This window comes from Azolla caroliniana, unplaced genomic scaffold (assembly GCF_043228905.1).
Source record: "Azolla caroliniana isolate FFs.n. ecotype wild unplaced genomic scaffold, voAzoCaro1.0.p SCAF_1, whole genome shotgun sequence".
Lineage (NCBI taxonomy): Eukaryota > Viridiplantae > Streptophyta > Polypodiopsida > Salviniales > Salviniaceae > Azolla > Azolla caroliniana.
Window position 1 is genome coordinate 2,375,095 of NW_028230436.1, and position 139,931 is coordinate 2,515,025.

Sequence of the window (139,931 nt, forward strand, 5' to 3'; positions counted from 1 at the left end):
TCACGTGAAATGTAATATTTTTGGTCTCATAGGTCATATTTGACCTTCGAAGGCGATAATATAATCTCTCTCTCTCTCTCTCTCTTATATTGCTAAATGTGTGTGAAAACACTACTTACAATATGGTTAACCACTAACTACATGGGCAGTGGAACATGTTGAATTGTCAATAGGGAAGACGAACCTATCAAAGCAAGGTCTAGTAAAGCAACTTACACCCTTCATTTAAAGGAAATGCTAACATGTTCCACAAACTATTATGTTAAAAGGCAATGCTAATAAATTCCCAAAAGAGTTGCTCTTCCTTAGGCAATGTTAATAATAGTAATCTCCAAAGGGAACCCGTCGAAGGAATGCGTGGCATGGTTGACTAGGTTTTTAAACTTGATTAATAATTTTGCAAATTTTTAAACATGATTAATATAAGTGATATTTGATTAGGCAGAAAAATTGAACGAAAAAGTATGAACAATAAATCTATTGTTTGAAAAGAGTATTGGAGTTTCAACATTCCCAAACAAACATAAAAATGGTCCAATCGTTATGTTTTTCTACCTAAACTAGTCTTTGAATTCCTCCAACAATGGGGTGGAAAATGAGAAATCAAAGAATACATTATAGTATTATTGCGTGTTATTAGACTTTCAAGTTTCTACCAATCATATATAATTCCATATTTGGGATAGTAATAATTGATTAGCATCAACAAATTGGAGTCAGTAGGTAGCATTTGAATTGAAGGAATAAACTCACATATGTGGTCCAATGTTATGTGAGAATAAGTGTGAGAGAGACTTGGGTGGCATCAACATATTTACCAATTTGAATTATAATCTATTGTAAGAAAAATATCAAAGAGATATGTTAGTCTATAACAATAATGACTACTGTACCACATGATGAAATTTTACATACAAGTGAAACACTAGCCAGTTAGATATTAGTCCCTTTCCAAGTAAACAAAAGCATACAATATAGATAAGTCCCTTGAACTTTCAGCGAAAGCCAAAATTCACCCAAGCATTAGGTTAATGTACTATAATTATTAAATGGTATTAAGTTGTCAAAGAGAACTAGATTACATCCCATTGGAACTTGATCAATGGAAATCTAAATGGATCATAATGGACATCTCATCATTTAGTAATGGTTTACGGAAATGGAATGTGATATCAAACAATGAAACCAACAAACTTGTTGATCATCAAGTTCTTCAACTGAATTTCTCAAAGTAATTATGCATTAAAACTATGTAAACAAATTACTAAAGCTAAGAAGATTAGGATTCAAAAAATCGTCATCATATATTCATATAACTTGGCATAGCCAATTATGATGGAAATGTTGAAATTGTTAAGTAGGATACAAAATGAACATACATCAATGGCAATAAAATTATTTCTAGGTATGCACATATGTCTAAACTACAACATAGGTTCTTGATGTGGGACACATTGAAATATTATAGATGTTTGAAAGGTCCTAGAAAATCACACTTACACTTTCAAATACACCGAGTACTAAAAGGCAAGTCCTCAAAGAGAGAGTTTGATTCTTACTTTTGATTTGTTTTGGGTATTTAAGCAAAGGCACAAACACTTATGGTGGATCCTTTTCGAAAGATAGTATAGATTCTTTGCAATATCTTTGAAAGGTCCTCCTTACTTTAGGCTAGTTTTAGGCATGTCAAAAGAAGACGAATAACTAGATGTATGCATTGAAAGGTGGGAATACTTATAACGATGTCATCAAAAGTCCGACTATTACTCATGTCAATTCTTATGTGTGTACTAGGGCAAAGTACCAAAAGTATATATATAAAAACGTATAAATATATTATCATTAAGAACGAATGATAATAAGGTTTATTGAAGTGGGCTTATAAGTTGAAATGGTGGAGATCAAGGTGGAGGTAGTGAGATGGAGTGAGGACCCTAAGACAAGGGGAAAGTAGTGATCATAAGGGAGAGGGATAATATGTCAACATCTTGAAGTCTAAAAATAATAGGAAAAGGATCCTAGTATAGTCATGTAGGTATGCTAAAGGTTTTCGGATTAAAAACAAGATACACGATGTCGAAGGTTCCGATAATGTGGTGGAATGTGAGATGTGGCGATGGAAAACGGTGGAGGAGGATATTTGGGATTGGGATGGTGATGATGGATGAAGTGTATGTGCAACGATGATACCAGAGCAAAGCAAAGCAAAGCAAAGCAAAAATGTGTAAAAAACAAGATGGAGGGGTACCACGAACAAGCATACAAAGATTATAGAGAAACTTTTGAAAAGTGGGAGAAAAGTTAGGTGAAGTGTGAGTCCTGTTTAATGAAAGTAAAGTAAAAACAAAATTACGCGATCGTGGCGCCACACCTCTGACTAAACCAATATGACCACTGCTTTAAAAAATTCATAATTTAATATTGATTTGATGAGGAGAATAATATTGAAAAAAAGGTGAATAAAGATAGTATTGTATTCGTAGGAGTGCGTATGCATATACGTATTCACGATTTGTGTATATTTATATGGTCCCAGATTTATCCATCTATTCTAAACTGTGGAAGAAATTAAAATATCGTCATCATCTTCACACGTGTTCACACATTGGTTCATCCCCCTCCCGTAAATCATATTTTTGGTTTCCTATGGACATTAAAAAGTCTAAGTTCTACATATGAATGGTTATATTGTGTTTTGGTTGCATACCCTAATATGCATTTCTATGATGTTACAACTTACAATAATGTCATGTGTCACAGTCACTTTGTTTGTGTGTATGTCTCCATATATTTAGTGCATCAGCTATCACATAGTCACTTTGTAATTATGCATATGCATTTGTTACATTTTTTAAATGTATGTGCATACATGTTGAAATGTACGTGCATACATGAATGCATTTGCATACATAAATTTTGGTCACATTAGCACCAATAACATGCATATCTATGCTAGGACATCAAGTACTGTTGGTTATTTTTAACAAACATTAGGGCACACACATACCATTAGATCAATATAAGTAAAAGCCACTACAAGCATTTGGTCATTATTAATCTGTACTTGTACAACAAGGAGTTTTCATTGCCATGGCATAATTATTATTATTCGGCCAATCTTACTCAAGATCCGTAAGGCTTAGGATAATGACAATTGTGTTGTATTAAGGATTGTAAGAATATATGGTGGATGATTGCACTCAAGCATCTTGCACTTAGTATGGTGGCTTCACATAGCATGGATGTGGCCATCCTTTTTCTTAATATTATAATATACCATTATCAAACAAGACCTAAAACTTTGTTATAAATATACTTGTAATAAATTTGATTGATGTGACTATGCCTAAATGTGACACTTGTTAAAAGATAATGTATAGGAGGCATACATTCCATAGTCTTTCATTTTCTAAGTTAAGTAAAGATTCTAAGTTGAAGGTTGAAAAACCAAGTCTTTAACATGTAAAGTGATGCTTAGAACATCATGAAAGGGTGTATTGTTTGGGAGAATCAACAAAGAGCTTATCTTGGTGTATGCCTAAAGTTGTGTGGATTGCCATAAATCTTGGGTTAGACAAAAGTGACAGTAACCTTTAAATGCCTAATGTAGGTCATTGTATATTTAGATACTTTACACAAGTTTATATCTCAAATGTTATTTGAGGACAATATATTTGCCATAGCGAAAACTCAACATAGGGTTTTGACATGTTCTATAGTGTAGGTTTCAATGCCTGAAATGATTAGTATTGCCTATAGTCACTAGTGTAAAGGTGTTTGCATCGTTTAGTTAACCATACATTGTTTTTCGAATGTAGATGTTGATTAGGGATTCTTGGAAACATTGAAGTGCACCATGTTTTCCTAAGCGATATTCAATCATGAAATAACTCATGTGGTGTTCAAAACACATGGTACATCTAAATCATACAAAGCATAACAAGTTGAATGGACAAATGAAGTTCTAGTGCATGGAGGATAAAGAGATTACAAAGCGCAAAGCTACCTTTGAAATAGGATCAAATTGCTAAATAAAATAAAATGTGATGTACGATGTTGGCAAGATAATCAATAAAAGAACATGAGACAAATCCTTTGGTAAGCAGTGTGCCAAATGAAGGGTTTAAAATCAAATATGTTTTTTGTATTTTATTTTTCAATGTGAGAAATCTACGAAATGTATTATATATTGGATATATATTTAGTATTTACGTTCAAGTCATCTTAAATGATGTACATATGTGAGTGTGATACATGGTATGAACTAAGCGACATAAAATTGGGAATAACAAGACATTGAATGCTAAAACACGATATGTAAGCATTTTGATTCTACGTTATATTAGACATTTAGTCATCCCCACCAATCTACATTTACAAAGTATTTCTTATGATAATTTAAAGAGCATACCTTATTAAAATTATGTAAGCGTTAATTTGGTTAACTTTGAAGTGAATGAAAGTCAAAGACTTTGTTTGCAATTGATAAGGTTGTGAGTTTGTCCGAAGGGAATGGGTTCGATGTTGGTTGCATTATATAAATTGTTTACATTTTGAGTTTGTCATCATGCTGATGGAGAATTGACTTATAATTGCTTTCCACAACCCAAGAGTTCAAAACAATTTTTTTATCCCCAACATAAGTTACTATAATCTGAGCTAGTTCCCAACATAAGTTTCCACGAAAGTGCATGTACTATGCTATATTTCACCAATTGAGATTGATGTACACATACAATAAGAATTAACCTAATTTACCAACCGAATCTATGATTGCTAAACATATTGATTTGGGATAATTAAGGAAAGCGAAAAGTTTGCGAGGCTTGCATTTTTCCATTAATTACTGACGAAGGATTGCTAGGAGCAATATTATATTGCTTTGACTGACAGGAAACTAGAGAGAGGTAGAGGGGAGAAATGAATGAACTCATTAAATAGAAGAGGAGAATAAACATAAAATTTTGAAATTAGCTTGAAGCTTTTATACCTTGTGACAATTAAGGTTTCGAAATGTTATTGAGTCTTCGGGATTCACGAAAGAACCAAAATGCTTTAGATCGAACAATTTTTCTTTTCACTCATTCTACAGAACTATTTCGTAACATTTTCAAGCCACAAGATAGAAGAATATTTTGGGTTTGCTACATGAACAAGATGTAAAGGAGTATTGAAGTTTCTATTTTCCCTATAAAACAAACTAACAAGAATACCTAATGATATTGTTATTTGGGAATGCCAAAACATTTCATAACAACTAGCTTGACTAGCCACGTTGAAATAAGGTTATGGTTTATTTTTCATCCAAATCTAACGTGACTAACTTAATACACAATTGATTAGAAAGGAATATCTAAATAACAGGAACAACTCAAGATATCATGCACAATTAAGCATTTCTAGCAATGGATTCACGTGTTTGTGAACAATCTAACCCCCTTGCCCCCAAGGTGTGTGCATGTTACTATTTGCAACTGGCTTAAAGTTACATAAAAAGCTACACAACTTTAATATGAACCAACCCTTTTAAAGTTGGAATATGTATGACTAGAAATGATCCCAACTTAAGAACAATGAGAGCATACATACAAGTATACACACCAAAATGTAACATGTAGATATTTATACGTGGTGCTATGACCACTATATATTTATCAACATGTATATGTCATCCATAGTGTCCATTGTGACAATAGTCATTGGCCACTACCTTGAGGACATCTCAACATTCTCTTCTTTAATATTCGGCTCTTGTAGCACCACTTTTGTGTGTACAATGAGTCTTTGGATGAAATACCTTGAGATATAATAATAAGGGCTATCTTTTATTTTGATTCTGTGGTTTTATGTAGATTTGAGGGTGAGAAATTTTATATCATCTCATACTTGCAGAGAAGAAATGCAACAATGACGATGACGAAGTACGGGACCTCTGCTTGAAACACAATACTTTTTGATTGCTAGTCTAGACTCTAAACTTATTTTTGTTTACATTGGGAGAAGCTTGGCATGTTGGTCATAGGCTTTATTGTGAAAAAGTGAGTCCAATTTGGCGTATATCTTATTAATGACACCACTGATAATTGTGCACCATACACTTGAAAGCAAGTAAGACTATGTACATAAACATATGTACACATATATGTTCCGTATTACTTCACTAACTGGGCTAATTCTTGAGTGTGTGTCAATATCCTCCTCTTTCCACATATGGTTCTCCTTTTTTTGAGGTTCTTGCCATGTGATGCTAATTATCCTAAGCTTGATGCTTACATTTTATTCCATATGATGATAGAGATATTAAGTCATTCATTAATATTCCCTCTTCATCTTTAGAGATAAGGCTAGATTCCTCTAGAGAAGAAAATGATATAAAGAAAAGATCTGTGCACAAAACCCATTTGTTTTTTCTCTTGAAGGATGAAAAACTATGACTCCTTTCGATTGCATTTGTCACGTCTAGATGTCTTGCAATATGTTTTGAGACAACCCTCAATCAATGTTTGGCTTTTAATGTCTTTCTATATAGTAAGATAACACACATCCACACACATTTCTTTGACAATACTAAATAGGCTACATATATTAGAACAATCTATTAATGTGCACATTAATGTGTGCGAGCGCGCACACACACAATCATTCAGTCCAATTAAATTCCCATAAGAATGATTGTGATGAAAAAAAGAACAACAGTATGAAGTATATCATCTTGTGCTCTTCCAAGCAATAAAGCTTGTGCGATGTCCAAACTCAAACATAAGTCATGCTATAATGTGTTGAATTATTTAGTCTTATGCTCTCGTCCAAGGAGCTAAATTTATTGTGAGCGTCCAAGAAAAACATAGATAATGCAACAATCATTTAGGATAATCGAATAGTGAACCTTTTAAGGAAGAACAAATTCACTTCATCGTCGAAATTCATGTACTCTAAAGTCGGTAAAACGTTCCTTCTACACAATCCGGATGTTTTTTTGTTTTTGGGGAGGAGGTCTACAACAAAGAGTTTATAGTATATATGTGGCTCTACCAATTTTCGTCTTCACTACCATGACCCCATTACACCTAGCTAGGCCTAGCCTTTTGATCCACCTTTAATAGACTCTTTTGTTTCTTTTTGTTCTTCACACATACATGGATAGGGACACACACACACACACACAATCAGCTTGAGTCCAATCTCCTATTAAAACCATCTGTTTACCTCCCACTTCATCCTCTCTTCTAGCTTTGATAAATATCCTCCTTACTAGTATAATATATACTTTAATAAGGTAATTTATCATCTAAATTATGATTAATGCATACTTAAGAGCGACATACTCAATCGAGACAAGTGCTAAAGGACAATGTTTAGGGATTTTTAGTATATATGTCATAGTTAATCTCACACTAAGTATATGCTGATAGACTGATAGTGAAGAAGGGGTCACAAGTTTAGTTCAAAGTTTCCAAAATATAAGTTAGTCATTAATATTGTTAAGAAATCTCATCATTAGCTATATATATATATATATATATATAATAAAATCCTCAATTCACATTGATTTGAGTTAAATTTTATTTGGAAGACTATATAATGAGCTGCAATGGATGTAGAGTTCTAAGGAAAGGGTGTGGTGATGGGTGTGTATTGAGGCCGTGTTTGCAGTGGATCGAATCCGGCGAATCGCAAGGCTTTGCCACACTCTTCGTCGCCAAATTCTTCGGTCGATCTGGCCTCATGGACTTCCTCACCTCTGTCCCTCATACTGAAAGAACATGTATAATTCATTACACTCACACATACAACTCCTTTTGTTCTCTTTCATGTTTAGCATTTTTTATATTTGATGAATAAATCTTGGGGCATCCTTATGTTTGTTTTGGGTTTGTTGTACAATTAAGGAGTTATACGATGTATATATATATTTGTTTTGGTTTTTACAGGGACACATTGAGACCTTAATTACACTTGCACTTCTTCTTCTTCTCATAACTAAGTTATCTAATACTGATATCATTTTATTACAAAGAAAATTTCACATTGATAATTAAGACTAAGAATTATTGCAATTCTATATTTCACATTGGTGAATTATTACTGTGTACTATTTAATAACATTCCTAATTAATGATAATTTGATTCATTGCTAGCACATTCAAATTCATTCCAATTTGTTTAGGGATACAATGCCATTGGGTAGGTTTTTTAAACCATAGTTCCCCCATTGTATGCATCTTGAGATTCAAACCTCATGCCTTCGGGGTTCCTATTGATTAACCCTAACCAATCTAGCTATACTGGTTACATGCACATTCTGAGCTCATGTCATATCTCAAATTTCCATTATGTTGCAGCATTTCCATGGTGTGACCATGTATGTAGTTCATTGAATCTGTGTATCAATAGTTTGAACATTTGAGGTAAGTGGTTGTCATGCATGTTTAATGTTTTGAATGTCCAACTGTAAAAATTTTCAGTTCTATTCCAATCACTTCTATACGAAGCTTGCGGGAGGACGGTGAATCCGGTGCACGGGGCAGTAGGTCTACTTTGGTCAGGCAAATGGCATGTGTGCCAAGAGGCCGTGCAGACTGTCCTTAGCGGAGGGACACTTCATAATCGCTATACCAACATTGGTGATGATGAGATTGATAATAATCGTAATAACAAGGTATCAAAGAGGAGCCGGAGCAGCACCAACAATTCTTGTAGTAGTAACCTTAGATCAAGTATGCAACACTACCATTCACTTACTCGGGAGCACATGCCATCTTCTAATGGGTGCTTAGAAAGTGACCAAGCAGTGCAACCTATAACAACTCAATCACATGTTCGTCATTGTGGTTATAATTTGGACACCCTATACAAACCTCAGCGTTTTACATCAGGTGGAGTTAATTTAATCCAAACCTTTGATTCTCATGATTATGGCGAGGTCAATTTTGACTTACATCACACCCCCTTGAGCAAGAGTAAGTTATACCCACATAAAAGGCCAAAGCTCAATATCGTTCATGAACATATGACCAACAAAAGGAGTGATATTGATTATAGTGTCAAGGCCAATTATAATGTTCATTGTATACCAAATGAATGCAAGGACATCTATTTATATAATGAAGGTGATGAGAAAATCAAGCTTGATTTGGGATTGAAGTCAGTCGATCATATATTTCATGAAGGAGCATCTTATGGTAACAATATTAATAATGACAATTGTAGTGTTTCTAGCCCCTCTAGTGGAAGCATGGTCACCACATTGGAAAGTTTACAACAATCTTCAATAGCAAGCCATCAGAAGCTCTTTTTATACGATGATATCTCAAATATGCCCCATGATAGGGAATCACCCCGAACCAATTTTAAGCTCCTCAACCTTTTGGTATAATTATTAATCTAGTGAGCATGTGTGACTTTAGATATTGGTTAGAAACATCCCCATTATATAGTAGATATATAAAAACGACAAATACTTTTCCATGGCCATTTTGTTGAGAGTTTAGCCATGCCTTTATTTTCCTGAAATATTTAATAATAGACATAGTTCAACCAACATTCATTGGTGTTGGTGCTAATGTACTTGAGAAGAGAATTAATACCCTCGAGAATATAAACATATATGTATTATTGTGATCAAATTCATACAACATGTATTCCTGAGTCCCACAATTACTTATACTTTGACAATAAGATAGTTCTCTCTATAAAGAAAATAAGTTAGGTTTTTGAAACATTTGAAAGGTTAGCCCAATGTTATATAGTTTTGGGGTTGCATAACCTATGACGGATGCCCACCCATGTATGAGCACAAAAGCTTTCTATTTATGAGGTTAACTCTTGGAGTTTTGGGTTTTCAAAGTAATAAATAGTGTGCTATAAGTCTACTAGCACCAAGGTTGACCCAAAAATCTTCGACTCAGGCATAGACTCAATATTTATTTTACAAAAAGTTCTTACATTCAATTAGACTGGTAGCCTGGTAGGTAAGTAAGAGAGGAAGATGTTAATTTGGTCAATAATCAAAACCCATCTAATTTATGATATTTTTTGTTGTCATTTGAACAATCTCAATAGAAGTAGAGAAGAACGTAAGGATAGCTTTTAATTTGCTTCTCCATTGATACATGTGATCAATCTTCTTCTAGTGGTATGCGCTTATATTAGTATTTGGGTAATAGATTTTGGACTTCTATTTGAATTGAAGAGCTCTCTAAAGTTTATGTTTTGTGTGTGTTTTATTGCATGTGCAATCTCACGTTTAGCAATTGATACACTCAATGAATCAACGTTACATTCTATTGCGATTGATGATTGATTTTAACAAACATTGAGTTGATGCTGAACTAAAAACCCATCATATGAACCACTATCATCTAAGCTATGAGAAATGCATTGCAGATTATATTATCATTTTTAGAAATCAAATTGAAAATAAGGTTAGTGAGCCGACTAGAACATTCGATTGATGGATTTTGTTCCAGTGGGATAATGTGTCTGGACAAGGTGGGTAAAGGTGGGTACATCAAATCAAATGCATGTGTTAATCTTGGCTCGAGTTATGCCTCCTCACCAAGGTCATGAACAAAGCTAGACCAATCGCTACCCTAATGTTAGTGACACGGGAGGTAGGAATGAGCCACCAATTGTTTTCAAGCCACCTAATTATCATAGTAGTCTCCAAGAAAAAATAAATGAGGATCATTTAATTAAGAACAATGTCACTTACATTTGTAATCTAGACCCTGAAAAACACTTAAATAGAAAGAAAGACCACAAAAAGAAGATTACTAATAGCATTACAATCAATAAAAACACTAGTTTTCCTAATGGAGAGAGGACAGGACAAAACAATGAGAATCTCAACCAACAAGCATGAATGATATGTCAACAGAAATTAGTAAATTGGTCTTTACTTCTACAATCACGTATTTGATTTGTGTGGTCTTGTAGCTCAATTGGTTAGAGCATTAGTCTTATGAGCCAAAGGCCATGGGTTCAAGCCCCATCTTCACCAAACTTCTTATGAGCCAAAGGTCATGGTTCAAGTCCCATCTTCACCAAACTAACTTGGACGAGAAATTCATATCATAGTTATTCTAATGGTCTTGTAGCTTTAGTTGGTTAGAGCATTGGTCTTGTTGTGGGTTCAATACCAACCTTCACCAAATTGAGAGGGGGATCTTTGGTCTTGTTGTGGGTTTAATACCAACCTTCACCAAATTGAGAGGGGGATCTTGCTTGGCGTTGATCATCAAAAAATAAAGCAACTCATCCTCATGTCACTTAACTTTTGGTCGTAACTAGCAAGAGGGGGGTCTCGCTTGGTGTTAACCATCAAGAAATAAAGCAAAGTTCACATATTGTAGAAATTCATCCTCGTGGCACTTAACATTTTGCGGTGTAGCTTAGTTGGTTAAAGTGTATCTTATGGGTGGCAAATTTCAATACCCAGATTATTATCATCTTATGAAACTTGATTTGGTTATGTAGCTCAGTTAATTATAAACCATTGGCCTTATTAGTGGAAGGTCGTAGGCTTGACTATTTTTACCAAATTGGCAATGAAGAAACATAGGAGGCACTCATTACAAAACTTGGGACCAATAGCAAATTGAGCTCATAGTTGAATTCTTGACACTTATTATAAATGTTTCTCTGCTGCTTACTATAGAAATTCATCGCCGTTGGCCTTGAATGTGTGACCAATAGCAAATTGAGGTAATGGTTGAGTGCTTAACACCATAGAAATTTGTCCTCCTTTCATGATGCATGTTACGGGCATAACCATAATTTATCCTGTGGAAGTTTGTACCATAGAATTATACACACGAGAGGTTAATTGAGAGTGTAAAGGAGGGTAGGGTGGTTTACTTTTAATCCTAGAGATTGAGACAACCCTTAAGGACCAAGTGTGAACTTTCCTAGGGGCCTTAGGTCTGGATATAAATATGAAGCCTAGCTATCCTCATTCGACACATTGGTCGACTATGTTGGACAACAGAATCTTGTGGCGAATGATTATGCCAAAATAGTTTCACTAGTTGTGCCTCGCTTCTCCGGATTAAGTATTTTGATTTGATACATGTTGTAGAGGAGATCAAAATATCACTCTAGGAGTTTCATGGGGAGAGGATTCGAGCTCAGAACCAATTACTAAAGAAGATTGGTGGAGATAGTGCTAAGACCTTGCGTTCTTTTGTTGTGTGAGGATATTTCCATGGCCGCAATTCACTAACATTCTAACTTAAAATCCATTATTGTAAGAGCTTCGATCGATTGATTCACAAAACAAGATTGTTTTCCCTCTTGTCTGTGTGTCTGTAGTTATGGCATCGCTGTCCTTCGCGGGTTGCCTCGTCCCTAGCAACAAATTCCCCACCATCGTCACACCTTCAATACAGCAGCAGCAGAATAAGAAGACTCATCGTCTGAGTCTTCCAATCTCTGCTAGGCAGAGGCCATCGGTGGAGGACCTGTACAGGATCTACGTGGAGAAGAATGTTACGAAGGAGAGGCTATCAGAGCTAGGGGTGGAGAGGTGGAGGAGATGGGAGAGTGGTAATAAGAGCATACATGACTGGCATTGGAAAGTGGATGAACAAGTCTATATCACGAAAGGGTGTCTACGAGTCACTCCTCATGGTTCCCCTGATTCTGCCCATTTCTATGCTGGAGATGTTGTTCGCTTCCCAAAGTGGTTCTCAGCAACACTTGCAATCGACGGAGAGTACGAGCAACGCTATCGGTTCTTGGCTTATGGCGAGGGCGAGGGTTGAGGTTTGGAGTTCAGCTTCTCTCTTTCAGGATGATAAAAATTCTAAGTCTAAGTCTCTCTCTCTCCATAGGTCACATTCAAGATGATATGTGGATATGGTCCCATTCCCTAATGGGAATAGGATTACTCTATCCTATTCCCTCATTCTTATGTTTTCTCATGGTATGTTGATTATGTTGTATGCTTTCAAAATGCATTCAGTATGTGCACATATTGTTTGGAAAACAAAGAAAATGTTAATGCTAAATGCTGTCGAAGATGGTGTCTTAGAAGTTAGAATGCGTAGGAGTAATTAAATGAGAACTATGGTGGGTTTAGAGGATCATGAGGTGAGATACTTGGGGTCTACAAGATGCTTGTGGAAATGCATGTTTGTTATATTAAACATCCCTTTATCTTCATTTTTAGCTATGATTTTTTCTTTCATTAGGTACACCTTTTTTTAGATTTCTTATGACCTCTTATCTTCACAGGTGCGTTCAACTCTTTCTGTCTCAGAATTCGACCTTAGAAGTACAAGTTGATCAAACTGAGCTGAATACTGATGGCTGATTTTGGATTTCAATGTTCTGAAGTGATGTTTGCTCTCATATATCATTTGGAAGCTTATCTACTTTCAAAGATAGATGTGAGAAATTTTGCTTGATAATCTGGACTTAACTTGAATCCAAACCTTATCATTAGACATTAATATTGTTTTCTATATTCTGAATGAAAGAGTATGACGAGTGGTTTGCCCAACTATTATTCAAAATACCGAGATACTTCATCCATAGCCATAGCTTTTAGAAAAAGTTTTTGTTATTGATGAGAAATATTGCAATTTTCTGTACTTTTCTGAGTGCCTAAATGGTTTTATCATTTATAAGTCACCTGTCTAATTGTTTTTTCCCTTTTTTCATTCTCATGAGGATTATTTGATTGATATCTTCGTTACATACGATTTTTATTTTAATACTGTTCCTTTTATATTTGAGGGACCTGTGTCATTATCATCACACCAAACAGAAGCTAACCTTTCCTTTCAATGGTTCTCTTGATGCTCTCTACATGACCATTTGGGCCAGTCGTCTCTCTCTAAATGTTTCGATTGTGTTTTGCAGAGTTAATATTATAAATTGAAGGTATCATGATGTATGCTTGTCACATTTTCTCGCTAATAAAGTATTATATTGTGAGAACAGCTTATCTATTATCCGACTTTAAATTCAGATGCCACAAATGATGAGCAGCATTGAACTTGACAACTAAATCTCATTTACATCATTTGAGAAATTAAAAGTGTAAGGCCTTTTAAATTTGTCTACAAAAAAAACATATACCATGATACAGCATTAGATAGTGATAATGTAGAACATGTTTGCATTTGAAGTGATACGAACAACAAATAACAAACATAAAGCATTTTTGGAGGGAGCAACTATACATTGAGACATCCCACAAAGAGCCCGAAAATATTTCCTTCACAAATTCTCCAAAATCCACTTAGAAAAAAAGAGAATTAAAATACATCAGAGTTTCGAGATAGCTGTCCTAAATAGTTCTCTCAGGAACCCATAATGCTTAGTATCTCCATATCTCCATAATATGCTTAAGCATTTTCCTCTTCATTCATTTCATGTGCAACTAAACTGCCTTAATACAGGACTAAACTAATTCAGACCTCAATTCTTTTGATTTCTTTTATTTATACACTATGTGAAACCCAAAATATTATGATGAATCTTCATGTCCAAAACTTCTCTAAACCCACCACAACCAAAATGCAGAGAACCTTGAAGAACTGCTAGGTATCTATTGGTAGGTCTTAAGGGAAAAAAATGTGTTGAGCAAAATATTCTTCTTACATATAATACTTCATTTTCGTTTTATGTGCCCTCTTCTTGAGTGTACAAGTAGTAACACAGACTACACATTCCACATCCTTTTGGGGAAATGTTGTGAACTCCTCTTGATGAGTACTCTTCTTCAGGAAAGATCAAGTGCGAATGTATGCAAAGACAAGAATAGCATTCTTGAAATATTTTTGGTTTTTCACGTGATGCCTGCTGATGAACCTGCATCTCGCTTTTGATCGTCGATATTGAAGTACCGATCTAGTATTGATAAATGCTCAAGAGCATCAAAATTAGCTTTAAGACCCATAAATGCACTTCCAACACGCGCACAACCATTTGTTGGCCATTTGCACCCTTCTTCATTTTCCAAATCACACTCATCCCCGCATGTTCTTCTCAAGAGATCAGCTGGTAGATGTTCTTCAGACATAACAGAAACAGACACGGCGAGGTCTTCTAGAGCACTCTTACCATTAGATTTATTCGGATTTTCAACCTTTTTCTTAGGGATCATCATGCTTGATACAGAATCCTCACCTTCATCAGAGGAGCTTAAAGCAAGAACAGTGTCGGAATCAGAAAAGCGTACCCTGCAACCCATGGCTCTAAGAGCTCTTTTAATTGCAATGTTTTCCTTCTCGATGCGCAATGATGATGAAATGGATGATAACGAAGTTTGCTTTTCAGCACGCAACTCGTCACTCATAATTTTCATCCTGGATGTCAGCTCACGTACTTTGATATCAGCTCTCTCCTTGGCCTATGATGAAACAAAAAATGTGAAGCTTTTTAATCACACCTCTACATTTGGAAATATTTCAGGATATTTCACCAAAATACCCCTAATGTTTCACACAGTGACATAGTTCAGATATAATACGTTTTTGCGTTCACATGAATGTAACTACTAATCCTTTTAGGTCACTTTGGTCTTTCTTATAGGCCAACTTTTAGTCCTTTTTAGTCACTTTGATTTTTCTTATAGGCCAGTTTGGCCACTTCATATGGAGGTTTCCCTCTCTCTCTCACACACACACACAAGCTCATCAACAGGAGGAGGATGATCACAGCTTTCCTTTGCCCCATCACTCCTCACGCTACAAATCAATCAAGAGCTACACAAATGGGCTCCCAACTAGGACATTGCAGAGGAAGTAAAGCCATTCATTCGATATGTACAAGTGATGGTCATTTGAAATATTTGAATAATTATGATCAAGAAATCTCACCTTTTTCAAACTATAGTAGGATTGTGCCAAAATACGACACTCATTCTCGAGCTCATCACCTTGCACCCAACTGCTAGAGCTACTTGAGAAACTCTCTTTTGTATTAGTCTCAGAAGGACGACCCCATCGCAAGAAAAAGTTGGGCCAAAGCACCGGAGCAAGGGCAGCTGCAGGAGGAAGCAACGCTCCATCTTGACGTTTCCGATCATAGAAAATATTGACGTGTTCATGATCCCCACCCTTCGATGCACGCAATTCCTCTAGATATAGCCACATGCAGCTGCAGGAATCTGCAATCCCAGCTTGAAATCTTTCCTTCTCACTGAAACAAGACAGAGATTATGCAATATAATCAATACAGGTACTTCATAATTTTATTTGGGCTTTGACAGAAGGTAAGATCTGATATACAACGGCATGAAACCTATCTCACTAAAGCTGGCATACAGCACCAAGAGAAATTACTTTCCATGAAAATGGCCACTACTTTCCCTCACAGGAAACCTGAATCGTGTTTTAACCTCTCAGCCTATGTCCTGACTAGTAACAATCGGCAACGGTTCGGTTCGGTTCGGTTTGAGAGTGACAAAACCGAACCGTTTTTAAAAAAATAACCTGAACCAAACCATTAAAAAATTTCAAACCGTTAAAGCTGCGGTTTCGTGGTTTAGTTTCGGTTTTCAACTTAGGTCAAAATTCAAATTTTAAAATTATAAATTATAAATATTTCATTATTTTAAATTTTCAAAATTTTAAAGATTTTCCTAAAATGTGAGAATAAGGCCTGAAAATGAAAAGTTTTTTTAAAAACAAATTTTTAAAATTTAAATTTTTGTTTAAAAAAGTTTAAAAATTAAAAAAATTAAAAACCGTTTAAACCACTGTTTCTAACTGTTTAAACCGTTAAACCGTTAAGCCGCGGTTTCGCGGTTCGGTTCATTGGCAACTGTTACTGACTAGTGTAACGCATATCACCCAATGCACAACAGAAACTCCAGATTAGCATTTTCATCCGTAGAATCGAAGTCATAAAGTAAAAGGAAACCAAGTTCAATCGGCCCATGGGCCTGGGTCCATTCCGTAGTTCTCAATCGGTTCAGTAGACTTCAAAAAGATATCAATCTATCCTAACTTATATAACAGATCTAGGTTCGGGCTTTTTAATCTTTTAGGCATGCACAATGACCTTGAATTGTGTCAAGGCAGTAGGTAAGTTTTAACAATTATGTTGCATATTCTGAACAGGTCTCACATGGATTTGATCTGATAGGTCATTTTGACCTTTTGAAGACATAAATATAGTCTATTCCCCATATGCATCATCAATGGAATGCTAGTATCACATGCTCTTTCTGTTAGGAACTGGACTATTGTACTGTAGCATAAGTTATGACTTGCAGTCGGGATAGTGGCCAGGAAGTTTGAAATTCGGTATTTTTCTTGCCAGTGAGAAAGTTATACCAACTGAAAAAGGAAGAAAGTTGGGTAGGCAATAAGTTCATTGAGTGACATTGGTTTGCCGTTTCTTGGAGGAATTTAAGTTGTGCTGGAGACCACCACTCAAGGTTCATTTAAGCCTAATGTCTAGCAGCAAGCATGTGTGTCTATCAGTAATTTAATTATTATGCACGGCTCTGGTAGCATGTAGAAAATATTTGATATACTGGCATTGAGCTGAAAAGGATAAAATTTGATTCAAACATCTGATGCATCCAATACATAGAAGCCCATTACAAATGTAAGACTACCATATGCTATACTCAGGCTAACGTATCGAATTTCCAAATTATGAAATTGAGCCCCCAGTAGTAGTGAACCTATCATGATATAATAAAAGCCCATTACAAATGCAAGACTACCATATGCTATACTCAAGCTAACGTATCGAATTTCCAAATTATGAAATTGAGCCCCCAGTAGTAGTGAACCTATCATGATATAATAAAAATATAAATCGCACATAGGACCTTCTCACAAATTCGAGGCAGCAGACATGTAGAGAAGAATTCCAGTAGATACAAATACTCTGCAGAAATAGACAGGCAACTTACTTGTTGCAAAGAAAATTACCAAAGCGGCATGATAATACACAATCCAACATTTCCACTAGAAATGCCTGAAAAATAACCCATCAGGTATATATTCGATAAGATGATAATTCTGTGAATGACAACAAATGCACATACCGAAGAGAACTCAAATGCTCGTGGATACAACCGCAGTAATTGTGATACACAATCTACCCACTATAGCATAACAACCAGCAATAATCACAACCAAATATGCCCACCTCAAAGAAAAAGAGGAAGGGAGAATAACTGCAAACTAGAACATAAAATCACCTGCAAAAATATGGGAGAATAATTATTAGTAGCCCCACTTGTGTTTGCAGCCATGGTGGAGTTGAATGCAGACCCCTGAGTCGTCCGCATGGGTGAACCTGAACCCATGCTCCCTGAACTTTGTCGTACACTGTCCAATGCAAATAGACTATTACTGCTATTGTATGTTGGTACACACAACCGATCTGCAAATGGATGACCGAAAGCAAGCCAATCTTTCTCGATTAATGCCTGCAAAATAACATAAGCACTTCACTCAAGCAAGAACTTTAAAATATCAATGTGGCTTTGAGCAGAAAATCTGATCTATTTGCTGGTTCTCAATTTTAATATATTTAAGCCAATCTTTCAACACACGTGTTGCCGGTTGAGCTGTCAAACTAGCTGAACAGGACAGTCTAATAGGTACACCTAAATACACTATATAGAATTATCAACATATTCTATTATCATGAACAGAACAGAATAAATTAGACAGGCCATCAACATATGGTAAAGGAACATGTGTGCATGTGATTTTGGAACCATCAGATGAGAAGATCTCTCTCTTATATACAATGATTCATTAGAGGTATAAAGATAGGTAGATAAAAGGAAACCCAGCGACAGAAAGGGTCTGCTTGAGCTGTTTCCACGATGAGGCAAAAAAAGTCTTGTGAAGCAGGCCTCTGCATACCTTTTGGGTGACAGACATAGGATGTCATCCCATCCAGAGCAATTCTTCCTAGGCAACGAAAACCGTCTCAGGACTGAAACAGATAAGAAATCTGACTGTTTACTTAAAACATTGTATCAAAATCTCACAGATGTGAATATATTTATAGCTGTCCAAATTCATCCAAATTTGGTGTTTCCATTTTGGCGGAACTATTTCAAACATTATTTGAAGACCAGGAAGCGTTTGATGTGGCTTAGGACTAAAATATAGTATGGATGCCCATGCATTAAAATTGAGAATAAGACAGCAAACCTGGAAGCCGTGAAATGTTCGATAATATGGATCAAGCATAAGCTCTGCCAAAGCAACAATTTGTGTTGTTCTATCCCAGCCATCACTGAAAACAAATATAAGCAAACTTGTACTGTTACTCAAGAGATCTAGCACTTCTTTTTGTAAACCATTTGAGAAGATTAGCTAGTGTAACATAAACATATGGTCAGAAAAATAGTTAGAAATTCATCACTTTTCCAGAGTGGGGAAAAATAATATGAGCATTTTGCCCAAACATTTACCTGTTTTGATCACATTGAAAATAAATGCACCAAAAGGTGAAGTGAACTGAGAAACTGTTACAATCAATCAAAAACACTTTAGAGAAACACAAACCTGCAGTGAACAAGCACAGAAGCTCTTTCAAGGTCTACACGAGCAGCAACCCAAGCTGCCGCAGCAAGTACATTGTGTACATGCACCAACCAGCCACTATCCCCAAGAGCCGAAACGGCAGCAGACATGTTGCTTAGATTTCCACCTCCCCAGGCTAATCCACCACTTCTCTGGAAGTAGCACAGGATGTTATCATTAGAAAATGAGAATAATCTTTCAGGGGGAATTCATACCAAGAAATACAACTGAATTTTTCTTTTATTTCCTCAAATGCCACTGAGATTTTATTACTTCTCCAAATTCCTTTGGTCAGCCCCTCCGAGAGAGAGAAAAATGGAATGAAATGACTAGAATTTCTCAAAATATATACATAATTGAGAAAAACGGGATGAATTAACCATGCATAAGCTTAAACAGCAAATTTAATTGTTTTTTATGAATTGAAAAAGATGTTTGGGAAAATAATAAAAACTCAGGAGCACTTGAATAATTATTAATGAATTCTCATTATGTCTCCCAATACCTGGGAGAATTCGGGGAAAAATAATGAAGAATTTGGGGGCATTACGTTTCTATTATTTTTTATTTTGTAAATTATAAAATCAGTCAAACTAGTACCAATAAGGATGAGGAACCGTCAGAAGGAGCAGCACCATGCGTATCAAGATAATCTCTCAAACGTGAAAGACTCTCACGCATTGCATGAATATTCTCAATCCCCAAAAATACGACCTGTAAAATATTCTGATTTCAGTATCATCAATACAGTTCCCTGACATAAGTCAGATCCTACTAAAGGGGGGATGTCCACCTCACACTGGAAGTAATTGGTTGAAGACTCTGATCCACCACCCATCGCTCCATTAGCTAAGGCATTCCTTCTTGGTCTTGCATCAGCTATGTATAGCTTTCTACACAGAGGACATAAACCAGGTTATTCATGCTTTTGTTACCCATTATACAGAAAGTAACGAATGGACAGACAGTTCCTCAACACAGACAATGAACAAATTGTATTATAAGGTGAGTGCCACGCACAATTGCAGCAGGAAAAGTGTAAAACAGGATCTCAAGCTCATGTGCACCTAAGAGAACATGGAGGGATGCAACTCAGTACCTTGTATCAATGGCTCGTACTGAAGAACTAATTAAAACAAGTTCTAAGGTTTCTATAAACCATCACTCGTAGTGAAGAACTAATTAAAGCACGTTTTGAGGTTTCTATTAAACATCACTCTCCATTAGCACCACGATGGTAAAGTAGGTGTCCATCCAAATCACCAGTATCAATTGTTTTTATTAAAAGGCAGCATTGCGCTGACTACATCACTTCACGTAGGTATGTAAACGTAGAGCATGAACCTCAGCAACCCATATGATCTATGATAAAAAATTGCATGGCCGAAAACCTAGAACCAGAATCATATGCATGCATACTAACTAAACAAGCCCAATATAAATATATTGATCTTTCCACAGAGAATTTCCAAAGGGAATGACTGCAAACCCCTATTGCTAAGTGAGATAGTTGCATATAACCTTTGCTAAACACATTCAGCAGCAAATTTTCATTTACAGGCCTTTAGAAAAATTACAAGATATTGCATGACCAACGAAGAAATAAAACAAGGAAAAACATAGATTTATTATCGTATACCTCCGCTCGACAGAATTCTGTGATGGAACACAGAGAGCCTCCACAAGTCTTTCATCTGCATTGCTACAAACCAGAAGAAAATTACCTTCACAAAACAGATAAAAGAACCATGTCCATATATAAAAACAGAATGTGTACACACAAACAGAATGCCCAATTCCTGGCAGGGTCTAGTAATACAGGTAGTATTTATTCTTCAGAGTGTAATAATAGGTTGGCATACTAACTATGATTTATAAAATAGAAAAACTATTCTATCATAATTCTACAATAGTGGAAACCTGAACATACTTCCTTTTAAATAAACAATTAGGTTTGTATAGAGTAGAGGAGGGTAAGAACAAGGAGATTTAAGATTTCATCAGGGTAGAATAGGAATAGCTCTGTAAGAGCATAGCCATACAAAGAAGAGAGCATGCAAACTGAAAATATTTGGGTTTGTTTCGAATTTTGAATTAGCCTTTCCATTTGAGGTTGCTTTTCATGTTTACACTTGCTCTTTGCGTAAATAAACAGAATTTGCTACTCCTTTGCTTTTTATGGCTATAAAAGAGAGCTTGGCACAGAGCAAGAGACAGATCTTTGACATCTTCAGTTTCTAATTTATCGGTGAGTTTAGTATTTCTATATCTTAGTCAAGTTAAAAACGCAACTACTTTCTAGTTTATCTTAGTAAAATTAAACACGCAACTACTTTCTAGTTTATCTTAGTCAAGTTAAAAACGCAACTACTTTCTAGTGTTGTCCTACACAATTTAGCTTAACTTCATCTCAACAAAGACTTGGCCTCCCTTGCCATCAGGAAAACCATGTCGGATCCTCATGGTGGATAAAGTCCATCCCGATTCCAGTCTTTGACATTTATTCAGTAATCAGTTCCCAAACTGCAGGATATTATAATCCTAAACACTTTACATATCTAGCACAGGCACCTCAAAACTTATGTCCCTCCTCCCTCCCTACAGAGAGCTTCCTATGCCATCTATCACCCACAGCCCTCCCTTATTTTCTTTCACTTCTAGACTAGACAAATAAGTTCTCTTTTCACATACTTTATGTCCTTTTCTCCAGTAAACATTAATCTCATATCAATATTAGTAACCATATACATTCACCTTCTATTAATTGGCTTGAATCCAATGGTTGAGAGGATCTCTCACATAAAAATGCATACATATAAATACTAGTAACCGGATCCAATGCACCTTCTATTATTTAACATAAGTCCAACCAATGGTTGAGAGGATCTCGCAAGGACTGCTCCATTTTCTGTACACAGAAAATGAAGATGTCACATCACTCATATCATAATTTTTACATTTATCAAGAAAATTAGTTGCCTACCAGGATGTCTCCAGGTCATGACAGGGAGCCTTCCCCGTGCTCGAAATGCTGCAGCTTGTTGCACCTCTTCATCACTAAAAACAAATCAATGAACTGTTAGGTTGGATGCCAATAAAATATCAAAGGTATATTACAAATCTAGTAATAAATATCATATCACACTTTCAACACAAGAATATTGTGTCTTACAAATTGGAGGAAAGAGAGCGTAAATATAAGAATATCATGAGACTATGGATCCATTGAATTTAAAATCATAATTAAATAGAAGAAAACCATGATAACCACCTTTCAATTAAAAGAAAGTGACATCTAGCAATTCACCAGGAGTTTGTGTCAAGAAGAATGCACAAAGGTATGTACTTACATATATCAAATATATACAATGTATGCTGCTAATAGATTACCATAAGTTACATGAGGGCACTTCTGATTTACCTGATACATGAGGGTACTATGAATAAAGAGGGATATGTTGGAGACAAGGTAAAGCTTGAATTAGCTTCAGAAATTCGCCAATATTCACGTGATTCTGCTTCTCGAACCTTATTAGAGCTTCTATGGTTTTTAATGATTGGGGGACAAAGTATACGTAAATATTCGGCATGTAATCGTACTTTGGGATCGGTGTTTCTATATTTAGGGGAGTTACTTGCGAAAGCATATAGATCCCATAATGATGCTGGCTTCATTGCTCTCATCAGACCATCACAAATTGCTCTTCTCTGGCATACAGAAAGGAGCAAGTAAAGAGTTAAACAGCTAATATAGAGATTGTATCAGTTAAGATACGAACATTTATTATATAATTTTATGCTTGACGAGATACTAGAATACTGCACATAGGACTTTTTTCAATGTTATTAGAAACTATTAGTGAAAACATACTTTGATTATACCAAACAGAATTCAGCTGGTAATCAAAGCTAAATAAACTAAATCAAGAATCTATGACACTCTTAAGAGAAATATGTCTAAGCAAGTAGAGAATGCCAAAGTAGATTCAGTGCAACTACTTGGACTTCAGACTATTAGCTTTGTCTCACAAAAGAACTTAGATTTAACTTTGTCTCAGACTATTAACCTTGTCTCATAAAAGAACATGCAAAAGTACTGCAGAACATTCAATTCACTGCATATGTTGAAGAAAAGAATACCTGTTTTATTCTAGGACGAAACCCAAATAAGATGATCCGCATGTCTTTCCCTACAATTAAATCCAATCATATTATATAATGAACAAAAAATGCTAAAACAGGTGCCTTTACCTACATAGTCATACCTACAATTTGCAGTAACCGCTGTGAAACTGTCTTATCACTTGAACGTGGGACAGGCTGCTGCTTTTGTGCAAACATCAAGATTATAAATAGCGCAACTAAATGGTTTACCAACATTTGAGCATAGAAGCAAGCCATGAATATGCAAACATCACTATGTGCATATGTACCTGCTTACTGAACTTCTCAATTGTAGCCAAAGGAATTGTACCAAGAGCAACCACTTTTCTCTGTCCTTCACTCTGCCATTGGTTCATAAATATTTTGGTCAGCATAATCAAGAACATATGTGAGAAAATTGAAATAAGTGAAAAGCTTTTACATTTCAGCAGGACTAACCACAAATATAAGTCGATAATTTGTCACTAGCAAAGTGCCAGCTATATCCATGTTCACAAGAAGAACTCCTCTCCCCTAAAAATATACAAAATCAGTAATGAAACTCAACAACATATTAAAATTGAAAATAGTGTCTCTTTTATGAGAACAATGAAAGAAAGTTTATGAGAATAACCAATTATACTCCCTAAGATTATCCTCGAATGTCTACGAGAGTTAACCAAAAAGAAAGTATCTGCTCAATGAAACTGAAAATGATATTTTCAGAAGACATCCATCATAAGACAATCCAAGACACCGTAATCTCAAGCAACAGGACTGATTGCTCTGTTGGCAATCAAATCTTTTATATTTCAGTTGGACTTCATTCAAGTTCTTTGATTCTTATCCATCATAAACTTCACCTACTTTGTAGTCATTCAGTAGGACATGCAATTGAATCATTTCACTTTATCGAGATTATATCTGGTTTTCAGGTAGTTAATTTGTTAATTGAGGAATGAGATTTCCCTTCAACTTTTCTCCTTCCTCAACATACTCCAATTATGACTCGTCCCACGGTCTTAAGGTTTAAGTTCACAAACCACTACATGTAGAGTAAAACTCTTCCCATTCCTCTTTTAATCCCAGTGATAACTGAGATTCATCAGAAAAATCAAACATAGATTTAAGATGTTGGCGAAGATACCTCTGTGATGATGGATTCATATTTTAAAAGATGATCTTCCATGCCATAAGAGAAAGAACCAGATATTGGCTGTATTCCAAACCATCAAAAAATAAACGATTATAATAATCAGAATAATATATTTCAAGTCGTTGCACATATCTACAGAAAAAAAAAAAAGATTGAAGTAAGAAGAAAAGAAATCAGAAATGTAACTGTACAATTTTAAGCACATACCTCCATGGAAACAAAAGGAAAGAAATACTTAGACCACAATGCCAAAATTTTCCAGAAACAAAAACAATGAGAAACAATTATGTCCAAAATTCTACAGATTTAATAACATGTAGACATCAAAAAGAAAAAAATATTGACAAATATTAAGGGCAGATACCTTCACATAATAAAAAAGACAGCCATAATTCTACAGATTTTAATCATATTCCTCAACCAAAAGAAAGAGACGAACGGAAAACCACAACTGTAAAAATTTCTATCACATATGTCTACAGAAGCAAAAAGAAGGAGAAAGGTAAAAGGGGAGATGCAAACGTGAAGCCATTATACTATAGATTTCAATACATAATTCTCAAAAACGAGAATAAAGAAAGATTGATAAAAATATTGGAATGTTAAGTCATAATTATACACATTCCAACCACATGCCTGCTGCCTCTACAGAAACAAGAATATATATATATATATATATATATATATATATATATATATATATATATATATATATATATATATATATATATATATATATATATATATATATATATATATATATATATATATATATATATATATATATATATATATATATATATATATATATATATATATATATAAACAAAAAAATAGAATTGAACAAGGAGGAAAAAACAAACGATCAATAAGTCGATACAACTAAAGAAACAAGAAGTAATGAGAAAAATAGATTGAATGTGACATTTGTACAGATTTGAGGCAAATCCACAGCTATACAGACGTAAGTATCCAAAAGTTCAAGCTATAATTCTAGGGATTTCAAGTACTGATTCAAATGGTATGGCACTACAGAAAAAAGAAGAAAAGAAGAAAAAAAAAACTAAATTTGAAGAAAAGTCTATGGAGATTTTCGAGCACGTACATTCACCAGAATTTGACAAAGAAATATTAAAATGCGAAACCATAATTCTACAGAAACAAGAAGATAGACCACAGAAAAAACAAATGGATCGTGAGGGAAGTAGTTTTTATACAGATTTGAAGCAGGTTTCAATCATATATTACTGCAAGGAACACCTGTAACAGAAAGAAGTGACGACATAGATCGAAATTTGAAATAGAATATTCCGATGATTTAAATCGACATGAATACCTCGACAGAAGTCCAATCTAATCCACCAAGCCAATTCTCCGATGAATCCATGCCTCAGAGATCAGAAAGCTGAAAAAAATTCGCAACCACGATTTTCCACCTTCTCGCACAGAGAGACGATCAAAGAATCAAGAATATGAAGACGAAGGCAGAGGCAAAAAATATGAGATGAAAACGTGGATCAAGAATCAAGAATCAAAGAGAGCAAGAGGAGACGATGAAGATGAACACGGGAACGTGAAAGTCTGAAAGAAATGCGAATGCGAAGAAGAATGAGAGATAACAATCTCCATAGCCGGAGCTCTCGATCGATCGATCGAGCTTTTCTGCTGATGCCATTTTACGCATAATTTTGTTTTCGTTTCTGTTTTGTTTTTTCCTTTTGTCTTGTTTTCTTTTAGGAGGAGAGGGGGGTGGGGGGGGCTTGGCAATTGTGGTAAAATTTTCTCGACTTTATTTATTTTATTTTTTTAGCAGCAAAATGAATGAATGAGAAAGAGGGGGAAGACCTTTACACTACAAATACCCCCATCCTTATCCCCCGCCCACCCAAGCTTTCTATACATACATAATATATATGTACTTTTTTCTTTGAGGAAAACCATGTCCATATCTCTCCTCTCGTGGGGTTCGAGATATGTACGAATTGTTTGCTTGTATGCAAAAACGCCCACCCGCTCTTCGCCTTGGACAACAAATCAACAGAGTCACAAAACTTGCTAGAGCAAAGAAATTCAACCCCTAACTTGATGAGCAATCGGACAGACAAAACTTACTGGATCAGAGAAATGCAACCCCTATGAAACAGTGTGTGTACGATCTTTCGTTTAAACATTGCAAAAGAAGTGATCGTATGTTGCTAGTACACATCTCCTCATAGCTGCAACCAAATGTAAACTCTCAATCAATACTCTCCTAATGATGAACTTTTGCTATAAGTGGCAATGATGTATGTCACTATGTTTTCAAGATTTTCCATCACCCACAATTAGAGCTACATACCTTCCATTCTTGTTCAACCTTAGATGATAGCCATCGAAGACATTCAATGGCACAATGGTAGGAGAAATTAGTAGTCTCTTATAAAATTGAGTTTGAAGAAGTCTATATTAACTTATTAGTTCATGCAGGCGTTTTTATCTTTATAATTAGCTTACCCTAATGGTAACTAGTTAGCCTACCAAGTCAAGACCTTGAGTTCAATGCTCAACTATCATGTCTCTCTATTACAATTTTTTCCCTTAATTTACTTGATGCCACTATGGAATGTAACATATGTCTCTTTGTCACAAATTTCCCCTTAATTACTAATGCCAGTGTGGAATGTAGAGGATATCGTTTATTTTTCTTAATTTACTAAATGTCAAGGTGGAATGCACGATCTTATAGTCTTCACACTCTGTATCCATTCAGGCTCCCCCCTCTCTCCCTATCTCAATTATGTACATTTCTCTCTATTAACCAGTGATTACTGCATAAATAAAGAGAGGGACTTCTTGCCATCATACAATCCATTGTTGAGCACATGAAGAGCTTTGGAATTTGAAGTCGAATGCTTCCATTGAGTTGGTGATATCCCAATGTCTTTAATCATAGTCCTCCATCTGTTGAAGTATTATTGTATATATTGATATGCATTTTTGTGATCATATGGGCTCTCTCTCTCTTGGTGAAAACACACAATTATATTAATAAATGTGTGTAAAAAATACTATTTACAATGGGTATGACAATGGAGTATGGTCACCCACTAACTACACTACATGAGTAGTGGAACATGTTGAACTGCCAATTGGCAATATGAACACTCCATTGAGGAAAGAATTTCCACTTGCTCCAATAAAGAAAATTGCCACATTAGTACTCCCTTCAACTTTCGTAGATATGCTTTCACTCCATGTCTACCATCGAATACAAAAGACTTGTGCATGTTCCAATTATGATGCAATCCCTAATATCTCAAAAATAGAAAAACAATCTTCATCTCTGATTTTGGGTCAACATGTGTAAATTGTGCAAACACCCACTGTTTAGGTGTCAAATAACACTGTGATAAAACTTGCCAAATTTGAGAAATGTAATTCCAAATCTAACAAGCAATCAGACATTGTATAAATCGATAAGACTATTTTCCATTTGAACAGTGCAAAAAAAGCAATTACTCATTGCTAGTCCATGACGCTTTAGAGCTAATCCCAAAGGCAATCCTCCAATCAAAACTCTCCAAATAAAGACCTTTGCTACAAGTGGCAATTTAGAATGCCAACTACGTTGTAAGATCTGCCACCACCCATTATTATATTTGGGTATTTTCCATTCTTCTTCAACCTTGGATGATAGCCATACAAGAGACTCAAGAGAGAAATGATACAAAAGATTAGTAGTCAGTTAGGAAAAAATGGTTTGATAAAGAATGTCGTGAAGCTCAAAAGTGCCTTATGGTTTTGGACGTAGTTAAGGATAAAGAGAATTACCAAAAGCATTTGCATGAGTATAAAAGGCTTATTCAAAGAAAGAGAAGAATATGGGAAGTTACTCAACAATTTATCCAAACGCAAGAGAAAGCACATGCATGTGCTAAATTTTGGGGAAATCTAAAGGGGAAACATATTGAGAGTTATGGTGACTTAACTCTTCACAACTTGTCTATGCATTGTAAGAGTTTATATGAGTTATCTCTTTCCGGAAAGATGATGTATTATGGTTCTCTTTCACATATGTCTCCCTTCTTTACAATTGAAGATATATGCATAGGACTTAAGAAATTGGCCTCTCGAAAGGCAAGCGATCTTCAATGTATAAAGGTTGAAATGCTCAAATGGACAGGAAAGGAAGCACATATATGGATAAGTGATATGTTTAATGATGCATTGCAACATGGTATGTTGTACGATTGGACTACAAATTGGATCAAACCTTTACATAAAGGTGGAGATATAAATAATGTAAACAACTATTGAACCATCATGGTTGGCTCATTAATGGCAAAACTATTTGGATGTATAATGGAATCAAAGATAAGTGTATGGGCTAAAAAAAATGGTAAGAGAGCTTATGGACAAGCTGGCTTTCGGAAACACCATAGCACCATTGATCACCTTATCACCCTTCGAGTATTAATGGAGGAAAGTCGCCTTAGAGTTAAAGGTTTATATTGTTGCTTTGTAGACTTCAAGAAAGCTTTTGATATGGTACCTCGTGAGCATCTTTGGAGGCGAATGGAAGAACTTGAGATGCCAAGTGAATATAAGCTTGCAATTTCCTAAATTTATGAGAAGGCTATATGTTGTGTGCGCATGAGAGATAAACTTTTAGATTTTTTTCAAAAGCACTATTGGTGTTAAGCAAGGATGCCCACTCTCACCAACTCTATTTGGTCTATGCATTGATGAATTGGAAGAAATGGTTACCAAGTTTGCAAAGGAAGAATGTGTTGAAGAAGTTGTCATTGGGAATGTTATGATTATGCTTTTGCTATATGCAGATGATGTAGTGCTTTTTGCAAATACTTTAGGAGATGCACAAAAGCTTATGAAGGCATTGGAAAAAAATTGCATACATACTAAATTAAGTGTCAATAGCTCTAAAACAAAGATTATGCTTGTGAAGAGCCAAAAAAGAGATAAACCATGCATTATGTACAACAATGAGCCACTTGAATGTATGGAAAGCTTCAAATATCTTGGCCTTGAAGTTCCTTCAAATCATAGATGGAATGAATGTGCTACACGCCGCTTAGAGGCGAGTAAGCGAGCATACTGTGCATTTGAGAACACATGCAATCTTGGAGATATTAAGTGTTGGGTCCTCAAGAAATATCTTTTCGACACTTTGGTAACACCGCTTCTTCTCTATGGGGTGGAAGTATGGGGCGGTAGCATCCCTAAATCTATGTGGAAAGAGTTTGAAAATGTCCAAAAACATTTTCTTACAAAGTTTCTACAAGTTAAGAAACAAACGCCCTACACCCTCCTCCTCCTTGAGACGGGATCGCTTCCCATTGAGATCATGGCCATGGAAAGGGTTGTTGAATACATGCTTAAGGTTCAAAAAAGTCCCTCACATCGACTTCCTAGAATTGCGTGGGAAGCAAGCAAAAAGATCCAAAAGATGCATAAAAACAAAATGTTGTGTTCCGGTTGGATGCAAGATATAGAAAAATGGTTTGGTAGATGGGATGCGAGACACTTGCTTCATGATGTATCATTAGATTCCTCTGTAAATGAGGCATTTTTGCAACATCAATGTATCATGACATGGGACAAATTTGGAGGCTCACGCTTCACACATTATACTACACATGTTGCACCTAACTACAAAACCATATTCTTTGCGAAACGGGGAAATTGTACACATCGATACATGTTAGAGCCCATACCATTATCTGCCATTCGAACCATTGCTTCCATGCGACTTAGCTCACATGCATTGCGATGTGAAACAAGGTGTTGGGGCATAAGTGATGAGAGTGGTCGGTTATGCACACTTTGCCCTAAACAAGTTTGTGAGTCTGAGTATCACACTTTGATACAATGCTCTGCCTTTGATCATATTCGAACATGCTTTCCACATCTCTTCAACTGAGCCCAATCCTTGCATGAATTCGTCTCACAACCACAATGTGCACTCTTTGATACAATGCTCTGCCTTTGATCATATTCAAACATGCTTTCCACATCTCTTCGACCGAGCCCAATCCTTGCATGAATTCGTCTCACAACCACAATGTGCACTCTCGATTGCAACATTCATTGGTAAAGTTCTTGAACATCGAGAGTCACCACTCACTTTCACACGTATCACGTGAAACGTAATATTTTTGGTCTCATAGGTCATATTTGACCTCCAAAGACGATAATATAATCTCTCTCTCTCTCTCTCTCTCTCTCTCTCTCTCTCTCTCTCTCTCTCTCTCTCTCTCTCTCTCTCTCTCTCTCTCACACACACACACACACACACACACACACACACACATGTGTGTGTGTGTGTGCGCGCGCATGCATGCACGCACATTGAATGTCACACATTGTTTTAATTACATCACTATACATATGGGGGTTCCAAAGAATGTAACTTGCACGAGAAACCCATTATACAAGTTGCAAACATATAACAAAGTTTTGTGCAAATAGTAGGTGGCGCAATGCTTGCATGATTCACTCCCCACTCTGAGGATAGAATAGGTGGTGATATATATATGATGTGGTACAACATGTCTTTAATTGTAAGGAGCATACCAATATTTGTACACGGTTTCAGAAATAAAGTGGTTCATTGATCAATTTTGAATGGCTAAGAAGCATGTCAAGGAACTTCAGTAAAGGGAATGGAAAATTGGATGCATAGAAGAAGTAACATGAAATCATTAAATGTCAAAGGTCATAATATGTGGTTCCAAAGAAGGAACATGACATAACCATGGTCCATGCTTAAAAGAGATCGCAAACAAGAATGCCATGACATTAAAGGAGGCACATTATACAGAGGGGGTTGAGGATATTCTAGCAATATGTGCACTTTGTTTAAACACATGGAGTTGAAGACATGGAAGAGGGAAAACTAAGGAATTTGTATGAATTATTTGCTCACAATGTGTCATTAATGGACTACTAAAGATGGCCGACAAAAATACATCATTGAAATTTGTAAGAGGCAATTGCATGTATTAGAAATGCATTTAATGATGTTTATAAACAATGTTATATTATGGTTGGCAAGAAATTGGATTAGTGCAATTTATAAAGGTCGTGATTGCAACTAATTATCGCATGATCGCGATTATTTCTACTATGAAAATACCAATAGAACACATGAGGATGATACTATCATGTGGTGTATGTGTGTATGACAAATGTGACAAAATTGTTATCACATTGTCCACCCGTGTGCTTGTGGAACTCTATAGTAGCAAACTATGAAAAGTAAAATTCTCTCATTGGGCTTGTGGAATCTAGAAATATTCAAGAAGTGGCACATGAATGATTGTATATAACTACCTATGCCATCAAGAAGTGGGTATGGTATCATGAAGCTTCATCAAGAATCTTAAAGTCCACATTAGGAAGTAGAAAATAATGCAATTGACCTGTAACATTACCAAATCCCCACATTCTACGCGGAATTTAAACGCAGCCAGCCCCATCTTGTCATCCACACATTTTCCCATGTGAAATCACTCTCTTTAAGAAAACATAGTTATGATGTAGCCAAGATTTCTCTATCTTTCTCTATTTCAAGATGTTAATGTCTTTCTTCCTTTGAAGATTTCCAAAATAAGGTATGCAACTTTTGTTTGAAATATAAATCATGACTCAACAAGTAGGGGGGAACCAATAGAATACCCCACATTCACAATATTATATGGTGAACCATTGGTACACAATTTACTTAAGTATTGAAATAATCATTTAGCTATAGTTTTTAATGGGACATATTAAACCCCGCTTTTAAAGCCAAGCACTACTAAATAATTAAATGGGTAATCAATTAAATTAATAAATAAATAACTTTAAATTTTAGCCATATGAAATATGTATGTGCATAAGTTTGGGTGATTTGCAAAATTTGTTTTGTACAACCCATTGATTGGATGAAAATTTGATATTAAACTATGATATGATATCAGGGTGGTCTAATAGCACTAAGGAATTTCGACAATATAGCTGAAGGAGTAATATAACTGAATGAGTCCACATTGAAATCATAGTTTGAGAAATCACAAGCAATGGTACAAATAGGAAATACAAGGATGTTTACATTGACTACTGCAATGTTTTCGACTAATTAAGGGGTGCTAACATTGTACAAGAGAATTGTGAAATAGGGAAAATAGCAAAAAGTTCAAGGGAGAATTATTTCTTGATAAATGTCAAGTTTTCATGTCTTTATAATGCTCAGGAATCATCTTTTTTGGTTTGCGAAATTTTCTTTGTTGATTCTTTTAGCTCGCTTGATGTATCTTTGATGTCTTTTGCAGCTTCAGCAAGCTCTTCCTTTATGGACGCCCTTGTATCCTCAAGCTATAACATGAGAATTATTTCAATGAGCCCATATAATTGTAACACACAACTTTAAACTTGGCTTTGAACATAATAAAAGAAAGTGAAACTCTTATTTCCTGCTATTAGCTCCTTCGTAAAACTCACACACTTGTTGCATAAGAGGGAGAACTTCATGCTCATAGCATGAATGATTAAAAAAATAAAGAAAATGTGTGCAATAGCTTGTCTATCCTATCAAAACCAAATAATCCTAGGTTTCTAGGGTCCTAACAACCACATGTTCTACATATAAAATCAGCACATATAAGAATGTTGCTTTGAAGCAAGAAGAACAACTCCAATGGAAACAAATAAAAACTATATTGAATGGACTAACCCACAACTTTATGCAAATGTTCCCAATTCTGATTCTGAGGAATTTGCATAAATGGAATTCTCCTGAATTCTTGGAATATGGCACATTTGATCGAAGGTGCATACAAATAAGAGTCTCTAAGAAACTTGAAAATAATCTGGAAAATAAATAAATGAGCGCTAAATGCAGGGTGGAGTTGTATGCATGTGGGCAGGGGAGTGAGAGAAAAAATACTCATTCCTAGAAATAAATATGGCATTGTTTTTGGTATATATATTTCTAGGGTTAGCGCTTACTTCATCCACTGATTCGTACTCATATTACTCCCTTAGGAACACAAGATCTAAAGCTTTGGTTGATACCTTTACCATAATTGTGCTTGGACAATCTTTGTTAATGATAATTTAAATTTATGTTTCCTCCATTGTGTGTTCTATGTCATATAACGTGGAGTAAGAGAGGAAGGGCAGATTGGATAATTTATCACATCCATCTGTACGTCAAGCTATTGAATCGAAATGTCAGAGGGACCTCAATGGTGCACAAAGAGAACCCAGGGAAAGGCTGTAACAACAATGATGGTAGAAATCAAAGAAAACCAGAGTATATGATAGGGGTTTTCATGGTTACAGAGTGGGAAAGGCTGTAACAACAATGATGGTAGAAATCAAAGAAAACCAGAGTATATGATAGGGGTTTTCATGGTTACAGAGTGGAAGTAGGGTTTGCTGAATTCATAGACGTGATGCCAAATGATACAAAGGAACGTGAAGACAAGAAAGATGAGAGGAAATTTGAAGAGAAGAGGGAAGAAGCCAAGAGAAAGGCCAAGAAAGGAGTGGATCAAAAACTGGAATTGGAACTTGAATGAGATGGAAATAGGATCGGGATTGAATTAAATGTGAATGAGGAAACAGATCACACGGGTTGGATTGGATGGAAAATATTTCAAAATTCGTGGATACGTACGTGTTGATATGATCATATCATTGTCTCTCCTACAAATTGGCCTGCGGTAGACACACAAAAACAGAGGCAAACGGAACAACCGAAAGAAGGCTCGCAAAAGTGGATGCAGGTGGAACATTGGCACTTCACTATTATGATTGAATGATAAGCAATTACTTGAAAATTAAACCAAGAGAAATGGATTAAGAAAAATTGTTGGGGGCATTTAAGAAAGAAAAATATTAGGAGGGGTATTTTGGGAGTTTTTCTTCCCTAAGATTTATACTTAAATTTGTTGCTTTTATGTCTATCTAGAGGTTTGCCTAATTCAAAATGATCAGACCATAAATGTTCTACTATATTGAAAGTTTTTCCTTTTACCTTGTCAATAAGAGCTTCTACTTTGTTTGCATCATCCTCAACAATGCGGGCAACGTCATCTATCTTATCTGTCAGATCATCAATCTTTTGTGCAGTTGCCTTGATGAATTTCACCTTTTTTCCTACATCATCTGCACAACCACAAACCCCAACACAATAAAAGCATGATGTTTAAGATACAATTTGACACCGAGCCTTATCCCTACCTATCTCACTACAACCAATAGTAACTACTTATGAATTGTTATAAAAGTCATGATGTGCATCGTTATTGAGAAAAGAGATACATACAGCGTTATTGATTATAAATTTAAAAAAAGTGAGAAATGCTGTCGTTGCCTATAAACTCCAAACATAAATGTGAAGAACATTGAAAATTTGAAGGTAAAACATGTCATGCAGCATGCCTTTCCTTGGTAAAATTAAAACTTTTAGGTATAATACATTGATGACAAACAGTAAAATATTCTTTTTGATTAGAGAAACTCTCACCTTCAAGCAATTTTAGTACCCCTTTACTTTCACTCTTCTGCAAGAAATACAAGGAGAATGAGATTCAAATATTGGCATTTGTGCTTTAACTAGTGAATAAGTTACTGGGAAATTTTGGAGGCACATAGTTTCCCATGTGACCAGTCCTCTTAGAATTTATCAAGACAAAAATATTCCTTTCATATATCACATTCTTTACCTTCAACCATTACAATTATGCATGTGTGGATCGTACACTTATCATGGTAAATATCACTTTTATGTTTAAGGCTATTCCCTAACTTGTTATTGACCAATGGTTATGAATACAAAATGTTCGATATTCAATGTTTGATGGATGCCTATTATAAGGATTGATTATTTGGATATAGAGCCTTTCTAAATCTAGTGATAACAAATAAGCCACTATACAATGAAATATGAAAGTAATTAGGATCCTTTTAGTTAACTGTTTTAAGTTCAATTAATATATATATTAATAAGATTGTACCAGTAAAAATGTTCATATTTTTCTTACGTTTTCAAGATATTCTTCTATCTTCTCAGCTCCATCTTCCACGAGCTCAACTACTCGGTCTATTTCATCAGTCATTTTATCAACTGTAACTGCAACTTTCTTGGCAACCTCCGCGGCTTTCTCTATATCATCTGCAAACCATTCCAATGAGATAAACAAGATGATATTTTGGAGATAGATCATAACTATAATAATATTATGAAAATATTCAATATGCATGAGAGAGAGCCTGCATGTGTGTAATCCACTTCGTTATGAGTGATGCATATGAACCCGGTAAAATGTGTGAATCCTATAATGGCTACAATGGAAGGGTCCCATCCAGGAAGGGGTTAAAAGACTTGTTTAATATATTGGTTTGGCAAATGCATGGAATCGCATTCGGCACCTCTACCATGTTGAGCAAGTGAAATGGCATCCATTTTGTTTCTTCCTCTATAATGATCTTGTTACACAAACTGTTCACAGACGGAGGTTCCCTACTCTTCAGTAGAGAAGTTATATATTGATCCCTAAGCTCCCATCCTTGCACCACATTAGGAATATAATCCTTAATGAAACTTCGTAATCTTAGATTCCATTAAAAATTTAATCAACTGTAAAAATGACTTCACGTCCACGCTGCTTTATGGAATGATTTCAGTTGACTGTGGTGTGCCATATTTCTTAGACCCAAAAGATAAGAATGTAGCAGCTCCATATGACTAAATAAATCTTAGTGGACTTCAAAAGCTCCAAACATCTATTATATTTCATACAAATCTAAATGTGGAGAGAATGACAAAGAAAAAAGTTAACAATGTGCAAACGAGATGATCGCCCTTAACTCAGGAAAAATCTAGAGGCAAGATTTTGATTTTTAAATCTCATTTATAATCTAGCCTCAATGCATAAAGTTTTGTCTGAAGAGCATCAAAGTAGCTATATTCCTTTAACCATGTGTAGAGCTAGCTTTTATACTTCAATCTCTGTTTGCGGGTAACACTGTCTGTATGTTCTTGATATATATTAAAGATGTGCATGCATTATAGGGTTCCGTATACACTTCTCAGATTGAGCCTCTTCATGACACCACACTTAATTTTCCAAGCAAAGTATGTTAGAAATATGTAAATCTGAATATTTAAACGAGAAAGTTATAAAAGGTTAAGGTGCTAACTCCCACCTTCAACCTCTTTAATTGTGTTCTCGTTGCCTGTGATTAAACCCCATAAGGTCCCAGGGATCTTAGCTAAGAAACCTCCAAAATTGAACCATCTGCAATATCCATTATTTGTTGTAATTATTGCAAAAAGGACATTATGATATTGCGACATTATTTGATGCAGTAATATGATAACAAAAAACTTCAATTTGTTGCAACATGTCACTAAAAATAAGCTTCCTTGGTGCGACATTATCACAAAAAAATCCTTATTGGCGTCAACAGTATCACGAAATTAGTATATGTTGCGCAACCATCCATAAAAATATATAGAATTAATGCAGTATCCATAGGTGGGAAATATGATTAAAGGAAAAAAAAACTCCAAATACCCCTGAGATTCTCTTTCTCCCCAATTGCCCCTGAATTTTTCTTTCTTATTTCCGAAATGGCCCAAGGTAGAAGTGCAAAATAGAGAAGAAGATGATGATGAACCAAGGTTCAGAAAGTTTTACTCACGTGGGAGCGAAAGCAACAGTGAAGTGTGCATCGATGTCCACCTCCTCTTCAAGGCTCCAGCTGAATCCATCAGAAGAAGGTTAAATCTCTCGTGTGAATTAAGCAAAGCATAGTCTAGCTCATTTTGTGAAGGAATGACTTAAGGACATGTATTTAGGTGCTTCGGATTCCACATGGATGAATTATTGATAGATCTGGATGTGGACTTCCATTTAATCAGGCTGAAGTTAAGGATAAGCTAGAAAAGTAAAACACGCGGAGGAAAGGAAAGATCGGAGGGGGTTTTTTCTTGACGATTATGGGATAATGATGCATACAAACATGATAAATTTACCAGAAATCAGTGGTTACAGTGGGGTGGAGTTCGGATGATTTGTTGTGGAGGGCGTGAGGGATTGAAGCCTGGCGGATGCCAATGTTAGCGGAGGTGAATAATGAAGGAGGATGAGGATGAGGAGATTTGGATTGAATCGACTGAAGCTGAGACACTCCTCCTCCTACATTGCTGGTGGAACAAGACAGGGGGGAGAAATGTAGTGGAGCGGCCATCCTCTGCTCTTTCTCTCTCTCTCTCTCTCTCTCTCTCTCTGTTTGTCTGTCTTTCTCTCTCCCTCTCTCTTGTGTGCGATATTTTGTGAAGTAAGAGACCTTACTAACCACGAAATGTCTATTCAATAGTGAGGAAGCAAGATCTATCTATCATATACATACATACATATATCCATCTCTCTCTCTCTCTCTCTCTCTCAATCGTCGATTGCACGAATCGTCGCTGTGCAGAGAGAGACAGAGAGCCCCAATTTCATCACATTTTGATATTCCCCAATGGGGGGCTCTCTGTCTCTCTCACGTACACACGCCTTTCTCGTGTCTGAGTACATAATTAATTAATATGGAGGTCACGGAGTCACTTAATCAGTCACTCAGTCAAGCTTTTTAACTTTCTCTCCCCCACCCCCTTCATTTTCTTCATCTAAATTGGGCTCTCTCCTCTCTCTCTGTCTCTTTCTCTCTCTCTCTCTCTCTCTCTCTCTCCGTAAAGGGGATGTAGCTCAGATGGTAGAGCGCTCGCTTAGCATGCGAGAGGTACGGGGATCGATACCCCGCATCTCCATATTTTGTGCTTCAATGTATGAATACCCCTCTTAGGAACGAGACACGTGTCAAGAACATATGTGTACTCTGGTCCCATAGGTCAAAATTGGCCTCTTTTATGGACGATAAAAATTCTAATTCTACATACATATATATCGGAAATCGACACCATTCTTCTCTGTTTACTTCTTCTTTGATCTCTCTCTCTCTCCTTGTCTCTTGTGGGTATCTCCTTGTCTCTTGTGGGGTCTCCGATGAGATACATATTGTTGTTTGTGTGGGGTCCTTTCTCTTGTCATGATCCCACATGACATTACATTGTATTTTTAGAAATGGCTTTGCCTTATCTTAGAACTAAAATATATACATCTATGCTTTTCCCCTTGTTGGATGCATATTGTAGATCATGTGATGGAGGAGCCCCTTCTTCCTCTTCGTCTCAATAAAATCTGTCGATACTGTTGACCTTATCCGGATATTGCATGGTTTGTGTTTCACATTCCTCGATACTTGTTATTGACTTTGTAAATAAATTCTACAATAAGTTGAAGGAGTTAAAAATGATTTCAATGCGGAAGGATCTTCGAACACGGTGGAAGCTGTGAGACTTTCCTTTCAAAAATCATGGTCATATTCACCCTTGGTGGATTATGTAGATGGCATGCCAGTGTGGTGTTACACCATGCCAAAGTGGTTATTTACACCTTGGCAACCCAACCAAGAATGTACATGGCATTTTTCTGAAAATTTACATATTGCAGGATGATAAACGCATACTAGGGTAATGTGGTTGATTGTCTATGATTATATTTCTATTGTACATATTGGAGAGTAAAGACACTCTACCTAACTAATGGGAAGTATCTTTTTATAATAATAATAAAATGCTTTCAACGCAATCTACAAACTCGCAACCTCAAATCTTGGCTCTATGCGGAATAGGACACCACAAATTCTAGAGAGATAACACACATGATCATTCTACTTACCAACGGATTAGGCTAGACTATATGACCTATATTTATGGTGTTTAGCCCACTCCTATTTGACTCAAGTGTGTTGAGATCAATAAACGAGGATGATTGTGAGTCATACAATCCTTCATATGACCAATTTGGTTTTCTTGCATTTCCCATCAAGCTCAATGAACCAAGTTGATGTAGAAGAAATGTCATCGAAATGTGTCATTGCTTATCTGCATCACGTGCCTTCGTAAAGTTTTTCACCATCGAATTATCAATTAAAATATATTGGAACCATGTCACATACTACAATCAACTTCTAAAATCTACTAACAATGCACCTAGATGTGCTTTGTGCGAACATAGAACACCAATGAGATTGTTGTAGAGAATCCACGTTGGCTTATTGATGTGGACATTGAATTGAATCCCTTTATGATGGTATTTCTTCTCAAGGGAAATGGAAAGCTCAATGTAGATTGTCCATATGTTGAACCACCTATCTAATCAACATTGGTATGACCATGAAGGCCAATCAACATTCCCACTTCATGGAAGATACTACGATCCACAAATCCTTTGACATGCCATGATGCTCCCTTAGTGCAATTTAGGTGCACACCATACAATGTCTACATGAATTGGATTAGGAAATGAAACGTGTAACCAATGTTCAGATGGGTTATGGTAAAATAGATCAAGATGCTAATGATCTGCCTACATTATGTGGGGTTGTAGCTAGATGGTCCAAATTCCACGTGCAACTTCAGTTTTGATGTAGGAGGACTGCAAACACCCGAACTCTTTGACTGGCCGTAATACCATAGAATGAACCAAAAATTTAACTACTTTTGCAATTAGTAACCTAATATAGTTTAGTGTTACATGAATTGCTTGAGAGGCAGTCGGCCAAGGGCATCTGGGGAATTAACGACAAACCCAAGGTTATTTCGGAGATTTTCCTTCACACACATATTCAATAAACTAAATGCATATAGATATGGAAAATAAATAGATTTGGTGATGAAACAGAGGAACTCATCCCTTAGGGTGTGGCCCATGAGTTAAAATCATTTATTGTATAAGTATTTGTTTGTGATATGGAATGGCTTTTGGTTCCCCAAATTTGATGAGAGAAGATCGACATGACCTGGAAGAGAAGATGAGATTGAAACGCAGAAAGTGTGAATACAGCTCAACATTTCTCATCAAAATATCTCTGCCCATCTGCACCTTTTTACTCATTTGTTCTGCGTTCATCATCCCATGGCCAATCCATAAAATGGGTTAGTATATATATAATCATTTCTATTCTCACTTCCTTTAATAAAGTGAAAGTGGGCTAAAAAATTCGATCCTCATATGACAAAACGCATGCAGAAGGTAATCACATGAAAAAAATCCTTGCGAGGAGCACATACATTGATAACTATTAAACTGAACAAGGAATGCATATGATTTTCAGAATGATTATGTGCCTTCTCAAGAAATGAAATACAGTTGTGTATATGTCTCAAGAAATGAATTTGATTTTCTATATTTTATTTTCGGATATGGATGTACATTTTCTAAGAATTGAGGTGGATGCATCTGTTCAAGAAATTGAATGTGATTTTCGACATAATGTTTATGAGATCAATGGACGTGGTTTTTAAGCCTTGTCATCCTTATTTATAATACAGTTCTTTGTTACATTCATTATTTGTATAATGCATACAACTTTGTTTCTAGTTTGGATCAGCAATGGATTATTATAAACGCAATCTTTGTTTCATATGAAAAAAAATCTTTGTTAGGTTATCTTTGTACACTATCTTTCATTTCTCACTTTACCTATTTCCTACCTTATACTTTGGTTTTACCACTTTCCATTTTTATGACATCAAAGTAATTTGTAGCTCTAGTAACAATCAGCTGATGGATTGTGGATTTTGGATATTGTTTTTGTTTGTCTCAAACCAATAATGTGGAGTGTACGATGTATATGTATAAGCTGCAAATTCCATTCAGTGGTATGCATAAATTTTATTCCGGAAAGACACTACAATCATTTCCTCTTGAAGATACAAAGTGAAATATCTATTTCTCCTGTTTGAAAAGAGAAAGACATTACAGTTCGAACTCAATGCCATGTAGGACCATTAGGATTGTCTTTTCTGGGAAAAGTGGATGACACACAATCGGCATTACACATGGGTGTTGTAATAGTGCAATGGTAGGGCAATTGCATAATGCCTTTGCCCTGAATTGAAAGGCCTGGATATAATTGATATGCTTGGAAAAGGATTGGAATTAATTGTTACATCTAGGTTGAATACAAAATGTGGGCTGACAGGGTTCCAACCTGCACGCAAGTCCACCACACGATTTCTACTCATGCCTGATAACAACCCTGATGATAGGAATAATCTCTCATTTGCATGCCATGTTATCATCAGTACCATCCATTTATGGATCTAGTAGGTAGTAGAATACGAGGGATCTAGCGAGTGCTTCTGATATAGGTAGGTTTTCTAAGAACATTTTATCACTTTTCATAGATGCTAGACTTTGAGGTACATGCCACATATACATATGTGTTTCCAAACAATTTACATAACACATGACACAACAAATGCAGTTCTATGAGATGTCAACACTTTCTTTGTGCAGAGGTTATATCCTATGCCAGGAGGAGAACTGCTCTTTATGAAATCATGGGAGCAGATCTGGAGAAGAATGGATTAAAGTTTTTAAAAGGAGGGCCGACTTCACAATCGTTATCTGTATGTTCTTTCATTACAATGCATTGATAGAGCTGTGTGGAGGGAGAATGTAAAACCTGCCACCATTTCTTACACTTTGTCGTTTTTATTTAAAGATGGAAATATCTGTTTTTTCAGGTCTCAGATATTTTTCTGATCAAGGATGGAAAATTGCAGCCAATTTTGAAGGTATACAAATTTTAGGACTTTGTCAATTTAGTTTTTATACTGCATTTGTAAAAGAGATTTTGAAGGCAACTCTGTAGCATAAGTCTCTATATGTATCAACAGCTTGTGTTTACTCTACATTTTGTAAAGGAAAATTTTGAATGTGAATTGTAGATTTACCAACTGTGTTTTTCCACTCCTCTAACCGAAGTGTGGAAAAACACACTTGAGGAATGGAAAAAGGAAACAAGAAGAGACCTTTTGCAAACCATCGATACTTTCAAGTTGACCAACTTTCTTAATAGCAAGATAAAACAACAAGCTTTTTCCGCATGAAACGAAAAACGTGATCAAGCTATAGAAGATGTCAAGCATTTGCCCCCAAATCAATCAATCGCCAAATTGATACAAAAGGAGGTAAAAAAATTCTTAGGCAACCAGGCCAACACAAAAAAGCACAATGGCCACAGTGTCCCAAAAGACCAAACCCAAAAACCAACGAACGGGCCAAAAACGGGTGTGGCAACGAGGGCAAGAAAGCAAAACCGAAATTCACCCCCTCAAATGCACAACCTTCCTCTTTAGAAGGAAACTCGAGTGTCCTGAATCTGGTTCAGGAAAAGCTACGAAACCGCAAAACACTTGTAGATGGTTCCGTCCACCAAAACGTTGCGGCGAAACGAACCGATAAGACACCGCGTTTGGCTTCCCCTTTTAAATCCCTTTTAAAAGAACGCGACCAGTTTCAAATGTTGAGGGGGATTTGAAACTGGTCGAGTTCTTTTATGAGGGATAACGAATCCATGAGATGTTGCTTTTGCTGGAGAAGAATTAGAAAGAGTTTGTGGCGCAACCAGATAGACACATGATCAAAGACGAACCCGTTGTAGGAGCAAATAAACCTACCTACTAACACTAGTTTGTGGAGTTTAGGTAGGAAGTAGAGTGTACATACTCTATATCTACTACTAGGTTTATCTGTTAGAAATTTGGTCTTCTCATTCCATGTCAAAATGTTCCCAAAGTTCTTCAAATGTCTTTAAATCGACATTGTAGCTCTTCTAGCAGAACCATATCTATTGGTTGGTAAACATTTGGATTAGATAGTTGTTCGGCCCCATCTTGGAGGTACCACACTTTGTTGAGTATACATAGGCCTAGATTTTTGTCGGCAAGCATGATGACTACATCTAGGTTCTTCCTCAACTTATTGAGGGCTCGACGTAGGTGAAGGGGTAATTGGTTTTGTCTGAGGTTCTTATGCTTGTTGATGGCTTCTTGTAGGATGTTGTTTCCAAGAGTGATGATTCTTTCGAGGGGTGGATAGGTCTCTGGAGGGTTCTAATAAGGGTTTGGAATCCGAAAGAGTGGTGTAGTTTGGATCCTTTGAAGAACCATCATAGCGTTAATTATCGTGCAAAGATGAGGAAGTCATACTGAAGTGAAAGCGGGTCTAGAAACTTTGGGGGGGGGGGGGGATGTGCTTTAGCCCTAGACCTAAGAGTTGCTTCTCATGGTGTGAAAGAGAATAGGAAGAGAGGTTGTGAATCTCCATGTTGGTGATATGACATTCTACTTCTATTGGTGTCTTTCTACCTTTTAAAGAAGTGTGTACTCATTAGGATTTAAAAAGGCAAGCCAAACAAGGTGTCTTATCGGTTTGTTTTGCCACAATGTTTTAGTGGGCAGAACCATCTGCGGGTGTTTTGCGGTTTTGTAGATTTTCCCGAACCAGATCTCGAGACACTCGGGTTTCCTTCTAAAGAGGAAGGTTGTGCACTTGAGAGGGTGAATTTCGGTTTTGCTTTCTTGCCCTTGTTACTACGCCCGTTTTCAGGTTTGTTTCACCTTTTCTAGCTTTTCTTCGAGCTTTCCCTTCTCTTGTCCTGGTTATTGCTAGCTCCTCCTTTATTATTACCCGTGGGGGTAATAGTTGATGTTTTTCCTTTATTATTATCCTTCGGGGTAATAGGACGTTTTTGTTGTCGTTTGGTCTTTTGGGACACCGTGGCCATTGTGCTTTTTTGTGTTGGCCTGGTTGCCTAAGTCTTTTTTTACCTCCTTTTGTATCAATTTGGCGATTGATTTATTTGGGGGCAAATACTCGACATCTTCCATAGCTTGATCACGTTTTTCGTTTCATGCGGAAAAAGCTTGTTTTATCTTGTTATTAAGAAAGTTGGCCAACTTGAAAGTGTTGATGGTTTGCAAAAAGTCTCTTCTTGTTTCCTTTTTCCATTCCTCAAGTGTGTAAGAGAGAATTCTGGAGGTAAATGTCTAGTTTTATCAACATTTTGTATTAATTTACATTTTGTAAGAGGGATTTTTGAAGGCAACTCTAAAGATTTATCTACATTTTGTGTTTATAGTAGTACATTTTGTAGAAGAGGATTTTATGGTAAATCTCTAGATCTATCATAATTCTGTTTTCATGCTACAAATTCGTATTTAAAGTAAGTCTCTAGATTTATCATAATCATATTTTTGATGATATCTAAAATTTTAGGAGTGTCTACATTTATTGTAAATTTATGTTGTCATACTACATTTATTACTTTTAATTATGTATACAGGCTGCAAATCCCACCGTTCGAGCGACTGTGCTATATCTGAACCCTAGCTTTGCCATGTCTATCTCGTATGTCCTTTTTTGTAAAATTTGAGATCTAGATAATTTTTGTGCGAAATCTGCTAGAAGCATTTGTTGACAGTTGTAGTGAAACAAGCAGGGACACAGTGAAACGGATTCTTTCTCCATATTTTCCAACTGGTAAGGCGATATCAGATGTTTTTCAAATGCAGAGAGCGATATAGAAAAAGGGAAAACAAGCATTAATTATCCCATCATTTCTGTTTATTTACCAGAATACTCCTAAGTTTGAAACAAAATATATATATATTTAGGCTTGACAAGGGGAAGGAATTTTCAGGAATTTGGTATCAAGATCCAAAACTCTATCATTTCAGCATGGTCCATGCATCCCATCATTTGGAGCCTGTGTTAGCAACACCATTTGAGGTGAACTCTCATCAATGTGAATTTTCATCAATGATATTTCTTTATTTATTTTTGTGACCTTTAAAACGTCTTTACAGGCAAAATCTATTTTCAATCACTCCATTTCAATAATCTTCCTTTTTAAAATTTCCTCTCAAATCTCAATGGTGAATTACTACTGTTAATGAGTTATTAGCGACTTCATGTTTGATTGTTTTTTACGAGAAACATTATTTTGGCAGAAATAAATCAGGTTATTTTTGTGTTCTCACTATCCTTCAAACTATTGGTCACTTTAGTAAACATCGATTGGTTCTCTTTATACTCCTAGAGTTTTTTGTGTTGTGATGGTTTCTTACCTTTGACGTCCATCATACCTAGTGTCATGCCTTAATTTTGAATGCCAAACATTATGTCCACATTCATGGATGTATCTATTTTGAAGTTTATGTTTATATTCTATTTTGAAAATACTTGGAATATCTATGTTTGTGTTTGTGTTAATATAGATTGATAATAATTTTGCTACAAAATTAATTTCACGGATAGATTGAGAAAGAGGCACATGCAGTGGAGATTGTGGCAAGTCGATGTTGTGAACTTTGGATTTTCTTGGAGAAGATCGTGTTGACATCGACTGGTGTACTTCTTGGATGTTGGCAAGTGAGTAGATAATAATAAAAATCAAATTCATCGGTGTGGAAACATGATGACACTTTCTACTGAGGTAAAAAAAAGTACATACAGTTTCAGTCATATATTCTAGGTTTCAAATGGGACAGATCCAGCCATCATTAGGAGGAAATTGAAGCGGTCTCTTCCAAATGCACCATCAAATCAACTTGTATCTATTTTCTTTGTTTCAATGTTTCTTTTTATTTTTTTGTCGTTGTTTTTATTTTGCTATCATCTCATATAGAGTATGATATGCTATTTTCTTAGTATGATGAGGTGATGTTGCACACATCCTTTGCTAGAGTGGTTGAACCTTCTAACAATGTGAGTGAGGTTCGCAATAAATAAAAACATGAGGTTTGATAAGAATCAATTAAAACCAACACTTGGTTAAGACTAATTCTTTTTCATTTCAGGGTTCTGTTGGAGAGGTTCTCCCACTACTTCAGAAGCTGGTTTCAGAACTCAACAGAGAATTACATCATAATCAGGTAAGATGCACTATCTTTTATAAGAAGGAAAAATTGATGTATCTTTTTTGCCCCTTCAATGATGGGAAGAAATTGCATGCTGTGTTTGTGGTCTCAAACTAAAAATATGATGAGTCATTTTTATAATGTTTGCTAACAATCGGAGTTGAGGCCCATCTTGCTTGAGATTTGAACCTTGGTTAAAAAGATCTAGTTCTACTCCTATAGTACCATCATGTTCATGTATATTTATTTAAAATTTAAGAATTTTATTAAGGTAAAAAAGTTAACTAATATTCTATAAGCAACAAATTGGTTATATAGATTGAATAATCAGTGGGGATATCTACAGTCTCTGATATGATATGCAACATAAAGGCAATCTTTCTCATATTGTGCCTTAAGCATGTAATCATTTCTTGCCTTTTTTAACATCTTTGAGATCCCATTTGAGACAAGTGAATAGACAATGAGTTGAATGAAGTAAAGCCTATTATTTGTCTAATCTAATTGAAGTTTTCTGACTTTATTGGCAGGCAAGAGTAACGGAGATGTGGTTCGTTGAAGAACTCGATGTGTTGGCTCTTGCTTTGAATGGTCATATGAAAGCCCACAAATTTCCAATGAAATGCCATAACTCCTAGAGTGTGAAATTCCATCATTCTTTTATACAAAACATTGAAGTTATTAATTGACCTTTGTACTTTTTTTGAGTTTTGACATTTTATTCACCACATTAAATATTTTTTGTATCGCAATATCCTCTAATAAAAAATGGGCAGATCTCACCTTTTTATTTCTTGAGACTACTAAAGCTGTTATTAAGTATGACTGGAGTGTGTTCTTCTATGTGACATAATGATAATTAAAGAAATTCACATATTTCATCATTACCAAGCCAATTAATCATAGATTACAAGAAACACTCATTTGTCATGATTTGGTTCATTTGAAATCCATGGTGAGTGAATGTGATGAAGCTGCATAGATCAATCCGAGTATGCGATCATTAAATTGTGCATTGGTTTGTGGAGCATCCAAATAAAATCAATTGCAAAAGACTCTTACATTTAACAATGAGAGCTATGATGCAAATTAATAAAAAATTTGAGCTACTCGCTAGTTATTTCTTAAGTAATGCAATAATTAGAGTCGAAGTTAAAGGGAATGCCACTTTGTGAACACCTAAAGGCAGTGTATGAGTTGTTCATTTGAATAGTGAATTACAACCATTGGAAAATGAGTAAATTAGGGTAGGGTTCAAACATTAATCTAGTATAAAACTCCCTTTTGCCTTTGCACTCGAAGGCTGATTTCCATCCAGCTTGAGGACACATTTGCATGCCTTCGTTACCCTTAAGGAGGCCTACGCCCCATAGAAACTGTCTACCTGGGACTTTTCCTTGGCCCGTAACTATCGACGCAAGGTTAGAATCCTAGCCCTTCCAGAGTGGTATCTCACTGATGGCTCAAGCCCCTCCGGAGCGGGGCCCTCTCCGCCTTCCACCTAAGCTGTGCAAGAAGAGCTCGAGCATTAGTAAGTGTGGAGGCTATATCCTAATGGCTTGTGAGCAAAAACATCACTCTATACAACCAGTTTCAATTCATTTGCAGTTTCAAAATTTCATATCCTCCAGATCATACAAGGCATAAATGTTAGACATCAACAAAGGTAACGCTGACGCTTCTGGGATCATTTCGAATGCACATTCTGCAGCAAATACCCCTAAATCCATTTGGACGTGCTGTTTACAAGCATTTAATAAGGTTGTATATGATACACCTGTAGGTTGAAATGGCATATGAACTATCAAATTCCACATTTCACTTAGCCTACCCATCCTTCCGAGCATATCGATCATGCAATTCAAATGATCTATAGAAGCTGTGAAGCCATAACATTCTTCCAATAGACTTAAGCAATACTTAGCTTCAACTATAAGACCGGCATGGCTACATGCTGTAAGGATGCCCACAAATGTTATAGTGTTCGGTTTTACACCTGACTCATGCATTTTCCATAGCAAACATAAACATGAGAATCCATTGCCATGTTGGGCAGCCCCAGTAATCATTGAATTCCATGAGATCAAGTTTCGTGATCGCATCTCGGTAAACAGGCTATGAGCATCTTCCATCATGCCACACTTGCCATACATGTGAAGTATGGCATTTTGTATAACATCATCTGAATGGAAATGGGTGTTCAAGATTTGAGCATGTATATGTTGTCCTTTCACTAGTTCTACATCCTCGGCACCACATGCACTCAGAACGTTTGCAAAAGTAACATTGTCTGCCAGAATCCCTTCTACTTGCATGTGCCCAAATAGCTTTAACACAGTTTTTCCGTAACCATTTTGTGCATAACCTGAAATGAGGGCATTCCAAGTTATCTTATCCTTCTCGACCAAATGGTCAAATGCATGTTGGGCATCCTCCAAATTCCCATTCTTGGCATACATTGTAATGAGGGCATTACCTGTTTCTCCAGCACAAACATGGCCATTAGCTATAATCCATGAATGCAAATATCTACATTGTGATAGATGAGTTGAAGAATTTGTGTGAGATGAAATCACATTGACTAGGGTGCCTTCATTTGGCGTAACACCAGCATGATCCATTTCATATAGAACTTGGAGTGCTCTCATGGAGTGACCATGTCGGGAACATGCTCCAATCATAGAAGACCAAGAAACCACATCTTTATCATTCATTTGTTCGAATATAGTTTGAGCATACTCGATTTGACCACAATTGCCATACATACTTACCAACACATTTTCTACAACCAATTCTGATCTGAAGTTTACGTTCTTTATAATGCAGGCATGAACTTGTTTACCTTGGACTGACAATGCATCAGTAGCACATGCCTGAAGAACACTAACATGAGTGACCCTATTTGGTAAGAGTGCCTCTTGATGCATTTGAGCATATAAAAGTAACGCATCTTTTGCAACCCTATTTTGTGCATATGTTGTGATCATTGCATTCCAGATAACAACATCCTTTTCATCAAAATTGGAGAAGAGTTTCTGAGCACTGTTCGTATCACCACATCTTCCATACATACTAACAAGGGCAGTTGCAACACAAACATCGGAATCCCACCCTGTATTGATAACTCGAGCGTGTATTCGCTTTCCTAGTGATAAATCCAACCACTTAACACACATAGAGAGAAGACTAATAAAAGTACTACCATTCGCAACAAATCCTTCCCATTGCATTTGCTCATACATGTGAAGGGCATCTTCGTCACATCCATGCTTAACGTAAGACTCGATCATAGCATTACAGAGGACTTCATCAAGTTCATTGTGTCCATATATGATCGCCTTTGCATCATGAATACGATCACATTTATTATAGAAGGTCACTAAAGTAGTCCTAAGGACAATATCATGTAAAACCATCATGCTACCAATGATGCGAGCATGTATCTTGATACCTATATGACATCCATTGACATCCCCAGCACATCCAGAGAGCACGTTTGCATATATAACCTTATCTGGCATGATGCTTTCATGATGCATTCTTTCAAACAGATAGACCACTTTCTCCACACATCGATTCTCTATATATGCCCTAATGAGAAAATCCCAGGAATAGGCGTTCCTGGTGGTATGTTGAACGAAGAATGCATTGGCTTCATCTAAAGCTCCACACCGACAATAAATGTGCAAAAGTGGGTTCTGAATGTATGGATTCTTCTCAATGCCATCTTTGATGATGAGATGATGCATATGCATAGCATATGGGATTGATGATGTATTTGATGATGAATTTAAGAATGACGCATAATGCATGATTGATGCATGGACGTGGTCATGTTGCAAATTGTGGTGGTAACCAGAGGTGGTCGTGTGAACCCAATTAGAGGGTTGTTGTGAAACAGCGATTTCCAGCAATCTCAAAGGATTGAGAACAGAGTATGTTATTCTACATGTTCTGTTTGCTTTGATAGACGCATACTGTAGAAGCATAATAGTGATTTTCCTTGCTGCTTAAAAGACCATGATTCATGAGACTTTGTGTTGTATTGTGCTGGATGTACCATATTTACATCCTAGTCTTCTGTACTCATTTACATACACGATATAGTTTTCCGATGTGCACATACATTAGCACCCTAGCAAAACACTACCTTCTTGCATCTGAAACCTGAAGAAACAATTGGGTCTTTCGCTTTTCCAGCCTCAGCCAGTGCAAATTTCCTTCACTTCTAACCTGTCTACCATCACCAACTGCATGGTAACCCACTTCTGGAATGATATTTGGGTATTGAATGAACCAATATTTGGGTATTGAATGAACCAGGTGGATTTTGATGGACATCTTGTCTTAAGAGTTCCCATTCACTTATTGATGGAAGCCAACCTCCTCTCATCTTCCTTTCTATACACATCATGCGAGTCATATCCTCATAAAAAGCTTCCTTTATGGTGCAAAAGTGAGGTTTTGGTCTAATTATAAACATGTATGTGCAGTGCTCAATAGCGTAATGGACTCTGGTTTTCATTGGCCTAAAGAAACTCCATTAATGTATGATTTATACATATCAATCTTGACCTCATTGCTGTGAAACACCCCTCTTTCCAAGTCTTTTTAAGCGCTTTGAACAAAGCAACTCTCTAGACTCTGATGCACATTTTCTCTTTAGCTTCTTTTTTAGAGACTTGGATGGAAATGAAACTAGGCCTACTGTAAAGCCGTTTCCTTTCTAGAACATGTTTTCTGCTAGAACTCTTTAGCTTAAGTCTTATTTTATTTTATTTTTACTTTCGTTGAATGGGTAAATGCCCCATTTTTGTTGCAAACCAATTGTCTCATGGGGCCAATTTTGGTCTTAGAAGACGTTAATATATATTTCTTTCTTTCTTTAGCGTAAGGAAGATCATGTAGTCTTTTAGCTTATCCTTTTCTCTTTCTTGAGTCATTCACATTTGATTCCGATGAATTGTGAGTTTGGGGAAGATCATGTAGTCTTTTAGCTTATCCTTTTCTCTTTCTTGAGTCATTCACATTTGATTCCGATGAATTGTGAGTTTGGGGAATTGTCAATGTATACCAACCTTCTAGAGTGTTAATATGGATGTATGCGAAACAACTTCATGCAAAACTGGCACATGTTAGTGTTTTGATGATCATATTTTGTCTCATTTTGAATAATTTTTCTAAGCTTTGTCTAGTGATTTGAATGGGGCTTGAAGTACTTGCTCAAAATCGTATTTAGATTTTGCTCGTCTCATGCCTTTTGTTGTCTTCGAGGGAATATTATTCATCTTCTACTGTCTACACAACAACTTGGTCAAGGTGGGGCTTGAACCCACGACCTTCGGCTCATAAGACCAACGCTCTAACCAACTGAGCTACAAGACCAATCTTGTATTGTTAGACTTAAGGTTATATAATAATAAAATAACTCATTTTTGCATGGTGTTGCTTGTCAACATTTATCTTGGACCTTCCTCAACAATATGGAGTGTGTCGTCAGGCGATGCACAAAACCATCACATAAACAATTGTACTAGTGGAATACACTAGAGCATTGACTTTCACAATGGTATACTTGATGCGTTTGGCTATTTTTATAGTCCTATTTCTGTAGTAGTGGATGAACATATTTTTATTTTTCTATTTCGTCACAATAAGTTAGTTTAGGTTCATATTTTCCAAGAAAGCGTAGTGTAACTCAAACCATTTTGGCCAAGGTAGGGCTTAAACCACTACCTTCAACTCATAAAAGTAATGTTCTATTGGCTAAGTTATAAGCTATTCTATAATGTCAATGTGCTATCACACATTTTGAATCTTTGTTCTTTTCCAATCAAGTATAAAATTTCTCCTTCTAGTTTGATTGGTCATAGAATGGTGATATGTATTCCACAATCTTAGTTTGTTGTATAAGTAAAGGTGATTAACACTTACGATGTTGACAAACATAATGTTTATTTGCTTTATTTCTCTATGCTTAGATTGTCCTAACCCGCAAATCTCCAAGAATGAGAAAGACTCCTACTCAAAAACATAATTCAATCAAGTTGGCACTTGGATCCACAACCATCTACCTTGTTCTAGGGGCTTGAACCCATTACCTTTGGCTCATAAGACCAACTACACTGCAATACCTAATCATTTGATGAATTCTAATTAACAACTTGGTAGCATTTCACATTATGCTAATGATGCAAAACCTATGTGTTGCTACTTCAAATTACATTAATGAAACCCATATTGGATTGTGTTTTCATAATACCAAACTATTAGTTAGAATAGTTGATGGCATCACTCTAGTTGTCACTTTGTAGTGCAAAATGGTACATGAACCATAGTTGTTAAAAAACATGTATTTGTTGAATAAGAAGTGGAAGATGAGGACCTGTTGGTTAGTCGGACAAACAAGTTGAGTAGCGGACAAGATGATTTAGAAGAGAGAAAGAGGGAGAGAGATGCGCTCAAAGAAGACTATGTTACATTAACCTCCGAACTCACTTTTACAATGCTTAGTCTGTCACTTATATAGTTAGGGTAACTTAGCCCTAGCTCTGAGAACGTGTTCACACCAGGATACAAATAGGGCTAGAGTGGGACTTTTAGCCCAACAATATTTACGTTTAAAATACTATGACGTATTCTACTCATTCTATTGTTGAGAATTTCCATTAAATTGTTTCATGTATTTTATATATTCTAATTTCTACATGACGTTTCCTAAAAATATACAAATAAAATTTCAAAAAACTTTTAAATTTAACGAGTATTTAACCTATTGTATGTTTTAATATGTGTAGCACAAGTATTCTACAACAAGGACATGATCTTGGTTTTCATACAACTCCACATCGACTTCTTTGATCCTTTTTTTGTGTTGCGATGTGCAAAACACTATAATGTTTTCTTTGTCAATGAAATTCTATCTCATATACATAGTGATTGCTTATGCATCTACCTCTACCTCCCTAACCCTTTCAGCTACAATTTACTTTATTGCATTGATCTATTTGGGTCACTAGAAACACCCATCTAGAAACCCACACTTGATCTACATAAAATAAGGATAAGTGAGACAATGATGTTGTAAACTTGAGAACACAAAGCATAGCAGCCTCCACATGTTATGGGGTTGTAACTTCGATATAATATTGATTGCACCTAGTTAGTAAATCATAGCCCATCGAGCATTGCCAAATCTAGCATTTTCTATCCTACAATTTTCTAATCTAGTATAGTTCATGCTCAACAAAAAGAGACAGGAGGAAGACTATGGATTTATGAAGTGCCTTTAATAAACTTGATGAAGAATGAGAGAGAGAAGGGCGTAGCTCAAGTGCATATAGTGAGATTTGAAGCCTAACACATGGATAAATTTAAACATACAATGGTTACCAAAAAGATAAGAGATGCATGATACATTTTGGAACCACAAGGTAACGTAATTGAAGATAGGTGAAAAAGTTGTTCAAGGTAACTATCAATGACGAATTAGGAAGTTCTCAATAATGTAAAAGGTAATGCAAATAGGATAACAAAACAATACAAGAGTCTATATATAAGATATTTTTGTCTCTTTTGTGTTTGGGACTTTCATGACGGATCTTAAGCTTTATGCACAAGGTAGTATACATACGCATTAGACTAATGAGGTGGATACCCCATTTTGCAAAATATTGGGAGGGAATTTTGGTTTGTTTGTTCTACAATGTCGCAATTAGAATTACACATAGACCATGATATTTAAGTTGTTTCCACATCCACTAGATAAGCGGATAAAGATATACTTTTTCGAGGCTTGGATGAGATAATATTAGCGTTATATGTGGGTGGACTCTTCGACGAGATATTTTCCTATAAGACAATGGATATAACCCACTACAATAGAGACAATTGTAATGGATAAATGATGATGAAAATTGAAGGCTTTTGTGTCTACCAATCTCCTTTTGATGAAGGCAAAAGAATGCTTTGTTCATTTGGACGTCGAAAAGCAAAAAGTGTTGCATGGATGTGCGGGAGAGTGAAAGCGCGAACCATGTGTAAGTGGGAAATAAGTGCGAGAGAAAAGGGTGGTGTTCATTTAATATGACTGATGTAAAAGCAAATGTGAAGTTTTATGAGTGAAATTTGGAAGGGGTTGAGAAAGAAAGATATATTGACGTACTTTGAGAGAGAGAGAGAGAGAGAGAGATGTTTTTTTGAGAGTGAGTGCAAATCCACAAATATGAAAGGAGGTATAGGTGTTTTAATAATAAGAGCAATGACATGAATGATGAAGGCAACAACGGCAATGTAGAAGAAACACTAGAAATAGTGACGGAAAGAATAGTGGGAAGTGTAGGTAGTGACCAACAGGCGAGAGAGATGTGGGATGTACATAATGTGAAACATTTATATTCGACATCCCGAGTGACGAATAATAAAAGCAATCTATCTCCCTATCCTCCCGCCACCCCACTTTTAAGTATATGTATATGTGCTTGTATATGTGTAGACACACAAACACACTAAATATGTGCTTGTATGCACATGGAACGAGTGGACGAGGGCGATGGGAGTGTTTGGGCGCTTGATAGTCTGGAAAGTCTTGTCCGCTCCACAGGGGCACACATACACACACACGGACACACACATGAAATAACAAAGAGAGACAAACAAACACAATAGCGATATGACACCCCCTCTCCTTATCCTCCTTTTCATCCTCTTTCTTCTTCTTCTTCTTCTTTCTTCTTCGTTGTGGCTTTAACTGCATTTTTGTATATACATATCATATATGTATAATGTATGTATGTATAACAAACGAGGCAATAAAAGGCGTCCATTTTATCATCTCGTGTTGTCACATAACTCAACACACACACACACACACACACCACACACTCTCTCTCTGTGTCTGTGCGTTTCGCTGCCTTCTGTCTGCACCGGGAGCAGCAGCCCCAACCGTAGGAGGATTCGGAAGAGGAAATGGCCCGCAAATTCTTCGTCGGAGGGAACTGGAAATGCGTAAGTCCAAGCATGAAGAGTTCTGTCGAGCTCAGTTAATTCTTCGATTAGTCGTGTTTGCCTAGACCTTAAAATTTGTCTAACTTTCAAAATGTGTCTGTATTTCTTCTTCTTCTTCTTCTTCTTCCTCTGTATCATTCACTCAAGTTCCATGCAACCGCTGGAAACGTACAAATAAACACCATCTGTTTGATCTCTCTCTCTCTCTCTTTCTTTTCTTCTCGGGCGTCATTCATCCATTTCATGCAACTGGAAACGTGCTAACTGAAGCTTAATCATTACTACGTATTGTTAAATTATGCCATAACTTAATATATTGTGCCGGATAAATCGTCTTTTCTTCTCATTCCCTCTGACCTTTCTGTCTGTCTACTACTTCTTCTTCATATCATTCAAACTTTCAGCTGTACCATGATGCAACTGGACAAAGGAACTGATTTCTTGTATTAGCTCTATGGACAAAGGAACTGATTTCTTGTATTAGCTCTACTAAAATAATTCGTCTCTTTTCTTCGTCATCTTTAAATAAAGATTTTGCTCTCCATAGGTTCTTAAATTGTAGATATTACTCTTATCATTACGTTTTCCACGTGTAAATTCTTCAAACGTAACAATCTTTTCCTTCCTTTTTTGTTTAAATCTTTAGTTTCTTCAAATATGGCATTTTCTTTCTCTTTAAAATTTGCTTGGTGGCTTCTTCAATTGTTGATATTTTTATCTATGACTTCTTGGTATGCACTCTTGAATAGTTGTGCGCTATGAGTAGCTGTTTAGTAATTGTATTCCTCTCCTTCCAAAATGCTCTATGGAAACATAAATGCCATTAATGAAAATTTAGTGTTGTGTGTGTGCATGTATATATTATGTAAGATCTCTCTAAATATATGTATGTGTGTGTATATATGTTGTGTATAATATATATATATATATATATATATACACACACACACACACACACACATGCGCGCGCGCACACAACATATATATTATGGCTGTGACAGTTAAAACCCAAACTTGATGCATGTTCAAACAAATGAGGTTAATGAAAACCTTTCTGTACAAAATTTAAAAGATTGAAAATCTTTGTTGTTTATGCATATAAACCAGATAGATCTATTGTATGGCTCTTAGTCTCGGATGCCCTATCAATCTCCCCTCTTTAAATGTATGAGAAGAATCTATAGTAATGTGATGAATGATGAAAATAGGATGAACCTGAATTTATAAAGAAAAACCTCCGATTATTACTACACTTTATGATACAAAATTTATGGATGATGTCTTTTGCTGAGTGTTCAGATGTAACAAAATTCGACATTCTTCTCACTTTTAGATACAAGTTGGTATTTAGTGTTAGTTGTTCCTATAATTAAGTTAAATCTTCACAAATCTACCTCAATTATGTTCACCTTGGTTCTGGTTCTACAATGTATTATCCTAATAACACCTGATTTCTTTGTGAATTCCAACTCTATTTACACCTAATTCTTTTCTTCCATTTTTGTTGCTTCTAATCCTTCCCATGTTTTTCTACTTACTAACATGCTTGGCTTTTTATGTAACAATTGTTGTGTCTTCAGAATGGAACTGTGGAAGAGGTGAAGAAGATTGTCAATGTTCTAAATGCTGGCGATGTACCATCTAGTGATATTGTGGGTAAATACCATTTACGTGCCTTCCTGGTGTGGCATGAATCTGATTGTGGATGAAAATGTTGAGAAACTTTATTACCTTATAGTTGTGAGACCAGTTGTTTTGGGACACAAGCTTTACTAATACATCATTGTATTTATATGTGAACTTTAAGAATTTTAATGTGGTACCTGGCTAATTATGAGTAATCATATGTTTGTTGAGATGTTTAAAATCTCTTAAATGATGTCTAATCACAATGCCTTCACATTGTGCCTTTTTAGCACGTAATGTCTTGTTCTATCAAGAAGTAGTCGTTTGAAGCATTTATTTCTCTTTTGTCTGAGATCTAAGCATTTTTGTGTGTTGTGTGAAACCAGAGGTTGTGATTAGTCCACCATATGTGTTCATACCACAAGTCCAGAGCACTTTGCGTTCAGATTTTGCTATTGCTGCCCAGAATGCATGGGTCAAGAAAGGTGGTGCATATACAGGAGAAATCAGGTGACTAGATATTTTCTTTATTTGATGTTGAGAAGATGATGCCTTTTAAGGTATTGTTCTTTTATATTCCTTTTGGGATTTCTATTTGTAGTGCCGAAATGCTGGTTAATTTAAACATTCCTTGGGTTATTCTTGGTCATTCTGAGAGGCGTCTCCTGCTGAAAGAATCTAATGAGGTAAAAATCTGCAGCCCATTTTGTCCTTGTTTATTAAGTTCTTCACAAAATGATTTCATCTTAGAGGCATAGGTGATAATGACATTGCTTTAGAAGACTGAATGAGAACTACATTGTTAGATTTATTATATTCAATGTTAAATTTATTTATCTGCGCAAGAATTAGAGGAAGATGATAAATCGACATTCTTTGCTTGATTAGATGATGATTTTTTATTATTATCTCATAGCCTTGGTGATTCTTTGCATATCCAATCATGAACTTGGTTTTCTTTTTCTTTGTTGATTTGACACATCTACCTTGGCTAGAAAACAATATTTTGTATACCCTGTAAATTGTGGAAAATGGAGGTTTTTGTTTTCTGTAATGATTTAGTTGTTTATTATCTGATATTTCCCTTACTTGGCAGTTTGTTGCTGAAAAGGTGGCTTATGCATTAAGCCAAGGGTTAAAGGTCATTGCTTGTATTGGTGAAACTCTGGAGCAACGAGAATGTGGAGAAACTTTGGATGTTGTTTCAAGGCAAACACAAGCCATTGCAGGTTACATAGACTGAATTCTCATTCTTGATTGTGAAAATTACAAAAAGATGGTTCTCCATCTCACACATTAGTGATGTGTGCTTGGTGATTGCCTATGTTATTTTGACATGTCAAGATTTATGAGATTAAGGAATCCAGGAGAAAATGATCTTAGGCAGTACCATTTAAAAAAGATCCCTTATTTTTATAATTCTCCCACTTAATTTCCAATGTCAGATTCCTAGAACATTGACATTGAGATTACGACATCATCTTTGTCCTTATTGTTCATCTCAGAAAAAGTTCAGGACTGGAGCAACGTGGTTATTGCATATGAACCTGTGTGGGCAATAGGTACTGGCAAGGTGGCAACGCCTGTCCAAGCTCAAGAAGTAAGCAGTAAAATGACTCATTGATGGTTTTATTTGCACTAGCAGGTTAACTTTATCATAGCAATAAATGACTCATCGATGTTAGATACTATTAGCAGTAGGTAAGTAGCTTTAACAAATGAATCTCATGAAGCTAGCAAATGACTTACATATGACAAATGGATCTCACGAAGGTGGCAAAATGACTTGCATGACGACAAATGAATCTCATGAAGCTAACAAATGACTCATTAATACTTCTATTTGCAGTAGTAAGACTGACTTTATCATAGAATCTGATAATTCATTGACGCTACTATTAGTATTAAGCAATTGACTTTATCATAACAACAAACATCTCATTGATGCGACTATAAGCACTAGGCAAGTGACTTCATCATAGCAACAAGTGGCTCAGATGAAGGCGTGTAATAATAAATGATTCATCAATGCTACCATTTCCATTAGGCAGATTGAGTTTATCATAGCAACAAATGACTCATGGATACTATTTGCATTAGGCTGATTGACTTGATAATAGCAACAGATTGTGTTTAATCAGTTAAAACATCTCATCTTTAGATTGACAGCATAGCAACAGATTGTTCATTGATGTTGTTTGCATCAGGCATATTGACTCTATGCTTTTAATAACTATCTTCACATTGGGAATAATGTTTGCTGCTTCATTGTCTAATGAAGCAATTGGATTGTAATACTTATTCACTAGGTGCATTCTAACCTGCGAGATTGGTTCGCAACTCATGTCAGCCCAGATGTGGCCAACTCTATAAGGATTATATATGGAGGTATGTCTTTGTACAAGTTACTTACTATTTCTTCTAGACAATGGTGTCTGGGAACATAACAAAGACTTAAGGGAATCTGGGAACATACAGGAAAAAAACTCGGGTATTCTGAGTTTACAAGTTTATTTGTGCTTGATGTATGTTATTGAATCTTATATAAAATTTGTTCTGTCTTTTCTTTTTAGGCTCGGTATCAGCTGGAAATTGTGTTGAACTTGCGGCCAAACCTGATATTGATGGTTTTCTTGTCGGAGGTGCTTCGTTAAAGGTTAGTATTTATCATTTCTACTCCTCTCAATTATAACAATCATTGTTTCCTAGTATTCATTTAAGGGATGATGAACTAATCCCTTCTCAATGTTTATTTACCCCTTGATTTTGAACAGCCTGAATTTATTGATATTATCAAATCTGGCTTGTGAAAAACAAACCATAGTCCCTTGCAATCGTGGATGGAATTTCTCGACATTTAGTCTTATTTGTATCCACAAAAGGAAATTTAACAAATAGCTATGGAGCTTCAATATTTGCTGAACACCCTCAGATGCTTTCTATCATGATTATATCACAATTAGAATAATTGTGGTGGAATGTACTAGAATAAGGTATTACTCATTTTGGCATAATCCTATTTTGGAAATCAAGAGTTTCTTTATTTTTGTTTGTTTGTTTTGAAGTAAATATTTGCAACTACAAAATTGGCACAAGTGGTGATCATAGTTCATTTGTTTTGCCACATTGGTTATCGATCAGTTATTTCTGAATATGTACTCTCCTAATGATTTCTTGAACTTGTTTGACATGTTACAATTATCTCTACCCATTTCCGCATTGTAAATTATGAGGTGTTTTCAAGATTATTGTTTGTTAACATGAATCAAAAAGAAAAAAATGAATTGTTTATGATAAGAGCAATGATGTTCATTATGTCAAAACACTGTTTCTTACTCGGAGATAGCAAAGGGGAATAAAAAGAGTGAAAGAAACGTCCTTGACTAAAAATTTGAGGGATAAATGAACTATCAAGGTGTATAGAGACGAAGAACACCTAGACTTGAAGTGAAGTTTCCAACAATTAGAAAATAAGAGAGCTAACACATGCTACTCAAATGAAGTCTTCTAGTAAATGCATTATCTTTACAATTTAAATATTGTGGTGTGCATGTGTTCCTTTGTGCCACCCTTTTAGCTCACCCTTTTTAGGATGTGTGTGCCTAAGTTGACCCACCCTTTTAGCACACCTTGTTTAGCCAACCCAACCCAAATGGGTTCCGTTGTATCAACTATAAATTGATTAAGAAGTAAGAAGCTAAGTAGATTGGTTTTTGATCTCTTATGTGCATTTCACATATTGGTGGAGAAGCGGGGAACTAGTCCCCCACATCCAAGCATCCGCCTCTTTTGCTTCGTAGGTAGCATCGCCCTCGCCACCGTCACCAACACTCTTGTTAGTCTCTTGTAGTAATATATCACTGCCTTAGTTCACTAGTTAGGCCTCTCGATATCCATCGCTTCCTCCATCCAAGTCCTTTTTTGGCGATCGCCATCTATACCTCTCTAGCACGTAAGCCCACTACACCTTCACCTTAGACACTCTCACTTTCTCACACCACCTTTATGTCTTGCCCCACTAACTCTTCCCCCTCACCTTAGGTTGCCCACTAAATTGTCCCATGAGTTTCTCTGATCCCCCTCCTACACGATAGCCCTCTTGTCCCCCACCTCAGCCAAGTTCAGGTGGCCCTCAGTCCATAGGAGTGATTGATCTTTGCCGCCATATGATCTTTCCTTGATACCCCTCTGACACGATAGCCCTCCTGTCCCCCACCTCAGCCAAGTTCAGGTGGCCCTCAGTCCACAGGAGCGATTGATCTTTGCCGCCATATGATCTTTCAATATGTGAAATGCACATAAGAGATCAAAACCAATCTACTTAGCTTCTTACATCTTAATCAATTTATAGTTGATACAACGGAACCCATTTGGGTTGGGTTGGCTAAACAGGGTGTGCTAAAAGGGTGGGTCAACTTGGGCACAAGCATCCTAAAAAGGGTGAGCTAAAAGGGTTGCACAAAGGAACACATGCACACCACAATATGTTTACATGCTTTTAACTATAACATTGTATCCCAAAAGTGTTTTTCTTCTTTGATGGCGATTGTTCATCATTGTTTGAGAAACAAAAAGATAATGCAATATGATAAGTCCCTTTTGAAGGTGGGCCAAGGAATTGTATTTATGAATGTTGTGAGTTTGTAGAACATATTTCCTTGGTTCTTAAGGAGATATAAATAGGTGCAATTCAATATATAACAATGTCGTCTCTAAAGGGGAACATGGAAGATATTTTTATCACTTTCTCTAGGCATATTTGCAATTGAATGAATGAGAGAGAAAAGACAAAGTAAACGTTAGTAATTAACATCCCTTTTCTCATTTTTTTGATAGGATAACCCCTCTTTCTTTCTTGGTTTAATCATTTTGAGACTCGTTCATTAGGTTCTTCTAGTTTTGTTGACCTATAATAATAGGTAATGATATTTCATTGGACTCCTTTTCTCATGGATATGTAGTGCTTGTGTACTTTAGAGAATTATGTATTGACAAATTTGTTCATGTATACGGGTGAAAGATTCATATTATAGTTGCGATATTTAAGGAACTCGATGAGTGGACACTTGATCTAGTGATGTGTCCAACCATTGGATATATAATTTAAAGGCTTAAAGGTTGAGAAAGGAAGATGAAAAAAAACAATTGCTCTAAATCAATGTGATCTGAACTTTGAAAGTTAAGAGCTTCCATAATGAGGAAAATATCAAAAGTGCCATTTGTATTGGCTTATTGACGCTTTAACAAGGTCACCATTCACATTGCCACTATAAATTTCAAGTCATATAAAGCATCTTAGTGGTACCAAATGCTTCACAAAATTGTTGAGGTTCACATAATCTTGTTCGGATTCATCTTGGGGTTGAATGGAAGAGAACATTTTACACTTGATTTGGACATTTCAACAAACAATTATGCCTTCAGTTCCACACATATGCCAACAAATTTTCAACAAGTGGGAAACGATATTTTTAATGCCTTCTTCAACATCTTCATGATAGTTTATCTAGATGACATCTTGATTCATTTATGAGGTCAAAAAGAACATGTTTCCATGCTCGTCGAGTTTTGCAATAACTACACATGGTAGACACCATGTTGCTCATTGCATGATGTGTTATGTTCCTTAGGAATATCAAATTTCTATTGCAAACTCATTGAGAATTAGTCAAATATTGTGTTGCGTCTCATAGAACTTGCATCTCCCTAGTCTGCAGCAAAACATTTCCGAATCAAGAGCATCAAATTCCATGATGAAAGGCTTAGTTGGAGTAATTTCCAAGCTAATCTCCTAGAAGAGTGGGCGATATCTATACATGCAATTGGGTGAAATAGAGTGTAATAGCTAGCCGTATAACGCTACTTGGAAGAGGAGAGATCGTCCCGAGACCCGCATGTGTTTCTTTTCAGTATTATCATCAATGCTACCCCTTGTGTCTTTCTCTAAAACATTAGTTATATATGGCCTTTGGGCCTAACACACAACACACACTTCACTGTACACACACACACACACACACACACACAGACACACACACAACACACTGATATCCATATATAGTGCTACTTGTCAGGAATAGAGCAAGCGGAGAGATCTCTCCCCTGTTGCTTTCTGGTGCGCCTTCTTGCAGCCAGAGCCTCTTTCTTTTGTTTTCTAGGGTTTTTGTTACAGAAGGACATGGATTCCCCTGTCGTTTCACAGACCATACAGAAGCATGGGAAAGGGAGAAAGATCATCGTAGCTGTTGATGAAGGAGAGCATAGCATCTACGCCCTTGAATGGGCTTTAGATACCCTCTTCGTTGGAAAGCTCACTGATGACCATCTCCTTGTTCTCTATGCAAAATCTCCCCATTCCAATCTTAGTGGTCCAGGTATTAAGCTCTTCTTACTTCAACATTTTCTTGTGTCTGTTTGAATTCTGTATCATCATCATCATCATCATAATCGACATTATACTTTCGAATGTTTGTCCTTCTCAAGATCCCATGGTAGTTGTTTAGTGCAATTCCATTCAATCAATGTTTGAGAATCACGAGGATATTCCTGCGTCACTATTAAATTTTCGAAGACTGAAGGAATTTGGGTATTTTCTGAAGGCAGTGGATATTCAGGTCGTTTTTGATGGCCAATGATGTTCTCCAGAGATTTCAAGTCCCAGATGAGGGTATTCAGGTAGTTAGTTTTGAAGATGCGGCAAGGGTATGGGGGTTTTTTTCCTATAAAAATGGATGTTAATGCGAGTTCTTGATCTGTAAAACATACCGGGCAGTAGTGTTGAAGCTTTGAATCTTCATGATTATTTTTATTCCTGCCTTATTTTTGAAGGCTGGTAAGAGATTACTCATTAGGTTTCTGGTTGCAAGACGAAATGACCGTACATTAGTTCTTCAATTACAGAGTAAAAAAACGTTTTATCAAGTCACCAGTTGCAAGAGTAAGCTATGTTTTGTTAGGTTTCCTGTTGCAAGAGTGTGGGGTGATTTGTTAGCTCTTTTATTGCAATTGCAATTGCAATTGACCATTCATTAGGTCTCAGGGTACAAGATTTATCGACCTTTGACAGATTTCTGGTGACAAGAGTAATCAAGCACTTGTTAGGTCTTGGATTGCAAGAGTAGTGTATCTTGTTGGGTCAACATAGATATGAAATAAATATTTTGGTGTACAATCAGAATTCCATTGCTTGATTTTACGCGTCCCTTTGTGCAGCCTTTGTTCTCACTAGTGATGCTATCGATACCCTCGAAAGATATGATGAAGGAGTCATTTCCAGGATCAAGACCACAGTAAACGAAATTTGTGCTGAGAGACAGGTAAGAAAAATGTGATGATATGTGAAAGGTAGGTATATTCAGCTTTTATCAGATGGGCTCAAGATCATTTTAGAAACCTAACGAATGCAGACAGAATAATACAGTTTTATTTTCTTATAAGCAAGGCCATACCATATTGTTCAGGTGAATGTTGAAATCCAAGTGGTGTTGGGAGATGCACGAGATGTCATAACCGAGACCGCCAAAAAGTTCAATGCAGATTATTTGGTCATGGGCAGCCATGGATTTGGAGCAATCAAGCGGTAAGCTCAATGTTTTCATTATTGCATAACAAGCTATAAATTATGTGAATTCCAGTATGCACTATTAACACTATTGTGTTTCTGAGTTTTCTATCCTTCCATGATTATATACCTGTTTGCCAGTCTGTATACTATTATGTGCAAACATCTATTCTTTACAATGGATTTCAATTTTGCATGTACACTCATAATAGTGTTGAATGAAGTATTTATCATGTGCGGACTATTTCCCGTTATCCCATTTGTGGAAAGTTGACTTGTGAGCCCCTGATCTATAATCTAATCATTTTGGTGATTCCATGTGCACCTGTTATATGCATTGAATTGATTATTGATTATGTGCACAAATTTGTGGCAAGAATTTGATGGATTTTCCATGGAACAGGGCACTTTTGGGGAGTGTAAGTGATTACTGTGCTCATCATGTCTCGTGTCCGGTTGTCATTGTCAAAATGCCAGATGAAGAAGCATGACTTTTGGAATGTAAAATTGGATTTGTTCAACAATTATAATATTCCTTTAATTTTGTTCCCACTTTCTAAAATTCCAAGCACGGTCTTCCAGCTGGAGTTGCATAATCCATGTACCTAAGGACAATTTGCTAATTGATTTTATAATTCTAGATTCTAAATACGAAATACTATTATTTTTTGGATGACTAAATGAATTACTGGTTTCCAAAAAGTTAGTCTTATTAAAATTAGTCTTATTAGGATTCTATTGTGGACTACAACATATTGAAGAGATCCATTATAGAAATTCTTTAAAATGATATGAAAGTCACAATTTGGATCCTTTGCTTCTTATGTCACAAGATATTGACGTCCTTTCTACCACAAAGACATCTACAAATCCTATGAAACATGACAAGAAAGAAAACATTACTTCAGAGAAGACATTCAGATGTTGGACATGTACCTCAAAGTACAACAATAAATGAAGATAGTTGTGAGAAAACTATGGCTTCACTTGCAGGGCATATATAATTAATGTTTGAAGAGAAATACAATACTAATCCTTTGAAGGACTCCATCCATGCAATAAAACAGCTAGAAAATTCAACTTCAATATAATTGATATATTACACCCTTGTGGTAAATATAACACTAACGGAATGAAGAGCTCCCTTCATGCAACAATGGTTGTAAAAACTCAAAACTTAAGAAGGTGATTGTTTTAAGAAGATAAAAATGTGTTATTTGCTAATTGGGTATCAACATTTTCATTCGTATAAGCGTGTGTTCTTTTAGAGGAGACATTTGTATGTATGTTCAATTGTCTTTCAACATTATCAATCTCAACCCTTTGATTGATATGGGAGGTTCTATTTTTTGTAATGTTTAAGTTATGGATGAATCCATGCCTTGGTACATTTTAAAAATAGAGGTTGTTTTGTACATGTTTTAAATGAAGATTTGGGAAACATTGTTTAAATATGTATAAAAACCTTTCATGCCATACAAAGATAGATTAGGATAAACCAACAAAACAAATAATTAAGAACATAATACTAATGACCATTGTATATCCAACTCATGAATCAACACTACTTAAATATTTGGCTCTAAGTTATTGTTGTGGATAATAGATGAGCATATTAAATTATACGCAAACAAAGATGCATTTATAAACATACATTGAAATTATTTTTGATGGACAGCGATTGTAGACAAGCGATCTCACAATAACCAATTAAAAACAATAGGATTTACATGTTCACTTGTGTAAGAATTCCAACTCATGCCCAAATTTGTGTTGTATATGTTCATTTCTTGCACATTATGTTGATCCAAATGTCGATCTCAAGGATTATAGCCATGCTTTATAGTGAACTTCTTACTTTACATTTAAAGAGACAATGAATTAACGATCTACTTGAAAATAATTCCCACAAATCATGCAATAATATGCTTGAGTCAAAATCTAAGGAAGTAGTTGCGAATTTACACAACTCTTCCATAGGTGTTATTGTATTGTGGTAATTTCTCTAATGTGGAAAAACCTCGGGTGTGTAGATCTAACATTATCTTCTTATTCAACCAATGGAATCTTGAAGCGAATCAAAGGTGTGTTCCTTCAACAATATTAATTTATTCTAGAGATATGATCAAGATTATAAGTATTTTCTCTCCTAAACAAAGGTAGACATCGTTGAGTTAATTTGGATCTATTTTCACCTCCAAAACAAGAGCCTTGTCATTGAAATGAACTAATAGCGGGGTATATATGCTACGAAGCTCCAAATTAAAAAGAAGAAGCTGCATTGGTCTTCATAATACATATTGATATGATGAATATTTGAGCCTCAAGTGGGTTCTCAGGTTCAAAGTTCTCTGTTTTGGAGGTTTGGGTAGATTAAATCTACAAAAATCTCCTCTATGAGTGTGTACACAAAGCCTTTGATTCAATTTATGGATAGACACCAAACTCACCGCATTATCTTCACCACACTACACGGTCTACACCTATCCTGAGTTCTCAAATATCAGCACACTGCCCTTCTACCACTACACAAGGGCAGTCTTTCTTAGAAAGGGTACAGTGGGAGATTGTAAAAACATGAGGGTATTTCTGGTGTTTTTTGTTTTCTACCCATTGTATTCTACAAGCAAAATATCAATCTTATAGGCATCACTTTCTTTCTGTAATGAATATATGAATGGATCCATCGATAGAGACTCTGTTTCTTTTTTCTTTCATGGAGAAGACCACAATCGTAGGGAGCGCTGACATTACTGTCATGGAAGCTCTCCCTCCACCTTCCCTAGCTTCACAGACCAGAAAAAAATATTTAGATTTCAATTTCTCATGGAAGGAAGGGTTTAGGGATACCCTCAACAACTCCCTCTAATGAAGAAGATTCGTACCAGGATATAGAACAGAGTAGTTTGCGAAGAAGATCCGTGGAAGATAATAGAGAGCATTTGGTGAAGAAGATACATGGAGGACAGATAGAAGGCATGGAGGTTATGAGACTTTAGTGAAGAAGATTAACGGAAGATAATAACAAAGCATTTGAGATTTTAGTGAAGTAGATTAATGGAAGCACAAAACATAGCAATTGCCATAGTGTGCCTTATTTTTCCCCACAAAAACTTTATTCCTGTTTTACTATCCTGTTTGTGATATTAAATATAATGCATTCTTTTGAATCCAGATTGAATTAACACAAATCAATTTGGTTTAAATTATAAGCTCTAAACCTGCTTGATTAGCAGAAGAGATGAAAATGAAGAACATACAAAAAAAGGAGGAAATCAATCAGATTGCATTAGGAGGAGATGAGCTGAAGAAATTCCTCACCGTCAATGACCATCAAAAAGGTAAAAGCAGAGTCCATATATTTATCAATTTATTGCAAACTTGTGCCAAAAGAAAAGACATATATACAGGAGAACAAATTCACAGTGACATTATTAATAAGAAGTTACTCCAAAAGAGCATTATCCTAGGTAACTCATTAATCAACATGTATGCCAAATGTGGTGAACTTGCCAGAGCTCAAGAAGTGTTTGATAAGCTTCCGAACCGGGATGTGATCTCATGGAATACCCTAATTGCTGGATATGTTCAAAATGCATGGAGCCAAAAAGCACTACTTTTTCTTGAACAAATGCAACATAGTGGACTCTCTCCAAATGTAGTCACATATCTTAGTCTTCTAAAAGCTTGTGGAAAGATGAGAGACTTTGAGAAAGGCCAAGAAATACATGCCATGGTTTCCAGAGAGGGACTTTTAGGAAATACCACTTTAATTGGCAATGCATTGGTAGATATGTATGCTAAATGTGGCCAAGTTGGGAAAGCACAAGAAGTGTTTGATAATCTCCCAGTCCAAAACTTGGTCGCATGGAATTCTCTTATTGGAGGATATTCACAACGTGGATATGGTGAAAGCACATTTAACTCTTTTGAAGAGATGCAACTTTGTGGACCATCTCCGGATGGGATCACACTTGTGGTCATGCTGAAAGCTTGCAGCAGCATAGGATCCTTAGAGATGGGTCAAAATATTCACACTCAGATTATGCAAGGTGAATTCTTATCAAAAGATATAGTTGTTGGCAATGCATTGATGGATATGTATGCCAAATGTGGTCAGATCTCAAAAGCACAACAAGTGTTTGACATACTTCCTATTCAAGATCTAGTCTCATGGAATGTACTAATTTCAGGATACGCCCAATACGGATTCAGTGAAACAGCCCTAAATTGCTTTGAGCAAATGCAAGTTACAGGCCTCTCTCCAAATGTTATCACATATCTTAGCACCTTGCAAGCATGTACCAGTATAGGCAACCTAAAGAAGGGCCAAGAATTACATGTTCAGATTAATAGAAATAGTGCATTAGCAAAGGATGTTTCAATTGGTAATGCGTTGCTTGATATGTATGCCAAATGTGATACACTAGCAAAAGCACAAGACACATTTGACCATCTTTCAATACATAATATAATCTCCTGGAATACATTAATTGTAATGTATTCTGAAGAGGGTCTTGGTGAAGAATCACTTGATTGCCTTGAACAGATGCAGCTGGAGGGGTTCTCGCCAAACGCATTGACCTTCACTTTTATCCTAAAAGCATGTGGTAACATGGATGCAGCTGCCAAGGGCCATGAAATACATGCAAAAATGGTGAAAACAGGCTTCTTGGATGAAAATCTCATGGTGGGCGATACTTTAATAGAAATGTATGTGAAATTTAGGTTGTTTTGTGAAGCACAACAAGTGTTTGATATGCTTACACATCGTGATATAGTTTCGTGGAATACACTTCTTGCAGGATACAACTTACACGGGCATGGCATTGAAGTGCTCAAAGTTATCCAGAAGATACTTATTGATGGTCTCTCTCCGGATGTAGTTACCTTTGTCCTTCTTTCTAAAATCTGTGGAACTACAGGGTCCATTTTCCAAGGCCATGATGTACATTTTCATACTGTAAGAGCAGGAGAGCTGGAAAAAGATAGTTTGGTTGGAAATGCATTGGTAGATATGTATGCAAAATTTCATATGCTTGCAGAAGCACAAGAAATGTTTGATAGGCTAACAGTACATGGCGTAACCTCATGTAATGCATTAATTGCAGAGTATCTCCAACATGGCCATGGAAACGAAGCCTTGGATTGTTATGAACGGATGCAACTTGGTGGTTCATTCCCTGATACATTTACTTTGTTTTATAGTGTAAGGGCCTGTAGCATTGTGCAAATCTCATCCAAAGGAAATGAAATATATTCTACAATCATAAAAAAGGGTTTGATAGAAAATGGTGAAGATTTTGGAACTGCATTGGTAGACATGTATGCAAAATGTGGAGATTTTGATGCAGCAGAGGAAGTATTGTTAAGGTTTTCTGGTGAAAATGTAGCCACATGGAATGCATTAATCAGAGGGTGTAATGAACGTGGAAACTACAATAAAGCATTGGGTTCTTTTGATCAGATGCAAGTTCTTGGCCTTTCTCCCGATTCTCTCACTTTTATTTCTGCCCTGAAAGCTTGTGGCAACATTGGATCTTTGAAAAAGAGTAAACTGGTACATGATGTGATCACCAAAGAGTCATTTGAAAAAGATATGCTTATCTCCAATGCCATAGTACACATGTATGCCAAATGTGGTGCACTTGCGACAGCCCAAGAAGTGTTTGACAATATTTCATTTCCAGATCTTGTCGCTTGGAATACATTACTTGGTGGATACGTCCAACATGGGTATGCAAAAGAGGTACTCCATTGTTTCCAACAGATGCAACTCTGTAGCATTTCTCCTAATGCCACTTCCTTCATTTGTTGCTTGAAAGCTTGTGGCAGTGGTAGGATAGCTTTCAAAGGTAAACAAGCGCATGCTATAACTTCTACTTGGCCGATAGGAACAGACGTTACATCTTGTAGCACGCTGGTTAATATGTATGCCAAATGTGGTCATTTTAGGGAAGCACAAGAGATGCTTGATCAGCTTTCAGTTAAGGATTTAGTTTCCTGGACAATGCTTATTGCAGGATATGCTGAGAATGGCCATGGTGAAGAAGCACTTACCTGTTTTGGACAGATGCAACAGGAGGGCATCTTGCCAGATGTAGTTTCTTTTATTTGCACTTTGAAAGCCTGTACCATTATAGAATCCTTAGGTAAAGGTAAAAAGATACATTGCCAGGTTAAAATAGATGGCTTGTTAGAGAAAGAGATTGGTGTTGGGAATACATTAGTGGACATGTATGCAAAATGTGGTGCATTCGTGAAAGCACAAGAAGTGTTCTCTGAACTTCCACTTCAGGACATGGTCTCTTGGAATATTCTGATTGCAGGATATGTGCAACATGGACATATTGAAGAAGCAGTGAAATTCTTTCACAGAATGCAGCTCAGGGCTCTTTGTCCAGATATTGTTACCTTCCTTTCCATACTCAGGGCTTGTGGCACCATAGGAACCTCACAAAAGGGTCAACTAATACATGCTCAGATCCACATGATTAGAGATGAAAATTTAGAAAAGGGTATTTCTGTTGGCAATGCACTTCTGGATATGTACGCCAAATGTGGTGCATTTGCAAACGCACAAGAATTGTTTGAAAAACTCCCCGTTCCGACAACCATCTCATGGAATGCATTAATTTCTGGATATGCTCAATATGGACATAATGAAGAAGCACTGGATTGTTTTGAGAAAATGCAATTAGCAGGGTTTGCTTCAGATGTAGTCACATTTATTTCCATATTAAAGGTGTGTGGTAACCAAGGAGCAATTACAAAGGGTCAAGAGATACATTTGAAGGTAGTTAAACAAGGCCTTTTAGAGGAATTTGACATAATTGGAAACTCAATAGTCGATATGTATGCCAAATGTGGATGGATTATAGAAGCACAAGATATGTTTTGGAGGTTACCTAATGTGGACATAGTTTCATGGAATACCCTTATTGCTGGATATGTCCAACATGGGTATGATAGTGAAGCAGTGAGCTGTTATAAACAGATGTACCTCCGGGGCTTCATTCCAGATGCAATTACATATTTCTATGCGCTAAAAGCCTTCAGTGTAATGGGTATATATGACACTAATCACGACATTCATTCTCAAATTATCAAAGACGGATGGTTGCAAAAGGATATATTACTTGGTAGTGTATTAGTTGATATGTATGCCAAATGTGGAAATCTTTCGAGAGCGAAAGAAATCTTTAACGAACTTCCAACTTGGAATGCAGCCTCATTCAATGCCCTTATTGCTGGTTATGCCCGCCATGGAAATGATGTGGAGGCATTGAGTTTTTTCCATGAGATGCAACTTCATGGAATTTTTCCAGATAGTGTTACATATATTTGCATTTTGAAAACCTGTGGAAGCAATGGAATGAACATAATAGGTCAAAGAATACATGCTCAGATCACTAAGGAAGGATTACTTGAAGGAAGCAATATTCTAAGCAATGCTGTGATTGATATGTATTCCAAATGTGGCATGTTAGATGAAGCACAAAATGTGTTTGACAAGTTATATGGTTCGGGCACAGTCTCTTGGAATGTGTTGATTTCAGGGTATGCTCAACTAGGAAGGAATGATGAAGTCTCCACCTTACTCGACAAATTCTTAAGTCAACATGATGAACCAAACCCAATGACATTTACCATTCTTCTTAATATTTGCAGTCATACAGGTCTACTACAGGAGTCCAAGAGGTGTCTAGAGACTATGGTTGCATGCTATGGAATCATACCAACATTAGAGCATTATGGATGTGTAGTTGATCTTTTAGGACGAGCTGGACGGTTAGATGAGGCTAATGCAGTGATTTCCAAGATGCCATTTATCATTAACCTCAGTGTTTGGAATTCTTTGTTCAGTGCTTGCCAGAAACAGGGGTGTACAAAACTTGGAAGGTTGATGTTTAGTCACATCGTAGAATTAGACAAAGACCATGCTGCAGCTTATGTTGGTTTGGGAAATATTTATGCAACTGACCTTGGAAGGGATGTGTGATCTCCCTCATTCAACTGTCAAGACCACTGGACAGGTTTCAACCGTCTTACCAATAATGCACTTCACAGCTTATAGACAAATATAATCTCAAATCACAGAAAGTGGATGCTTTCATAAATTTTCTAACAGTCCCTACTATTTAAATCCCAGATCTAATGTTGTGTGATGCCCATAAAATTGTACAAGACATGAGGACATATTACTCTGGTATGTTTCACATGTTGATGGAAAATGTTCACATACGGTCTTTTGGGTAGCAAAAAAAGAACCTCCTATCTCCCAGTTATGTGCTCTCTCTACCTTCTTGGTGTTCATATAATGGCAGCAATTGTATAAAATTTCCAACCAACGAATATACTGGTCTGTTTGATTTGCTTTCTTGAGATTTAAGGCATTGTCAAAATACTCCCAACCATTTTTTTCCTCACAACCAGAACGCCTGGTAATTAATGCTTTCATCATACATTATTCTGTTATTTGAAAGTTTTCTATATGTGCATATAATCATTTATATGAATGCTATATGTTTCCCCCATTGGTTGGCAAATAGGTTGTAACATAAAAAGTAACCAACCGACAGAGAATCGAAGCTGGCTCTGGTTTACAGCCAGATGAATGAATCACCAGGACCTTGAATGAGAGTTGGACTACTGGGGAGAGTGAGGAGTCATCAGGAGGTAACATTTACTACATACTATAGGTTTCTCTCATTTGTTGGCGAATCTATGTACATGTATATGGTGTTGAGGGCTTTCAGAGTATTCAACTGAAATGTGGGTACCTCGAAAATTTGGGTTGGATCTACGAGCTACACCTAAGTTTGGAACAAAAACTTCAATATGCTTTCATAATTTTGTTTATGCCTTCGTGGACACTGAAAAAGTTTTTCCTGATCCAAGATTTTGCAGTCATTGAACAAAATAGATTTAACACAGAAAAGGAGTAGCTCAAACCAAAGACTTCAAAAGAGGATAAGCCTAAACTGACAAAAAAAGGGTTATAGTTCATTTAGTACAACCATAGGGTATTTGAACTTCACAATTCTAAGCTTCCAATAAACAAATGTACTGCAATTTACTAATTTGATCACAAACTGAATAAAGCCTTAGATTTCAAATCTCTAAAAGTGTGCAATCCTCAAATAATCTGTGAACTAAAACATTTACACAACTGTGGACTCAATTAGCAATTCATGCATAGCTGCACGCAAAAGTAAATTTCTATTACAACCGTAAGGTATTTGAACTTCACAACTAAGTTTCCAATAAACATATGTGCTTCAATTTACTAATTTGACCACAAACTGAATAAAGCCTTAGATTTCAAATCTCTAAAAGTGTACAATGCTCAAATAATCTGTGAACTAAAACGTTTACAGAACTGTGGACTCACTGGCAATTCATGCATAGCTGTTAGCAAAGGTAAACTTCTATTACATCAAGGATAAACTAATTTTGTATGTTCCAGCATATGGCTTCAAAAATCTGAGTGGTTAATAAATCTCACGGAAAGAAAATGGATATTTCAGCAATTATGTAGTGAAATTAGACGTAAAACAAATATTGACACAATAAATATTTGTAAATTCACAAAACTACACACCTAAATGCAAGGGCATAATCGACGTGTGTATATGTTGGAACCGTCACAAGAAAGAGCATCTTCTTGAATGGTTACAAGGCAGGCGCCAGGATGCTGCATTAGCAAACAGTCTACCCTTAACAATGATAATAAAACAGGAATATCCTTTTAGGTAAGGGCCAAACAGCAATCAAAACAAAGCTGGCATCAATGAGAAGGGAAACAACAACCAACAACAATCAAAACAAAGCATGTAAGATCAGAACGAAAACAACAATTTCGTCTCACTTCAAACATTGTAAAAACCATATGGATCTTTCCTACAATGAGAAGCAATACATTCTTTAAGTATAAAACAAATATTAGTATAAATGCAGTACAAGTGCCAAAGAAATATTAAAAAAGCCTGGTAACAATTAGAACGGAGACAACAATTTCACTACATTAATCTCAGCATCAATCTCACTTATAGGCAGGAATTCTGAAATATGTAGACTCCTAGACCTGGTAGTTCTGATTGGGTCCAATTTCTCTACGGTGTCGTGGAGGATTCCAGCCACTAGGAGAAAGACCCATGGGATGCGTGTGAACAAGGGTGTGCACGTATGCACATGAACTAGGTCTTATGTATAAACCATTGTAAATAGCGAAGTATTGATAGGTACAAGACAAGATAGCTTTATTAGTACTTATGGGCCCTCGAAAAGAGGGAAAGAATAATAGGACGTAATGGGAGGAATTTAAGAGGATAAAGGGGAATCTGTGAAAACGGCTGAAAGGAGCGGGGGGGGGGGATCAGTCGTTTCAGAGGGGAAGGTGCTGTCGGATTGTGTCGTCGAGTGCTTATTCGGTTTGTGTGTGTGTGTGTGTGTGTAGTGTGTTAGTGTGTGTTAGTATGTATGTTTGTGTGTGTGTGTGTGTGTGTGTGTGTGTGGAGCTCGAAGCTCTGTTTCCGGCCTAAGGCCAACCTTGGCCTTGTATTCTTTCTCAGTATTTAATCGATTTCATCGATTTGTATTCTTTCTCAGTATTTAATCTTGGCATTGCTGTATCCGGTATTCGTTGTTGATCTAGACTTTTGTGTGTGTGTGTGTGTGTGTGTGTGTGTGTGTGTGTGTGTGTGTGGAGCTCGAAGCTCTGTTTCCGGCCTAAGGCCAACCTTGGCCTTGTATTCTTTCTCAGTATTTAATCGATTTCATCGATTTGTATTCTTTCTCAGTATTTAATCTTGGCATTGCTGTATCCGGTGTTCGTTGTTGATCTACCCTTTTGTGTGTGTGTGTGTGGAGCTCGAAGCTCTGTTTCCGGCCAAAGGCCAACCTTGGCCTTGTATTCTTTCTCAGTATTTAATCGATTTGTATTCTTTCTCAGTATTTAATCTTGGCATTGCTGTATCCGGTGTTCGTTGTTGATCTACCCTTTTGTGTGTGTGTGTGTGGAGCTCGAAGCTCTGTTTCCGGCCAAAGGCCAACCTTGGCCTTGTATTCTTTCTCAGTATTTAATCGATTTGTATTCTTTCTCAGTATTTAATCTTGGCATTGCTGTATCCGGTGTTCGTTGTTGATCTACCCTTTTGTGTGTGTGTGTGTGGAGCTCGAAGCTCTGTTTCCGGCCTAAGGCCAACCTTGGCCTTGTATTCTTTCTCAGTATTTAATCTTGGCATTGCTGTATCCGGTGTTCATTGTTGATCTACCCTTTTGTGTTAATAATCGACTCTCTGACTTCTGTAACCAGAGAGGTTTCGCTTCCTCTCTCCTCTGTTCTGCGCTTTCCTGCTTGTTCCTGCGAGCCCATGAGCTCAACTTCCGGGATCCGGTGAGAGAGCCGGATTGGAGATGGTCGGTCCTACAAGCCCAGCTGCTGCTCATTCTTGAGCTCCCTATTCCGAGACCCCAGTGGTTCCTCCCAAGCCGACCCGCAAGCCGCGGATATCCGTGACAACGGGGGAAACAACTTTGGGAGGGCTAGAAAGGATTTGGCAACAAAATCATATTGGTTGTTTATGAGATCTGCAAAGGTTGACAGGCTGAGAGAGAAGTTGCAAGTTCGAGCTTTGTTTGCAAAGCCTACAGGGTTTAAAGCTTTGATGAGCTTAATGAAGTCCAACTTAAGAACCAATGAGGTCTGTTTTCCCCTACACCCTGAAGAGGAAAGGAGAATCTCAAGCCATAAGTGATTTTGCTGAAGAATCTCATCTACTAGGAATGGAGAATCATCATACAAGCAAGTGGTCATAGAAGTGGTTTTCCATCTTGATAAGATATTCCTAGGTGCTTTAAAAGATAATATACTGTCATGATTTTCTATTAACGAAGGATATCTTTTGATGTCTAGAATATTAAAGAAGAGAAACAGATATATTTGTATATGATAAGCAGCACCAAAAGAAAATTTCTACCATGTTTGGCATTCAATACTATTTTTGTTTTCAGCACGACATTTTACAATTTAATGGAATAAATTTCATTGGACACAATGTATTACCATGGAAGAGAGACCTACCATATGTCTTGGAGCAGATAGAGAGATCTCAGAAGGCTGATCATTACCAGTGACACACTCACCCCTACAGTTGAAGTATTTTTGTAGTCTGTCCAGAAAAAAGAAAGAAGAACAATTCAGAATTATTCATTGATGTTGTGCAGAAAAGAAGTAGAGTAATACTTTCTTATCATCCATTGATATTTTAACAAAAACTATTAATTGCTTATGATCCATTGATGTTCAAAAAAAACGTTAACACTTGCTTATCATCCATTAATCTTTAACAAAAAGTATTCATCATTCATGTTGGTGGGAAAAAACATCATCCATTGGTGTTCCCTAATATAAAAGCTCCTCATATTGATACGCTTGACTATATTTCCAAAACACATATGACACATACATGGAGCATTTGTTGATGGCTGGCAATTTTTTTGATTGGCATATTTGTCTGTTCAGTTTGCACGCCATCTCACAGGACTGACCTCGCCTTGCAAGTACTATTGATAAGTTGTCCAACTCATTTTCATGAATCGTTCCTGGGTCCAGGGCTGCAATTCATACATCCTCTCTTTTCATATCTGTTTAATTTTTCACGAAAGTCAGAAGAACATTTGAAACTGCACATACTCGATGAATTTATAGGTAACGTGAAACAGTGGTGATCTTCTGTTGCATAGGCATTTTCATGGACCTGATAAAATTTTGATAATAAACGATCCACTTAAATTTGTATATTCACTAAATGACTGCATAAAGCTACATCCCCATAGATCATGGAGAGAGGGGAGGAATAATAAGGTCAAGTTGATTTTGTCATACTTCTTAATGTGATATTATTAATCTTATAACAAATATCGAACAAGCCCATGTAATGTGATATGACAAATTTTATAATAGATATAAATCAAGTTAGACTTTTTCTCATAGCTTTATTTACTTTTAGACACATGAATTTACTTTTGTTGACTGATAAAAGGTTGAGCTAACATCTCCATTCATAATTACAAAGTTTTGTATATCATTGTCCTTCGAAGCTCTTCCAGAGATATGAAAACTGAGAGTTCCATTACATGAATAAAACAAACAGTATTATTTTTATAATTCCCCTTATTATTTACACAAAATTACATGAGTAAAACAAACAGTATTATTTTTATAATTCCCCTTATTATTTACGAAAATTGCATGCATGTAAATTGATGCGCTTGTAAATGAGCTATTCTAGACCTTGAGGAATTCATAGACTCTAAAGGCTTAAAATCGGAACCAAATTACATTTATAGAAAATTATTGTCCATAGGGAGATAAATGTTTCTGATAGTGTAAATGGTGAGGGGCATTTTGAGTGTATTCATTTATTTAGATCTAAGTATAGTTTGTTCTAAGGTGGGCTCGTAAACATTAAGATAATATGAAGATCGAAGTATGATGGGCACAGAGAGGCATTTCATGTGCATACATTTACTGATATCAGAATAACAATTTTCTTCTTTAATGCATCTTAGAGATACTTCTAGATATAGCAATGCTTAAAATGTCTGATCACAAGTATTAGATGCATCATACCACACTCCTTGAATCATGACGACATCTGCCCAAGCAGAAACCAAAGGTATCCTTGTAGGTACCTGAACAAAATCCTCATAGTAAATAGAAAATATATATCATTGAATACATCATTGGTCAACAAAAATTACCAGCAGATGCATGCTGCGCAGTTTTCACTTTGATTGCTAACTCATTTGAAGTCTGGAATACCATGCATATTACATTTATTAGCTTCATAAATAAAGAGATTGCAATTAAGAAATTCAGATATACCTGGTTTGGATTCAAGCAGCATGTTACACAATATTCAAAAGAGTTGCAGCACCTTGAAGTTAAGTTGCACCCACTACAAAACAGGTGTAAATTAAGCTGAATTGATGTAGGTATTGAGAAAGTGAGAAAGAGAGCAAGGTGAAGAATATATTATCATCTACTCAAGGCCAAATTTAGCCAATGAGACAATTCATGCTTATGAATATGAATAGCTTTAGACTATCTATCATGAGAAATTAAAAGCTGTAGGTTTCCCAAGCATCAATGATAATAAACTTAATCCATGAGGTAGCTTTACAATTGGGCACACAATAATGATAAACGAGAGAGAGAGAGAGAGATGAGATCAAAAGGAAGTCATATTAAATCCAAGGAATGCCTTTCATTAAATCCAGGGAATGCTTTGAAAGGCAAGGTCAGATGTGACTAAGTTTATTCAAATCAATACAATAGTGCAAATAGGCACATCTGAACATTAATAAGAAACTAAGGTTTCAAATAACTAGAGTTCAGGTCTGACACAATAACAATGAATAACGAACATCAAATGCTAAATAATTAGAGATATGGCCTGAAATATACCAGTTCTACAAATGTCACTAAATTTTCTTTATTCCCTTTATATACCCTTAGTCAAACCCCGAAAGAGCAGTTGTATGTTTTCTCTCTTTCTGGGTTGACCAAGGGTTCGGATAAATTGCAGAAACATAGGCATTTGGCGAGTCAAAGAATAAATAAAAAAATGTATTTTGTTTCAGTACTTCAATTTTGACAAGCTCATAAAATTTCCAAAATAAATAATCGGTCCTTTTTACATGTTAACAATATTTCTTACAGGCATTGGAAAGGCTCTTGGACTCTCGGACAGCAACCACTTGATCCATCCAATTCTTGAACACCACAAATATATCCTGCACAAATTACCATCCCAGTGACATAAAATGAAAAACGAAATATATATTCAACTGTAAATGCTAGCAAATATGCATGATATATGGGCATCAAATCATGATTAGTAAAGAGAAATAACTGATTCGATCATGAAATATCCAGACACCATGTCAGTGACAAAGAAAGAAAAACAAAAACTGTCAAAATAACTTTGAGCTAAGAGAAAGAACTAATTATGTCCATCATCTGATGTATGGTAAATTGAAAGAAAATATACCCTTATTATCTGAATCTATGCTATATAAGAATTACTCAAAACAAAGAGAAAGAACAGATTTTAAATAGAATCTGATCTAAAACAGGAAGCCATATCAACATAAATTTAAAACAAAGTTTAACAGTTCTATATGATAACATTTCATTGGTAAAACCAAAAGAATAATCCGATATAATTCATTGAAGGATATTGACTCACCGTTCTCATCTGCGAGTAAGGATCTTCCTTGAACTGTATTTCGGCATGACCAAATTGTTTGGTTTGTCTGCCTATACACGCTTAAAAAAAAATAGTGAATGACACAAAATGAGATTAAGAAGAAGAGATTCAAAACATGCAAAACTTATAAAGCAGAAGATAAAGAAATGGCAATACAATGTGTGACTAAGAAGAGAAACGAAAGATTAACAGAAGCAGAAGAACATACAACAAGACACAAAAAACCTAATAATGTCAAAAAGGATGGAATGAAAATTTCAGTGAAGGAGAGGATCATACAAAAAGAAATGGTAACAGATAATGAGATTAACAAACAAAAGCAAATGGAAAACGAAGACGAGAATAAGAAATAAAAGCCAGAAAAGGACGAAATGAAAAAGAAGAAGATATAACAAGAAACAAAAACGTGAAATCCTGCAGAATTTTAAGAAAGATCAAACAACAGGAAAAGAAAAAGAAAAAGACATGGAAACTTGGAGGGAGCTGAAAAGAATATGAGATCAAGAAGGAGTTGTTCTAGAAGAAGAAAAATCCTGAAAAATCTTAAATACAAAAAAGACGATGAGATAAAGAAGGAAGGAAAAGACGATGGAGAACTTACGGATCTTGAGATCCCGCAGAGACGATGAGAGGCAGCGAATAGAAAAAGAAGAGGAAGGAAAGAGTCGTCATCGCCATCTTTCATCGAGAGACAGGCATGAGGAATGGACCGAGAATTCTCAGAGGATTTCCAAATTTTCCAAAATGCATCTTTTTCTGTGTGTGTGTTTGTGTATGTTACAAGTGTTTCAACTTTCAAGCATAAGATGAAGGCCAAGGTGAGGACCACGGCAAAGGTCAAGGTCAAGGTCAAGGTCATGGACTAAATCCTCGACACTTCCACAAAACCGTAAAGAAAAACCCACACACAAGCATCTATAATGGAACATCGGTGTATTGAACTAACAAAACCTCACAACCATCTATAACAAAACATTGGGGTATCGAACTTAGAAACCTCCAAAACCATCTATAAATGAGACATCTGCATATTGAACTAACAACCTCGTGATCTCCCATTAGCTTCAAAAACTTGAAAGTTGAGCTTCAGTGTCCTCTGCCACCTACTGATTGATTTTTTGTTGCCAACAAAGTCTTGATAGTGTGTCTTTGAGATGTTGAAGGTGGCACCAAATCAGCCAATCCACTTTTGCATTGTCGAATGCCATAGGCACCCAACTACCATGTGTCCCACGTCCTTCTAAGTTGACTCAAGTCCTAGGATATTTATGAGTTTCCATCTTGTCCTGACTCCTACTCTTAAATCCATTAAAATAAGTTGTTTAACCTTTGCTCTTGAAGGATATGCCCATCGTAATATATTGAGACTTCGAATCCTCAATCTTCCTCCACAAACCCCCCCACAACTTCTCTAAGTTGCACATCCACATCCCGCCTATAAGGCATAACTAAAGACTAGTGTAACACTTTTTGGGGTCTCATAGGTCATATTTTTGGTTAAATATCGTCATCATTTCCCTCGCCTATTGGCTAGGCTCTAAATTATAGATTGCAATTAGTTTCCCCTAGATGTCTAAAATATATCTATCTCATATTAAGGTTGTGGCTCAATGTACATCCTAACCTATACACCAATGTTCAAATCTCACTATTGCGCTAAATTAGCCACTTCAGAATATAGAGGTTTGAAAGCATGATCAACCTTTATAGATTGCATTAAATTCGTTTTGTCTTTGTGAATATTGCCCTCAATTGCAAACAACACTTGTTAGTAAAGTTCATGATCATCATCAAGATTTCACTTGTCACTCACCAACAAAATAAAATGTTTTATTGATGCATTTCATTTGACAATCCATTGATCCCCTCTTCTTAATTTTGTACTAATGTACATTCAACTTCATTTTTCCACTTGAGGATGGTTTTTTATGTTAACGATGACAAAAGAGAATGCAATATGAATGAGTATCTAAATACCACATAAAACGTAAGCTTCATTGAATCACATGACAATGAGAACTCTTTTGTGAAAGTTCACAAAAGTTCATGTGTTCAAATCACTTAATATCTTTTGTTAGAGTTCCCAAGAAACATGTAGTGTGAAGTGAGTGTATAGATACCATATCCCATAACAATGTTAACTTTTTCCTGAGATCACCATGTAGACTAGAATGGTAGTATAGATATTATACCATGTAACAATGCAGTCTTCAATCAATGCAGCCTTAAAGAGATCATGTCCTTGACAAACCATGATCTCTTTAAGGCTGCATTGATTGAAGACTGCATTGATTGAAGACTGCATTGATTAAACCATGTCCTTCAATCAAGGGACTGCTATGCTATCGGCATACCTTGATCACTTACACAATAAGTTTGTCAATTACAAAAATTTCATTTTTGCTTTAAGTTCTTTTAAGCACCATTTTAATGCATTTCCTATACTCACAATGGTCATTGATGTAAAAGCTCCAAAAAGCACATATCATCTCGAGCGTGAATGGGTTCATAATCATTGGAGACAAACGCTGTATGATTGTATAAGGTACACTATTTTCAATTTTACTTTCTGAACGTGATAGTCCACCATGTTATCTTCAACAACATTTTGTTGGTCTTGCACCTAATTAGAAGGTGAAAGTTTCACACAATTCTTTTACCCATCATTCCCATGCAACGTCCAGACTAGAATTGGCATGAATATTAGACATCAGAACATAATCTTGGGGTTGTAACTGCATTGCATGATTAAATATTTCTGTTCCAAGTTCCAAATTGCTATGTTTAATACATGCACCAAGCAGTGAACTCCAGAGGGGTTGATGATCGTAATGAATTTGCATCTTTTTCATGATATCTTTAACTTTTGTGAAGTCCCCTATTCGTGCCAGAAGGTCCATAAAAATAATATAATGTTTCGTGTCAGGAAGAATTGCATGATCTCTCCTCATGGCATCAATACTCACAATAGCTGTATCCACCATGCCACCATGACTGCACACAAATAGAATTGAGAGGAATGTTACTTGGTTCGGTATAGTACCTTCCATGACCATACTTTGAAGCATCTCTAGGCATGTCTCACAATCACCCTCACGTGCATAACCTGAGATGCATGCATTCCATGATATTACATCTGGTTCATGAATCTTGTCAAACACATCATTGGCATCTAGTGTGCTAGATGAAATTCCATATGCATGAACAAGACAAGTACAAAGGAAAGGACTAGAATCATAGCTGGCTGAGGTCACACTAAAATGAACCTCTTGGCAAATGTCAAGCCTTCCTGATTCACCACAACCTTGCAAAACACAAGCCAATGTAGTCTCATCAATCATTACATTATGTTTCTGCATCTTTCGATACAATTTTAATGCTTTATCTCCCTGGCCTTGATCAAGGTATGCCGATAGCATAGCAGTCCACGCTACAGTATCTGGATGAGATAATATATTGAAAACATTCTCTGCCTTTGATAAGTTGCCACATTTTGCATACATGTTAAGAAGAGTGCTACCAATAAATATATTAGAAGTGAAGCCTTTTCGTTTAACATCAGAATGCATTGCTTGCCCCAATTTCATAGAAAGCACTTTAACATTTTGCCCCTCTACGAAGGTTTCTTCTTCCCTTTCTGCAATCACAACACATGCTTGAAGGATAACAGCAAACGATTGTTCATCTGGAGACACACCTTCCTTATGCATTTGTAAAAAGAGCTTTAAAGCTCTTTCAGTCGCACCTTGCTCAATATAGGCTGAAAACATAGAAGTCCATGACATAACATTGTGACCTAATGCACAACTGAAAGCATGCTCAGCTTCAATGATGCTCCCACACTTGCCATAGAACCTTGCAAGAGCACTAGAAACCATCACATGTGAAGCAAATTTGTTTCTTATGGCTTCCGAATGTATGGCCTTGCCAATCTCTAACAAGCCTATCTTCCTTATGGTGTCTCCACCTTCTCTATCTAGAAGACTAGAGCATGCATGTATGGCGATTGCATATGTGGTATGATCAGGGTTCACATACGCTTCTCTCATTTGTCTGTATAGCTTCAAAACCTTCTTATCATGGCCTTGATCAGCATAAACTGATAACATAGCATTCCATGATACGACATCACGCCCATGGTTTGGTAACTCTCTAAAGACATTCTCGGCATATGTGATGCTACCACATTTACCATACATCCTCAAGAGGCTACTACCAATAAATGCATTGGAAGTAATGCCTTTCTTACGAGCATCAAAATGCAATTTCTTGCCCTCTTCAAGGTGACTCATGGTTGCACATGCTTTAAAGAGAACTAGGAATGTTTGTATATCTGCTTCGAACCCATCCTCAACCATCAAATGGTAAGTTCCAAGAGCTTTCTGGGACTGACCATATCGAGCATAGCCGTGGATAATTTTTGTCCATGAAGATGCAGTATGATAAGGTACAGTATCCATAGAAACGTAATCATTGACCAGGAAATCACATTTTGCAAAAGAGCTCCGTGATGCAACAATGCTCCGAGAGATACTCCGAGGTTGTGAAAAAATATTCACCTTTACAAGATATATGGTTTAGACAAGATTTACCTACTAGTTTTCTTGTCCTTGTCATATTATATCATGCTCAGGAAGATCTCCTTTATTGAGATCAAATCCGAAGCTAATGATCGTTTTTGCTCACCTCATTTTTTTGCTATAATTACTAATCTCTATCTTAAACTGGCAAACGAGCCAGGATTCTTGATTTGGCCTTCAACAGTAGGAATCGGCAACGGCTCGGTTTAGGCTTAGCCGGTTTGGCCTTATCCAAGCCAAACCGGCTAAGCCTAAACCGTTTAATGGTTCTCAAACTTGAACCAAACCGAACCGAACCAGTCCCTAAACTGGTTTAGGCTAAACCGGTTTAGTCTAAACTGGTTTAGGAAACGGTTTGGAAAGCGGTTTGGGAAGCGGTTTGGATTATTGTAACTTGACAAATTGAAATATATGTTAAATCCTCCTAACCCTAAACAAGTAAAACACTGAACAATTAGTGAACAAGTAAAACACTAAAGACTTGATGAAGACCGATAAAAACAAGTAAAACACTGAACAATTAGTGAATTTAAGGACGATTGAAACAGTTTGCAAGGATCAAAATTTAAGGACGATTGTAGAAGGGTAAAGGGTGAAGGTTGCAGCCTGCAGGAGATCCTCTCTCACTCAGTCGCTCTCCCTCAGTCTCCCTCTCGAGCCCCTCTCCGAGCTCTCTCTCTCTGATCTCTGTAGACTGTAGATTGTGAGTCGTAGTGTAAGACTTAAGTCTTAAGACTGTAGACTTTAACCTTTTTAAGTGTTTTAACTTTTTAAGTGTTTTAACTTTTACTGTGACCTAATTTTAATAATCGGCTTAGCCGGTTTGAGCCGGTTTAGCACAACTTGAGCCGAGCCGAGCCGAGCTCAAACCGTTTAACCCGACTCAAACCTAAGCCGAGTCGAGCCGAGCCGCCAAACCGCCAAACCGGTCTAAACCGGTTTATCTAAACGGTTTAGGCTTGAGCCGAGCCGTTGCCGATTCCTATTCAACAGATACACTCTACAATTATCTTACGCTGTGTCTTATGCATCTTCTTACAAACGTATAACAAGAAATGACATCCGATTTAGCCTTCAAAGGATTATACTCACTTATACAGCTTGGATTGCATAAAATATGCATGATAGGAAATTCACATGAGGCAATCGGCATAATCTACAAAAAACCAAAGAAGATGTACGACGTGTAATTGATCAACATATTTTGATGGATCATAAACAGAGAGAGAAGAGACATGTCAGCTGAGAGATACATATCAAGTAATTGAACAACATGTGGAGAGAAGAAACTGGACATGTATGTATATATTATGTGTATTTGTGTATATGTACATGTGTATGCGTGTATGTGTATGCGTGTATGTGTATGTACGAACTAAACTCAGAAATTCATTTGTGTAAATATTTTAGGTTGTTCCTCCAACGAGGGCAAACACGTAACCACTATACATAACAGCCCAGCTCAGAAAAATATGTACAAGAAACAATGTACATAATAATTACATATAAGGGAGCATCATAATGACTGAAGGTTCATAGCTTACCAAATGCATCGACTACTCTTCTGGCAATCGCTTACCTTCTGATTAAATGACGGGGATCCGGCCAACATCACTGCGCAAGTTCTCGTATTACACTAAACAGGGGTATTCTTCAAGAGTATATGAAAAATGTGCTGCTAACCTTTGTAGGTATTTATCTTAATTATATTGAACACCCCCGTCCGGAAAATACAGAGTTTCATCCTTTAATAGTTTTTTAAGATATCATCTTAAACAGAAATATATATGTATGTAATTAGCATCATAATTTAAGTGGTTCAGAGTGTAATAGGAATAATTAACATTGTGTGTATTTTAATTAGCATTAATGACATGTAAAGATAACTATAATAATTATTGTTACTAGCACTAATTCCAATATGCTAATTACTTCACAAATCAGGAATGCTAACTCTTAAGACTAATCACAAAGTTCATCAGGGTTTATATTTGTGCATCTCTCTAATGATTAGTTGATTTTGCAAAAGAATAAATTTTAGTTTTCAGAGCATCCCCTTCTCTGCATAAGAGATAGATATATACACAAATCACCGGACCATTGATATTGACATTTTCCCTTGATTAAATCCTCAAGTGTTAAGAATATCATATTGTAATCTTAATCCAATAGGGCCAACTTCATTTAGACCACGTTATAGGCTGACTGCATAAGCATTACGTGGCAAATCCCTTGACTGCAAACAAAAGAAGCTGAGGGGTATTTGTTTGAGATAATCAACTTAGAGGAGATTTGATGCATGTGCTACATTTAGGTCTATTCCAACATTGAAACCCGTGTTCATCACTTACTGATCGAGTCTTTCAATAGGTTCCAGGCTCCAGCATCCTTAGATCATCTCATCCATATTCTTGAAAATCAATGATACATGCATGCCTCTTAAAATTATTGTACATTAAGTACATTAATTAGTTGCATGACAGAAGGTACAGCTCTTCCTTAGCAATGCTCGACATTTTAAGGGTTGCTTATTACTTATTGATTTAAGTCTTTCTAATATCTTTTGATTATTCCAGCATCCGTAGATGATATTGTATAATTTTTTTGGAGATCAATTATATATGATACCATGTCTCTTAATCTCTTAACATTGCATTTTGTTACATGGTCTATTTAGTAGTAAGACAAGAAAATTTGTTGTTACATGCACAAGCAAGCCATGAAGCTTTTAAGAACTCCACAAACGAATATTTAGAGATTGTTTAGAGAAAATATACAGACAAAAAATTTCATGATAGTGATTATTGCACCCCTTTCCCACACCTCCCATTTTTGTGTCAAACAATGGTTTGTATTCCTTGGGCATTATAAAATTCTCCATTTTAACTACATCGTATAAACATGATACTCATGTAGAGTTGGAGATAATTTAGGCAGTGTACTAAAACGATCCTGGTTCGAGTTAAAGAAGATGACACCGATAGGATTACTGGACCATTTTAGTGAGGGTATCTTGAACGGATGCCACAGCGTCAACAGCTGATTTCATGAACCAACTAACACCCACTTTCAATCTATGTTCATTCGTCGGAAGCCGATAAAGGTATGCCAACTTCCGAGCTGCAACATTTTATGCAAAGATATAATACAATATTCACTATACTGTATTGAGAAGCTCAAAACATGATTGACACCTAAAATACCTGTAATTTCTTACTATTTATCATAACATGCCCAAGTTTTTAAAACAAATACCGGACTACCGTCGTATAATACCAACACTTACTACTATATACGGCTATTCTGGTAATGTTTTGATAACTTCGGGGTATGCTGGTAAATATCCAAAATGAATAATATTTTTAATGTTTTTCTCCTAAAACGGTTTAAGTTTGTTTATACCTGTGTGACCAAGTGGTCCATCCAGAGTAAGACCATCGATAAAGCTTACACTTACAGCTGCATCATTCTTTCCAAGACTCATCATTTCCCCTAAGTTCTGATACCTGCAGCTTGCAATGAAGTAACAACACTACGTTAGATATAAGGGAGTTTTTAGAATCATTGAACTTGCTCCATCTTTGTGAGGAGCGTTTATGATTAAGTTCTTCCCAGGTACTGAGCTTTATAAATTCACAAAAATCATATAGCATTTATTATTTTGTATATTCATATAGCATTTATATTGATTTATTACCCCACGGGGATCACTGGGTTCACAGAGATTCCCCCGTTTGTGAGGTTACATAAACGGAATGTCTTGAGATAGTCCCAGGAGCGGGAAATTCCATTGGTTACTCACAAGCTTGCCATGCATACTTGATATTTTCATGCAGGTTCTTCAAACTATTGATTACATTCTATTTTTATACCAAAGAAATTAATGTCTTTACTAGATATTACTCAGAGAAAAAACTGTCAACTTCTTGTTTAGCTGACCTGAAGGGTAATAATGGCCGATCATTGATTGCTGCCCAAAGATTCCATCCAGCATAATCAGCTTCCTGAAGTGCAACCTACGGTGAATAAAACAACAAAGTCAATAATTGATCAGTTAAGTGCGTGAGTTTGTTTTTCTTACAAAAAACAAATTTGTCTTAAATTCTAATGATTTATCATGCAATTTCATGCTCATAATTAAGAATTTTAAGAGTGTTAAACCCATCAAAGATGTCATTTTCCTAGGCACAAAAACAAAGTACAAAATTTCCAAAACTTTCAAGTAGATTTCTTTCATAATGATACTAAATCTTTGTGAGACATGGCTCAAAAACAGCATACAAGAAGAGATGAATTAATACCTGGGCTGTTGTTGGTAATGGTTGTCCAGAGCTATCTCTCAAGAAGGCTGAATCTCCGATAGCAAATATTCTTGGATACCCTTTCACTCTAAGTGTATCATCAGTCTCCACTTGCCCCCTCCCATTTAGGGGAAAAGTTGCCATTTCACTACCTCCTAGCCCACCAGATGGTAGCGAGGGTTTGCTCCCAACAGTCCAAAAAATAAGATCAGCTGGCAAACTCATACTTGGAAGAGCAGAGCGTTTTGAGGCCTTGCTTGCTGACATCAACTCCAATACATATTCATATGGTTGTGGCTCGCCTTCTGACAGAGACCTTTTTATTGCAGTGGCAAAAAACCCCAAAATAAGCTCCACATTCCTTGATGAAAGAACCTGTTGAAGAAAAATGTTGCTAAAAATTATGTAGGATATATATATATATATAAAGCTGAGATGATCGTCTACTTGATCACTGTAGCAATCACGTAAGTGTTGCAAGGAACCATTCTTTTTGTTTCCATGTCCAAAAATAAAAACAAGTTTCATGGAATAAAGAAAAATATAGTCATTACTTCCTTATATACCTATATCCAACAGTAACTCGAACTCTCTTTTGTAATTGGAATTACACTTCATTTTCTAAAAGGAGAGGGCACGTTTACACCATAAAAGCAAGGACCGGCAACAAAGTTTTATATTTAAGACATCTGCTGAACATTTTTCCATTAAAGTGATGAACTCATAGAAGAGCAAGTAGTTCTTTTTCAATTAAAGTGATGAACTCATAGAAGAGCAAGGAGAGAGAATGTGTTGGAGGACATTATTGTAATCATCAAAAGTAAGCATGTCTTAAGATAGTTGATGACTTGCATTTCTTTTATTATCTCCATGAGCACCTAAATGTCTGACAGTAACCCAAACTCATCTAGACGTCCATCTCTCATGTCTGAACGTGGGCCAGAGAACCAATTCATTTCAGTAGAAAATCCAGTTATTGCCCTGTGCTCAAAAGGCAAGTTTGACTGGGACTCAAACTTGCACCTTCAACTGATATCAGAGTCAAACTTCAACCTTAATTCCCTCCACGAAGAGAACATATAGAACGCTTATCACCCAAATGCCCTCCAAGTTGTTAATAATCAGGTAGGGATCTGGCCTACAAACCGGCATCCAAACGGAATGATTTTGTCATGAGAATTAATAAAACCTTCTCTGATACTTTTCAATTTCACAATATTGATCAGAAGACAACTCCCCAAAAAGAGTCATTTTAAAGTTACTGATGAAGGGAGATTAGCACATGCAAATTATTTATCTTTATTCTTATTAGACTTAGAAAAGGATTACAACTAAAAAGACTTATAAGAGCCTGAGGAATGAATTTGTTGCACCTAATTACATTCAAATGCCTATGTGCATTATAATGCGTAATAACACAAGTTTCAGTATGGGTTCCAGAGATACATAGGTGAAATAAAATATCCCACACCCTACACCGGATGGGAATCACAATATGAACATACAAGCACACACACACACACACACACATATAATGCATTTACACTATATATAGCATGCATCAACACTATCAAGGTTGCCTGCAAGGTGCCAACATTCCCTGAGAATGTATTTTAGAGAAAATTTAGCGAATTAGTTGCAGTTGAGTAAGCTCTTCTTAAACGAGTTTTTTCAACTTGTGACATAAGATACAACTTTCAAAAAACTGGTCTTCAGTTTGGCAAGGTTATGAAGTTCTATCAGTAAGGTATACAATCAGGCTCGTGTAGAAGAAATTTTCCCAAATAACAATGTCAGGAATAAGATAGCAGAAATATTCAGTTGATTGTGCATTCATGGTATTAACGTGGAGAATTTCAAGAGGTTGCTGAGAATTGCAGAATTTGGGATGTCCTAGTAGCAGAAAACCAAGGTTTTCTAAACATTTCAGGAAAAAGTGACATTGGGTATAGGCTTTACAGAACAGGGGAGAGAGAGAGAGAGAGAGAGAGAGAAAGAATGCTTGACCTTATAAGCAGCTTCACGATTTCCAGAAGGTGCAGATGGACATATATCCGGTGCCACATTAACTATCTGAACCTTTCCTCTATCTCCTAGTCTTTCAGCCAAAGTTGCCGCCAACTCCACACCAGTATATCCACCACCAACCACAACTAATTGTATAAGAGAACCCGTAGCAAATCTATTCCGCTCAAGTTTCTTTAACTGTCTCTCAATTGCCTAACATCCACCACAAGTACACAAATAAATTGCATCATAATTTACTTTTGCTAGTTCTCAAAATAGATTAATATGAAGAGTTTTGATATGTTACTAGGACATCTTCTAGTGAGGAGAATGGTAATGCATATTCAACTGCCCCAGGCACACTATCCCTCTTGCTTTCTGCACCCAAAGACAATATCAGCCTGACCTGTCCATCAGCATCATCAGCATCAGCGGCTTTGCAATGAGTACTTCAACTTTTAATCAAAACACCCATCACTAATACAACAACTATAACATTGCCTATCATAACTAGAACGAGCTCATAAGTTACATTCTATTACTTCTAAAGAGAACTTCTAGTTATGAGTAACCACTTTCAGCAGAATGAAATTGTAACAGCAAAAAAATTGACTTTAGTAAAAACTGTTCCTGCGACATCCACAAGTCTCTTTTCTATGAGCTTGAAGTAACATTCTTTTTTGGCAGCAACCAGGATAGCAGAAGTTTAATGAAAGCCAAAATACTGCAATGTCTCTTGAAATCATACACAAATGCAGAGAAGTCTTACAAGTGGAAGACCTGGAATTAGCTCAGCAAGAATTCATGCAATATATGCAAGTGGGAAATTTTATATGGATTCTAATAGAATTTAGAAGGCAATAAGATAAAGCTGCCACTAGTGTTCTTTCTCATGTGTTCAGAACCATCATGAAAGGAATGCCATACATGAATGGAGCAGGTACTCTCTCATAAAAGGAAGGAAGAAATCATTAAATGAAGGACGCTTCTAACAGCATACATAAGCCTCTGTAAAATGCAGAAATGCCCAATGAATTAGCATACCAATCATATTCTATCTTCATTCCACTTTCGAGCAAGACTGTCCCACCAATGTCTTTAGATTTCGAGTTCCTGTCGTTATCTAATGGAATCTTCCCATCACAAGGCAATACCACTTCTACTTTATCTTTATGGAATTGTATGAATGTGCCAGCCAAAAGGTCTTTGAAAAGAGGAGCCACCTCCCATAACTCAACCTCTGCAAAGTAGAAATGTCTTGGATACCTGGTCACATGATTATGAAAAGTAAAAGGAACATTCTTGCTACGACTAGGAATAACTTACCTTTGGAGAGTAGCTCATACATCATAGGCTTGAAGACGAACCTATCAGACTGATCTATGATAAGAATCTATACATTGATACACATTGATCAGTCTTCAGAAAGTTATGAATGCCATATTGAGATTATTGCATGCAAACATGAAATAGTTGTATGCAGAAAATGATTGCCTACTAAAAATGTTTTTCTCAGAGGCAAGACATATGCATTGTTATATTCTGGTCCTAATAATATTCTTTATTTAAACATACCCTATTAAGGCTTGTCTTCAGAAAGTTATGAAAGAAATCGTGAATGCAGCATTGAGATTATAGCATGCAAACACGGGATAGTTGTATACAGAGCATGATTGCCGACTAAAAATGTTTTTCTCCACGGCAAGACACATGCCTTGTTATGTTCTGGTTCTAATAATATTTTTATTTAAACATACTTTACAATGTCATAGTAAATTATCTATAGCTTCTAAAATGTGTATCATCTTATTTCAATCAGCAAAAAATCCATACTCCTTAATAATAAATAAAATGATAAATTTATAGCAATATATTAAAAAATAATCAAAAACAACTTTGCTGTTTGATGACACAGGCTTGCCTCTCCGATATAAGATCAGTCATACAATAAACCAGTTACTTCAATCAAATCTAGAGTTAAGTTATCATGTCATTCTCCTTTTCAGGGTATTCGTCCAGATGACCTGTTACCAAAATAGGTCAAATTTAGGGAATCAAGAATTTGGCATACCTGGGGCTTCTTATCAGGAGGCCAAACAAGAGACTCGAGCCGTAGAGCAGAGTATAGACCACCAAAACCTCCTCCAAGTATACAAATTCTTGGTTTCTACAAAACGCATACAAGAACAAGGGTTATCATATGAAGCTCTGGTAAAAGATGTTGAATAAAGACAAGAAATGGCTACTTCACTAGAAAGTGATTTAACGAATCTTCATTGTACCCACTTAATGTGTAAATTTGACATACGTACTATCTGTGCACTGTTAAAACCAGCACAACCACCAAAGAATCGGTCTTTAATTTTGTCTGAACCAATGGTGTCTATTCCATAAATATCAAGGAAAGTGTAAATGAGTTTACACAAACGACGTTGGACTAAGTGGCCACTAGCACTCTCAGTCATCCAACATATTCAACATATTCTGTTTTTCTTATCTCTGGACTGTAGAAGAGATGATATAGCAATTATCTTCATTGTATTAACATTCTCTTCATTTGCATTTTTTATATACAGTAACAACAATAGAGTCTAGCAAAGTTGTTAAGGACCCTAGCTTAGGGAGTTTCGATCATCCCACCCAGATGACTAATGGTCAGACAGTAAGTAAAAATTACTCTCCATTTCTTCTTCTAATGTTTTGCATTCACACTAAAGAATTAGAACAACGGAGCTTAGAATAGTAACTATGAAATCTTTTTCAGATTCCAATCACAGAACAGTAACACTGTTCAAGGTATTATTACGCCAGAAAATTTTTGATGGTTTCATTGGCTTTGTTCAGAACTCCCCTCATTCATATTCGTGCAATATAGCAATCCCAAACTCATAACACTTTACTCGCACTTTTTCTATGAGAGTAATTGTAATCGCTATAAAAGACTTGAAATTTTTAGGCTTATAACAAATGTTCATATATAAGGAACTGTGATTAGAGCATGCAACCTTTGGATCAGCCCATGAATATTCCCTCATTGGCTTTTCTTCAATATCCAGGATTTTTTCTTCACTTCGAAGATCTCCTCGATCCTCATCAATAGCAACAGAAGAAACTCGAAAACGAGCTCGAGGAGATGAAGAAGAGTAACACGAAGAGCTTCTCATAAACCCAGATAGGGTGTTTCCATCTCCGACAGGTTTCCATGGAAGATGCGTTGGTTTAAACAGAGAACCCACAGTGTCCGTACGTATCTTGTATGGCAGGGTACCTCCTAGTTGTATTACAAGGGAAAAACTGTGTTGAGCGAAACAGGACAAAAACCTGCGTGACTCTTATCTCTGTCCCTCACATATACATAAATTGTTTGTGCTTGCTTACCTGAGGAGGAGAAGGTTGTCAGTCCTGTGAGAGCCATGGCAAGCAGTGAACATGAATGAATGGGGAGCTCTGCAGGTTGAGAAGGTCTAAGTAAAAGCTCGGGAGTCCTTTGGCCACACAATTGCCACGTCCTGTCCTTCACAAACCTCTCTCTCTCTCTCTCTCTCTCTCTCTCTCTCTCTAAAACACTATTTACAATGGGCGTGACAATGCATTATGGTCACCACTACACTACACTACATGGGTAGTGGAACATGTTGAATTTCTAATAGACAAGACGAACACTCCACTGAGGAAAGAATTTCCACTTGTTCCAATAAAGAAAATTGTCACATTAGTACTCCTTTCAACTTTCATAGATATGCTTTCACGCCATGTCTTCCATAGAATACAAAAGTGTTGCGCATGTTCCAATTATGACGCAATTCTCAATATATTAGAAATAAGAAAATGATCTCCATCTCTGATTTTGGGTCAACTTGTGTAAATTGTGCAAACACCCTAGGTGTCAAATAACATCGTCACGATAAAACTTGTCAAATTTGAGAAATGTAACTCTAAATTTGACAAGCAATCGGACATTGTATAAATCGATGAGTACTATCTTCCATTTGAACAGTGCAAAAAAAGCAATTACCCGTTGCTAGTCCACAACGCTTTAGAGCTAATCCCAAAGGCAATCCTCCAATCAAAACTCTCCAAATAAAGACCTTTGCTACAAGTAGCAATTTAGAATGTCAACTACGTTGTAAGATCCGCCACCACCCATGATTAGATTTGTGTATTTTTCATTTTTCTTCAACCTTAGATGATAACCATCCAAGGGACTCAATAGAGCAATGATACAAAAGATTAGTAGCCACTTGTAATAACGGCGTTTGACCCCGTAAACACCAATCAATCCACCGTTGTTCTCCTGTTTGTAGTGGTAAGGGACCTTGCATCAATGCAATATTTTGTAGTTGTTGCCAGATAAACCCATATTTAGGCAGGATGCATAATAATTGTCGCGCTTCAACAAACTCCAAATTTCTTTGAGATGGAGCCTCAACTATATCTCCCACCTCTTTGGCCCCCAAACGAAACAAACGATTAAATTGAGAGCGCAATCTTTCCTTTCCTGGCCAACATAATAATCGAGAAGACATAAGTAACTCTTTTTGCAAAGAATTACAATGCTCTCCACTAGATAATGGTTTCCATACACATAATAAGCGTGTTTCTTGCCATGAGGTAACCAAGTGTTGAACACATGAAGAGCCCGGAATCCTAAGTGAAATACATCCATTCAATAATTGCCTCCATGAAGCCTTAATCGTTGTCCTCCCATGTGTTAAACCCTTGTTCTCAATAAAATATTGAACAATAGATATCCATGGTTGTGACTTTGAACATATATCTTGTAATAATGAAAATCTACGAGCCATCATATGCATAGATAAGTTCAATATTCCAGTTCCCCCCAAGTGTGTAGGGGTTGCTAGATGATTCCATGCAACCCATGTGATTCCCATCTTATCCCTCTTCTTCCACAACAAATATCGAAGAGGTTGCAAAACATAATGCAAAGCCTTCTCTGTCCATGGCAACAATGGCAAGTAATATAATATCATGGGTTCCATAATACATTGTACAACCTCCAAGCGTACATGAAATGGCCAAGATTGTGACTTCTAATACATTAACTTATCCCTCAACTTACTAGGCATCCATTCAATCAATTTACCATTTGTAACATTCATTCCTAATGGATACCCCAAGTGTCAAAAAATAGATCCTTTCTTCACCACGGATCCTTGCCCTCCTAAACACTACAAATCCCTTTCAATACATGATATGAGACTAGACTTCCTCCAATTAATACGTAATCCGGAAGCCAATGCAAATTGGTTCCATACAAGCATCCCCTTCTCAAGATTCTCTTGTGAGGCTTGTAGAAACATGAAGGAATCATCAGCCAAAGCTTGTGCTACTAGTTGTCCTCCAAACGTAAGGTGTGAACCCACAATGTCACCATTTGTTGCAAGCCTTGATAGCATCACTAATAAGGGATGAGTAACAATAGCAAATAACATTGGGCTAAGAGGGCATCCTTGACGAATGGATCTTGTAAGGGAAATATCTGATGTAACTCCCCAATTAAGCATTACTTAAGACACTGCATCTTGTCCTAATAAAAATATGAGGCGAGACATATGAGGTCTAAAGCCCATTGTATGCATTAACCCAAAAACAAAGGACCAATGATCATAAGCTTTCTCCAAATCTAATTGCACCATAATCAATTCTTGATGAGTGTTTCGAGCATAATCCATGGTCATTTGAACATTCAACACATTATGCAATATATTCCTACCTGCAATAAAACCATATCGAGCTGGATGTATCAACTTTGACAAATAATTTTGTAATCTATTTGCCAATACCTTTGTAAATATCTTATACCCCCCTCCCCCCCCCCACCCCATCAAAGAAATAGGTCTCCATTGATGAAGTGACTCGGGAGATGCCACATTTGGAACTAATTTAATTAGACCAACCTTCCAAGCTTGAGGCATACAACCAAAATCCAAAGAATGTTGAAACATCAAAGTTAAGGGCCCCTTTAAAATGTTCGAATATCGCTTAAAAACTTCATTTGTCAATTCATCCTAACCAGGGCTCGTTCGAATATCGCTTAAAAACTTCATTTGTCAAGTCATCCCAACCAGGGCTCTTACCACGAGAAAGATGGCTTAAAACCGTGTCCACTTCATCCTCAATGAAATTCGCATCCAGCACAATACATCCAATCACATCATAAAACTCATGACATGCTCTACTCGCCTCATTTGTCATTAACAATTGTGGGCCAATCAACTCCTTAAAGTAATAAACACATATGTCAATTATTGTATTAGGATCCACTATCAAATCATCCCCCTGCTTCACATGTACCACATTAGGTCGAGCATAAGTAGGATGTAACACTTGGAAAAACAATTGAGATTGACATTGATTATCTATAAGCTCATCCCTGAGTTGTCACATCTTAGCATAACGATAACTTTGGCATTACAACTGAGAAATAATAACATGCAATTGACTCTAGATATCCAAAAGCTCCTCATCTAATGGTGCATGTATCAATAATGCATTACACCTGGAGAGAATTCAATGTGAGAATTGTCGAAGAAGACCTCTTCTTTGTTGAGCATTAGTTACTCCATGCATACGATGAACGATCTTAATGTTTCGTAACGTGATATCCCATGCTTTAACTCCTTTAAGATTCCCTTTTTGTAAAAAATTTACCAAAATTTGCTCCATGAGAGAATCAAAGTGAGGTTGAAGCAAAAGAGAAGAGTTAAAGCGTAATGGAAGCCTTCTAAGTAAGTATTTATACATGTCAATTGCATGACTACAAACCTCCAAACAAATAGGAAAGCGATCTGAAGTTCCTACATCTTGTAGAGATGTCATACGAAGTGATGTCGGTAAAAAAATAATCATCATGCATCACATATATTCTATGTAACCAACTCCATGTTTGCCTATGTTGAGAAGATTGGAAGGTAAAACTTGGATCATTCCCATGCAACCATGGCCAAACATCCAACTTCAAAACCTCCATAGTCAATGAATCCCAAGCAAGTTGCTCAGGATCATCCATGATTGAATGTTCTGACATAGGTTGAGATGCATCAACACACATGTTAAAATCACCCATAAGTAATCCTGGACGGCCCACACATAAGGTTTGAATGAGTGAACCCCATAATGCAATACGTTGAGTGGCTTGGTTAGGGGCATAAATCCCAACCACCCGCACAACCTTGCCAAAAAAAGTGATTTCTAGAACCAAAAACCGACCATAAGGATCACTATGCACCACTTGAGGATAATACTTATCCCGCACTATTAATACACATGATTATTAAGATGTCTTGCATAAAATGATGACTATCCATGCAAATGAATTGTGGATCCTGCTAACTCACGACACTTATGCTCAACTTCACATAATACATCCCATTCTTTACTTAACAAAGTTTCCCATAATATATACTTATGAGGAGAACATGCCCCTCTCACATTCTATGTTACCAGTTTCATTTAATCAACAATGTTGTGGGTATACTTGCTCCTTTAGAGCAACTGATGTCATGAAATTAGTCAAAGCATGTTCCAATGCTACATATGGATTTTCATGCACCACATCCTTCGGCTTGTCTATCGAAATCTTTCGTTTAGGTCCTCTCGCTTGATGAAAACCTTGAGAATTCGATGAGTTTACAACCCGTCCCAATGAATCAAATTGAAGGTGAAGGGGTAATCCCTTATCCCTAAATTGTCGTTGCCAAGGAGCTTTTCGAGGACCCTCCCTAGTTCCCAAATTACCTTGCCAAGTAGTCTCATGAGTAGTCACTGTGGGCAAACTATTACATTGCATATTCATTGATTTCCCCTTTGACTTGCCCTTAACCTTATGCCAATCTTTGTCAAGAACAACATCACTACTAGTTCTATCCAACGTTTCCCCCCCCTTATCTATAACCACTAAACTTTGTTTTTCCATATCCATAGATTGAGTTCCCTTATTCTTAGGGTCCAAACCTTGAAGTGAGACCTCAAACTTTAGAACCTGCTCTAGATGATGTGCCTTCATCCATAACAAGCACAATATCTGACATACCAACATCTATCCCAACTCCTTCCTTACCATTCCCTTCATTAGGAACCTCCATAGTTGAAGGACAATGACGTTGGCATTCCACCATAAAGTGATCCCATTCACCATATCCAAAACAATGACCTACAAATGTGTTCATACGCACCCATCCTGACCTCTTATGACTTGTATCCCATAACACACAAAATCTACACTTATTTGTAGCATTTGCATGTGGAGATACCAACACTTTACCCATTTGACTCATCAACTCCGGTAAAAATGATCATAAAAACGCATGCTTACAATCCACTATTACCCAAACGGGGCATTCTTGTTTCAACAAAGCATGATAGTCCACTATGGGGGACCATTGCATTACATGCACCAATTGTTTATAAAAATAACAAGAACTTTAGCCAACAATGCACTTCGATGTTTCGATGAACGAAATACTACATCATACAACCCTCGTGGTCTTGCATATATTTTTTCAACACAATTTGGTGACACGATTGTGTTCAACCATTGATTAATCCAATTAATGTAGGGGAGTTTCCCGGTAAAAATAATATAACCGCACGATCATAGAATACATCAAAAGATTACGAAACTGCCTTAGCATCAACTTCCACATTGTGCACATCCTCATCAATGCATTCTTTTGCTGTATTTTCATTTTCTTCGACAATATCAGACAACAAGGCATTGGCAATTCCCCATAAATTATCCCAATTACAATGATCCTCGTCAACCTCATCTACATGTATTACTTTGGTATATGTCAATTTTTTCTCATTAATTTCCTCAATACCCTTAAACCTCTTAGAGCTTCTAATGTATTACCTTTCACGATTACATTCAACCATCACAATACTCTTTTTTGGATAAATTGTTCGCATATCAATGCCCCCCACAATTTGTGGGGAATTCATGTTTATATCCATTATTCTTGATGTGATATCGATCCGGGATAAAAACTATTTTCCATTAATAAGAGAGAAAGCCGGAACTCACCCGATTAAGGAGGTTGACGATGATGAAGACAATAGAAGACCCGCAATGTATGTTGAGTATGTGGATGCCGACAACACAATAATTCTTATTTCTATCTCTACTTCTCGTACAAACCACCAAATTTAACTTGCTATATCTCCTTACAAAGCTCTACCCGACGACTTTCCAACACTTGCCTTTGCACCAAATTCCGTTATTGAAAGAAAGAATTTAAACAAAAACAATTTTGCTTCTTCTTCTTCCCCTCTCTCCTCTTGCTTTTTTTCTTCTCTCTCTCTCTCTCTCTCTCATTTTTTCATTCATAACCTTTGTGCTATTTTCTTACACCACGACCTCAAATGAATGTATGTGTGTGTGGCTCTTTGATGATTGGGTTCATTCTGACTTTAGCTCACATGTTGGGTCAAGTTACACCGCCTTCGAAGAAACATTCCCATCAAACATTTTCTTAGCAATATGTCTCCTTGGGGTGCCAACGCTTAAAGATTTAGAGACATTAGAAGCTTAGTTGCCCCATGTGTGGCCTTTTAGATCCCTAGATAGAAGGGTTCTATACTTTGTAGTAAGTTAGCCATGGTGGTGTTTTTCTTTCGTAATGAAAGTCATTATTTACAAAAGAAGAAGAAGAGAGATTAACGTCTTCTAAGCCCAAATTTGGCCGATGAGACAATTGATTACAATAACGGGATATGTGCCTATAACACTTCTAGGTGGTGTTGGAGCAAAATCATTAATGTTTCGAACCAAGAGATGGTAGAGGCATCAAGAGAAGATGGTGTAGTGTTTATATGACAATTAGGAAGGTTAATGAATAATAAAATCAAGGGAGAATCCTTAATTATGGTATACATAAATAAATTGCGATTATATACTTTAGAAAAACAAAGCTCAGAAAGAGAGAACCCTGGTATTTTTCCCAATAATAAATCTAACCCTTATCTTTCTTGGAATGCTTAATTTTGATAAACTATGGCTTTGCACTATATTTTTGGTTTAGACTTGTTAGATCACTTGTTAGTCTAATTAAACTAGGTAGTCTTATGCTTGAGTTAAATGCCCTTTCGGTTTAAAAGATGTTCTCACTCCAATAGTCATGCATGTTGGATAGATACATAACCTTCAATCTTGTTTATTTTTGTTCATGATCTCCATGTGCTATTAGTAGGTAAGATTGGGTGTTTCAAGTACATTGTAACAAGTGACATATTTGCTGCAATAATGTTCAAAGTGTTTTCGGGTGTTTAGAACCTAAGTTGTTCTATGATATATTTGATTATAATGGGCATTTATATGCCATTATTGAGTTGAATAAGTGTTGCTAAGAATCACAATTGATGACACTAAATATAGAAATATATCCCTAAAGCTATGGCAGTGTGGATGTTTAAAAATCATGAATTATATTCGTCAACTTAGTCGTGGTTTGTGGACACGTATATTGCCCATCACTGTCAATAGTGTCCCATGATGATCATTTACTAAAAAAACATATTCATTTATGAATTTCAAGGAGAGTCAAATTGTACGTGTTTGTTTCTTATTTTGACACAAAACTTACACGAGGTGAATAAGTGAATAAATCCAAAAACACCAATAATGATTTGTGTTTGTTTATAATGTATTGAATGCAAAGGTAAGTTGTTTGAAGGGACCTACTTGAGCTAATATATTGACTCGCAAAATCTAAAATAAAACAAATAAATACAAAAATAAGTATAGATAAATAAGAAGAATAAGAGAGAAGTGCTCTCCCTTCCTTTGAGTATAAAATGTGCCCTACATTTTGTGGTTCCTTTTTTTCCAAAAAAAAACATTTTGTGGTTCTTATATCACTATTCATTTAGAAAAGATAATGAGCATAAAACTATACAAAACTAAAGCATGATACAAGAATAATATTGCAATATGACCTAATGACAAGGTGAAATCTGAAATAATCTGGACTAAGTAACAATTGTGGGAAATTCAGAATTTTTTCGGTAAACATCTCTCTCTCTCTCTCTCTCTCTCTCAACAAAACCTTGTAAAGAGATATTGGGTAACCCTAGGTTTACAAAGAGAGAGAGAGAGATATACTCTATATATGTACATATAATTAAATAAAGCAAAAAGATCTCATTCTCTTCGTCTTAGAAAGATGTGGAGGCTCAAATTTCATGTTACATCAAACTACAATACCATATTCTTCTTTGAATGGGATGCAAATAATTGTTTGATGGAAAAATATGTTGGCCAATGGGACAAGGTGTGAAAAGAGACAGAAGGAGCCAAGCACAAACAACCAAATATTTAAGGGAGTTGAGTATTATGGAGGAACGATTGTAACACGCCAAGCGTGGAAGCATATACATATATATATCGAGTGTCGGAAGAGAGAGTAGGAGAATATCATTAGGAAATAAGTGGGGTTAAAGAGAGAGGGAGAGTGAGTGTTATACCGATAGTGGATTGGTACTTGTATATGTGTGTATTCATAATCAAGTCTTCTTTCTTGTGGGGTAATTCCATGTATAACATGTGATTTAAGTGTATTGACTGTGTGTAATGACAAGCCTATAATTGGTGGTAGCCGATTCGACATGAGATATGTTTCGGTGTTCCCTAGGAAGTCTAAGAGTTGTATGCATCCCCGAGTGTTGTGCGGCTCAGACGCGATTGGGGACCCATATAGAGAGTTATCTAGAAATCCCTTAGGGCAGAATTACTTCCCCTAAACCCCGTAACCGGCTAAGTGTACAACCAACAGATGACCTGAGGTTCCTTCCCTCCTTCCTACCACAATTACCTTGATCTGATTACTCAGTAGTAACCGAGAGTGTTCCTACAGAGGGGAGGTAACAAAATAAAATTTTATTTCACGATGTGATGGTTTTTTGGGACACATATGAAAGAAAAATCAATTAGTTTATTATCATGCAAAGCTTCCTCTAGTTTCAAATGGATGGAGTGTGTGCATAATGAGGGATTGAACTCCAGTGAAGACATGTCCAAAGACACAACTACGAAGATTCAACCATTAATACTAATAGATTAAGCACTAGTTCAATTGGTAGAATTTGACTAATCGTCAAATTTTAATTATTGAAAGTCAATTACTCCGCTTCTTGGATGATTAGAGAAGTGCATTCGAAGAGCACAAGAGGATGCTTGTGCTAAGTGCCAAAGACTTACATAGGCATCAAGTGTCATTTTCTTCTATCTTGTTTCTTGGGATTAATTTAGGGTTCCTATACAAACTCAAGTTGGGAGAAAAAACTAACAAATCTTTCTCATTTGGTGAAGTATCTGATGGAGATTTCATATTACATGATAAAGATCTAAAGATACACAAACTTCTTAGAGGCATAACTAGTATTAAATAATATAATAAAATCAAGGTAATATATATAAACCTTGATCTATTGTTTCAAAAATGTATGAATTGCTTTTCAAGTGATGCAATGGCCATCAAATGCATATGTTTTTTTTTTTAATGAAAGATTCACCTCAGTGTTAATGAAAAGATGCCCAAAGACTACAAAGAACTCATAGAGGAAAACATAACAAACGTACCCTTATCAACCAACATGTCGAGTAGCAAAAGTCCTCACACATCTACCTAAGCATAAAATTGAGGTCGTTCCAAGATGGGGGTGGAAAAAGCCATCTTGTTGGACCATATCACCACTTTATCTCTCCCTAAAAGAGATGAATACCTCTGCCTTTTTCCACATTCCTCTAAAATGTTGTTGATTACAAAACACACCATCAGGCTCACCAGATATTGCCTCATATTGACCTCTTAGAGTATCTAGAAGCATCAACCATATCTTCTTGACTAACTCATCCGCATTCTAGTTGCCTTTTTGAAATACATATTTATATCTTGCCTTCCACAATATGCAGACTACCAAACAAGATATCGTAGACTAGACCTTGTCCTCTACCAAACAACGAATTATTGTGGTATAAGAGACATCCGATACTTGTTTTCCATCGGATAGGAGAAGAAAATCAACACACTCCTTTTCATAATTCTATATTTCTTTAGCCAACCTCCCCCATCTCACAAAACCCGACATGTGCACCTGTTTACCATAAACAAGATACAAAATTCTCAACATTATTTTACAAACTGCCCTAGAAATAGGACATACCCATAAGACATGGTGAAGTGATTCAATGGGAAGACCACAACTATCACATTTCAAATCATGGTGATGCCAACTCATCCATGACTTCACAGGGATCCCATAATGTACCAACAACCATCTAAACAATACCACTTTATTAAGAATTTTACTTGGGTTGCCAAGTGGGACTTCACGTTAATGTGAATATATTAGTTGCTCCTCTACTTTTAAATTTAAGGAGAAAATTGTTGCTTTGGGATTTGGTTAACCTATCATTTGCATGTTGTGTACTTGTAGCTAACCAAGTTGTTCTAGCAACAATTTGGTATATTGCCTCTACTACGTTGTTTGCGAGGTCATGTATTTTATAGGTGCAATGCCTCATTCACAAAGGAAAAATAGGCCAAGATAAAAGGACTAAAGTAGCTTGGGCAGTATTGATTACCCCACGACAACATGGTGGGTTGGGGTTGGTGGATCCGAAATCACAATGTAAGGCTTTGCTTTTTAAATTTGTGTGTAGAGCTCTGTTTCCAATACAAGGTGTTTGGAGTCATCTGATGATGCATAGGCTATCTATTATGTGTTCGACAATAGGTGGAGTGTGGCAACCCTCATTAAGGTGAGCCTTTATTCAAAATTTTCATTTGTTTAAAACCCTCATTAAGGTGGGTCTGCTACAGTTAAAATTTCTGGTTCGGAGAATGCCATTGACAATGGATGACTTGTCGAGACAACCTTTGACTTGGAAGTTTCTCTTCTCTTATGCGAGGGGTGTTTTGCTTGATAGCCGTCCTAGGATGAATTGGGTTTGTTTGGGTGCATCAGTTGCAGGTAATGTTCTATCATGGGGATGTTATGTTATGAATCACTCGTTACAATCTTTGTCGATGCATTTAGTTTGAGGAGGTGCTATTATGTGCAATGATATGCAAGTGGCATTGGGACAATTTATGGCTTCATGAATGCCATTGACAATGGATGACTTGTCGAGACAACCTTTGACTTGGAAGTTTCTCTTCTCTTATGCGAGGGGTGTTTTGCTTGATAGCCGTCCTAGGATGAATTGGGTTTGTTTGGGTGCATCAGTTGCAGGTAATGTTCTATCATGGGGATGTTATGTTATGAATCACTCGTTACAATCTTTGTCGATGCATTTAGTTCGAGGAGGTGCTATTATGTGCAATGATATGCAAGTGGCATTGGGACAATTTATGGCTTCATGGTCCCCCTCTAGTAATCAGATTTGGTTTGGTTATTTCTCGAGCCTTTAAAAGTTATTTTAGGAGCTAAAGTAACTAACACTATGCGTCATCTTACATACTTTAATGTGGATGATGATGGTAGGTTATGGCATGTATTGTTTGCATCGGATTTGTGGATGTGCGCTAATGTTTCGACTATTCGAGTAGTTGCACAATCCTGAAAAAAATGGAATAGAAATGAGATGAAATGTCCCCTTCCGTTTTCTCTATGTATAGTTCTCAAGTAATATACTAAGGTGCATCTTTCTTTAAAAAAAAAACTTTATTATGAATTTGCATGGCCCATAGCCATTTCTAATAAGTGCCCCACCAAGAGTCTTGTATATTACCCGATCTCCAAAATTTGTAAGTCGTTGGCACACCAACCAAACCCTTCCTTAGTAGTCAAATGCATGTGTTTGGGCATTGGTGCTTTCAATAATGGTTATAGTATATGTTATGATCATTGAAAGGTGTAAGGTAAAATAGCCCATGTCAAAAGGAAGGAAGTCAAGCTATATAAATAAACAAAGGGAACTAGTAGATAAATATTTATGACCATGCATGAAACATAATAAAGTTTGTTGGAGAGCATATAGTACCATGGATAATAGAAGTCAATGTTACGAATATATAATAATTGAAGATATGTATTGACCACAACATCTCTTAATTCCCAAAATAATGTGTGGTTGATTGGTTTTTGTTGTTCAAATTGCATGTCTTGAAATAATTATGATTTGTTTGAGAAAATAAGTAAATTTATTCATGTCTAAGAAAATAGTCATGGGTAATAATATGTGCTACTATATCAAGAGTAGTGGAGATTTAAAATTATACTTGTCAAATGATTGTTATTAAGATGCTAATTAAGGATTTTTGGTATGTACCTTATGTTACAAAAGAAAACCATATAATGTTTCAAGTGATGAATTGGCCATCAAATGCATTTGTTTGGGCATTGATGATTTCAAGACCATGGGTTATAGATATATGTTATGATCATTGAGATAGAAAACAATATATTTCACAAGAGGGTGAATGTGAACAATTTGAACAACTTTGAAACCAAAATAAGATTAACATGTACATGTGATGTTAAATAGTATTAACAATGAAATGTTAGAAGAAGTCAAACCAAAAGATAATATAAAGAAATTGACAGGGTACTAGTTAAAAATCATGGTGATAATCTATTATATAGAGTCAATCAAACCCCAATTTGACATGCACACGACAACTGCATGTACTCAAAATATCATCTGTGGAAATATTTAGTGCCATATCATGATCAATAAAATATGTGCACAAAAGCAAAATGAGCTTAATGTATGTGTGGGTAGACACATTCGATGACAAAATCACAAAAAGTGATAATATGATGAAAGCCAACTTGTGGAGTTTGATTTTTTCGTTTTTCTAGTGACACGAGAATACTTAGAGGATACACTGAAGTTAGAGGAGACGGAGTCGAGAAGTCAAGAAGTCAAGAAGCATTCCCACGAAATTGATCATAATGACACCACCTACAATACTAATACTAATAATACAAAATATATAAGTCCAATAGGTGTAAAGTGCAAAATCAGAGTCAAGGGGAAAGAAGTCAAGAAACATAAATAAATAAAGATAACTGGTAGACAAATATTTAAGACGATAACAATGAAAGGCTAGAGTATGAAGTCAAGGATTTTTTTTAAAAAGAAAGAAAGATACACCTTAGTATATTACTTGAGAAATGTACATATAGAAAACATTTCATCTCACCTCTATTGTGATACAAAGGCTAATACCAACATTTGATCAAACAAATGAAATCATATAAGAAATAAGCGGAGCACTAACTACAAGCTATGCAATAAAAAGTAGAGTATGAAGTCAAGGATTAGTTAGACGTTATTCAATTATTATTCCCATTTGTAGGAGAGGGAAAAACCAAAGCTATAGAAGATTAGGTTTGATGGTTGAAGTAGTTATTTTAGATTAGTATACGCATTCATTGGCTTTGAGTGGAGTGAATTGTGACACTCATTTAGTTTTTATATTAATGTGTGTGTAGGTTTACTATGGCTTCATGGAGGGAATTGTCTAACACTCCCTTCTAATTTTATTTATGTGTGTAATTTTATTATGGCTTTGTGATGGAAGTGAACACTTCGTTTTTCTTTATATTTATGTGTGTGTAATTTATTATGGGCTTGTGAGTGAATTGAACACTCTCTTTTACTTTATTTTTTATACAAGATATCCGTACATTGGTTCAAAAAAATATTCATGGAGATGTTATTCGCAAGTATAAACAAATAAACATAGAGTTATTTTGTAAAATTAGGCAGGGAATTCCAATGAAGGAGGAGTCTAGTTATGCTAGTTGAAGCAAAGGTATGGTTAAATAATAATATGCCCATGCATTCAGTATTGGCATTTTGGAAATGGTTGTGGGCTCTACAGATTCCTCGCAAAATCATTACATTTTTAGATGGTTGTGTGTCCACTATGCACTTCCAGTCTTGGAATGGATGTAGAGGGAAGAGGGAACCAAAACTTGCTCTTTTTGTGGGCTTCACTTGGAATCAATGCAACATGCCTTATGGAACTGTATGGCTGCATGTTCTGTTTGGAAACGTATGTTGCGTCTCATTGATGTTGACTATGGACCTAATGTGATTACATGGGGAAATGTCTTTTGGATGGACGTAAATGTGGATAAACATAATTATGAAAGGGAAAATATATTGTTTACCCTTCAAACTAGGGGAAGGCAAGTTAAGCACACACGATACTCAAGCCCAAATCGGTTGAATGTGGGTGCCACAGTATGGGCCACGATATCGTCGGTGGTTCTATGGAATATTTCGATTGGTCGATGCCAAAATGTGTTTCAGCAAATAAAGCAAAGTCCTATTCATTGTGTGAAAGAAATTTGTCGATGCTTATCTCAATTCTAAAAGGTCAATATGACTCCACGGATAATGAAGATATGATTTTTCTGAAACAACAATCCTTTAAAGGTAAATGGAAGGATTTGTTAGTTTTTGTGGAGAGAAATGACAAAAATGGAATGGCAATATGTATCCCCGCGATGGTTGTTCCCTCCATAGGTGGAGGTTGGTTTCAATTAGGACATAATGGGGGATATCTAACCCGCCACTAAATTGTATCATTATAGGCTTGTATTTGCTTATTGCATTGGTAATGGAAACTATGGTGTAGTTAAATAAAATAAAATAAACAAGAAAAACAAACATAGAGTTATTTTTTATATAAGATATCCGCTCATTATGTGCACCATGCTTAAATAGTTGCATGTCGGCTTTTGACAATTGACACTCTACAATATTTGAGCATTTTAAGTAGGCAACAAATAGGTGCAAGTGTCGACCACAATACAATATCTAGAAAGGTAAGCATCCATATGCAAGTTATGCAATTTCTATGATTCTCAAAATTAAGAGGTTGTTGCATAATGTAGACTTCTAGTTCAAGTTCTCTATCTAGAAACATTGTTTGAATGTCCAAGTGATTGAATCCGAGATTTAATTTTGCGACTATAGTCATTATGATATTATTGTTAATTCACTCCTTTAAAGTCAATATCCGACACCTGAGAGAAGGACCATGCGATAAGTCAAATTGCTTTGAATAAAATTGGCTTGGCACAAGTCTCCTTTTACGTGTAGAACACACTTACATGTAACAATCTTGCGCCACTCTATGGGTTTGATCTCCACTACGATCCATGTGTCGCTCTTTGGTAGGGATTCATTTCTTTGTTCATGACTTGTCTCTAGTTTTCTACATCATGTCCATTTAGAGCATTTTCTGCATTACTGGGGTCATCAACGTTGTTGAATGGCTCTTTATCTAGTTCATTTATAAGTATTCGGGATCAAGTTGGTTGGCAAAATGGGCTTCAAGTTTGGTATGTTCATTGTAGATGTCAAATAGGTATTAAATAAGGGAAATTGGCATAACAAGGTAGTGGGAAATCAGAATAAACTTTATATAGGGAAGTGGGTATTGTGCGAGCGGGAACAAAAATGGTTACCTTCTATGAAGCACTACAAAAAAGGGGCATACAATGGACCATTTAAAGTTACCAAAAATATGATGCTAAACATAGCCTTCAATTGCTAAATGTTGCAATATCAAATGTAGATCCAACCTTTTGTTACTTTTAAAACAACCAATGGATGCAAGAAAAAAACACTATAAGATCACCTAGTCTCATGACAAGTAGCATCTACATGCTTATATATAATTAGCTTCTCATTGGTAAATATTAATAGTGGCAAATAACTTAGATGGTTTAATGAGAACATTGGAACGAATTGCATGCATATCTCAATTTCATTTCTCCCACCATGGTTTGCTTATTGTTGGCCTACATGTGATATTAATATTGATAGTGATAAGTTTCAAGAAGTCAAGCATAAAGATCATAATGAAGAAGACAAAATAGTGATATAAAAGTCATGTTGATGGTGAATTATACCGGTTTAGTCAAAGGCACAGACGACAACACGCACTCAAAACTAATACCGTGGTCGGGAATCACTACCACATTATCAATAAAGCATGTGCATGGGTGGATACGGTGTTAGGAGGATGAAATTAGTGGAATTGGCAAATATATGGTGAGTAGTCAAGTCAACTTTCCAAATCACGTTTGTTTTTTTCTTCTTTGCTCCTGTGACACGGGAACTTAGAGATCAAGAAGTCAGGCAACAACAACCACCCTAATAGTAACAACAATAATAGTAATAGTAATAATTAGAAATATACTAATAATAATAATAATAATAATAATAATAGTAATAATAATAATAATAATAGTAATAATAATAATAATAATAATAATAATAATAATAATAATAATAATAAGATTGTAAAATGAAGAGGCCGAAACCCAAGAGTATTAAAAAATTGATGCATCAGAAATAAATATAAGACGTATATAGCAACCAAAGTAGGGGTATGTAGGTCAACATCAATAATAAAGCTGGTGATGTAATTTGTGTAGGATTTATGATTCATTTCAGGAACTAATTGATGTGAGTTATGTATTGGGTTATTGCACAATTGTGTCCATGGTAGTAGCTAATGAATGGTTAATCATGTCTCATATTAGAGGACACCATTTCTTCCCGATGGGCTTATAATTTGTTTTTATTTTATCTTAAGGATAAGGTAAATTATTTCAACATTGCCCAGTGCCGCCCGCCTAAGGGAAAAATAATAAAACTCCATAATATGTATCTGTTTTTCCTTGGCTTTTTAAATGTTGAGTTGTCTAGTGACACGGGAACTATGCAGACGAGATGTGGGAACTTAAAAAGGAGACCTCCTTTTGAAGTATTCCAATGATACCACCTATAATAATAATAATAATAATCAACAACAAAGACAATAATAATAATGCAAAAGACATAAGTCAAAAAGGTGTATAAAGTGCAGAGCCTAGGTCAAGTGGAAAGAAGTGAAGCAACATAAATAATAAAGCGATCTGGTAGACGCATATTTATGACAAATAACAACAAAAGGCATGAGCATAAAGTGAAGGATTAGGTAACTTGGATGTTATTCAACTATTATTCAATCATCTAGGTATGTATTAGAATTTCATGGAAATTAATAACATTATTATGCAGTAAAATATACGCAACTGATGTGTTTCATCTAATTGTTCTGGTTCTGATCATTTTTGTAGTTCGCTTTTTGTGATTGATTTTGTGCATATTTTATATTCTTCGTTCTAGTTTATATAATTCCTTCACTCGTCCATCCCTTTGATATTGATCGTCGGAGATGCATTATTTTTCTTGTACCTAGAGTCAATATCCATTACAATTATTTGATAATCATCGTTATTGGTATTAACCCTGCACCAGAATAGTAATATATTATCTAGACATGTATATGAGCTTAATTCATGTAAAAATGCCATTCGTCCTGTTCCGGGTACTCTGTCATTATTCCATGTTTCTTCTGTCTTCTGAACTGTCCTCTGTGCCAGAAAGTTAACTTTCCATATTAGACCTTATCACACACAAACACTCTTCTTCTTCTTCTTCTTCTTCTTCTTCTTCTGCGTTGACTATATCCATGGATTCACTCGAATCGATTACTAGGCATTGTTTGTGCCACTAAGAAACAAATCTTTTATAATTTTTTCTTAAGATTGTGATCGTCTTACCATCCATGTCTAATTCATCAGCCACTAGATAGATGCTCAAGCAGATGGAGGCTTTCCGCGTGCATTAAGAGTGAAACGATCATATATTATCCCTAAATGCGCATTACGCTGTCTATGCGCTTTCTGCTTAATGCGGACAGTGATTTTGGCACCCAAACCTTTCTTCAAGATAAAAGGTCTATAAGATACACACATTTTTTTAGAGACGTAGGACAAAATAGAGGTGTAGCTGTAAATAACTAAATGACTTAAAAAAGATATAAAATGTAATATTTATAAACCTCGAAACCCTTCCAAAGTAGACATGATTATAATAGAAGTCATATAAAGGTGAAACAGCACTACCTAGAATTGTGACCCCCATTACAAAACCTTGGAACAAGCACAGGAATATAAGTCTCAAATTGGGGGTGGGGGTGTTTCCCATTGTTTGGCCTGAAAACTAGATCTATGATGACGAAGATTATTATAGGAGAAATGAAGAAATATTAGATCACATCACACCGAAATAGATGCCAATATCTATCTTGACTATTATGTTGAGAAACAGTCCTATTCAATATAGGTTCATGATCTTCAAATGATTTAATTGCAAAGGTCCACCCATGGTTGGTGACTGCCTCATTAAATACAAAATCTAACCGCACACCACCTACACTATCTCAACAAGCTATGTAGGACTTAGAGTCGTAGTTGGAATGGGAGGCTATGCTTACTCGTTGTGTCCATCACCATGAGTTCCTAATTTCCCCAAAAACAAAGTGAACGTAGTTGTGAGGGCCTACTGCGTAGGTCATGAGAGCTCAATGCATGCTAGGTCAAAACATAAAGAGGGACTCAAACATTAGTTAAGAGGAAGAGAATGTAGCATAAAAAACATAAGGGGTCATCCAAAGACACCATTATAATGTTGGAGGCCTACTCTAATGGTAGTGATCCACCTCGAAACAAAATTGAGATGTCACGACCAAATAGAATCTTTCCACCCTTTAGTTAACAACTTCCCACTCACAATGCAAAATATGTAATTATGCTCACCCATTCAAATGGAGTACCAAATAAATAGCCAGGATGGGGACAATAAAGCTACCACAAACATGGTTGAAACGAGAGCCAATATCCACATTCCACATGACCCCCTCACTACAAGAGGTGCACACAAACGAAAAAGAGACCCCAATAAGTCCCACACCACACATTGCATTCTAAGCTATAATCATGGGAAATAATATGTGCCAACTCTGCCAAGAGTAGTAGAGATTTAAAATTATACTTGTCAAGTGATCGTATTTAGATGCTAATTAAGGATTTCTGACATGTACTTGATGTTACGAAAGATTATCATATATTGCTTCAAACTTGTATGAATTGCTTTTCAAGTCATGTTGAAATGGCCATCAAATGCATATGCTTAGGTATTGGGGCTTTCACGAGTGGTTACAATTATTATGATCATCAAGATAGAAAGCTTTATGTTTCACGAGAGGGTGACTTTGATGAGTCACTCAATTTGAATGATTTTGAATCCAAAATATGATTAACACATACATGTGATATTATCAATATAGTTGACAATGACAATGTACAAGAGGTCAAGCCAAAAGAGAATGGAGAAGTTGACAGAGTAGTGGTTAAAAATGGTGGTGTTTATCAATTATAAGGACTTAGTCAAACATGCGCACGACAATTGCATGTGTTCAAAGTCTCGTGCTTGGAAATCACTAGTGCCACTTTGTGATAAATAAAATATGTCCAATAAAGCAAAATGAGTTTTATGTGTTTGTGCGAGTGAGTCTACACGTATCATAACAAAATCACAAAATTTGATAATATGGTGAGAGTCAACTTGCGGAGTTTGATTTTTTCGTCGGTCTAATGACAAAGGAATTGCTTAGAGGATGCAGAACAACTTAGAGGAGATTGGGTCGAGAAGTCAAGAAGAAGCATTCATATTCCATTGATCATAATGACACTACCTACAACAACAATAAAAATAATAATGCCAAATATATAAGTCAATAGGTGTAAAGGGGCAAACGCCCCGGTCAAGAGGAAAAGAAGTCAAGCAACATAAATTAATAAAGTAAGGTAGTGGACACATAAATAAATAAAGAGAGCTAGCTAGTAGACAGATATTGATGACACATAACAACAGACGGCTGGAGTATGAAGTCAAGGATTAGTTGGACGTTATTGAATTTTTTATTATTTTGGCAAAATCGTCTGATATTAACATGGCATGGGGCCATGGCAGTTAATATTAACATATTTGATACGCATTAAAGCTGGGAAGGAGCTGTGTATAAAACGGCTTCCCCATCATCATCTTCTTCTTCTCACACCTTATCTCGTTGTTTGGGTGCCCGGTTCCGGTGAATCCTGGGTTTGTAATGATCTAGTGTTTGTGTGTTCGTATGTAAAATCATTCACACCCTCGGATCCAGTTTGTAATTTGTTCAAAATGTTGTAACTTGGTTTTGTCATGCGTATCTTGATGATGTTGTATTTTGATTTTAGGTTTATATATAGCTCATTTATTCATTCGTCCGGTTTTCTTTTTTCTTTTTTCTTTTCTTTTGGGGTACTGAACTTTTGGTGATGTGTTAATATTGGCATTACAGATCAAAGACCCGGCGATTCCTGAAAATAATTGATTTTGATCATCCTCCTTCCTGGCCTGGTCATTGGCACTAGAGCCCCTTAGTCCGCCATCAACCACTCGTCGTCTTAAAACCGGAAAAAGAAGAGAATGACTATAACCATTCACAATCAGTGCAACGTCCCTGTCGAAGTGGACGTTATGAGATATGGTAATGGTCAGCAGGGTTCGGCGACCCGCGTGGATGCAGGAACAAAGCCATTGTCTCTGCACATCAACCATCAGGGCAATGTTTACCAGAACCATGACATTGACAAAATCCGTGTTACATTCCTGACAGAGCAAGGAAAGCGGATTATTCGCACCAAGCAACACCAGTTAACACAAGCGGATCGCAATGCCAAACATCTCTACTTCGTTATTACTTCCGAATATGACCTCCCGCCGCCGACATATACTCCGCCACTGCGTGGCTGACAGTTTCTTTTGTGTTGGGGGTGGGGGGGGGGGGGGGTCGCAGTTGCAGTAGAGCCCGGGGGTGTCTGGAAATAAAAGGCCAGAGCCAATGGTGATTGATTGCGGGGGTGTCTTATGATTGGCTCACGTAGCCATTCTTGGATATTGGGGATGCGCAATTTATTCATTGGCTTTGAGCGGAGAGAAGTGGGAGGGAGGGATCATACTGATCCTCCTTTCTTTTTCTAATACTTAATTCATGTCTGCCGTACTTCTCTTTTTGTTATTATTATTTTTATGTATTTGTGGGAGCGAATTGATCTAATAATCCCGTACTTTCTGTTTGCTAACTAACTCTAAGTGAAGTGCACACTCCGTTTTATTATAATTTCATGTGTGTAATAAGTTTATTATTTGAAGGCCCTTTTCGTTCTCTCCAACTCTCTATGTCTCGCTCACTCTCACTCTCTCGTTCGTTCGTTCGTTCGTGAGGGTGAGGTTGAGGTTAAAATGCTTGAGAAAACAGGACCCTTCTTTGCGAGTGGATATATAGGCATTCTATTGGCCAAGCAAAGGCGAACACCAAATAAAACATAATTGGACTCCTTAGAATTTCAAGCTTAGCACTCGATCATCATGTGACATCATTATAATGGTATGTATGTATACAAGTACGACATATGAAGTCTTTTCATGTATTATTTACATCCACTTAAATGAATCATCTCTACTTTATATGTTTCCATCAAGTGCATTGTACTTACATTTGAATGTAAGAAATTGGTTGACATCCACGATTACAAAACCTTCACAATTATTGACGCTCGACTACAATATTAGTATAAAGCTGGTGGAACTGGTGTCAACAATAATAGGTTATCTAAAGATATGATTCCATATGCATGTCATGTAATTAAATGTACAAGCTATTTATGACATTATGTTTTAGCTATAAACTAACCATTATCTCATATGACAGGTGCAATGCCCATAGTAATTATTTTCAAACAATATCCATCCACACTTTGAGGTTATATGGTACTATGTTTTATTTACACACTTTCATTTTGCATCTTGCTTTACTTGCTTATATCGTACTAATATTGGGTGGGTGGGCAGGGGAGTCTCATGGTGAAAGCTAAATGATCATGCTTGGAGGGGTTCAATTCCCCTAAGACTCAAGTTTCTAAAAAGCATGATTAAAAATGTATTAAAAATATATATAATGTTCAATATATATATATATATATTATAAGTTTACTTGCTTATAAGGAAAAGTATTGCAATACTCTAAACGTTAGTATTGATTGAGTAGCTCTTATCAAGGTTGATTGTAAAAGAGCGGTTACATGCGAATATTACATGCAGAGGAGTCACACATGTAACCTTTAATAATAGTAAAAAGGGATTCACATAAGTGGCACAAAGAATATTTGGATGTGTAGGGTTGTATGCAAAACGTATGTTTCTATGATTGTATGCGTATTATGGATGTATGAATGACTGTGTGTATATGCCTGTGTGCATGTGTGAATGTAGGTCGATGGAGACAAACAAGGGAGGGACCTCAATGTATTATTTGATGGAGGGGAATAACGTCTACGCATTTACACACCCCAAGTTTATCGGTACAATCATATAATATTGTCTAAATTTAACAGTTGAATAAGCACCCTACATAAATTCTAGTGGAGACATGGACCAACAAGTTGATGTGTTGGAACAACAAAAGCTAACTTCTCTTCTCGATGCAACTTACAGAAAACCCAAGTTGGATTGATATTGATGCGCTTGAAAAACACAGATTATGTTGCCTTGGGAATTTAGAAGATATTATGTGTTCTAGCACAAAGTAGAAGTTTGAATCTAAGCCTTTTTGGTACATTATATGAGCTATTATCAATATCATGATCCTGTTATAATATACCCAACGATACATATTATCTCTGTGACTACTTGTGTCCAATTCTCTCTCTCTCTCTCTCTCTCTCTCTATATATATATATATATATATATATATATATATATATATATATATATATATTGGCAGGCAAGGATGTAATGCTTTCATACATCTCTATTTCTTTATGATTGCCGTATTGTGATTCTATAAAACCATTAGTAGAGAAAAAAGGCATTGTTGTTACTGTAGACATATTACTGTTATCACTACAGATTTAGAGCCTTTGCGTAACTTATAAGTATTTCATCATCATCATTATGGGCGCAATAGCCATAGCCATAGTCATAATCGTTGTTGTTATCATCATCATCCTCCTCTTCATAGTACTGAAGAATAATACAATGAGTAATATAACAATTATCAATCTGTCCTTCCGTTGAGTGGCCATGGGCTCCTGGAAGTAACTAGAAGAAAACAAATTAAAAAAGACACAGTTAGTGTTACTACCTCTACATGATGAAGTGTGTAAATTGAATTTAAAGGATATACATAATTGAGGGGTATAAAGATCTATTTGTGTATATGTTCTGAATATAATTCACAATCAATGTAATGGAATTTACTGCTCTTCACATATACATATTACATATTCACAATTGCTGTAATATCTCCTATTAGAGTAGCATTCGATGTGGTTTTAGTACCTAGACCTGCACTCAAGGGTGACGGTGAAGGAAAAGTACTGAGCTATTAGGCCTATCAAGGCCATGCGATGTGTTTTTAGTTGCGATAAGAATTTGTAGCGACCATCAATTATCATAAGTTGATCCTTGGTTCCATGTCATGTACTCAATTTATTGTATTTCAACATACAGCATGATAAGATAGATCTTATTTTACAAGTAATAATTAGTGGGATAATACATCATTGTGATATGATATTTTAAAGGGAGATGTATTGTTATATTGAATAATTTAGATGAAAACCTTAATTTGTATTGTTTAATGTTGTTCAAATAATATTCTTGATTACAACTTAATGTCCATCTATTTTTTCCCTGAATTATCTAGTTCTTAATGCTCATTAATCACCATATTAAGTGCTTCATAAGTGTTCACCACTATAAATTGGCGATTATTGTTGCCACCACTTTCCTAGCTTTACATGAAAAAGAGTAAGGACTACTATAAGATTGTACAATCTATCGTAAATATAATTCAAATCGTATTTAGTTTCCCATTATTTTATTTCTCGTGGTTTAATAAAACATTAGTTAACATATATATGAGTTTACTTTAGCGTATATTCCCTTATGCCCGGGATTTAATATTTCCCAAGTTAAGAAAGTGTCAAGCATCAGTCACACAGACTACAACATGTAATCTATGGTAAACAATCCAGTTTCACTAAAATTATATCGCCCCATTCTTAACAGAATTATTCCATCTTGCATTACGTTAGTGTGGTGTGTTTTGGCTTGTAAGGGAAAGCACACCATATACTTTTCTTAATGAAAAGAGTATACTTCAAAGGTATATTTACCAACAAGATAGGCATTCAGAGTCCACATAATCATAAGACTATAAAATATGTGCATCAAAGAAAACCAATTTAATGTATGCATTGGAAACCCAACAACTGATTCGAGGAATTGGCACTATGATGGAATGAATGAGTGAAATTGTACAAATTGTAAGTTTGTTTTTTGCTCTTGGTGTGTGACAGGGGAACTACTAGACTAAGTCAAGAGATATATTAAAGTACAAAGGACGAAGATAATAAATGAAGCAATATTGTAATAACATTAATAAAACTTTTTGGAAAAGAAAACATTAAGAAATAAATAAATAAATGAACTCACATATTTCAATGTCCACTCAAAAACAAAGTCTATTATAAAAAAAAAAGAATTGGATTGTGAACTTTTCATTTATTTATTTAAATATTAATGTAGGAGACAACAATTGAGTTAGACAACTATTTGCCAATATATAAGATTAAATAAATCTAATAGCATAATATGTCGCTTACTCATCATCTTCAATGTAAAAATAAATTCATTCATCGGTTCATTATGAAGAACATTGTAATGAATCACATGCAAATCTCGAGTTCATTGCTCCCACCATAGTTTGTGTCTACTGTTGGCCAACATGTGATGTTAGTATTGATAGTGACAAGTTCCACAAGGTGAAGCCCAAAAGGCCTCATACCAAAGACGTTGACAAATTTGTTATTATATAAAGTTATGCTTATGATCAATTATACGAAGTGAGCCAAAGGTGCACACAACAACGGGCACTCAAAATTGATATCGTGGTCGGGAATCAATACTGCATGATCAATAAAACATTGTTTACATGGGGTGGGTAGAGTCATCGGATTAGGACAAATTTGTGGGAATTGACAAATATATAGAGTGTCTTCGTAGTCAACTTGTCCATATCTGTTTGTTTTCTTCTTCTTCTTTTGTGACACGGGAACTTCGAGGGGAGCAGGTCAAGAAGTCATGGAGCATTCCAATAACAGCTACTACTACTACTACTACTACTACTACTACTACTACTACTACTACTACTACTACTAATAATAATAATAATAATAATAATAATGTAAAGCACTTAAGTCAAGCGGCGTGAACTGCATCAAACTCAAAAGTCAAGGGGAAACAAGTCAAGCAACATATAAATAAAATTTAAAGACGTGTGTCTATAGTTTGTAACTCAATCTTGATGTTATTTATGAATGGAATTAGTCATGTAAATGGCAATTAATATGTATATTAAAAACTATTGTACAAAACCGCGTTTTCCAAAGACCTCTATAAGACCCCTTCCTCCTCTTCTCATTTCATCTAATTGTTTGCTGCCTAGTTCTTGTGCTTTATGGTCTGGTGTGTTCAATCAACCCCTCATCCTTTTTGTCGTTGTTTCAATGTCATTGGTTCTGTGCATATCTAATGTTCTGCATTCTCGTAGTTTATGTAATTCCTTCATTTATGCATTCGTTTTACATTGATTAGTTAACAACTTCCCATTCACAATGCATTACACTCACCCATTCAAATGGAGTAACAAATAAATAGCTAGGACGGGGACAATAAAACCACCACAAACATGGTTCAAACGATAGTCAATATCCACATCCCATATGACCCCTCACTACAAGAGGTGCACACAAACAAAAAAGAGACCATAGTAAGTCCCACACCATACCAAGTGTCAAAGCTAATAATCATGGGAAATAATATGTGCAACTCTACCAAGAGAAGTAGAGATGCTAATTAAGGATCTTATTTTAGATGCTAATTAAGGATTTCTGATATGTACCCGATGTCACAAAAGATAATCATATATTGTTTCAAAAGCGTATGAATTGCTTTTCAAGTCATGTTGCCACAAAGGTAACTTTCCAATATTAGACCTTATCACATTCTGAGGCCAAATTTAGTACGGAAGAGGTGTAGTTGTAAATAAATAAATGACTTGAAAAGATATTAAATCATGTATGAATTTAGTATGAAGGAGACGTCCTTTTGAACTAGCATTATTATTCCAGTGACACCACCTATAATAATAATATCATTATTATTATTCTTATTATACAAATAATAGTAATAACCAATAACAAAAACAATAATAATAATAATGCAAAAGATATAAGTAAAAAACATGTATAAAATGGAGAGCCTAGGTCAAGTGGAAAGAAGTCAAGCAATGTAAATAATAAAGAGATCTAGTAGACACATATTTATGACAATTAACAACAAAAGCCATGAGCATAAAGTCAAGGATTAGCTGGATGTTATTCAACTATTATTCAATCATCTAAATTATAGTTTTCTACATCATGTCCATTTAGAGCATTTTTCTGCATTAATGGGGTCATCAACGTTGTTGACTGGGTCTTTACCTAGTTCATTTATAAGTATTTGGGATCAAGCTAGTTACCGAAATGGGCTTCAACTTTAATATGTTTGTTGCATATGTCAATTAGGTATTAAACAAGGGAAATTGGCATAACAAGGTAGTGGGAAATCAAACTAAAGGGAAATGGGTATTGTGTGAGGGGGAACAAAAATGCTTACCTTCTATGAAGCACTACAAAACAAGGGGGCATACAATGGACCATTTAATGTTTCCAAAAATATGATGCTAAACATAGCCTTCACTTGTTAAATGTTGCAATATCAAATGTGGATCCAACCTTTTGTTATTGTTAACACAACCAATGGATGTTAGGCAAAAACACTATAAGATCACCTAGTCTCATGACGAGTAGCATCTACATGCTTATATATAATTAGCCCCTCATTGGTAAATATTAATAGTGGCAAAGAACTTAGATGGTTTAATGAGAACATTGGAACGAATTGCATGCATATCTCAAGTTCATTTCTCCCACCATTGTTTCCTTATTGTTGGCCTACATGTGATAGTAATATTGATAGTGACAAGTTCCAAGAAGTCAAGCCTAAAGATCATAATGAAGAAGAAAAAATAGTGATATAAAGTCTTGTGGATGGTGAATTATACAAGTTTAGTCAAAGGCACAGACAACAACATTATCACTACCACATTATCAATAAAGCATGTGCATGGGTGGATACAGTGTTCGGAGGATGAAATTGGTGGAATTGGCAAATATATGATGAGTACCCAAGTCAACTTTCCAAATCACATTTGTTTTTCTTCTATGCTCCTGTGACACGGGAACGTAGAGGCCGAAATCCAAAAGTATTAAAAAATTGATACACCACAAATAAACATAAGACGTATATAGCAACCAAAGTCTGCATCATGTAGATCAACATCAATAATAAAACTGATGCATATAATTTGTGTAGGATTTATGATTCATTTCTTGAACTAATTGATGTTTCATGTATTGGGTTATTGCAAAATTGTGTCCAAGGTGTAGCTAATGATTGGTTAATCATGTGTCATCTTAAAGGACACCGTTTCTTCCTGATGGGCTTATAATTTATTTATTTTTACTTAACGATAAGGTAAATTATTTCAATACTGCCTAGTGCCGCCTAAGGTAAAAATAATAAAACGCCATAATATGTATTTGTTTTTCCTTAGCATTTTAAATGTTGACTTGTCTAGTGACACGAGAACTATGCAGAGGAGATGTGGGAACTTAAAAAGGAGACCTCCTTTTGAAGTATTCCAATGACACTACAATAATAATAACAGCAACAATAATAATAATAGAACTAATGCAAAAAGATATAATAAAAAAAGGTCTAAAGTGATGATCAGAAGTCAAGTGGAAAGAAGTCAAGCAACATAACTAAACTAATAAAGAGATCTAGTAGACGCATATTTATGACAAATAACAACAAAAGCAAGAGCATGAAGTCAAGGATTAGGTTGGATGTTATTCAACTACTAGATTCAATCATCTAGTATTAGAATTGCATGGAAATAAATAATATTATTATGCATTCGAATATCTACAAGTGATCTGTTTCATCTAATTGTTTTGGTGCCACTATTATGTGAGTGGGTATATCGATTGACATTCACTCATCCAAGGCAAGGTGAACAAAGAAGAAAAGATAACTTGACCACCTAGAATTCATGATTCGTGAGGAGTCAATGGTATGTATACTACAACATTTGAAGTCTTCCAATATATTATTATTTGCATTGATCATTTGTATGTTTCAATAAGTGCACCCTGCTTATAGTTGCAAATGGGCATTTGGTCAACATCCACGAAATTCAATACAAAACCTTGACAATCGACATGCTACCATATTCGAGTATTTTAAGTAGAGTACCAAGCAGGTGCAAGTGTCAACAGCAATACAATATCTGAAGGTAAGCTTCCATATGCACATCAAGTAAATTAATTGTACGAGCTATTTTATGAAGTTGGTTTGAGATATAAATTAGCATTTTTTCATATGGCAAGCACACAATAACATGCACACGACAATTGCATGTGCTCAAAGTCTCGTGCTTGGAAATCACTAGCGCCACATTGTGATAAATAAAATATGTGCACTAATTCAAGAAATATGAGCGTTATGTGTATGTGCAAGTAGATACATATCATAACGAAATCACAAAATTTAATAATACGGTGAGAGTCAACTTGTGGAGTTTGATTTTTTCGTTGGTCTAGTGATAAAGGAATTGCTTAGAGGATGCAGAACAACTTAGAGGAGAGTCGAGAAGTCAAGAAGAAGCATTCCTATTCCATTGATCATAATGACACCACCTACAATAATAATAATAATAATAATGCAAAATATATAAGTCAATAGGTTAAGTCAAGCAACATAAATAAATAAAGAGAGCTAGCTAGTAGACAGATATTGATGACACATAGCAACAAAAGGCTGGAGTATGAAGTCAAGGATTAGTTGGACGTTATTGAATTATTATTATTATTTTTGCAAAATCGAGCATGGCATGGGGCCATGGCAGTTAATATTAACATATTTGATATACATTAAAGTCGGCAAGGAGCTGCCTATAAAAGCACTTCCCCATAATCTCTTCTTATTCTCACACTTCATCTCGGTTGTTTGCGTGCTTGGTGAATCCGATCTGCTGTGTTCCAATCCATTAATCAACCCTCGGATCCATTATTCTAATTATTATCATCATTTGTAATTCCTTCAACATGTTAATTGGGTTTTGTCATGCATCTCTGATGTTCCGAGTTTAGTTTAGGTTTATATAGATCATTCCATTCAATTTCTCCGGTTTTTGGGTTCTGATCTTTTGGAGATGTGTTATTATTGCCATTACAGATCAAAGAGCGCGGGGCGATTCCTCTAAATAATTATTTGATCATCCGTCCTTCCTCGTCATTGCCAAGTCTAGTGGTCATCACCAGCGTCTTCATCAAAACTGAAAAATGAACGGAAAGGGTACTCTACACGTTAAAAATGAATCAAACCTCACTGTTAGAGTCGAGCGTCTGCGGCATGGTAATGATGAGGTGGAAGGCGGGGTTCCGATGATGGTGCCTGCAGGACAATCCCTCTCTACGCACATCAACCTTAGCCATAATCATAATCAGAACCTGGATGTGACAGCAGTCCGCTTTACATTCCTGGAGGATAAGGTCAAGGAGGATATGGTCAAGGAGGATAAGGTCAGGGAGGATATGCGCAGGGAGCAACATGGGATAACAGAAGCGGATCGCAAGGCCAACCGTCTCGTCTTCGTTGTTACTCCCGCATATGTCGTCCAGAAGCACTCGGCTCCTGTAAATCCTAGAAGATAATTTTGTTGTGGGATTTGCAGGAGTCTGAGAAACATGTCTTACTTTCACGTTTCTTCTTGCTCTATTTTACTTATATATTATCGTACTAACGCTTGGGTGGGGTGGGGTGGGGTGGGTGGGCAGGGGAGTCTCATGGTGAAAGCTATAAATGATCATCAAGCTTGCAGGGGGTTCAATTCCCCTAAGACTCGAGGGATTCACATAAGTGGCTAACAATGAATAGTTGGATGTGTATGGTTGGATGCAAAACGTATGTTTCTATGATTGTATGATTATTATGCATGTATGTTCAATCATGAATGTGTGTGTATGAAAGAACGAAAGTTAACAGTTGGAATTCTAGTGGAGACATGGACCCAACAAGTTTATGTGTTTGTAACAACAAAAGCTAACTTCTCTTCTCGATGCAACTTACAGAAAACCCAAGTTGGATTGATATTGATACGCTTGAAAAGCACAGATTATGGTGGCTTGGGAATTTAGAAGATATTAGGTGTTCTAGCACAAAGTAGAAGTTTGAATCTAAGCCTTTTTGGTACATTATATGAGCTATTATCAATATCATGATCCTGTTATAATATACCCAACGATACATATTATCTCTGTGACTACTTGGGAATTTAGAAGATATTAGGTGTTCTAGCACAAAGTAGAAGTTTGAATCTAAGCCTTTTTCGTACATTATATGAGCTATTATCAATATCATGATCCTGTTATAATATACCCAACGATACATATTATCTCTGTGACTACATATATATTGGCATGCAAGGATGTGATGATTTTATACATCTCTATTACTTCATGATTGCCGTATTGTGATTCTATAAAACCATTAGTAGAGAAAAAAGCCATTGTTGTTACTGCAAACATATTACTAGAGCCTTTGTGTAACTTATAAGTATTTCATCATCATTATTATGGGCGCAATAGCCATAGCCATAGCCATAGTCGTTGTTGTTATCATCATCATCATCCTCCTCTTCATAGTACTGAAGAAGAATAGAATGAGTAATATAACAATTATGAATCTGTGCTTCCAAGCCGTTGAGTGGCTATGCGCTCCTGGATGTAAATAGAAGAAAACAAATAAAAAAAGACACAGCTAATGTTACCTTAATTTGTATTGTTTGATGTTGTTGGAATAATATTATTGATTAGAATTTAATATCCATCTATTTTTGCGCTGAACTATGTAGTTCTTAATGCTCATTCATCACCAAATTAAGTGCTTCATTAGTGTTCACCGCTATCAAATTATCAATTGGCTATTATTGTTCCTACCTTTACATGAAAAAGCGTAATCGATATTATAAGATTGTACATACTATCTTAAATATAATTCAAAACGAATTTAGATTACTTTAATCTTATTTCTCGTAGTTTAAAAGTACATTAGTTAACATATATATGAGTTTACTGTAGTCAAGAATAAGGGTGAGATTGCTCCAATTCAACACTTTGTGCACAATGTGACAAAGTTACCTTTCTTTTGAATATTCCATGTAATAGAAAGCACACACCATATACTTTGCTTAATGAAAAGACTAGACCTCCATATACTTCAAAGGTATTTTTACCAACCACATAGGCCCCCCACACAATCATAAGACTATAAAAATTATATGTGTATAAAAGGAAACCAATTTAATGTATGCGTTGGAAACCCAACGACCCATCCGAGGAATTGGCAATATGATTGAATTGAGTGAAATTATACAAATTGTAAGTTTGTTTTTTTCTCTTGGTGTGTGACAGGGGAACTACTAGACTCGGTCAAGACATATATTAAAGTATAAATGACAAAAATAATAAGTCAAGCAATATTGTAATAACATTAATGAATAATAAATAAATGAACTCGCCTATTTCAATGTCCATTGAAAAACAAAGTCTATTATTAAAAAAAGGATTGGAGTGTGAACTTTTCATTTATTCATTTAATTATTAATATAGAAGACAAACTGTTGAGTTAGACAACTATATGAGATTAAATCAATCTAATAGCATAATATGCACAGAATAGAAGTTTAATATATGTTGCTTATAAGCTCCTCTTGAATCTTCATTTTAAAACTTATGATTCATTGGGCATAACTCATCATCGTCAAGGCAAAAATAATTCACTCATCGATTGATTATGAGAAATATAACGTTTGCACATACCGTGAGTATCCCGAAACCAAAGGTAAATTCAACCTTATAGTTACTCCTAACACAACCAATGGGCATAAACCAATGTAAGGTCACCTAGTCTCATAACAAGTATCGTTTATATGTACTTATATATAATTAGGTTCAGATTGATAAGGTTTAATGGCAAAAAAAAATTACATGATTTTATAAGAACATTGGAATGAGTCAGCATGCAAATCTCGAGTTCATTGTTCCCACCATTGTTTGTTCAGTGTTGGCCTACATGTGATATTAATATTGATAGTAACAAGCTCCACAAGGTCAAGCCCAGAAAGCATCATACCATAGATGTTGACCAATTTGTTATTACATAGAAGTTACGCTTATGGTCAATTATACAACGTGACCCATTAGGTGCACACGACAACACACGCTCAAAATTGCTATCGTGGTCGGGAATCACTCCAACATGATCAATAAACTTGTGTGGGTAGAGTCATCATAATAGGACGAAATCGTGCCCGAATTTACAAATATATAGCGTTGTCTTCGGAGTCAACTTGTCCAATTATCATGTTTGTTTTCTTCTTCTTTTTACGTGACACGGGAACTTAAGAGGGGAGAAGGTCAAGAAGTCAAGGACCATTCCAATAACAGCTAATAATAATAATAATAATAATAATAATAACGTACAGCACTTAAGAAGTGAAGCGGCGTGAACTGCAGCCAACTCACGAGGAAAGAGGAAAGAAGTCAAGCAGCATATAAATAAATAAAATAGATATAAAGCCGTATGTATGTATATGTATTATCGGAACAAAGGTCTAACAGTTTGTAAGTCAATATTGATGCTATTTACGAATGGAATGTAAATTGGTAACTAATATCTATCTTACAAAATATATTGTAGAAAACCGCGTTTTTCCAGAGACCTCTATAAGACCTCCTCCTCCTCCTCTTCTCATTTCATCTAATTATTTGCTTCCTGGTTCCTGTCTTTTATGATTTGGTATGTTCAATCAACCCCCTCATCATCATTTTTGCCGTTGCTTCAATGTCATTGGTTCTGTGCATATCTGATGTTCTGCATTCTAGTAGTTTATGCAATTCCTTCATTTATGCATCCATTTTACACTCAGGATTGTTGGAGATGAATTATTCTTGTTATTACAGATCTACATCCATCGCAATTATTTCATAATCATCGTCACTAGCTCCTCATCATCATCGGATTCATAAAACTGAAAAAAAAGAAGAAGGATATAATGACTTCTGCAACTATTATAAATAAAACTAATGACCATCTTGCGGCCCAGCTTATGTTACATTCTGTAATTCAGCAAACAGTGTCCATGGAGCCAGGGCAAACGGACCACATCACCATCCCTAACAACCATGATTATAGGAACATCGATTTTTACAAAATCAGGTTTATATTCAGCAGAAACGGACAGGTAATCTTTAGGATAGATCAAGCGTTGGATGAACACAATCGCCGCTTCTGTGCTCGCAGCATTGGTGATGATGGTAACGCTTATTATGTAGAGGTTAACTGAGAATTAGAAAAGGGTGTGTACAAAGATGAGGAGAGCATATATGCTTTAAGACAAAGAGTGAAATATAGGGTTTAATAAAAATAAGATGGCAGTTTCAGATGCAGAGAGAGTATACAAATTTGAGCCATAGGAGTTAAATATTTTTTGTGTTTCTCTCATTTTCTCGAGAGACAAACAAAAATAAGAACCTAGTTTTGATTGATGGAGTCGGAAATACTTATGATTTTAGAGTCTAGATATATAAAGTGGATGTGTTTTTATAAGGTTCTTTCGTTTTTTTCCTGATTTCCTTTTCTCTGTTACACATGTTTTGTGGTCATCTTACCCTAATTGAGAGATGGAGAAAGACTAGTGGTGCCAAGCCATATGTTTTAAGGTTCGGATTTCACGCTTCTTATCATTACACCATTATACATATTTCGCCACTATTTCTGCGAAACAACATTTTTTTTCTTTATCATTATTATGACATATATATTTATATGTTTTCATCTTCCTCTTTCTGTACTAGACCTCATAGGTGGCTTTATTAACTGAACATTCTTCTTCGTTACTTAGTGAACACTCCTTAGTATTAAGTGACATGGATTCAATCAATTCATTTCCTGGCCTAAATCACGCAGCACCAGACTCAAATTGCCATTGCAATTAGATCAACACATGAATGTATGATGATGAAGGATACTGTGATAAATGCTCAATGACTAGTTGAGTGTGTGCATAGTATATATATATATATATAAGTTTTGTAAAGGATTAGAATATGTACATACTCTAGACACAAAATATGTAGAATACGTTTTAAATACCTAGAATACTTTAAATGTTTCTTAGATTACATTACATTTCACAATTGTTTTATTTATTTGTTATTATTTTTAGGAAATGTAAAATACTTGTTACAAAACACATAGAAAACGTGGAGAATTTTAAAATGCTATTTCAGAAATGTAGAATACAGACTTCATAGTTTTCTAAACTGTTTCTAAACATAAAAATAAACATTCCTTAACAACTATGGTAAGAAAGATGAGGAGAAGCCCGAATCGTCAACAAACATGGGCTTCATGCAAGGCTAATAATGTAAAGATGTTGGTTGCCGGGTATATTTGACATGTGAAGTAGGATCTCTTATTATGGTTTGATGATAATTAGGCCCATTTGTATATTAGAATGTATTGATTGTCGTAGGTATTTTCTAAGCTATAATGTGTGCATACTCTTAATACATCATGTGTACTGGTATCATGAATGCATGGATATTGTGTCTTGTATGGGCCATATTATTTATGTTCAAAACAAGGATGGGACGGGTTCATGGAAATGAAGATGCCCAATTTTTCTCTCCTTATAAATTGTGTGGTAGTTCATGTTTCGAACTGACATAGTTCATGGGGTTAAGATCGATGCTAGAAGAAAGAAAATATATTCCCATATCCATTGAAAGTGGATATATATAGACATTGTCCGACCAAGCAAAGGTGAACTGCGAGGAATCAAACATAACATGACGGCCCGGCAGACCTTGAATTGAGCGATATTTAATGTGGGTCCGATATAATGGTATGTATACAACATTAGTGTCTGAAGTCTTGTAATATATCATCTGCATTAACTTGCATTAATTTCATGTGTGCGGTTTTTAATATCAACATTTGCATCAATTATATTTGCAAACAATATTTCCATTCTATCATGTGGTAGTATGTCTGAATTGCAATAATATGGTTTGGTTTTGTATTAATTTGTTTTCCTACATTTTCCATAGTTATATCAATTTACTAACGTGAGGGGGGGGGGGGGGGTCTCATGGTGAAAGCTGTAAGATGCTTGCAGGGGTTCAATTCCCCTAAGACTCTGAGCTTCTGAAATGACAAAGCAGACTTCAACATATTTAACTGGAAATTATGCATATCCAAGTTTAGAAATCTTACATTACATATTGGTTCTCTTGCAGTGGTTCCTACGTTATTTGACAAAACAATTGTAATTTGGTCCAACCAGAGCTGGGGGCACTCAATCGACCAATATGTCAGATCAATTAAATTACAAGAGAATGGAGCTGGTCGATGCTTACTATCAAAAATGAATCAAACTTTACTACTAGATATTCAAGCAGACTTGATGCACTCTGGGTTGTCCATAGTCAAGAGGCTTTTCAACTAGCTGCTGCTCTTTTATTTTAAAGGTTCTAAGGGTATTCATTCCATTTTTTATGGAAATAATAGGATTAAAATCAGCAATTTTGTAATTTTTGTCACGCAATGCTTAAACGCCAACATCTTAACATGAATTTTCAATTTGAATAAAGCATGATACAGTAACTTTGAATTAGAGAGTTTAATCAACTCGTTTATATTTATTTTTTCTACTAGACCAACCCTCAAGAAGATTTCAGGTTTTCAGGTGTGCGTTAAGCATGAATTACTATCATATACTTAACGCTAGTGCGTGGATTGGCTACAATTAAATTTGCAGCGCAAGAGTGCTGATGAAATTGGCTGATATTCGACCAAATTAGAGGAGTTAGATGGAAATATATAAGACACCAGAGAGGATAATCATCAGAATCACAAGCACAATCGAATACCCAATTCAACTATGATGGACAAAGATGACGATCAACTAAAATAGCGCATTAGAAACAATTAAGTCTTTTAATTAAATATCAACCACGGCATCTAATCACTTGCCTTTCTTTTTGCGCTAAATATAGGTATGATGTGTGTAAATATTGTAACGATAGACAATGAGGTCTTAAAATTAGCAAATTTTGCTGCAGAAAATCACTGCATCTAGCACTGAGGATAGCAGCAGTAAAGGTTGCGCCAAAAATGAGGAAATGTATTGATATCACAAAAACATTTCCTGATTTCCAGAATAATGTTTAGGTTTACTGATTTTGGTAGTAATTGATCAAATCGTGTAATCTCCAGAAATAATGATTTGTTTGTCAACAGAACAAGTAAATAATCATTATGAATAATATGGAATTATTTATACTTGTCAAATGATGTTATTCAGAAGTCCAAGGATTTCTAGTTTGTACATGACTTACAAAAGAAATTCATATGTGCCATGAATACCATTGAGATTAGAAGAAAAACTTTATGTTTCACAAGACGTTGACTTTGTTAAATTGTACGGTTTGGATGTTTTTTTAATGCCAAATTTGATTAAATATGCAGACTTATGACATGTTAACTAATAAGTTCCAAACAAGTGAACCGGAAAGTCGAGGAATTAGTTGACATAATAGAGATTTAAAATAGTGGTCCTCGCCAATACTACAAAGTCAGTCCCATGTGCACACAAAAAACATGCACTCATTATTTCATGCTCGGAAATCATTGCCAAATTTTATCAATGAAATATGTGCGCCAATAGGTAAATGAATTAATGTATGCACACAGAGAGGGTCCAATGGACTAAATGACAATTAAAAGTGATCATCTGCATACAGTCAACTGGTATAAACTGTGTTGGCTCTTTTCTTTCTTCCATTGACATGGGAACTTGGTGGAGACTCCAGAATTAGAATAGTCACAAGACGAAGTCGAGAGGTAAAAAGATTAAGTTTTCCATAACATTTGATAAAAAGGATAATAACATCTACAAATATAATACTGTAAAACATATAAGTCAAGGGGGTGCAAAGTGCAAATTAGGCCAAGTGAACAGCCAACAAATCAAGTAACGTAAATAAATAGATAGAACTCCAATACAATTAATTCAACGCATATTAAATATTTTAAACAATGAAAAGTTTGATGTCAAGGACTAGTCGCATGTTATTCAATCATTGTCATAATTAGCATTGTATCACAACTTCATTATTAGTATTCCGTAGTGTACATTAGAATAGATGCAAGAGATCTCAATTTGAATGACTTTAAATCCAAAATATGATTAACACATATAGTTGACAATGACAACTTATAAGAGGTTAAGCCAAAAAATAATGGAAAAGTTGATAGAGCACTCGTTAAAAATCCTAGTGATCATCAATTATATAGACTTAGTTAGACATGCACATGACAATTGCATGTTCTCAAAGTCTCGTGCTTGGAAATCACTAGTCCCACATCATGATCAATAAAATATGTGCACAAAGGCAGAATGAGTTTTATGTATATGTGCGGGTAGACATGTCTGATGACAAAATTGCAAAAATTGATAATACGGTGAGCCAACTTGTGGAGTTTGATTTTGTCGTTGGTCTAGTGACAGAGAAATTGCTTAGAAGATGGACAAGAACTTAGAGGAGATTGAGTTGAGAAGTTAAGAAACATTCTTATAACATTTATCATAATGACACAAACTACAATAATAATAATAATAATAATAATGCAAAATGTATAAGTGAAGAGGTGTGTAAAAGGCAAAAGCAGAATCAAGATGAAAGAAGTGAAGAAACATAAATAAATAAACAAAGCTAGTGGACAGATATTTATGACACATAATAAGAAAAGGCTGGATAATTATAAAGTCAAGGATTAGTTGGACGTTATTCAATCATTTTTCAATCTTATGATATTAGCATGGCATGGGCCACGACAGTTAATATGAATATATTTGTTACACATTAAAGTTGCCAAGGGGCTCTCTATAAGAACCTCTTCCCTATCTTCCCCATCTTCCTCTTCTTCACAATTCATATCCTTGTTTGGTGCGTGCTCAATCCTAGTGTTGTAATAATCTGGTGTGTTCCCAATGCCCATCCATTCATCAATCAACCCCCTTATCCTGTTTTGTAATTCGTTCAATGTAATTGGTTTTGTCATGCACATATTGTGTTCTAGTTTATATAGCTCATTCATTCATTCATTCATTCATCCGGACCTACTTTATACTGATCCTTTGGAGATGCGTTATTATTGTCCTTGCAGATCTAGACCCTCAGAAATTTTTTGATCATCATCGTCACATACTTCTTCTTCTTCTTCTTCTTCTTCATAAGACTGCAAAAGAATATAATGCCTGAAGTAAAAGTTTCAAGCGAGTGGGATGTCCCTTGTATTGCCACGATTAGATTACATGGGAATGAACAAGGGTTAGGAGTGACGGTGGATAAAACTACGGGAACTAAATCTTTGCATGTGCCTTCCCCAAGTGGTGATAGGAATATCGAAAGTTGGGATGTCTTGTTTGAATACATGATAAACAGAGCTAAAAGAAGGGAATGTGTGGAGATAAAGGAAGGTGATCGCCAGAAGGAGGTTATTAACATCACTGTTAGTTATGTTAATGGTGAATTCTTAGTCAGATAATGATCAGTTCCCTCTTCATTAGCCTGGCTGACTTGCTTGTTTTGGAAAACCCTAAACCCAAAAAAACTTTGAAGATTCGTATGCGCTTTGATTGGCCTTTAGAGTGGAGTGAAATGAATTGTGACGCTCGATTTATTACTTTTTATTTTTATACTTAAATGTCTGTTGTGTGTAGTACTTTTTTATTTATGGCCTTTGTTGGAGGCAATCGTCTTAACACCCCCTTTTAATTATATTTATGGTTTGTGAGTGAAGTAAACACCGTTCTAATTTACATTTATGTATATGTGTAGTAATTTTATTTACTATGGCTTTGTGAGTGAAGACTGTTACACTCCCTTTTATTATAATTATGTGGACTCTATAATAAGTTTCTTATAAGGCCCTTTTGGGTCTCTCTCCCACTAGACTATATGCCTCACTCTATATGCAAGTCTCCCTCGTTCAAGTCATTCGTGAGCGTGAGGTTGAGTTTGATGCTTGAGAAAACAGAACCCCTACTTTGCGAGTGGATAAATAGACATTCTATTGACCAAGCAAAGCTTGGACCCTGAACAAAATATAACTCAACCACCCAAAATTCAAGCTTAGCATTGGATCATTTGACGACATTATAATGGTATGTATACACAACTACAACATCTTAAGCCTTTTCATATTATTCACATTCATTTACATTAAGAATGTGTGTAACTATCTATGTTTTCATTAAGTGCTCCGTGCTTACTTTTGCATCATCGTGTAGGGGATTGGTTGAAATCCAGGATTACAAAACCTTTGATATTGACACTCAACCACGATATTAGTGCATTTTTAGAGTAAAGTAGGTGCAACTAGCGTAGTAGGCTATAATATGATATCTATATATATGCTTCCATATGCACGTGGGGTAATTAATTGTATAAGCTATTTATGAAATTGCATTTTTGTTATAAACTAACCATAATTTACCTCATATGACAGGTACAATACCATAGAAATTATTTTCAAACAATATGATTCCATACTTTGAGGTCATACGGTGGTATGTTTTATTATGCATACTTTCATTTTGTATAATTTAATTATTTTGAATGCAATATAATACTAACATTGGGTGGCTGGGAAGGGGGGGGGTCTCATGGTGAAAGCTAAATGATTATGCTTGTGGGGGTTCAATTCCCCACAGGTTCCCCTAAGACTCAAAGTTTTGAAAAGCATGATTAGTTGCGTAATAAATGTATCATCAATAGATATATATATATATATATATATATAAGTGTTTTTTATTTATTATTTCCTTGATTATAAAGTAAATTTATTGCAATACTCTAAAAAAAAAGGTTAGGATTGATTGGGTGGCTCTTATCAATAAAGCTGATTGTAAAAAAGTAGTTACATGAGATTATTGCACTAATAATAAATAGTAAAAGCGATTCACATGAATGGCATGGAAGAATATGAGGAGTATGTACATTGCTAACATATATATATATATATATATAGGTATGAATGTCGTATAACTATATATATATATATATATATATGAACTATTTAATGCTGAAGGAATATTAACCAATTGTCCATATACATATTATATGAGTTTAGTTCTGCAAAATGCCATCTGTACTCCTGTTCCGAATACTCTGTTGTCATTCATGTTTCTTCTTTCTTCTTCATCCTTTATCTGCCAGAAAGTATAAATTTCCCATACTAAACCTTATCTCAGTACCAGGCCCAAATTTAGGTGCCCTTTCTTCCTTATTTAGTAATAATACACGCTTCTTCTTCTTCTTCTTCTTCTTCTTCTTCTTCTTCTTCTGCATAAACTATTACCACGGATTCAGTCGATGATTACTAGCAATGGTTTCCGCTACTTAGAATCAATCAACTCGTTTATATTTTTATTTTTTCTACTAGACCCACTCTCCTTAGCAACAGTGTTTTTTTTTCACGCTGTTGCATCGATAGGGTACAATTAAATTTGCAGCGCAAGTGTGCCGATGAAATTGGCTGAGAAATTGGACCAAATTAGAGGAGGTAGATGGAAATATAGTGGTACACCTAAGAGGATAATGATCAGAATCACAAGCACAATGGAATAATGCCCAATTCAACTATGATGGACAAAGATGACGATCAACTAAAATTGGGCATTGGAATCAACTAAGTCTTTTTATTCAATGCCAACCACGGCATCTAATCACTTGTCTTTCTTTTGCGTTAAATATGGGCATAAAACAATTGTTGCGATAGACAAATTAGGTCTTAAGATTAGCAAATTCTCCTGCAGAAAAATCATTGCATAGATAGTAGTGAGGATAGTAGAAGTCAAGGTTGCGCCACAAATGAGGAAATGTATTGTTTGCAAAAACATTTCTTGATTTCCAGAATAATGTTTAGATTTTACTGATTTTGGTGGTAATTGGTCAAATCGTATAATGTCTAGAAATAATGATTTGTTCGACAGAACAAGTAAATATAATCATTCTTGCTTAATAACTAGTGCCACTTTGCCAAGAATAGTGGAGATAGGAAATTATTTATACTTGCCAAATGATGTTATTCAGATTTTAGTCGAAGGATTTCTAGTATGTACATGACTTACAAAAGAAATTCATATGTGCTATGAATACAATTGAGATCGAAAAAACAAATAACTTTATGTTTCACAAGACGTTGACTTTGTTCAATCACACGGTTTGGATGTTTCTTTAATGCAAAAATTGTCACGATCAAATATTGCAGACTTGTGACATTATAAGCAACACGTTCCAAACAAGTGAAGCCAGAAGACTAAGGAAGGAATAGTTGACATAGTAGGGATTAGAAATAGTGGTCATTGTCAATAATAAAAAGTCAGTCCGATGTGCACACCTGGAAACATGCACTTGACATTATAACGTGCTCAGAAATCAATGATATATGCGCAGATAGGATAGGGTCCAACGGACTAAATGACAATTAACAAATGATCATTTGTATAGAGTCAACTTGACATATATAATTATGCTTGCTCTTTCTTTGCTTTCTTCCATTGACTTGGGAACTTGGAGGAGACGCGGGAAATTAGAAGAGTTCGTCACAAGACGAAGTCGAGAGGTCAAGATTAAGCATTCCATAACATTTGATAGTAATGACAATAGCATTTACAAATATAATCCTGTAAAACATATAAGTCAAGGGGGGTGCAAAAAGCAAATTAGGCCAAGTCAAGAGCCAAGAAATTCAAGCAGCGTAAATAAATGGATAGAACCCCTATACAATTTATTTCAAGTCATATTATAATAAGTTAACAAATGAAAAGTATGAAGTCCAAGGACTAGTTGGATGTGTTATTCAATCCAATCATTGACATAATTAGCATTGCATTTCAACTTCATTACTAGTATCATTTATTGTGCATTAGAATAGATACAAGGCATCTCTATAAAAACCTCTTCCTCTTCTTCTTCTTCTTCTTCATCATCTGAATCTCACTTCATCCAAATCCAATTGTTTGGTGCCTGGTTCCTGCGTCATATTGGTCTGGTGTATTCAATGAGCCCCTGGTTTAATTTTTTGTAATTCGTTCAATGTTATTGGTTTTGTCATGCATATTATCTGGATGATGTTCTAGTTCATTCAAGTTATAAGACTCAAATTTCATTAATCCATAGGGTTTATGCTGATCCTTTGGAGATACGTTGTTGTTATGGTGATTACAGAGATTCTATAGCCAACATTCATCATAACTGATCATCGTCATCGTCATCATCATCATGGGCGGCTTATTATCGACGACAACAAGAACAAGAAGCACTACTGCAGCAATTATAAATCATTCTGACGCAGATGTTACAGTCACTCCTATCATACGTTCTGTTGCTCAGGAAGTAGCGACCGTGGAGCCACATAAACAGCGTCTGATCACCATCCCTTGCGAGAGTTCCAAAAGGACACAGGAAATAGACAAACTCCGGTTTCAGATCATGAAAGGCGGGGAACTGATAAGAAGGCAGGACATAAATATAAATGGATTGGATCTCAGCCCGGAGAATCTGAGGTTCGCTGTGGATCCTGTTTCATATATTGTCAACAGACTTTCGCCGGGACAGGATGGATGACTCTCATATATTTACTTTGCGGTTTCTTCAGGCAGAACCACCATATTAATTCAAACTTTGCCTTCCGCCTTCTTTAATTGACAGACATATTCATGTCATTTGGACTTAATTGATTGATTGATTGATTGATTTTTGTCTTCTTCTTTTTAATGACCGCAATGCATATTATATTGGCTTAATATAGGTGCGTGCTGTTAATTTTAGGGTTTAACCATGGTTTAGCTAGTTATATGGAGTGGTTGCCATTTGCCATTACAATATTATTTGATCAGTAGACTCAAAATAACCTTATGTTCTCCTAATTTCTTCTACTTACCATTTCTCTCGCTGTCTAATTAGTTAACTGTCCGTGCTTTTTCCATCACCAACTTTATTTCGCCATAGGACCTGTATAATGCAATGTTTCTTTCTTCAGCTTTTTAAACCCCCCCCCCCCCAGTTTTGACTTTTTCCATCATCCACAAATTCATCTTATTCTCTGAAACATTCCCATCCATCCTTTCATGAGGTTGACAATAAATCCATTTGGTCTTGACTCTTATGTTTTCCATATTAAAATAATTAGATCACAGGAAATTTTTATATCATGCAAATGCCCCTTTATATTATTATAGATTGGTATTTTACAAAAGCTGACGAACTAGTTTACTAGCAATAATAGGCCTTCTTCAATCAGAAGGTCCTTAGCTCAAGGATAACAGTAAAAGTTTGCTTGTTTCAAGAAAGAAATGTGTTACATTCAATTGTCTGCAACTTAGGGACATTCCCATTCACAATAATTACATTTGGTATATTCAGTGATTCTACGAATTAATGGGGTATCTGTGAAAGAAACACTTTGTACATATTCTTTTTATTATTTTGTGGTTTTGCAACTTACATTGATTCACTTTCCTCACTATCATTAACATAAGTTTATGTATAAATAGCAATGGGCACGGTTTCGTCTCAAACCAAACCGAACCGTTAGACTGTTTATTGGTTCCAAAACAATTTAATGGTTTGGTTTGGATTTTCGATAAACAGTTTTGTTTCAGTTCGGTTCGGTTCTAAAACTAGGGTTTATAGGTTTATATGTTTGGTTTAAAGGTTTATAGGTTTTTGGTTAACTTTTTTTTTAGCTTAATAGTTTATTGATTTAATTAATTTAACTTAAATGTTTATTTAATTTAATGGTTCAATTGAAGTTTCTTTTATTGATTTAATAAATTTAAGTTAAATATTTATTTAATTTAATGTATGTTTGTTTATTTAGATGTTTAATTAGTTTGATTTAAGTGCTTTCAACTTTTCCCTATAAACGGTTTGGTTTTAAATGGTTTGGTTTAAATACCGAGAGTTCATAAACGGTTTGGTTTGGTTTTTGTTTTAAATAATTGGTTAGGTTCGGTTCGGTTTCTTTGCCTTGAAACCGAACTGCGCCCATTGCTACGTATAAACAAGAAAGTATAAGAATATATATTTAAAGTCTTAAAAACTTTAAAAGGAACTTTAAAATTCCAAATATGTATTATTATTGATATCAGTTTAATTTGACATATTAATATAGTTAATGGAACAATGTGGATGGCAAAAGAGCAATATATCAAATATATATACTCACTGCCGCGAAGAGTTCCATGGGAAAGGATAATATGATGAAAGTCATATTATCGAATTTGTGTGTGTGTGTGTGTGTGTGTTATGTTATGTTATGGAGTAGTTAGAATTAGAGAAATTAGGGGAAGATTGGTTGGGAGTAGTTAGAGAAATTAGTGGTGTCAAGTAGCTAGAGAAATTAATGGTCAAAGTAGTTGAGTCCACGGGTACTTAAGTATGTTGTGTGAACAAAGACGGGGAGGCGAGTTTCTGGAAATTAGGGGGATGCCCCCCATGTAATAGTTCCTCTTTAATGCAAAATACCCTTCTCTCTTATTTGTAGAGTGCCCCTTTTCTATAGTGTGTGTGTGTGTGTGTGTGTGTGTGTGTGTGTACAGTGTGTGTACGTTTATCTTCTTCGTGTGCTTGTTAACTACTGCCACAAGAACCTTCGATTGTGTGGGACAATATCAATAAGTCTTGGATTTTAAGAACAATAAGGAACCGACGAATGTGGAACCACGTCAAAATACTTTTTAAGAAAAAGTGATGAGTTTAAAAAATAAATGGAGAAATTAGAAGTCAAGGCTCTCCTTTTCCATTATGCTACTGTAAGTTGTTACATTACAATCACTGCGTCTTGGGTTCGAAAATCAGTTGTCTCACCTCTCTATTACTCACTACATACACATCTCTTATTTTAATTTACTAAATGCCACTGAGGAATGTAGAAGTCAAGGCTCTCTCTCTCTCTCTCTCTCTTTCTCTCTCTCTCTCTCTCTCTAATTATTTTTCCTCACCATTCGCATCATGTTTCCTCCATCGTTTTTCCCTTCATCAATATCTTTCCTTGTTTCTTCTGTCCTGTTTCTCTCTCCCTATCTTTTCCATTTATTCATTCACCTCAATTCGTTGCGTTTGGTTTGGTTTGATTAGTAACTATGAGCTTGCATGATTTCAGGCCATCCCCCGTTTCAATCCCTAAATTGTTTATATTGCCCTAAATTGTTTATATTGTGCGCTATGAGCATATATCTCTGATGATATTCATTCTAATTATACGTCACTCATTTTATACTACCGATCGTCTGAAGTTCATCATTCTTGTTTTTACAGATCTAAAGGTGTACCCTAGATCCTCGCCATTAGAACATAAAATGGGAAATTATGCAAGAGTTACATATACAAATCCCTTCCCGCTCGATGTCTCCGTCCAGTATATGAGAAAGTTCTGTCATTAATACATGAATGATCGTGAGGGCTGGAATACCTGATCACCGTTAAACCGTGAGAACATATGGAATACCATCCACCCGTTGAGAGGTCAAGACATGATTAAGCTCGATCCAAATTGTGGATAGCACCCCTCCATCTTTAGGTGGGGCACCACATCCATGACTATAATTATATGTAGAAGAAATTAATTAGAATTAGATGGGAACACACAAAGCAAAAAACAGAACATGATGATATAAAGCAGAATTCGTTATCATACTGTAGCATACTTGACTG

At 35.9% G+C, this 139,931-nt stretch overlaps 12 protein-coding genes and 3 non-coding genes across 25 annotated transcripts; 8 read left to right on the plus strand and 7 right to left on the minus strand.

Annotated features, from left to right (window-relative positions):
• The first annotated feature begins 7,087 nt into the window (after nucleotides 1-7,087).
• On the plus strand, nucleotides 7,088-9,635 carry LOC147868264 (uncharacterized). Its single transcript, XM_087317175.1, has 2 exons — nucleotides 7,088-7,765; nucleotides 8,466-9,635. Exons 1-2 carry the CDS (start codon nucleotides 7,582-7,584, stop codon nucleotides 9,374-9,376), a joined length of 1,095 nt encoding a protein of 364 aa, XP_087173301.1. The 5' UTR covers nucleotides 7,088-7,581; the 3' UTR covers nucleotides 9,377-9,635.
• A 1,293-nt stretch (nucleotides 9,636-10,928) lies between these two features.
• TRNAI-UAU (transfer RNA isoleucine (anticodon UAU)) lies at nucleotides 10,929-11,002 on the plus strand. The gene has a single exon. It is a non-coding gene; the product is annotated as a tRNA-Ile (tRNA).
• Nucleotides 11,003-12,132: 1,130 nt separating this feature from the next.
• LOC147868266 (uncharacterized) lies at nucleotides 12,133-13,504 on the plus strand. Its single transcript, XM_087317188.1, has 2 exons — nucleotides 12,133-12,765; nucleotides 13,237-13,504. Exon 1 carries the CDS (start codon nucleotides 12,315-12,317, stop codon nucleotides 12,762-12,764), a length of 450 nt encoding a protein of 149 aa, XP_087173314.1. The 5' UTR covers nucleotides 12,133-12,314; the 3' UTR covers nucleotide 12,765; nucleotides 13,237-13,504.
• Nucleotides 13,505-14,208: 704 nt separating this feature from the next.
• On the minus strand, nucleotides 14,209-26,559 carry LOC147868267 (phosphatidylinositol-3-phosphatase myotubularin-1-like). 4 transcript variants are annotated; one of them, XM_087317209.1, is made up of 19 exons: nucleotides 26,153-26,559; nucleotides 24,808-24,876; nucleotides 24,120-24,194; nucleotides 23,951-24,022; nucleotides 23,783-23,840; nucleotides 23,658-23,707; nucleotides 22,939-23,225; nucleotides 22,501-22,574; nucleotides 22,362-22,425; nucleotides 21,157-21,219; nucleotides 20,311-20,410; nucleotides 20,118-20,231; nucleotides 19,500-19,669; nucleotides 19,143-19,227; nucleotides 18,173-18,403; nucleotides 18,017-18,076; nucleotides 17,882-17,946; nucleotides 15,831-16,152; nucleotides 14,209-15,361 (listed from the first exon to the last, which is right to left on the minus strand). In XM_087317209.1, the coding sequence occupies exons 1-19, from the start codon at nucleotides 26,201-26,203 to the stop codon at nucleotides 14,798-14,800; spliced, it is 2,574 nt and encodes an 857-aa protein (XP_087173335.1). In that variant the 5' UTR covers nucleotides 26,204-26,559; the 3' UTR covers nucleotides 14,209-14,797. The 4 variants fall into 4 exon arrangements, with proteins under 4 accessions (XP_087173335.1, XP_087173327.1, XP_087173342.1 ...); XM_087317201.1 differs by having other exon boundaries at nucleotides 23,783-23,843; XM_087317216.1 differs by lacking the exons at nucleotides 24,120-24,194; nucleotides 24,808-24,876; nucleotides 26,153-26,559 and having other exon boundaries at nucleotides 23,787-23,840; nucleotides 23,951-24,003.
• A 6,264-nt stretch (nucleotides 26,560-32,823) lies between these two features.
• Nucleotides 32,824-38,073, minus strand: LOC147868268 (uncharacterized). The gene is made up of 7 exons (XM_087317237.1): nucleotides 37,844-38,073; nucleotides 37,510-37,569; nucleotides 37,012-37,103; nucleotides 35,847-35,977; nucleotides 35,330-35,366; nucleotides 34,838-34,968; nucleotides 32,824-33,171 (listed from the first exon to the last, which is right to left on the minus strand). The coding sequence occupies exons 1-7, from the start codon at nucleotides 38,056-38,058 to the stop codon at nucleotides 33,046-33,048; spliced, it is 792 nt and encodes a 263-aa protein (XP_087173363.1). The 5' UTR covers nucleotides 38,059-38,073; the 3' UTR covers nucleotides 32,824-33,045.
• A 477-nt stretch (nucleotides 38,074-38,550) lies between these two features.
• On the plus strand, nucleotides 38,551-38,623 carry TRNAA-AGC (transfer RNA alanine (anticodon AGC)). The gene has a single exon. It is a non-coding gene; the product is annotated as a tRNA-Ala (tRNA).
• A 2,008-nt stretch (nucleotides 38,624-40,631) lies between these two features.
• LOC147868270 (uncharacterized) lies at nucleotides 40,632-47,420 on the plus strand. 3 transcript variants are annotated; one of them, XM_087317249.1, is made up of 11 exons: nucleotides 40,632-40,852; nucleotides 42,219-42,331; nucleotides 42,449-42,499; nucleotides 45,052-45,116; nucleotides 45,208-45,248; nucleotides 45,409-45,497; nucleotides 46,026-46,139; nucleotides 46,243-46,320; nucleotides 46,419-46,484; nucleotides 46,568-46,642; nucleotides 47,158-47,420. In XM_087317249.1, exons 1-11 carry the CDS (start codon nucleotides 40,672-40,674, stop codon nucleotides 47,263-47,265), a joined length of 981 nt encoding a protein of 326 aa, XP_087173375.1. In that variant the 5' UTR covers nucleotides 40,632-40,671; the 3' UTR covers nucleotides 47,266-47,420. The 3 variants fall into 3 exon arrangements, with proteins under 3 accessions (XP_087173375.1, XP_087173391.1, XP_087173383.1); XM_087317257.1 differs by having other exon boundaries at nucleotides 40,633-40,852; nucleotides 46,419-46,475; XM_087317265.1 differs by lacking the exons at nucleotides 45,052-45,116; nucleotides 45,208-45,248; nucleotides 45,409-45,497.
• A 727-nt stretch (nucleotides 47,421-48,147) lies between these two features.
• LOC147868271 (pentatricopeptide repeat-containing protein At4g13650-like) lies at nucleotides 48,148-50,918 on the minus strand. Its single transcript, XM_087317277.1, has one exon. It carries the CDS (start codon nucleotides 50,614-50,616, stop codon nucleotides 48,238-48,240), a length of 2,379 nt encoding a protein of 792 aa, XP_087173403.1. The 5' UTR covers nucleotides 50,617-50,918; the 3' UTR covers nucleotides 48,148-48,237.
• A 1,020-nt stretch (nucleotides 50,919-51,938) lies between these two features.
• On the minus strand, nucleotides 51,939-52,012 carry TRNAI-UAU (transfer RNA isoleucine (anticodon UAU)). Its single transcript has one exon. It is a non-coding gene; the product is annotated as a tRNA-Ile (tRNA).
• Nucleotides 52,013-55,503: 3,491 nt separating this feature from the next.
• Nucleotides 55,504-60,307, plus strand: LOC147868273 (triosephosphate isomerase, cytosolic-like). The gene is made up of 9 exons (XM_087317345.1): nucleotides 55,504-55,633; nucleotides 57,214-57,289; nucleotides 57,646-57,769; nucleotides 57,861-57,945; nucleotides 58,356-58,488; nucleotides 58,765-58,859; nucleotides 59,569-59,647; nucleotides 59,833-59,915; nucleotides 60,034-60,307. Exons 1-9 carry the CDS (start codon nucleotides 55,595-55,597, stop codon nucleotides 60,067-60,069), a joined length of 750 nt encoding a protein of 249 aa, XP_087173471.1. The 5' UTR covers nucleotides 55,504-55,594; the 3' UTR covers nucleotides 60,070-60,307.
• Nucleotides 60,308-63,303: 2,996 nt separating this feature from the next.
• On the plus strand, nucleotides 63,304-65,494 carry LOC147868274 (universal stress protein PHOS34-like). The gene is made up of 4 exons (XM_087317357.1): nucleotides 63,304-63,633; nucleotides 64,472-64,575; nucleotides 64,720-64,838; nucleotides 65,224-65,494. Exons 1-4 carry the CDS (start codon nucleotides 63,438-63,440, stop codon nucleotides 65,309-65,311), a joined length of 507 nt encoding a protein of 168 aa, XP_087173483.1. The 5' UTR covers nucleotides 63,304-63,437; the 3' UTR covers nucleotides 65,312-65,494.
• A 1,571-nt stretch (nucleotides 65,495-67,065) lies between these two features.
• On the minus strand, nucleotides 67,066-80,882 carry LOC147868275 (glycosyltransferase family protein). 6 transcript variants are annotated; one of them, XR_015529527.1, is made up of 12 exons: nucleotides 80,700-80,882; nucleotides 80,078-80,148; nucleotides 79,547-79,622; nucleotides 78,712-78,784; nucleotides 78,588-78,639; nucleotides 78,457-78,518; nucleotides 77,518-77,581; nucleotides 77,291-77,438; nucleotides 76,906-76,993; nucleotides 74,425-74,517; nucleotides 67,706-67,762; nucleotides 67,066-67,606 (listed from the first exon to the last, which is right to left on the minus strand). XR_015529527.1 is itself a non-coding variant. In XM_087317325.1 (11 exons), exons 1-10 carry the CDS (start codon nucleotides 80,774-80,776, stop codon nucleotides 74,425-74,427), a joined length of 804 nt encoding a protein of 267 aa, XP_087173451.1. In that variant the 5' UTR covers nucleotides 80,777-80,882; the 3' UTR covers nucleotides 67,066-67,606. The 6 variants fall into 6 exon arrangements, 5 of the variants coding, with proteins under 5 accessions (XP_087173451.1, XP_087173459.1, XP_087173436.1 ...); XM_087317325.1 differs by lacking the exon at nucleotides 67,706-67,762; XM_087317333.1 differs by lacking the exons at nucleotides 67,066-67,606; nucleotides 67,706-67,762 and adding an exon at nucleotides 73,258-73,274.
• Nucleotides 67,601-72,863, plus strand: LOC147868276 (pentatricopeptide repeat-containing protein At3g09040, mitochondrial-like). Its single transcript, XM_087317290.1, has 2 exons — nucleotides 67,601-72,611; nucleotides 72,697-72,863. The coding sequence occupies exons 1-2, from the start codon at nucleotides 68,062-68,064 to the stop codon at nucleotides 72,725-72,727; spliced, it is 4,581 nt and encodes a 1,526-aa protein (XP_087173416.1). The 5' UTR covers nucleotides 67,601-68,061; the 3' UTR covers nucleotides 72,728-72,863.
• Nucleotides 80,883-82,761: 1,879 nt separating the features above from the next.
• Nucleotides 82,762-84,558, minus strand: LOC147868277 (pentatricopeptide repeat-containing protein At4g13650-like). Its single transcript, XM_087339540.1, has one exon. It carries the CDS (start codon nucleotides 84,556-84,558, stop codon nucleotides 82,762-82,764), a length of 1,797 nt encoding a protein of 598 aa, XP_087195666.1.
• Nucleotides 84,559-87,396: 2,838 nt separating this feature from the next.
• LOC147868278 (alternative NAD(P)H-ubiquinone oxidoreductase C1, chloroplastic/mitochondrial-like) lies at nucleotides 87,397-94,507 on the minus strand. Its single transcript, XM_087317368.1, has 11 exons — nucleotides 94,365-94,507; nucleotides 93,992-94,257; nucleotides 93,058-93,153; nucleotides 92,313-92,379; nucleotides 92,031-92,226; nucleotides 91,294-91,387; nucleotides 90,987-91,199; nucleotides 88,980-89,354; nucleotides 88,618-88,694; nucleotides 88,081-88,184; nucleotides 87,397-87,798 (listed from the first exon to the last, which is right to left on the minus strand). Exons 1-11 carry the CDS (start codon nucleotides 94,399-94,401, stop codon nucleotides 87,665-87,667), a joined length of 1,659 nt encoding a protein of 552 aa, XP_087173494.1. The 5' UTR covers nucleotides 94,402-94,507; the 3' UTR covers nucleotides 87,397-87,664.
• Nucleotides 94,508-139,931: the final 45,424 nt, after the last annotated feature.

What these genes read in the sequence shown, in the direction of transcription:
- LOC147868264 (XM_087317175.1), top strand. Translation starts at nt 7,582, where the DNA reads ATGAGCTGCAATGGATGTAGAGTTCTAAGGAAAGGGTGTGGTGATGGG. An exon ending in CCCTCATACTGAAAGAACAT is followed by an intron (nt 7,766 to 8,465) that starts GTATAATTCATT and finishes AAAAATTTTCAG; the next exon opens with TTCTATTCCAATCACTTCTA.
- LOC147868266 (XM_087317188.1), top strand. Translation starts at nt 12,315, where the DNA reads ATGGCATCGCTGTCCTTCGCGGGTTGCCTCGTCCCTAGCAACAAATTC.
- LOC147868267 (XM_087317201.1), bottom strand. Translation starts at nt 26,203, where the DNA reads ATGGATTCATCGGAGAATTGGCTTGGTGGATTAGATTGGACTTCTGTC. An exon ending in GAGCATTTGAGTTCTCTTCG is followed by an intron (nt 17,947 to 18,016) that starts GTATGTGCATTT and finishes GTTATTTTTCAG; the next exon opens with GCATTTCTAGTGGAAATGTT. An exon ending in CCTACTATAGTTTGAAAAAG is followed by an intron (nt 15,362 to 15,830) that starts GTGAGATTTCTT and finishes GTTTCATCATAG; the next exon opens with GCCAAGGAGAGAGCTGATAT.
- LOC147868268 (XM_087317237.1), bottom strand. Translation starts at nt 38,058, where the DNA reads ATGGCCGCTCCACTACATTTCTCCCCCCTGTCTTGTTCCACCAGCAAT. An exon ending in TAGAAGAATATCTTGAAAAC is followed by an intron (nt 35,367 to 35,846) that starts GTAAGAAAAATA and finishes TATTTCTTGCAG; the next exon opens with AAGAGTGAAAGTAAAGGGGT. An exon ending in GGTACTAAAATTGCTTGAAG is followed by an intron (nt 34,969 to 35,329) that starts GTGAGAGTTTCT and finishes GTGGTTGTGCAG; the next exon opens with ATGATGTAGGAAAAAAGGTG.
- LOC147868270 (XM_087317249.1), top strand. Translation starts at nt 40,672, where the DNA reads ATGGCTTTTGGTTCCCCAAATTTGATGAGAGAAGATCGACATGACCTG. An exon ending in ATGCACCATCAAATCAACTT is followed by an intron (nt 46,321 to 46,418) that starts GTATCTATTTTC and finishes CTATTTTCTTAG; the next exon opens with TATGATGAGGTGATGTTGCA. An exon ending in CTTCTAACAATGTGAGTGAG is followed by an intron (nt 46,485 to 46,567) that starts GTTCGCAATAAA and finishes TTTTCATTTCAG; the next exon opens with GGTTCTGTTGGAGAGGTTCT.
- LOC147868271 (XM_087317277.1), bottom strand. Translation starts at nt 50,616, where the DNA reads ATGCTTCTACAGTATGCGTCTATCAAAGCAAACAGAACATGTAGAATA.
- LOC147868273 (XM_087317345.1), top strand. Translation starts at nt 55,595, where the DNA reads ATGGCCCGCAAATTCTTCGTCGGAGGGAACTGGAAATGC. An exon ending in GCATATACAGGAGAAATCAG is followed by an intron (nt 57,770 to 57,860) that starts GTGACTAGATAT and finishes TTCTATTTGTAG; the next exon opens with TGCCGAAATGCTGGTTAATT. An exon ending in TGCTGAAAGAATCTAATGAG is followed by an intron (nt 57,946 to 58,355) that starts GTAAAAATCTGC and finishes CTTACTTGGCAG; the next exon opens with TTTGTTGCTGAAAAGGTGGC.
- LOC147868274 (XM_087317357.1), top strand. Translation starts at nt 63,438, where the DNA reads ATGGATTCCCCTGTCGTTTCACAGACCATACAGAAGCATGGGAAAGGG. An exon ending in AAATTTGTGCTGAGAGACAG is followed by an intron (nt 64,576 to 64,719) that starts GTAAGAAAAATG and finishes CATATTGTTCAG; the next exon opens with GTGAATGTTGAAATCCAAGT. An exon ending in GGATTTGGAGCAATCAAGCG is followed by an intron (nt 64,839 to 65,223) that starts GTAAGCTCAATG and finishes TCCATGGAACAG; the next exon opens with GGCACTTTTGGGGAGTGTAA.
- LOC147868276 (XM_087317290.1), top strand. Translation starts at nt 68,062, where the DNA reads ATGAAAATGAAGAACATACAAAAAAAGGAGGAAATCAATCAGATTGCA. An exon ending in CTTTTAGGACGAGCTGGACG is followed by an intron (nt 72,612 to 72,696) that starts GTTAGATGAGGC and finishes AGTGCTTGCCAG; the next exon opens with AAACAGGGGTGTACAAAACT.
- LOC147868275 (XM_087317325.1), bottom strand. Translation starts at nt 80,776, where the DNA reads ATGGCGATGACGACTCTTTCCTTCCTCTTCTTTTTCTATTCGCTGCCT. An exon ending in CTTACTCGCAGATGAGAACG is followed by an intron (nt 79,623 to 80,077) that starts GTGAGTCAATAT and finishes TAATTTGTGCAG; the next exon opens with GATATATTTGTGGTGTTCAA. An exon ending in GTTACCTATAAATTCATCGA is followed by an intron (nt 77,439 to 77,517) that starts GTATGTGCAGTT and finishes TATGAATTGCAG; the next exon opens with CCCTGGACCCAGGAACGATT.
- LOC147868277 (XM_087339540.1), bottom strand. Translation starts at nt 84,558, where the DNA reads ATGGATACTGTACCTTATCATACTGCATCTTCATGGACAAAAATTATC.
- LOC147868278 (XM_087317368.1), bottom strand. Translation starts at nt 94,401, where the DNA reads ATGGCTCTCACAGGACTGACAACCTTCTCCTCCTCAG. An exon ending in CTCCTGATAAGAAGCCCCAG is followed by an intron (nt 92,380 to 93,057) that starts GTATGCCAAATT and finishes ATCAATGTATAG; the next exon opens with ATTCTTATCATAGATCAGTC. An exon ending in ATCGTGAAGCTGCTTATAAG is followed by an intron (nt 89,355 to 90,986) that starts GTCAAGCATTCT and finishes TTTCTTCAACAG; the next exon opens with GTTCTTTCATCAAGGAATGT.